Source organism: Crassostrea angulata, unplaced genomic scaffold, assembly GCF_025612915.1.
Source record: "Crassostrea angulata isolate pt1a10 unplaced genomic scaffold, ASM2561291v2 HiC_scaffold_122, whole genome shotgun sequence".
NCBI lineage: Eukaryota > Metazoa > Mollusca > Bivalvia > Ostreida > Ostreidae > Magallana > Magallana angulata.
In genome coordinates, this window is record NW_026441677.1 from 11,341 (window position 1) to 155,519 (window position 144,179).

The following is a 144,179-nucleotide window of genomic DNA, read 5'->3' on the forward strand; positions in this document are numbered from 1 at the left end:
TGATGTCCATGAAACTCTCTACTAAAATTGTGAAATTCATGACCCCTTTGTAAGGTGTTCATGCTCTAGGGTGGGGCCAATATGGCCATATAGTAAAAATGATTTAAATCTTAAAAAATCTTCTTCTCTACTCCCACACATGTGGGCAAAAAACTGAATACATGGTTATGATATCCACAATCTCCTTTACCTAAATTGTGAAATTCATGGCCCCTGGGTCAGGGGTTCAGGACATGAGGGGGGGGGGGGGCAATATGGCAATAAAGTGTTAATGCATATAATGTTTAAAAATCTTCTTCTCTATTCTCACACATCTGTATAAAAAAAACGACTAATAATTATGTTTACCAGGAAGTCCTCTACTGAAATTTTAATTTTCATGTCCCCTGGGGTATGGGTTTTGACTCTAGGGCAGGGCCAAAATGGATGTATAGATGTAAATGCATATAACGTTAACAAATTATCTTCTTTACTCCCACACACCTGAAAGAAAAACTGAATTCATTATTTTGTAGACAAGATCTTTTAGTTTTTCACCAAAATTATAGGTTTCACAGTTCTTTTTGAATTAAATGTGGTTGTCATTACAAATTTATAATTTTTCTACTCCAGTATGAAACCTAATTAATTATAGATGCATATATGAGACTCCATGACAAGTTTGTGTATTGGATATATGCTACTCAGGTGACCGTTAAGGCCAATTGGCCTCTTGTTCTTTTACTAAAACCGGTTTAAATTTAGAGACAAAAGCTATTTCGAATTTAATCAATCGTCAATTAATTAATGTTTAAATGATATCTAACATTGTTGACAGATCTAGTCAGAAAACTGAAGCAAAATGTGATTTTACGGATTTTTTCGTCAGGGTCTACTTGGTTTAGAGCTTATAGCGTGAAAAGTAATCCGTCAACATATAATTTATTTTACCACATCTTTTTTTCTAAGATGTCAATCTGTAGAATAAACACCATGAATTTAAGTCTGAGTCCATAAAATAGTAAAAAAAACTACCAAACGCGATAATAGCATTGCATTTTTTGTATTCTATTTTGATACATCAGGTCCATAAAGCGTACTAACTTACAAAAATTTGCGCAAAATTATTGATGAGATATGGCTTAAATAAATATTTATACTCTATTTTGTATGTTCAGTTCTAATTTTCCGAAAATTGGTAATTATTTTTAGGAAAAACAGACATCTGGCAAATTTCATAATTGTCAATAATTTTTGCAAGGGGGTACACCCGTCTGAGAAGTGATAACAAACAAACTAGCATGTAAACATGCATATTTTCTTTTGTATATGTATTGCTAGAATGTATATTTATCATTTAAAGCTCATCTTTTAATGATTGAGCCCATTTAGTGCCGAGTATAGGACTACCTTAAGTGACCGATAATAATACATTTTAAAAAAGCATTAGGGGTACCTTCAACATTTAATGAGTTAATTACGTATGAAGCGGCACAGGCAAAAAAGTAATTAAAAAAAAAATCAAATTCATACATAACTGTATAATCAATGGTTAAAGTGAATCCGCCTATGCATTAAAGCTACATCATTAAAGGCCGCCGATGAACCTTTTCGAATTTTTCTGATATATTTTAGTTGATATGAATTATTAAGATGAATGAAAATGCTGGGTTAAATATATAATTTTTAAAAAAAATATTAATGATACAAGCATTATTTCTTTTTAATAAGTTTCATTTTGAGTAACGGTTAATTCCATCACGAATTCTTGCATTCAAGAGAGAGAGAAAACTGAAAGAGTACTAATTAATACTTAATTGTATGATTTAAATTTCAAATTCATTCACTTATTCAAAAAATATTATATAAGTATTAACTTTAGTTCAATAGTTCAATAATTTTGCATTTTTCTCTTATGTCATTAGTTGATAAAGTTGATGAAGAAGACCGCCCCCCCCCCCCCCCCCCCCCGCAATTAGAACAAAAAAGAAAAGAAAAGAAAACGAGAATCATTGCTGAAATGAAATAATTAACAATGAGTTCCGTGTTGCTGCATGTATGAAAGATGTAAACACTGTTAGCCAGTGGTAGAATAAAGTCAAGCTTGAGTCGCTGTTCAGAAATATTTATTACACAGAAAAAACCTGAAATTTTGTAATTATACGAGTAACACAGAATAGACACAAATGACAAGACAATTGAACACTGACAATGAAATGAAACAGTAATATATAGAATGAGCAATATTTCTTACCGGTACAAACAATCCTAATGCTACATGTATAATTCTATATACATTGTATATTTCTATACTTTATGCACCGTTCTGACCCGTTCAAGTGCTAGGCGGAGAATGCCAGTGCTGAGTAAGATTTTGGCGGGAGAGAGTGCATGAAGAATTAGTCATGTGACCCTATTATCCATTCCTGTCATTGTCCATATTAAACATTTTTAACTCTCATACAAAAACACTCACTCTACACACGTATACCTATTCAACACGTACGCAATCGCCGCTGTAAATTAATATATAAATTATATAACTAGTTACATTAACAATTTCCGAAAATAAAAGCATTGTTATCTTCTCGTCGTCTTAAACGTTGCCATTTCAGGATCACCAAATAATTTCAAAGAAGCAAAACTTAGATTTTTTGCAGTATAGAAAGAGTTTGTGCATGGAATTAGAGTCGTCAACGGTTGTCAATGGAAAGGCAGTGTATTTGTGACACCCCTGAACTGTTATGAAAGAAAAGTAACTAACCGAAATGTTTAATTAGGTTTTCTTTGAAAAGATGCTGATGCTGTTAAAATTGCTCTCGGTTATGCATACTATAGTAATCAGATATGCAAGAAGCTAAAAATTAAAAAAAAAAGGTTAAGATAAAATGCTTAGATAGTTCCGATTATTATTGTTTAAAACCGTACCATGCCTATATCTGATTAATAAACTAATTGACGTTTATACTGTTTGTATTATTATGCTATGATTTTTTTCTATTGCCTTTCATACTAAAACTAACTGATTGGAAGCTATTTTTAATGGTTTGTTTTTTAGCAATATGCGATGCTTTTTAAAGATATTTGAAAATTTGAGATCAAATTTTGGTTTTAACAACAATTATTCAAACGTGTAAATAAATGTTGCAAACTTCTGGGTTCTAAACGTTAATGCCTACATTCTTGTACGATACATTGATAAGTAAAAAAAAAAATCCCCTTTGGGTCTTTGGATGTTGGTCATGTTAGATCAATATTGAATTTATGAACAAAAAGGAAACAAAAAAAACCCTCAGTGTAAGGAAATGAATTTGCGCCATGAAAAAATATTATCTGCAAATTTCTTCATAAGTTTATTTCCGCATATTTAAAAAAAAATATTTTTTTTATTTGACAACAATGGGCATTAGAATAGAGAATTGCTTGGTGGTTCCAAGAAATTCATCATAACCCTGTATAACTGTGCTAAATTAGGAAAAAAAGATACTGGTAAATCTAATTTACTGCTGTAGAAATTTAAAAACAACGTTTTCTCAATGTCGCTTGCCATGTTTCACCATTATATAGATATTTTTTTTTAAAATGTATAATTCTTAAAAAGCAAAGCCTTCTTTAGGCAAGTTTCTTATTCCACTTCCATGGAAGTTTCAAATTTCAATTTAAAAAATCAATAACATTCACAAAGCACACATTTTTTTTATTTTTCTATTCCACTAGAATTACTCTGATATGATAAATTCTTCATAATATTGATCGAAAAAATAATTTCCGTGACTTATAGGCATGTTGACATGAAAAGTTTGAAATGTACACATGAGGACTGATAAGATTATTTTGTCCGGGTGCATACCTTTAGCGTTTTGCAGTGAGTTGTTAGTGATTCACCAAAGCTATGAATTGTATCTCAATTCTTCTATGTCTGGCTCATTTGTCTGTGACTCATGCATATAGTAAGTAGAACGACTTTTTTGTTGCCTATATGTATTTAACAGCCGCTTTATAATTAGAGTTGTTACATATAAAATCTAAGAAAACAAATCAGACAAACATTGCAATCGGGTTTTTTTTTCCAACAATATCCTACTGTACCCTATACAAAGCATACCCTTAATAATGATGTTTTATCAACTAATGTGCGAGTACCCATCATGCCGAGTACCCATTATTGCCGATTGTTATAAAAACAGCAAGATTTCCGCTATCTATTCGTTGTTTTTAGCTACAAACCAAAATAAATTCATTTAAGACACTATATGAGTTCAGAAAAAGACAATTTACTTCAAACATCTCGGAACTTACCTTCACAAAGGTAAGCCTATGAAAACGTATCTCAATTGTATCCGAGCGATGACACATGCCACTCATGTTTACCTCTGTGTTATGATATTTGACAAAAATAAGCAAGATATCATTTCTACTTCACAATATTTAACAACGAAAACCGAGCGTCTGCTTGCTTGTAAGACGCCATTTTGTTTGCAACCTGAGGCAGATCAAAGATTTATTCACATGCGCCTCCGGTGTAGATCAGAGGCATTGCTATTAATTTTCACACACATTATTTCTTAAACTGGACATACTTATACTTATTTTAAAATAGATTTCAATAAATAAACAATGGATTTCTTTAATTTCTAAGCATTTGTCCCGAGACATGTGAAGTACATTTGTGTGCATGTGGCCACAGGGACATTGATAGAATATTGCTTATAATATCATTGAATTGCGTTTAAGATATAATTGTTATGTTATATTCGTGCATTTTATCTTATATTGTTAAATTATTTTAAAATGTTAACCTTTTTACCGATTAATTACTGGAAAATAAGAAAAAATATGAGCGGAAATAGTTGGTACTTGAATTTCTTGTAAATCGAAGGTCATGGACAAGGTTCATTTTTAGAAGTAAGTCGATACTGATGAGAATAAAATAACAATTATTTCTCAAATTAATTAAATGAACAGTGCAGAGATTTGCCTATACATTTTTACATGACAGCTTACATGAAGAGAGTAATAGAGAAAACTTGTGTATTTTTTGGCAATAGTTGGTATTTGCATGTTATACCATCTCTCTCTCTCTCTCTCTCTCTCTCTCTCTCTCTCGTTTTGAAAAAACAATATTAAGATATTTATTTTTTGTGCCAATTTTTGCATGAAACACAACTACATTAAGTTTAATTCAATCTGACAATGATGGTAAACCTTGGTTTTGAGATAATAAATTATATTTACATTTGCAAATATGCTTCCTTATATGAACCTATAGAATAGTGAAAACGTTCAATTCTGTATGAACGTTTTTGTGACGTCACAATGATCATAGCACGCGCTTATCACTGGTCGCTTGGATTATTGTTAACTTAAAATCTCGGTAATTTTAACAGTTCTGAACGATTTGTCTTTTTCATACGTAAATATAAGTAATAAACAGCAATGTTTAAAAGTTCACCAGGATATGAAGTTGGTTGTTACGCGATCAAATCTACTGAGAAGCCCTTCTGGCTTCACAGGATTTGATCAAACCAACTTAATATCCCATTGAACTTTTTAAATGAACTTTTTAAATTGTTGTTTTTTTCTTAAATGAATAGAGGTACCATTCGATTACAGAAGTTTGTGTTATAATGTTCTCCACCCTACTTTAAATTGTACTGATAATGATACTTCAATTGTTGTTTTTTTTTAATTTGTGCCCTCATGTAATTTAGCAATTTTTTCAAATTGCTAGTAGATGTGAAAATACGCTTTGTCAACAATGCCATCGAAAGAGAGGCCATATATTTTGCAATTTTAGTGTTAATAGTTAACATTCGATATTATTTACTAATAAGATTTTGACTTTATATAGGTTGTAGTTATACTGGCTTCTACGGGACGTATTGTAACATTTCCTGTCCTATCAACTGTAGAGACAACACATGCCACCCAGGAAATGGGAACTGCGATAAGTGTAAGACAGGTCGCTATGGGAGTCGCTGCGACAATTATTGCCCAAACCACTGTAACGGGAACACCTGTGACAAAGGGGATGGCACGTGTTCGACATGTGAACCTGGCTTCTATGGGAGTAAATGTGGGATAACCTGCCCAACCAACTGCAAATACAACGTTTGTAACAGCGGAGACGGAACTTGTTCATCGTGTGATCATGGCTTTTATGGGAGTCAATGTAAAATATATTGTCCAACTAACTGCAAAGACAACGATTGTGACCAAGAACATGGGACCTGTTCTTCGTGTAAACCAGGCTTCTATAAGATTCATTGTGATACTCCATGTCCCACCAACTGTAAAGACAACAGCTGTCACTTTGATTATGGAACATGTTCTCAATGCAAACCTGGATGGACAGGAACAACTTGCCAAACAAGTTAGTGTACGAGCGTTGTTCGGAAATTATTGTGACATTGTGGCTTTAAAAGGTCTTCTTCTGAGATTTCCATCAGTTTATTTGTTTTCGTTGCGCCGCCTTAACGTCAAAATTCAATGTAAAGTCGTTGTCAGATTTTTATTGTTTGGTAAATATATGTGTACCATATCCGTATTTCAACTCGAACATCAGTGAAACCTAATCAGCAGTTAGTCGCAAAGAATAGCAAAATGAACATATTTAATTTGATTTTTTTATCATTAACTGTATTTCTAGGGACACTTATAAAGTAGATGTTTAAGTTGTTTAATCTCCGAGTTCATGGCTGCGCCGGGTACCCCGACCACCGACTTGTTTATCTACTGTCGTACACAAATTTAAAATATTAAATATTCCTTTAATATTACTTTGTTTTATTATTTGTTGGTGTTTCTTCAGTGTCTATGCCAATTTTTACCAAAATTCGTCACTTAGAAATGAAAATAATCGATTTGGCTCAATCATTTCCGAACAACCCTCGTAATTATTTTACCATTGTATAAATAACTTTTTAAATGAAAACTAGATGGAAAGGTATAAACTTACATGTTTCATTTATAACTGATATCGACAGAATGTAGGGAGGGTTGGTTTGGTGAGGAATGTAATCACTAATGTTCAGGACATTGTCGGGACAACATGATCTGTAACTACGTGACCGGTCACTGTGAACGAGGCTGCTCTCTTGGATGGACAGGATACCGGTGTGAGAAAGGTAGTGAATCTTTCTGTTCTTAATTCAAAATTAATCTAAATCATGACACTTAAATATAAGCAATTTCAATGTAAATGAACACGAAATACTTTTTTGCGTTAATGACATGAAAAGAAAAATATGTTAAAAAGAATGCGAGGATGGTACCTTTGGTTTGGAATGTACCAACAAATGTAGCGGCCATTGTTTGGATGATTCCCCGTGTAATAAAAAGACTGGTGTTTGTGATAGAGGATGCAGTCCAGGGTACATTAACAGTAACTGCGGCGCAGGTTAGTGATTACAATTATTTCCTACAAGTCCATAAAAATGTATCTTTCTAAACATGATTGACACTAATTGTGGCGTGATACATGTAAATATCGTTGATTGTAAAAGTCTGTTTGAAGGCAGATGTGAAATTATCAAGAATTACATTGTTGTTCTTCAATCATTTAAAGCATATCTTTAACAGCATGCACACGCCATCGCATTCAAAAAGCATAGCATTGGAATATCACAACATAACATCTCATACATTCTCAATTGTTATATACCCATAGCATTCCATAGCAAAGCACACTTGATTTTAAATCGATTTTAAATGCTTTTATTTCAAAGAATAAGTGTTTACAATATAGATAAGTGGCACACTTTGAGTTCTTATCATTTCACTTCGAAATGTTTGGAACTCTTATGTATAAGGAGGCGTTTTTGTTTTAATAAAATAGCATAGCAAAGCAAACCATATCATAAACTCCTTCACTTTGATTTCTCATCGCATAACATCTTATAGCATTGTATTAAAATTTCATATCATATCATTAAAATTACTATAACACAGCATTATATTGTAGCAGATATGTATGAAATTACTGTTGTAGTTTTGCCTGTATTTTTCATATCGTTTTGGGGAGTTGATTTTATTCAACTGTCCTATGCAGTTACTCAGGCAAACCGAAAGTGAAACAGTGTTTGGACCTCAGCACAAATCATTGCTGCTGACAAGACTTAGTTCTTGGAAATAATTCATAAAATCGATATAATGCACGCTAAAGCTTTGTTTTTCAAGGAAACTTATTTATAAATGCCTTGAAAATAGTCATATTTAAAATGGTACGAACAATTTAAACATTTTTGTCGTCGTGTATATTTCTACGCCAGAGTTCAATATAGTCTCGTTCAACTCGACGCTCGGCTGTCTCCGTAAATCCTTGTCGGAGATTAACGGTGTCAGCCGAGCGTTTGGTTAAACGAGACTAGAATTCAATATTGCTTGGATCCATACAATTTTCGAGAAATATTTCTATTACTGATACATAGTTTGATTGAATTAATTATATCTTTAAATATTATTTAACATGATTCATATAGGGGTTTCTCGACATTCTTGTCGAAAAAGTCAAACAAGTCATATCATAAAAATGTGCGTAATTCAAATTAAAAACTACATGTACTTGTCATGCAAAATAACATATCATTGAATTTAAAATAAATAGACATCGACAAAATCAACTCCTGTAAGTTCTTCAGTATTTGATTTAGAAATACATGTCATTATCTTCAGAAAAAAAGCATCTACATATTCTTGATTAAGTATGTTATCTTTTTACTTAGAGTGTTCAACCGGATATTTTGGAATGAACTGTCGCGAGAATTGTAGCGGTCATTGTGTTAACAATGAATCATGTGACCACGTCACTGGGGTGTGCTTTAATGGTTGTCAGGACGGGTACATTGGAACACGTTGTGATGATAGTGAGACATACAATACATTTACATTTTCCACCTATTTTTAAGGAATACAATATAATACATCGATTTTTTTTTTCTTTTAGTATGTATTTTAACTATCAAATTTTATTTCCTACACATATTTTAGTATGCAAAAAAGGATATTACGGCAAAAACTGTTCTTTTGTTTGTTCTCCTAATTGTAAGACGTGTCGACACACGGACGGATTGTGTTCTTGCAAGGCAGGATGGATGGGTCCAAATTGTACTACAGGTAATAAAAATTACACAGTGCAAGGGCCATAATGTTGTCTCTACATAAATCTGTCCCTTTGGGTTTGCCCGCATGCTTATGATTTTTATGAAATGTAAATATTCTTTGCACCCGAAATGGTTTAAGACGATTTTTTCAGAGTGTGTTTGGTCGTTTGGAGAGAATTGCCAGTATCCATGTGGTGGATACTGTATCGATCAGAGATGTGACAGATTCAACGGAAGCTGTCTGTTTGGCAACTGTACATTAGGTAATGAATTTTATGCTAATCTGTTAATCCAGTTTGTAAAAAATATTTGTTTGAAGATGTTCTGTTGAAAATTGTACTGTAATTAATGCATTTAACTTGATTCAAATTTGTGATAAAATGAAAGTTTCATATTATTCGTTTGGTAAGTGTTCAATTGGTATTTTCCCCCTCATATGTACTATATGTATTGGGTGACCTGTAAAGACGTCTAAATTATTGTATTTACTGTTCAACACAGGTACTCAACAGAATGACGATTCGAAACATATAACACCAGTAACCATAGCTTTTATTGTTGGACTCTCGGCCTCAGTCATTGTAAACATTGTCGCCATCGGTTCCTTTCTGTTAGAGTTGAGGTACACATAGTAACAGGTAACCATGTACTAGTAAACAGAGTGTTAATTTCAGTATTTTGTTTTCTTTCATTCATAAATGAATTGACTTAAGATATGGATATAAAATTAAGGATCCATTCAAAGTATATGGACAACAGGCACTGTCAATGTTGTGACTCTGCTGGTTCAACCTGCACATCGAAGAATGAATCACTACAGAAGGTCTACTCTACACTAACATTTGTTAAAGTCTTTTGAAAAAAACCCCAGCGGTATCAGTTTTTACTTGTATTGTACTTATGTTGTTTAAACTATTTATATTTTTGTTATAAAATAAAAAAAACAAAAAAACATGGACGTTGTTGTTTGCCTATATTGAAAAGAATATTGACTTAATGAAAACATTTTTTTTCTTGCAACAAGTACATACTTTGTTTGTTCTGAATGCTAAAGATTGGATCAAATAATAAATCTATAAAATAGAATCTTTCTCAATACATGTTGGTCGTCGCTTATTCTCGTTATATGTTGGTCATCAATTAAAAAAAGACTTATTTATCAAAATTGAAGATAAAAAGTTGCTTTGATTTATTTAGATAGTAAAAACAACCTGATATTAATCTTTTATTATGAAATATTTTACACATTACAAAAAAGCAGTTTTGGAAAATATATCTTTTTTATTAGATAGATGGGATTTTAATCTTTGTGACACTATAAGTCAAACATATTCTCCATTGTATTTCTTAACTTAGATGTTTTATTTTAAAAAAAAAAGCTACAGACTATGTAAATAAAGTGCTGATTGTGAACTTTATATTCTTAGAATGATAATAAATAAATACTTATTAAATGTTCAGGATTAATGTTCGCATGAAATTTTGCCCATACTATTATTCCTTTTAAAGTCCTTATCCGAACCACCATGGTTAATTAAGCCGGTGTTTCTCCCTTATATTCGTGGTGCAAAGCAGATTGACATCCCCCCCTTGATGGAAAACCAGTCCGCCGGGTGTAAACTCTTGCACATCCCGGTTGTATATACTGGGTGTAAACTCCTTGCATACACCCGTTGCAAACCCCTTGCATATACCCGGTGTAAACTCCTTGCATATACCCGGTGTAAACTCCTTGCATATACCCGGTGTAAACTCCTTGCATATACCCGTTGTAAACTCCTTGCATATACCCGGTGTAAACCCCTTGCATATACCCGTTGTAAACTCCTTGCATATACCCGGTGTAAACTCCTTTCATATACCGGTACCCGACTTAAGCTGGTTAGACTGAGAAGCAGAAGTGCCTTGTGACACACCGACAAAAGCAACGACCACGGCAGGTCTTGAACCAGCGACCTTTGGAAACTAGCCTAACGCTGATGATCACTGGGACATGCGCTCTACTAATACTTCTTCCTGATTTGGTAACGCTTGGGTTACGCCAACATTACACAAACTATACAAATTACTTTTGATCCTTATTTTTAAGGACTGTTCCATCTCTCTCTGCATGACACATACTTAAGTATTATTTGGATTTCAGGCATCTATTTATTTATTTATTTATTTCTTCCGATTTCAACTAGCCATTTTGCATTTCGTGACATAATATAACCCCGATTGTTGCATGTTGTCGATCAAAAAATTTTTTAGAAAAATGTTTAAAGTTGTTATTATTGATCAGTAATCATAAGTCCACAGTTGGTTTACTGTAAATGTCTTTAATTGCACGTGTCTAAAATTTCACGATTTCATGTGTAAGTGCCTTTAAATCACGGTGTTTTAATTTCAGGGATAATCGATTTCTTATCCTAGAAGAGTAAATCCTGATTGTAAAATAATCTGATGAGGGATAAATCTGCATCATGTAATTTACATTATTTTCTTTTGAATAACGTAAAATCAAAGCCTTATTAACGTTAAGTGCTATGACAATAATAAAACATGTTTGTGTCAAATGTAATAAGTACTGGGTCCGCCGCCATAAAACTTTGAAAATTCTTAAAAAAATTCTCAACTCAAGTCTTGAGAATTACTTAGCTAAGAATATTCTCAAAATCACCGCCATAAAGCCACTTGAGAATATTCTTAGCTGAGTAATTCTCAAGATTTGAGTTGAGAATTTTCTCAAATTTATGTTCTCGCGAGACGGTTTCGCGGACTTTTTTCAATGACTGAAGGGGTCTAGTGGACCTCTTCTGCGTCAGAAAGGTAAGAAACATTGATAGCTACGTGTAAATAAACACATGTTTTGCATATTTTATCGTCTGCTTTGTTACTTTGGAAGAAAAAAAGTAATGGAAAAGAAACGGGGGCAGAATTGGGGGGTTGACGAAGAAGTTGCCCTCATTGAGGAAGTAAAAGCGAGGGCAACCGTGCTATTTGGGTCGTTTAAGGGGTGTGGGATTAAGAAGGGGAGGGAAATGAAAGAAAGAGAATGGCAAAAAATTGCAGACCGACTGAACTCGAAAGTAAATCTTTAGAAGTGATTAACAATAAAAAAAAATATCTGACGTAAAAAAGAATATGTGAAGTGTTTGTCATAAGCAAACTAGATCAACAAGAAGACCGCAAATTTGTACAGCGTTGATATGTCTACCAACCCGAATTTGCCGTAGGGCACAGTTTAGCCGCTTGGCCTATATACTTGTAGTAGCTATTGAAGTTTCGATAGGATCATAAGTTTTAGACCACATGAAAGTATTCAAATTGATTATGTACACTTTGTTTTTCTTACTGTTTATTTAATATGTATATGTTCATATGTATAACCTATGAGACATTTGTCTCTTGGAATAAAGAACTTGAAAGTGTAATTAAAACTAAAATTTGTAAATGACATGGAATAGATGTATTCGTTTTATTTCAATGTAGTACGTGTGTACGTACGTGCCGTCAATTATTACGTTTATATTCACGACCAATCATATACCACACTTCAATGCGAAAATATAGAGCCATACTTGTATTTTTTGTGTACATGCAACGATCACGTACATGATTCATAATTCTTTTCGTAGTTTGTTTTCCCTTTACAGTTTGGTCAATGGTGTTTTCCATTTCTATTTATAGTTCCGCGTGCATACATTAATAGGCTTTCCTTTTATTGTAGACAGTTCGACATTAAAAGGAATGGGAGGAGGTGAAGAAAAAGTATTACAATGTGAAGTCAAGCAGTAAATGTGTATATGTGTATTTAATGGTGAATGTATGATTAATCTTTTTTATCCATCTATTTACACAAATTGAATGAAAAATCAAGCAGATTAATTATTGCTTTTAACGATTTTTGACTGTACCAGTAGCAGTGATGTTTACACTCCTGTTGAATTATGCACATGCTGGACCTATGAGACTATTGGGCATATATATTTTGAGTTTTTGAATACCCAATATACTGTACATACATATTATTTTTACACTGGTGTCTGCAAGTGTATTACAGTACTATTTACAAAAAGAAGTAATTAAAAACTAGATGCTGTCATTAGACAGTAATACCCGCACCATGTGTTTGCCCCTAAATAACACTGTTTTGTACCAGTTTAATTAAAAATGAAGGCTATATGCAACCTCCGGTAATACAATTAAGATTTATAATTTTCATAACTTAAGGATGAGATCCCTTCACATATGATAATACACATCGTGACATGAGCAGCACTTTATGTGCAATTTGGGGTAGAACTGTTTGCATTGAATTTTTTAGTTAATCAATTATCTTAACATTTTATGTCATAGAAAGTATAATGGTCTATATTATTATTACAAACAAAATTAAAAATTAAATTATGCCCCCTCCCCGTGGCGGTTGCCGGTTTTAGATTTGCTTCTGTGTGCCTACATGAACATCATCGTGTGCACAGATTTAGAGAAGGGGTGGGAGTGAGGGGTCCAGACCCCCCCCCCCCTCCCCATGAAAATTCATTTATATCAATTGTAAAAGTACCAAAAATACACCTTGGACCCCAATGCTCTTACAGACATGTAAACGCTCAAACCCATTGTGCTTCAATGTTAGGTAACATTATTTGGGGGGTAAATATTTAATCAATATTTGATATACTTTATTGTTTATCTCAATAGAAAGTATACATGTACATCACAATATGCAGGTGTCCTGCACCACCTTAAAGCTGTTATTTACCTAATAAAATAGTGCAAGTGGATTTGAAGAATATGTCTTAAAAATACATGCATGTTACAAATGAATGATCTTTGTCTGAAGTTACGTACACAACACAGGTCTGCATGTCTCATTAGCGGGTACTAGTTTTACCCAGCTCTTCGATTAGATGGGTTCACGTGTATACATACATGGGTGTTGCTAAAATGCGGAACGGAAAACGGAACGGAAAGCGGAACGGAAGGGAAAACGGAAAATCTTATCTTATGTTATTTACCTCATAGATTTGTTAATCATACTAAAACGATATACTTTATGTACCTTTTTTTTTTTTGAAAGATTAGCAATATTAGATTATTTATTCAAGAATATTATTTCCTCAAAATTAACAGTACATGCATTGACCACTATATTCTGTCCCAAAATATTCTCGATTCACTTTTTGCTGTATATTTATATATACCTCAGGGTTCAAGCGATTCTCTTTTAGAAGCATTACACATTCTCATTATTCTTTCTTTAAAACGTCCTCTCTAGCTTATCAGCTGGTATAAAGACACGGCTAAAAACAAAGAAGTCTACGGGGTTTTGCATTTCAACAGACCCAGATTATAGTGTTGAAAAATTGTGCAAGGTCTTCTGAGTGACTTCCAAATGGAGAAAAGATGTCAACATTTTCAATTATAAATCGTCCAAATGTGCTGCATGAATATTTTGGGATCGACATACTATAGTCCCAATATATAATCGTAAAATCAAATTAGGCAACGTCTCTATTCGGATCATATGTATATAGCTGCTGGAATAAACAACTGCTTAGTAATGCAAACGTAAACAAAATTGCTTTGCTAAAAATACTAGTTTCACAAATTGCTAGTTTCACAAATTACCGGGTATATTTTAATGTTTTCTGTATTTTAATTTTTAATGTCGTCAGTCCTACGGGTTTTTTTGTTCCATCTCAATGATACTGTATCGTCTGTATGATAAAAGATAGTCTAGAACACCGGCAATTCAATTTTTATGTAAGTATATACATGTACATCATCATATTTGAAATATAAAAATACTCAAAACACGCATAAAACGCTTTCACTAACTGCGTACGTTACGCTGATATGCCAGCAATACCAAATAAGAAAAATAAGTAAAAAGTTATAGCTAATTTACTCGTTTAATCATGTAAATGTTTCACAATTCGTATACATTTGATTTTTCCGTTTCGTACTCAACTAAAGCCGAATGAATACAATGCTATAATTGATCGACATGCATATGAATATTAATAAGATAACAACATGTTGATAATCATTCATTAGATATAAATAAAAGATACAAAGTAAATCGTTTCTGGCCAGTCTATACCCTTTTTAAGCGATAAACGTGATGCTATTTTCCATTCCGTTCCGCTTTCCGTTCCGTTTTTCGTTCCACGTTTTAGCAACACCCATACATACATGTCTGTGTTTTCCGTATGCAGAAAAGGATTAGGCCCCTAGTTAAGATCAGCTAAAGGAATTCATTATTGTGTTTTAATTGGATTATCATTATGATGTTGACCAATTTAGGTAAGCATAATACATGTAGTAGCAGTAGCGCAATATAATGAGATGTCAGCATGCATATATAAGTTCTACTTTCACTTTCTAAATGTGATCTCCCTTTGACAGCATACTGTATCATCATCTTTTAATATTTAAATAAGCTTATCATCGTTACCTATCCTATCGCATTTGTAAAGTTTCTGTCATTTTAGTTGCAAAAGTTATTTTTTTTTCATTTGTCAGACTGCATGATCATGCACTATTGAGTTGACCCCATTTTGACCATGTATAAAAAATTTCTTATTAAATATGTGTATTACATGTAAGTAGGTGTAGACACTTATCATTTTTATATGAGTTATAATAGGAAGGAAGGAGTATTTCTTTCCGGCTAATGTATTATAATGCATCAAATACAATGTAGGTCATGACCTTGTGGGACTGTTCTGACCCCACGAAACAGGAAAATACAAAATATCTTGTTCTAATGTCATTATGCATGCATGATGCATCAAATGGTGTAAAGTACATTAATGACCCCCATGTGTTGTCTTTAACCCCCCAACCCCCATAATAATGTTTTTATCTTATTCATATGTTATACAGTAGTGTTTGATCCATGTGGGTAATTCCTAGCCTAATGTTATGTCACTGCTTTGTTTAGGAGACTTTACAATTGCCCCAAATAGGCGAATACACATGGAAGTGATGCATATAACATTTTGTTTATAAATCTTAAAAATTGAATTAAGCAATTTCCAAAATGTTAATCACAAGAGAAAAAGCAATCAAGAAATGATTTAAAATGTGCTACTGTACACATGTAAGAATGTATTAAGAAGACTGAATCTTTATAACCAGATTAGATTGGGGTGGGGGTGAATGTGGATATAAACATTTATAATTTGAATAATTTATTGTTATTAATTTTAACTTGTCAATGAATACTACTTATTGATCCCAAGAGAGAAATATGACCTCTGATCATATCTCAATAGATTATTTGTCAATTATGCAAGGTGTAATATAATTTTTTTAAGAATAACATTTTTTACCAGTTTATGTAAGTTTTTAGACACCCAAATTATATTTTGATTTTAATAGATCATTCGACAAGGGAAGGGGGGGGGGGGGAGAACAGTTTATATTTGAGTTTGTTTGGGAGTGGGGGTTCCAAGTCATATATTTGACAATTTTTTAATGTAATTTAAAATAAGACTAAGCCATACTACAGTCATGAACATGAATAGTATAGAAAAAAAAACTAATACATATACATGTATATATACATAGGAAGTATTACAAAACAGATGATTGATCTATATCTGTGTTCTTAAATTGATCGATCATATATCATGTACATATTATATTATTGTTTCTTTGTTCAAGGCATTTAAGATGGTATGTAGGTCATGATCCCAAGTGCTCTTCCTGAAATTATTAAATATCATAAAAACCATCCCCACCTTAATCCAAAGATATTATTCCTCCTTAGGTCATGCAGGCGCATCAGATCATTATGGCATGTAAGTCATGACCCTAAGGGGTCATCCTGACCCCCTTAGAATCAGAAATTGTCAATTATCTTTAAATTTTTGATGTTTGATGATCCTATCTCTATTTAATCTTTATTATTAAGTCTCCCGAATGAAATTTGAAGACTTATTGTTTTTGTACGGTTCTTAATACATGTATTATTATTCTTCATCTTCTTTTTCTTCTTTCCTGCTCTGAACTTCTTTCTTAGAGATGGCTGAACAGAATTGTACAAAACTCTAGGATATGATAGGCCTGCATATCTAGTTGTGCACCCTGGTTTGATTTTTCTCATTTTGGGTTAGACAACCACTTTTCGGGGGAGGGGGGTGTCAAAAGGGTGTGGGGTCTAACATTGAACCTTGTAGGAAGAATCGTAGACTCTATTGTAAATGGTAACTTGAAAACGGACAAAGATAATAATATAGGGTATTCATAATCATATATTGGCTGTTACTGGCAATATATAGGGTTTATTAGATCTGACCCCTGGGGTCATCCCCACCCCCCAGGAATTTGAAATTACTATATATCTCAGAAACTGTTATAATCATGACCCCTAAACCATATATATTCATGTTTCTGATGTCAAGGGGCATCAAATGTTATGTAGGTCATGGGCCCTGTGGGTGGTCCTGACCCTCTCAAACAGCAAGTCCCTTAATATCTTCAAAACAGTTGAGATCCCCACCCTTAAACCATATATATTCTTGTTCCTTGTGTCAAGGGGCATCAAACGGTATGTAGGTCATGGGCCCTGGGGGTGGTCATGACCCCCCTTGAACAGGAAGTGCACGAATATCTCGTAAACGGTTGAGATCCCCACCCCTAAACCATATATATTCTTGATCCTTAAAGGGCATCAAAAGGTATGTACCGGTAGGTAATGGGCCTCAGGGTTAAATTTAATTTTTCAAAACCGTAATGCACATCTATGGAACAGTTCCTATCATATCCCAAGATATGATGTGTCTATCCATTAAATCATAAAAGGATTTCTAGGATCTATGTTTTTTTGAAGTGAAATTTAAATTTTTAAAACCTTACTGCACATCTACCGGTATATAACAGTTCCTATCATATTCCAAGATATGATTGTCTATCCATTAAATCATAAGAGGAGCTCTTGGATTAATGTTTTGTTTTTTAGTAATAAACGTCAATTTTCTGCTACTATTTGACTCCCTGGATGAAATTTAAATTTTTAAAACCTTATTGCACATCTATAGGACAGCCCCAATTATATCCCAAGAGATGACGTAGCTACTCCAAAAGTTGTAAGAGGAGTTCTGGGAACCATATTTTTTTGGCCAAAAATGTCATTTTTTGTTGACCACTGATCCCCTTAATAAAAAAAAAATTCTGGAACCTGATCACGCCTCAATATGACACCCCCAATCATATTCTAGAAGATCATTTGGCTACTGCCAAAAAAAAGTGACGTTTTTGAAACCAGTTTTTTTTGTTAAAAAAACGTCATTTTTCAGCCATTAAATGCCCCCCAGGACAAAATTGAAAATTCCGAAACCTTATTGCGCATCTATAGGATACCCTAAAACATATTCCAAAAGATTGAATTGTCTACTGTTGAAAATGTAGGAGGAGTTCGAGGAAGAAGTTTTTTTGTGGAAAAACGTCATTTTTTACCAATTATTTGACCCCCAGGACTAACAGAGAATTTTTGAAACCTTTTTACAAAACAACATGATACACCAAATCAAACTCCAAGAGTTCAGTTTGCTGGTTTATAAGATGTAAGAGCAGTTTGAGAAAGTAAAACGTGACAGACGGACGGACGGACGAACGGACGGACAGACGGACGGACGGACGGACGGACGGACGGACAGAACAGGGTAACAACAATATACCCGAACTTTCTTTAGAAAGTGCGGGTATAATTATAGCATTCCAATAAACTGGATTGATTGAGTGACCAAATCATATTAAGTATTCAATATACCAATGATATGGATAACTGACAATATATATTTCATTATTTATTAAAATAATTTTATGAAATGGCAATTTAGAATGTTTTATGCATGAAAATATAATGTATAAAGTTAAAAAACACTCCAGGTTTAAAGGACAATGATAGATAACTATGAATTTTATTAAAAGACTCTTATTGTTTCACATCTTTTCTTTTTAAAGGTAAAGAAAAGCTTGATGGGCTGAAACGTCCCAAGACTGGTGGCGGCCCCCCACTACCTCCACTCACACTAGGTGAGGAGACGTACCTACACCTGGCTGATGGGGAGCCAAACCTCCGTGGTGTGGAAGGAGGAATTGATACAGATGGTATGAAATCAACAATATGTTAATACACACCCGCACACACATGCATTGATTAATATATACACACACAGGACTATAGATGGTATAATATAAGAAAGGATAGAAAACAAAATTGTTTTAATGTCCTTAAATTAAATTAGAAGACATATTATGGTGTATAAATTAAGATTGAATTCACACATCATTGAAGTTATTTCTGTCAGTTTATATGACATGCTTAACATACATGTATTTATGCTTGATTTAATTTACATAGCTCCATTACCGAGTATATCAGAACCACTGGTCCCAGATACTGAGGCAGCAGCTGGCTGTTCACAGAAAGGTACAGTCAAGTTCATTTTGTTACTATAAATGTGACAGAGGTATTCCATGTCACTGGAACCGATTAATTAGTGAATGTTTAGTGTTTATTTTTACTAATTTATTTAGTTGTTTACAACAAATGCAGCTGGTATTTACATGTGGAGCACAAGTAGTATCCTCAGTACTCAATTGACTGAATTTCTAATACTTTTATCACTTTACACTTGTTTTTTATTACTTCTCAATATAGCTGAGGAATATTTTGATTTCAGCTGATAGTACACTTTCTGCAATTGCAAGCACTGCGCCTTTGGAAATCAGCCTTGATTCATTACAAGGTAATATCAATATTAGTGTTGTTTGTATAAGTTATCTTTCAGTACCTTAATTGATCAAATGTTTGTTTGTTTTGTGAAAGAAATGTGGAAGCAAGCTACAAAGTTTTAAATTATGACCAGTGTCCCAATCCCTGGTTAGGAGAGGGAGGGATTTTGTTCAAATTCCAAATTTACACTTTTCAATAGGAGACTGATTATGCTGGCATAAATTTTATGTGAATTTAGTTTAATTATAACTTTTTTTAGATAATTAGTTTGATTTGGAAATTATAAAATACTTTGATGTTCTCTTTTATGCAGATAAACAGGCAAAACCTTCAAAAAGAACTGAAAAGAAAGGTAAGTATTCATTCCAATTTTTGACAAATACATTGATTTATATAGATATATCTAGATATTTATGCATAGTCTCTCTCTCTCTCTCCTCTCTCTCTCAACACTCACAATAAAACTTTAAAAATGTTTATAAGAAGGATGAATCATATGAAGTACATGTACATGTATTTAATAATTTACTTCAGAGAGTGCATCAAGAAAGAGAAAGCTTGAAGAATTGGAAGAAATCAACTTAACTTTAGACAACCAGCGACTAGAGAAAGAGATTCTTAAAATCAAAGAAGAAAAGGAAGTGTTAACTCTGAAAAAAGAAGTTCTACTCCTCAAAAAACAGAAACTTATTTTGGACATTCAAACTACTTATCCATCTTTTCTAGCTGAAATATAGGACAATGCGCATTCAAAATAATTTAGTCAACTCTCCGATCTACATACACTCACATGCTAAATGTCGTTAATTTATTCTTTTTTCTTTTTACATTTCATTGAAAACAAATTTAATTTGCAATTTTGACAAACATTTAAATAGGTTTTTGTTAATAGTTATCCTACTTTGGATTGGTAATATCAAATTTGAGTAACAGAGAGATGATAAAATACCTTAAGTTTATACATGTATTAATATGACAAAAGAAAACTAGAAAAAAATCTGAATTTATCAATTTGGATGTTTTCAAAATCAGTCGAGTGGTTACTATTTGAAAACTGATTATTTTCAATTATATATGATTATATATATAAAATAGAAATTCACATACTTTTGGCGTGTGAGTGTAACCTCAGCTACATGTTAATTGAAAATGTTTATAAATTTTTCGACTGTTTATTATTTATATTTTATGTTTGAGTATGAGAGACAGAGAGGGGAAGGTAGAGAAAGAGAGGAGGAGAGAAAGAGGGGAGACAGAGAAGAAAGAAGGGGAGAGGAAAAGAAAGAGAGAGAAAGCAGGAAAGAAAGAGGTTTCATGTACTGGAGATAGAAAAAAAATTGAAATGAATTTACTGTGTCTGACAGTGACTTGTTTTCATTTAACAGAAATTCAGGGTAAAACAAATTATTCTGTAACCATATTCTTTATTATTTTTCATTTAGAAAAACCCTAAAACTATCATTTCGGACCTGTCCTGGTTCCACAGTATTTATAAGAAAGCATTCAGCTACATTTATGTCTGTATAGTTCTCCTGAATAGAAATGTCACCCCTTTCAATTCCTAAATTGTGTAAGATGTCACATGCTGTAATGTACTACACAGCTAGGTCAGGGGAAACCCTGAACCCAACCTGGAGAGCCTGAAATCATCTTTTCATGATTCCAAAAGTCTGCTAGATCAACACTCTGGTTTGGCAAAGACTGGCATTAAACTTTTCCTCAGACCGCGTCGAAGGTGTCAAGTATGGTGTCATTAGATGTCGTGTAAGGGGTTGTCCGGATCCTCCCAGCAATATCCCATCATCGATCCTTGATTAATGAAAATTACTTCATAAATAAATATATATACATTTTATATACATGTATATAAAGAGAGAAAGAGAGACCAAGACAGCAAGTTTATTAAAGACTAGACTTTGACCCGTGCGTGCACGGGTTGACATTGCTTATCGGACATTTACGAAATAGGTATATCGAAACACTTTAATTATTATTGACATTTACTTAACAAAGCTATAAACCTACAATAATGCTATTAATTTTTACTACACTTTCCTTAGTTTGAATAATCTGTGTCTCGGGAAAGGCCCTCACCACAGTTAAAATTATACCCTTATACCCGTAATTTAGCAGAAAATTGCAGAATCGCTCCGGAACGATTTTGGAGAAAGTTAATGAAGTTGCCTTGAAAATAACAGTCAAATTCATCGCAACAAACCTTTTTGAGACTGCAAATACCTTTCGAGTAAAAATGTTAATCCACTGAATGGAAGAATTCAACACCTTTTCACCAACGTACACGTATTTTCTTTGTAAAACTGGGTCATTAGGACATTATTCATTTTTACGATAAAACGTATTCTATCTTCACTCTCCTTAAAAAATATATGTAACTTTTTTTGCATGTAATCAAACATTTTTGTCATCACGAAGACAAAAGTAAGTACTTAGTTGAAATGTATATTTGATATTTTATACTTTCTCTCATAAGAAATCATTTATATATAAGAACAGAATATATAGCAAAAGTCCAATGAAAATTTGCCCGTATTTGTATTACCATTTCTGAGTTTATTCATGCAGATATGATATTGTGGAAACATAAACTAAAGATCCCGTTAGCGTGAATGTTTTGCGCAAGCGCAAGATTGTAAAATCCAAACAATTCAGGTGATTTCCGGGATTTTTTGAGGAATTTTCGTTAATTATTAATTAGCGAAGCTTAATTGAGAAAAAATAAAAACAAATTGGTAATCTTCAAGTACCAATGATGTTTAAAATATATAAAACAAAAGACAGTATTCTTCCGATTTCTCGGTATTAAAGACCAAAAATTCGAGTCTATTATTTTAATATAGTAGTATAGATATTATTAACACATTTATACCATTTTTAAACTGTTGGTAAAGATGGGAATTTCTTTAAATTCGGGAGTCGTGACATGAGCTAGGCCATCTTGCACACAGTGAAGTTACTCTAAAAGAGGAGTTGTACACCATCTAAAATAAAGATTGATTTGTACCTATAATTTTTTTTTATTATAAACACTTACTAGTATATGTTAATTCTTGCACAATTTTGTGTTAGTACTTATAACCACCTACTAAGTACATTTTTTTTTTATTTTTCTTTTGTTGTTTTGTTTTACCTAAACATTAAGACTATGGAACCCCTTTCTGTTCACATAATCAGGAGCCAAGATCCTTACCCGAGTTCCGTCAATGCATCCTAGTACTTAAATTTAGGAAACCCTATTCATGAAAAAAAAATGATTATATACAACTGTATATGGATAATCATATTACATGTAACTCAAATATCATTTTCATTATCTTTTAATCTATAGATTGATTAATGTGTGTGGATATTGATATGAACTTGTAAAAATGAAAATAAGTGGTAATGAAAGACAATTAAATATGTAAACTATATCAATTTTGTTCAACAAATTGATAATTCTAAGTTATTTGAATTGCGGTTTAGAGGTAATTGATTTTGAATTCTATAAAATGCACATGTATAAATTATACAAACTTTTAAAAACTTTATCACTGCCCCTACCCCCTCCCAACCCCTACCCCACCCCAATTTAGTTTGCAAATTAATATTTTAAAAATAATTCTATCAATTTTTATTTGACAGCAGTTTTTGTTCTCTAGGGAAGTTTGAATGAGAAAATTGGAAAGTGTTTGTATTTTCGTTTCATATTTGTTTCTTTGCCGTCCTTGTGTATCTATAAGATGATTCAGATGGATCCGCCTATATCTTTTTTCATCCATCACTCCCCCCTTACATAAGAACTCTCATTATAAAGGAAAACATCAATATGGTATATTTTTGAACACGACTACTTCACCGAGTCAGTATATGGAAAATAGTATATGTTATATGCGGTGGAACAGTGTAAAAGACAAGGAATTTTATTTGAAAAAGCAAGATAATAGTGTTTGCATTGTGTGTGCATGCACCTGCGACTCTTTTGAAACCCTCCCTCACTTTTGTTGCCACCGTTCACCGACGGGGAAGACGATTTGGGCTCTGGAAAAAAACAGCGACAATGGCGGCAGCAACATCTCTAACGGATCTTCCAACAGATGACTCTGAAATTCCGAGACTGTCCACAGTCAGGCGAAGGTGGGCCCCAGTCGCAACAAAACGCAGAAACACAGTAAGACTACAGAAGTGGAGCCCTCTTGGTGTCTGCGATCAGCTGATCGTAAACACCATTGACGACGAAATTAATGGTGTCAGGACAAAATCTATAACGCTGATAGATTTCGAACTCCTCAATCGTCTCCAATTGATCCAAGGGATTACTTCTATATCTAAAAACCCTCGGACGAACTAAAATATTACGACGTCATCGATTTCGTTGCAATCTTCTGTAAGCGGCAGCCATTTTGTTTGCTTGAGAATATTCTTAAGTCTACATTTTTGTAGACTCAAATATTTGAGAATAAAACAGATTTTGAGAATTATTTTTTATGGCGGCGACTGAGTCTGAGAATTGGGGAGTTGAGAATATTCTCAGACTTGAGAACATTCTCAGACTTAAGAATGTTTTATGGCGGCGGACCCTGGTGTAAAAAGCGCATTTCATATTTTGGGCATGAAAATTAGGTGGAAAACGTACATGTAATCTGTTAGGAAGAAGTACACCTTAAAATCAATCAATCTGCTCAAGATAAATGCAAATCGCAGACAACGTCATGGTTGTACAGGAGTCGTTGCCCTAGGGAGTTGTCCAAGATACATGTAATAAGTGACAATGAGAAACCCTTGTTCACAATGGCTTCGACAGGGCCGCAGAGATAAAGGTGAAACGAATATTCCGATATAAACATTTGTTTAATTAGCATATTAGTTGTATAAAATTAATGTAATACTGATATTTGCTATTTTTAACGAATTTTAAATATACTAGGATTACGATAAAAAAGTGGTAACTTTGGCCCCGCCTAAGCACACAGGCATCTATTATGGCGGCCTACACGGAGATGGTAAATGCACAGCTCAATGTTTACTGTGGCTTAATGTCCACGGAAAATTGTCTGACCGTGAACATAGTGAAATTAAAAACACCGTAATGTTTTCTACGTCTACAGTATATATGACTCATTAATGTTATACCATTTTGGTCGTGAAAGAATGCATGCCCCATGAACAGACTTACTAATTTTGGGGGGCAAACATAACATTTATGGAGATCAGGAAGCATTCTTATCGACGACACTAGAAAAGAGAATAGTCAAATACCGTCACTGAGAATATTTCCCTACAGGAACTGTAACACATCGGTCCTGTCATTCTACAGGTCACTGAGATTGTTTTCCATGAGAAATTGTTACCTATTGGTCTTGCTTTTATTCGGGAAGTGCATGTTAAGCCGGGGAAGTTATAACTTCGTCTAATTATGTTTGTTTAGAAAAACTCCTGGTGTACTCTTTTTAATACTGCATAAATTTAAAAACAGGAATCAATGTGGTATAATGGGAATAACAAGAATTTTTATAATTAAATATATATTGCAAATGGAATTGTTGAATTCAAATATACCTTCAGTAGTTATTGTAATTATTAGTTTCAACTTGTAGCAAAATGGAACCATTCAGATTGGTATCAAATAATCAAATACTACATGTATTAGAAGTGCATGTACTGCAATTATTATTAAACAATGGGCTAATTAATCCTAACTCACAGGTCGGGGGTCTACAATTCACAGAGCGTTTTTTTATTTATCATGCTGCACGGATTTTGTAATCGGACCTGTGACAAGCACATTAAATCTGATTTTCATGAAAGGAGTTTAAAATTCTCTACATTTCCTTCCCATCCTTATTTTGTTAAATTGGTAAGACAACGATTGAACGACGTACATATCTGCATATACATGTAGTTGTTGTTGGAATCCTAAACACCTCCAATTTTTTACTTAAAGGAATCATTTTATGTTTTTCTATGAAGACGTCTCCATTCATCCCCCGCCCATCTTCGCCAGCCAAGGGTTTTCGGTCCACTTTGCTCCCCATAAACCCTTGGCGGATTTCATTACGAAAACTCGGTGACAAGCTCCGTTTTATGATTGGCTGCAGCTGCGAGTAGCTGATCCAATCGCAGTGCTTGTAAATATAAACTTTAAAAGAACTTTGGTAAAACGTAAAAACATTCGGTGCTTTTAACAAGTTGAGGCACAAGTTCTCGAGTACAGTGCCTCCCCAACGATGGTCTAACCAGTTCGCTTTAAGGAAGTAAACATGGCGAATGCGTAGAAGTTGCCTATCCTGTTAGTATATTCGTTCCTGCTTATGGTTATTGCTTTTAAAGGTTCAATGAGCTCTGTTTTATTTTATTTGTTTGGTTCACACTATTCACGACAACGATACCTGGTTTTATGGCATAAAAGCTTTCATATAAATCGGCGACTTTTTCAATCCCGGTACAGGTCCTACAAAACACTACGAATAAAACATTCCGTGCTTTCCCATGGTTATAACTTAATTCGTATTTAATAGCATCGTTAATTATGTTCCGATATTCGGAAGTCAACATGTTTTCAAGTTGTATTAATGCCGTAGTGTATAATAGACCCGTTGTTTAATTCGATTAAAATGTAAATATGCAAGGGGCGAAACTCAAGTTGCTCGCTAGATAGCGCCACCACATCACCGAGTTTTCGTAATGAAATCCGCCAAGGGTTTATGGGGAGCAAAGTGGACCGAAAACCCTTGGCTAGCGAAGATGTCCCCCCCCCCCAAAAAAAAAAAAAAACACGTTGCAGAAAATGCGATCTAATTATACGGATGAAACAGATGTTACTTTTACCATTGTAGCTCGTGAACTGTCCGATAAGTAATTCATATGATCATAGCTAAGTATTCTATACAGGTTTGCAAGTCTTGGTTACAATCGGATGTAAGTTAAGTAAGTCTCCTAACTTGGTTATAAAAATTTTATGTTTTGGATTTGTAATGTCTGAATATCCAACGGCGAATTCCGAACAGATGTTTATTGATCTAATGAGGATTCACTACATATATATTTGATTGTCCCACAATTTTTTTTCCTAAAATGTATTAGGTCGTTCCATTCTCATGAATGTGTTGTACTTAACTCCTTTTAATTAGTTTTTTTTTCTTAACGACTTTTTTTTTTATCAAGTTCTTCCAATTTGTGCACATGACAAAGAAGAACGGTGGCGCTGATTGGAGTCTAATATTTAGAATTTGTCCCATTTTCTGAGAGTCTTATTTTCCTGTAAGTTAAACATATTGAATTTGCCTGTCTTCAATCTTTTTTTAGTCACCTACCGGTTTTCACCAGAGGGTACTATAGCTTTCCTCTGCGTCCGTCTCTCCATCCGTCTGTCTATCCATCTGTCTGTCCCAATTCAGTTTTCCACACTTTTTTTCTTTATGCGTTTGAGGAATAAAATGAAATTTGCTGAACAGCTTCAAAATGTCAAACTACAGATTAGGTTTACACTTTTGTAACCTCTGGTTGACATATTTTCGAGAAAATTATTTTTCTATATTCGAATTGATTATTGTTCGAGTTCGTTATCGGGTTAGGTTTGTACTGAATAAACGAGGAAAATATGTTAGTCAGTAATAATATCGTGCATTACTTGGGCCATTCCTTGTATTGTTTCTAACAAACAAACAAATAAGTTCTGTAAAATAGTGTCAGGCATTGTGTTGCAAATGTAATCGACATGGTTTTTTGTATTTTTACAATCGGGTTCGTTATCGGGTTGGTCTGTTCATTCGGGGTACAGAAGACGGTAATAAATGATATTCTGCATAACAGTGCATTGTTTTCACAAATTTCTACAAACCGGTAAGGGACATGTATTGCTTATGCAATACTCTCAGAATGCTTGTTAATTTTTTAATCCAGTACGTATTTGGAAGTTTAACGAAAGTTACATCAACTTTGGCATGTTATTTGTTATTATAATAACTATTTTTTTTAACAATTAATTCTGTTATTTAAGGAGATAGACGGAATGCTATTTTGTGACGATTATATTGATTCTGCAACAAACAGTGAAAACCCGATAGAAAACGTCTTACTATAAAGGTACGAGTGCTCAATGAAAGCTGAAAGTCGTACAGCTTTATTAATAACCCCCAAATTTCCCCCCAAGGACTCAAAACACACTCATTCTGTAGTTAAATTATCTTATTTGCAGGAAGTAATTTCTAGTAATATTTATTAATGTTATCTTAATTCTTCCTTGAACAGAATTCTCTATGGAGGGATACACTGTGAAAATAAAATTTTATCAAAGAGAAGGACATGGTAAAAATGCAATTATGTCATTCTATTTTTTATTTGGAAACTTTAGCTATAGCGTTATCATATGGTAAGTAAATGATGTGCGTTTTACAAATCTAATGCATTATATTTTAAAACAAGTATTTTATATTAAATTAATGTGCATAAAATAAAACATCTTAAAAAGAAAAGGAAATTACAGCATGAAAACGTGATTTTAATGGATTTTAATCGATTATTGCACATCCGTCAATTTTAAATATTATAATTACAAAACCTTTTCTTAAATTTAATCATTCTTATTATATAGTTATCAAACATGTTTTTTCAACTAGCATTTATCATAGTTATATGCGCATATATAAATATGTACAAAATTGAATCGGTCCTTTTTTTTTCGAATGGAATTTTCTGTAAAAAGGGCTTTATTTTGCTTTGGATCTCTGTGGTGAACAACTGATGATATACATGTATTTCTGATTACTTTCTTCTTTAAAAGATCGTACGCAGTTAGACTTCATTCTCATTTGTTTCTTCATAGAAAGAATCTATCCAGTTTTCTTATCGATTATTTTTACAGCACAAGTCTTCTGTAAATTCGTAACATTAGTTTTCAATTCTTACTTAGATAAATGATACATGTACATATTAATTTCTAAAAATGACCACGACAAAAAAAAACCAACAACAACAACAAACAAACAATGTATGACTCAAACTCTACCGCTTCTTTTAGATAATTTATCCTACAGAAAGATCGCAACGCAATCACATACATATTCAAGCAACGATTACAATTACATGTATGACGCTAGGAAAGCTGTTGACGGCAACATAGCAACATGTATGAGGACGCTAGAGATAGGACGTACCTCTCCTCAAAATACGGTCTGGTGGAAGGTGGATCTTGGTGGAGTGTACACAATTAACAGTATCAATATACTGTTCAAGGCATATAATGGTTACGGTATAAACTTTGTTAAATATTTAGACATGTTCGGCAGCATTATATTTGTGAAACAGATAGATTCTATCGCTCGTTGAATGAGAAACGTAACTTTATCTTTCGCACTATTTAAATCTTTAAGATTTACAATCTAGCCTTTTATTAGAATATGCATTGCTTGGTCGTTTTGCTTAATGTTTGATGTATATACATCATTGGTGGTATACAACGCTCGTGTATTATTTGCTGAATGCGTTGTCTTAATAATTTCTTTAACATAGAAAACAGACAGCGAGGTCGTTTAGCAGGATTCTCTCTATATGTGTCAAACAGCAGTGTATCAACCAATACTGATATAAAGAGTACCACTATGTGTTATAAGGACGGACCTCACTTACCGGCCATCAACTTCACCACCACATGTATTAAGGAAGGACGTTATGTCATATTTTATAATGAAAGGCTTAATGAAGTGACTTACCCTGAAGGTTACGAAATATCTAACGATTTTACGGAACTGTGTGAAGTAATCGTAAAAGGTATTGCATTACACTTCAACCAATATACATTTTTTGCTGCGTCATTATGTTCAATCATTAGTCCGAGTAGATCAGTTGTCTTTCAAAATCATATTCATCTTATCTAACGTCATAATTATTCATTATAATAACTAAACAACCTTTCATTTTAACTTTATTGAATTAGTTTAGCTTAATTGGAATGTTTTGAGTTTTCACCATCCAAAATGTGCCTATGGTATAAACTGTGATATTCTAGCCTACCATTAAAATGGAAAAAGTACCCTACATATATATACCACAAAGAAATAACATTTCACTGAACTCAAATTGGCCAAAGAGAAGCGTTCTCGCGATGTTAATATCAATGCAATAAAAACTTTCATATTTTTTTCTGTTCTGTGTGAGTCTGTGTCAAATTCTGAGTCAAGTGTTACACTTGCTTTTCGTTACATGTAGGGCGCAATACTACCTGTATATATGGAAGTAACTGTGACATCCCATGTCCTGTTACATGTAAAGACACCATTTGCCAAGAACAGAATGGAAGTTGTTATGACTGCAAACCGGGATGGTTGGGATCTTTTTGTAACACGAGTATGAACTCATTGTCCTTCGATATCATTATTTTATATTGAAAATAAATTCAGATAGAATAGTTACATTTTCATAACAGAGTAAAAATGATAATCGCAAGAACAACAAAATTAAATTTCTTCCTATTGACAATTTGAGAGGACGTGTTATAATGAATAAAATAAATTATTGTTAATTAATATAATTTTCATACTGCTGGTGTATAAGAATAAAAAAAAATAACACAACTATTTTTATTAGCTTGCGGAATAGGATGGTATGGTGTAAACTGTGTTCAACCGTGTGTAGGACATTGTAGAGACGGCATTACCTGTAACCACGTGACTGGTCTATGTGACAGAGGATGTGATGCAGGATGGACAGGATACCTGTGTAAGAAGGGTAAATATATTTCAATGTATTTTTTCGAAATTATTACATGGAGAGTGTTAGTTTGCCCAAGTTGCAACCAATAACAGCACTCCGCTCACAAAAACGTGTCTTACTTCCTACTGGAATATAGCCTATAAACGAAATAAGAACATTTGTCTAAAAGGTTTGAAAATGTAAGAATTAAAAGTGTTAAATCGCACTATCTTGGAAACGATACACAAAAGTAATACAATTCGTCGTTAAAAACGCTCGCAGATTAAACATGAACCACCTTTATTTTCTTTTAACAAAATGCAATTTAGAAACTCAATACAATGTAATATTTTTTATTTTGCATACGTCCATAAATTATTTTTTCCGTTTCAACCATACACTTTTCCCTTTTGCAAGTTTTTTTTTTCGAAGTATGATGACAAACGGGGTTTAATGCTGCATTATTTATTTTGGTATATCAAACAAAAAAGAACCTTCTTTATAAATTAAAAAATAAATTAAATTGTCATCCGTCAAATAATCGAGACAATCGTCAAAAGGTCAATAGATAAATTCAATTAAATTTTTAAAAGTATTCCAACTACGGCGGACTTAAATATTTAAAATGGGACTTTATAGCTTGTTGATTAAAGGAAAAAGTATGTTAGTCTTTGTCAGTCAAAAACAGCTGATGACTATTGAAATTTCATGCATACATCATGAACTGTCAGAAAAAGAACATCAAGAAATTATTGGCATCAGTGAACGTTTATCTTTGTAAATTTGTGTATTATTTTGTTATTGTGCACATTAGTTGAAGTTAAAAGATTCATTCTTACTCATAATGTTCGCATATTTACTTTCTAAAGAGTGCCATAGAGGGACCTTTGGTTATGATTGTGTCAACACCTGTCATTGTCTGAACATATCTTCATGTGATAAAAGAACAGGCACATGCGACGGAGGGTGTACCCCTGGATATACCAACAACAACTGTAGCACAAGTAAGTATTATAATCAGATGTACATCCTTAAAGAATCTAAAACAGTAAGTAATGGTCAGCATATAATATCAGTGAGAGGACCTTAAAATTCAGGGGACCATGATTACTTGACTAACTTTTTTTTTCGTAAAAAAAACAAACAAACAGATCTACGTCGGTTCTTTTGACGCTTGCGTCAAATTGATTCTTGTTGGATATTGTAATGGCATGCACTCCTTTTTATGAGGTTACAAATTGTATACATTGTATTTTTCGGATTTTAAAAGCTTTCTATCAAGTTTTAAGTTTTGTTTTTCAACTTTTTAAGAATACATTAATCAATAAAGGACCAGTTGAAGTTTTAGTTAGAAAACATATATTTAATCGGTCAGTGACGTGGAGAGGTATACCGATTTTATAAGTCAAATAACAGGCCAGCAGTTAATCAGTTAATCAGTATGATATAATATCTAACAACACAAGAAATAAAACCCCGTGTAAAGTATATCCAGCACATGTTTTGGATTGATGGGAATATATATGTAATTTTAAGCACAAAAACACACTTGCTTCAGATTATACATCATTAAAGCTTCAAAACGTTATCGTTAGGATCGATTTTTATTATCATTGTTGGTTGTCTTAAAACATACATTTCAATTAACCATTATTTCATTTGTATTGTATTTGTAAGTACATGTATCCGTTTGGAATGATCTTTATCAATTTATGAAACACCCCATGTGAATGTTGTATTATGAAAGGGATACTGTGGAATTATTTACAATCGTGGGGGCCAATTTTTGTGGATTTTTGGGGTTTTTTTCTTAGTCGTGGGGATGTTATTTTGTTAATTGGTTTTGTTTTTTAAGGTTTAGTAAGAACATTTACTCCTTCAAAACTTGTTTTCGTGGAGGACATAAGTTTGTGGGGGAGGGCTACCCACAAAAACCACGAAAATTGAGCCACCACGATTTCTAATGATTCCACAGTACATCGTTTTTAGCTCACCTAAGCTGAAAGCTCAAGTGAGCTTTTCTGATCACATTTTGTCTGTCGTCTGTCTGTCTGTTTGTGTCTGTCTGTAAACAGATTTCAACATCTTCTCAAAAACCACTTGTCCAAATTCAACCAAACTTGGCACAAAGCATCCTTAGGCTAAGGGGATTCAAAATTGTGAACAATAAAGACCACGTCTTTTTGCAAATGAAAAAAATGACAATAACAAACCGTGAACCATCTCAAAAATCCATTAAACGAAATACACATCCAAGGCAGAGCAACACGGACCTCTAAAAAATAGAGCTCGGATCAGGTGCCTATGAGGAGTTAGCATCCTCTGCTGACCGGTCACACCCACCATGTGCTCTTTGTCGTAAGCGGGGAAAAAACCCGGAAAAGTCCGTAGACAATTAGGTGATTAATTATAGTCTAACAATTAGTATGAAAACACGTCTGTCAGCATGCGACCCAGCTGAAGATTGTATTTGCTAACAAGCTCGTTGTATCGACGATAGAACTCAGTGGCGTAGCTACCATGTATGCTTATATGCCTGAGCATGCACATCATTTGGGGGAAAAAGGAAGAAACTCAGTAAAAAAATAAAGAAAAAAAAACGAAGTCAAGTAATAAGGTCCATACTTAGTTATCTCTTCAACGGTTGCCGTCACCCGGTCCTACTTTATCCGGAATCAATGCTAAACAAAGAAGTCTTAAGTACCAAATATAGACACGCAATGCGGTCTTACAGTATCACCATTGTTAAATAACAGTACACAATGCATGTACCTAATAAAGCACATCATTTTAAATCCCCCCCCCCCAATATCACAGCTTTATTCAGATATTCATTAGCATAAACTAGGTGAAAATGAACTTAAGAATAAAAGCTTTGAGTGGGTCAAAAACAAGCGTCAAAGGTTTTTCTTCTTTTAATAAGCTTTTAATAAGTTTTGTGATTTTATGCCTAAACTATAACCAAAACAATTTTAAGTGCCTAAAAATGCTTAAGGTATCCCACTCCTCAATGTTCTTGTATCAAGAATTTCTTGAGAAGTATTATATTGAAATCTGTAGACAAAACACACTTAAATAATACAAAGATAATGGGAGGTCAGTGTTCATCCCTCTGAGTTATGGTCAATTGAATTTGACCTTTTTGCACCTAAAATGCGATTTCAGCCTGATTAGGATTTGTTGTCAGAATTTCTGATTAAGCAAACTCTTTTCTTAAAATGTTGTTTTTAATTATGTACAATGGTCACACTGAATAGAGGGATTGCGAAAAAAAATTTGCGTAAAATTTGCTTAAAATAGACAATTTTTATAATAGTTACAATTTGATTTGAAATAAAAACATTTTGAATATCAAGAATTTTAGATGATTAATCCATTTTGCCTACATATGTATTCAGTATCATTTTGACATAATAAAACATGGGGGTCAGTGATTTCAAATTTTAGATACATGGCTTCAAAGGTAAAATTATTGCAAAATTTGGCTTAAAAATATTCAGACATTGACTATATATTTGCATGATTTTATGCCAAACGTCTATCATTCTCACAAAATTTAGTTTAGTACAAGTCATAGAGAACATATTGAACATGTCACAAACCTATCAAATGTTAAAAATGAGAATAATGAATAAAGTATAATAAAAAGAAAAGTATATTGAAAATTCATAAAATTGCTTTTTTCTGTCATTTTTGACTAAAAAACCTTCCGCACGAGAAAATAGTTCCCCCCAAAACTTGTTCGTTTCTTGAATTCAAATGGATTTTCTTTACGAATGTTGTGTAATTATGAAATGATGATCTTCTTGTGAGGTTTAAATTAATAAAATCATATTCATTTAAAATATAATGAACATCTGCGCAATGAAATCAAAACATGAGGAGTGATATACCTTAAATAGTGAGCATTCCTTTCAATTTCTGCGATGATTGTTAGTGTTAAAAATCGTCAGAATTCATGAGCTTCCGGGGCCTTCGCCCCCTGGGCCCCCACCAGGCTTCGTCCTGAACCCACTGGCATTTTGAGCATGCACTTCGATTCTGGTCTAGCTACGCCACTGGTTCAACTTACTAAAAGATGACTTCAAACGAGACTGTTGAGCATGTCCTTGCGTATCGAATCAACTGAAAGACAAAAACACCATATGCAGTGGATGAAGGTATATTGCTACATAAGTAAGGAAAGTTGACTATCGAAAAATTGAAGTCATCGCATTTATCATAAAGCTTTGTTATTAGGTTACCATCAATGTCTATGTGCAGTAAAATATCCAAATATGAAACAGATAACGCAGACCATTTGGTCAAGGAAGATAAAACTTGTTTGGAAGTATCGTTAGGTAGTAAGATTTCAAGTTTATTCAAATCATGAATCCCCGGGGGGGGGGGGGGGGGGGGGGGGGAGGGGGCGGAGGGTGTAGGATGGGGTCACAAAGAGGGGGGGTACAAACTTTTACATTGAAATATATAGACAAATATATTTAAATCTTTTTCTAAAAAAACATTTGCCTTAAAAAGCTGAAACTTTATTGAAAGTAACTTCAAATAGTGTAGATTCAAATTTGTTCAAATCACAAACTGTAGCACCATCTTTAGGATTAGTTTATGGCCACATTTGGGATTCAGTTGTACATAAGAAAACATTTTAATTTTATCACAAAAACTGAAATGTTATCATATATGCTTTAACTTATATGCAATTTTTTTTATATATTGCTGATTCTTTAAACTTGTTTAAGCGATGGCCCATGGATGTTTATTGGGCCTCACAAGGCGTTCAGAGTTTTATGTATATCATGAATATAAACTATTGTTAAGGGTCTTTTTGAGAAATGCTAATGCTAAATGTGATATGACTATAAAATCATCCTGTTAAAAAAGGGACTTGGTTATAAATATAAAAATAGCCAGGGGGAAACATATTTTTTGTAAAGGATCTACATGTATACCACATTGTCCAGATATATTGTTTTATGACTCCATGAAACTGATTTTATCATGCCTATTGTTGCTGAAGTGAGCGATGTGGCCCATGTGCCTCTTTTTCTCAGTGTGTGACAAAAGCGAATTAATGATAGACACAATGGGGACAACTCAATGTGTATGTTGCAGATAAACTACCATTATATTGCAAAATAGATACAATATTCACACGTGTGATTTCATTATTAGTTAACTCCAATTGGAGTTCGATATCTCGTATACAATGGATATGTCGAAGTGATCTTTAAGTCACAACTACTTATCACAGGATGAATGACCATCTTTAAGTCCTCCTTAAAGATAGCTTAAAGGTGTTTAAAGGTAGCTTAAAGACGATCTTTAAGCCACCTTTAAGCTACCTTTAAGCTATATGTATTGCTTAAAGGTGGCTTAAAGAAAGCATAAAGATGGCTTAAAGGCAGCTTAAAGACTATCTTTAAGCAACCTTTAAGCCACCTTCAAGGACAACTTATAGGTCCTTAATGTCCAAACTTCTTTAAGCCACCTTTAAGCCACCTTTAAGCTACCTTTAAGCCACATTTAAGCCATTAAAAAAAAATAATTCAATATTGTGCTTAATTTCCAACAAAATGTATTAACTTTATGAAAGAAAAGGTATTAAAACGGTTTTTGTTCTAGAAAGAAAAATGAAAAAAAAAAAAACACAAAAAAAAACGGCCACGGCGAGAATTGAACCCGGGACCCTTAGTTTACTAGCATCACCACACATTTTTTTTTTTTTTATCTTTTATTGATATTCAACATAATACACACTGTACATATCAATTCTTAAAAACAGCAATGTCTAATAAACAAATGAATTTATATAAAAGGACAAGTATTAAAAAATAAATATCAACACACCCTCCGTTTCTTTAACTAGAGGATTTCTGTTCAAAAATAATTTGGAGAAAATATTTCTTCTGTTTTCCTTGATACACAATTGGTAATGATTATATGAAATAAATTGTTTTAACATGTATTTACAAAATTTAGTAACATCCATCTTCTGTTGACTTTTGATAAACATTTGTCGTCGTTTGTATATACTTAATCTACATATTGATAAAAAGAAATTAACAAAAAATGTATTTACATTTTTTATACCCGTTGACAATGATGAGAAAAACATCTCATCAAATCTTAAAGTATTGAAAATATTTACATCTACATCTTTGAGTAATGTTTCTAAATGATACACAACAAATTTGTTTATAAATTCATGTAGTTCATTACAGCCAATAAATAAATGTATAATATCTTCATTTTGTAATGAGCAAATTGGACAACAATTTGATTCTGTTTTGCCGATTTTAAATAATTTTTCATATGTAAATATTGCATTGTGATACATCTTAAAATCTAATTCAATAATTTCAGGTGGTTTATAAGACTCCAATAATGTACCCCATCTTTTGAAAAATACATCAGAATCATCAATATTAAATTTTTCTTTCCAAAAACTATTTGATACAGGATGTTGAAACAATTTGTGTAGCAATAATTTGTAAAATATTTTAACAGTACATGTACTAAAAACTATAGATTGATTTTCATATTTTACACAAAAGTCTGCAAGAAAAGCCATGTTGTGAAACTCCTTTTCTTTTACATATTCTGTCCATTCCCTCGGAATGCTTTCTAAAAGAGTTCTGTAATTTTCCTTGATAGCCAATACATTTACATCAGGGTCATACTCTTGAATAATATCAACAATATAAGAACTTGGTAAAAAACCTGGTATAACTTCATATGCTATATGTTTTACATGTGTAACGCCTGCCTTAATAAAAACATTCCACTTTAACATTTTACCTTTGTTTGTTACTTTTGGATTACAAAAAAGACAAAAATTATACACGTCACTTTCTTTTTGGTTAAATATCACATAATCTTCTATTGCATACCATGCACTAAACATTTCTTTGTAAAACTGAGGTAATGTAGGTAAGTCTTGACTAAACAATCTCAGTAAAAATATTTCTGAATTTGCGCCTAAAGAACATATCTTTGACAGGTGATATTTTAAAATGTGTTTCCACAAAAAATCTTTCGATGTACAAAAATATTTAGCTAGAAATTTAAGTCTAAATGATAACATTTTGAGATAAATATCATTCAACATTAAACCTCCATTATGTTTATCACCAACAATAGTTTTGTAAGACACCAAATTGAACCTGGGACCCTTAGTTTACTAGCATCACCACACATCCTCTGCGCCACGGCAACTTACATATGTAAGAGCGTTTTTATATCCTATATATCAGTGGATATTGAATCACTGTATTGAATGTGTTTACTTGAAAAGATTTTGACAAACCATTCAGTTTGTAACAATCAATTATATCTAATTTATAAATTACATGCATGCATGTATTTAGAATGAAATACGGAACTTGGTCTTCAGTGAACAAAAATATATTATACCTAAATGGAAACCGTTAGGTTCACTATAGTAGGCTTTCTTACATGTAGTTAATAAATTTAAACCGAGTAGATATACGGTCGTCTTATTTATAGCTATAAAAATGTAAGAAAGAAAATGAAATCATTTCTTTTATTATATGCATTGATACTATTAGGGTATTTGTTCAATTTCCCGCAATTTCCCGGTTTTCATGATCGCGGCGCCGTTCCAATATGTTTAAATATTTACATGTAATTGTATGTACATGATTTATAAACTATCAATTCTATAACAAACAAAATTACCAATTACCGGTGACGTATTTACTGCATGTGGCAATTGCAAATGACTTGTACATACAATTGTATGATGTGCCAGGCCGGGTATATTTGACATATTTACCCTTATACATATATTTAAATAATCCACCCCTATTTATGATCACCGGTACATTAATTAATGAGCCTCAAGATTTTACTCTTACACACATGTATCGTTAATTTGTAGACGTAACATCTTTGAAACCAAGATCTAGGAAATAATACTTTGAAAATGAATTACAAATGTAAATTAACTTTTATTCACTAGACTTATCGTATACTCGTACATACTAAGATTCAACGCCTTTAGAAAACCTGACGTGCACCTGGGCACACGACACACCTGTTGTGTATATCTTGTATATTCTGTGTTAGTTCCAGGGGTTTTCTTAAGTTGGACAAACAATAGACTCTAATTAGATATACACAAACGAACAAAACTATGTCTAGACAAACAAAGCAGTAATATCCTGCCCGATATAACAAAGGCAGTTGAGAGTCTTTTCATCTTTAACATGTATCTAGCAGATCTAGAGTTAGAAATAATGAAAATTGAAGAAAAAAAATACAAACCTTAAACCGATTAACAAATTAAATCATGCATTTCTGGTTCATTATCTTTTTTTTGTTTAATAACCGGATGAACTGAGAGAGAGAGAGAGAGAGAGAGAGAGAGAGAGAGAGAGAGAGATATTTTTTTCACCGATTAATCTATAATAGAAAACAAACATACTTTAATTAGTTTTATGCACATATTAAGATACAGAGACTGCGCTCATCCCTACAATAATTTTGAAACCCCCCAAAAATTATAAAGAATTTTATAACGGCAATCTGTGTCCATCGGAGCGGTGCTGATGATAGCGATCTGCGTTTAATGGAGCGACGATTAAAACCGCCTGGAACACGCAGCTAGGTTAAGGCCTCCCATAGATTTCACCTCATGAATATCACGTGACATTTCATGACGTTAGCTCCGCCCATTATTCATGTTTTCATCTTTTTCCTACTTTCGATATAGTAAAGCGATCGCTGTTAAAATTTATCGATTGATTGCTGTAAATAATCATTTTGAATTTTATTTTAAACAATATTGAATCGAAAATCTGTGAATAAAGGCGTTTATTTCTTAAACTTGCATTGTCGGTTGCTTACCATCCGCGTCAACACAGCGCTTTCACTCGCCTTGTTTTGGTTGCGAACAGCTGACAGCGGTGTGTAAACATTTTCATAAAATGCATGTCCTGCAAGACGCCGAAAGTGGAAAATGCAGCTCAACCATCGTTTAAGAGATAATAAAGGTATGTTTTAATACAGGATATGTCGTGGTGACCTTTTCTTTTCAAAACATTTGCTCTTTTCAGTCCATGCAGTGTACCTACACATGTGTTGTTTTGCCCATCTTCGCTGTTTTGAATTCTTATATCTAATTAGGCTATACATTTATATTTTTTGTGTATTGAACTACACACCAGACACTGTAAACATTGCACTTGAAAGAGGTGGGGTTCCCAGGGTACACAATTGTAGAATGCTGTACAAAGTGCATGCATGTTTGCATGGTGATTACACATGTTTTGCACTTCAGTAAAATTTTGGATCTTAGATGATATAACTCATTTTGCTGGATCTGTGCTTACAGTAGATATCTATAACACTGTTTTGAATTCTTATTTGTTATTTTGCCATATATGTACATGTGTGTCTTAGTTTGTATTGAACTATTTTATACACACCATAATAGGATACACTGTAAACATGCGGGGTACCATGGTACACAAGTGAAGAATGATGTAATCATCATGTGCATGTATGCATCATGAATTCTTTACTTAATTTTAATAAAACAATATTGTATCATATTGTCTTTCATGGCTTTGTTTATGAAATAAAAATTCAGAAAGATTTGCATGTACATATTTGTATGTGCTGCATGAAATATATTAATCATTAATATATTTCATGTGTTAAATATGTGCAGTAATGCTTCATAATAATCTGATAATAAACCCCAACCAGTAAAATCCAACATATGTGGTGGTCAGACTCGACCGCTTTAGATCAGACTGCATAGTGGCTAGATAATATTTAAGAGGCACAAGCTTGAAACTGACCTGGTTTGTTATTATTCACTACCTGATCCACATGTACATGCATACAATAACATATACATTTCCTCAACAGCAGATTTTTTTTAAATTAACCAATGTAAAACTTACATGCTATTCTACAATTTATTAAAGTATTTTCTTAGAAGAGGATATTTTAATCTTAAAATTGAAAAGAACTTCATATTACATTAAGGTCAGAATTTTAGGGTATTTATGTTCCCTGATATTCATAATACAGTCTTTTCAAGATTTAATTTTTTAACAGAATCATTGTTTTTTGTTTTGAGTTATGGTCTATCTATATGTTAAAATACATACATGTATTGATTCATTTCTCGGTAAAGTTTCCATGCATAGCGTATGTATACATGTACGTTGTATACAAACAATTTTGAGATAACAAATAGATGTGTATGTTGGATTAATTGTTACTGTGCTCAGATACATCAGCTTATGTGTGACTTTATGGACAGTTCATTGCTAGAAAAAAAATATGAAACTAATGGAATTATAATTTAGTAAAAGATTATTTCGAGAAGAGATATACTGTATATCAAAAGAAATTGAATATTTACTATTACACTTTGAGTAAAGCAGACTCTCTCTCTCTCTCTCTCTCTCTCTCTCTCTCTCTCTCTCTCTCTCTCTCTCTCTCTCTCTCTCTCTCTCTCTCTCTCTTAATTTGATATGTGTTAATAGTTTATATCTAAGATATTTGGTTTGATTTTTGTACTGCTATCTTGTCACATGCACAGATCCGGAAATTTTTCCCGGGGGGTGGGGGTCCGAAGGGTAATTGGGTTTTTCATGGGGGTCCGAGGCATATTTGATAATTTTACGATGTAAATTAATTTATTTTTATTTCCCGGGGGGGGGGGGGGTCGTAAAACTTCCCCCTTCTAGATCCGCGCATGTTGTTATACTTATAACGCTGCATGGTCAGTGTATTTTTTTTTAAACAAATATTAATGTATTTGCTATGCATATGTTCTCACAGATAATTTCTTTTTTAAATTTTAATTTCAGCCCAACATGGACTTCTGCTACCACCTGGCGACATGGGTTTTGCGGGTCGATTCTTGTGGTTTCAACTCTTGAGGTTACCCTGTCATCCCTACCCATATATTCCCTGTGTTCTACAGACTATTTAATGAAAAATTAATGTTATAATGCATAAACATGATGGATAAAAAAGTGCTCATCATCATGCTTTGGTGTATTTTGAATGTGTTAAGACATTATTAAAAACAAAATTAAAGCTGTTTAAAAAAATTACAATTGTGAGTTTTGAAATTTTGTTTTTCAATAAAAGTATATTGTTTTCTTAATTTTGTATTCATTTGATTTGGGTCTAAGGCATATTTGCAATGATTTTACTATGTAAATTTAATACATTTTCATTTTCCAGGGGGGTTGGGACCCCTCTGACCCCTCCTCTAGATCCGCGCATGGACACTTCATAACAATATCAAATTACATATTTAATAAGCAGGGGTGGATTAAAGCAGGCATGTAGTATAAGATTGGGGCGGGGGGGGGGTGCCCCCCAACTGTTTTGAGAGTATGTAAAGAAATTTAATTTTTTTTTTGCTTGTCAAGAATTTTTGGATGAGTCATCCCCCCCCTTTCAAAATCGATCCTACGTGGATCTGGCTTCTTATTTCCTTTGCTTTAGCCTGTTATCTATACACTTAAATTAGTCTGAAGTTATATGAGGTAGACATTCATAGAAAACCAGCCCCCACCCCAGACCTTAGATCCGCGCATGTGGTTCTCTGATTTTGTTCTGGTGCATTGAGGAATTCATCACTCCATTCTGTTTAAACTGAACAAAAAATAATAAATTCATAATATTCCTGTGTAGTTTACGAATTGAAAGGTTCAAAAGGTTAATAAAATGTGCAGATAAGGAATAACCAACGATTAACAAGGTAAATCTTTAAATTTTCCGCGCTTCCCAACGCCAGATTATCTGCCCTTGATCCTGATCATCAGTGCGTTTGAAAATCGGCTAATTTGCTTAAAATCATATATATCTGTCTAAAATTGTGAAAGTTCAACGATATCCAGTCAATTCTAAGGATTGTGTTTTAACTTTTTTATGTTCATCAAATACCAGTGATTGTAAAAAGTGCTGGGAGCAAGTTGTAGCTTGAAAGGAAACATTTTTTTGACACGTGAATTGACTTAGTTATCGACAAAATTTCTAAAACTTGTACGATCAATGCTAAAGTTAAGCATGTTGCTGGTACTGCTATAGTTGCTCCCAGCACTTTTTAGATTAAGCAATTAATTTTCTTTTAAGTGATATAAACAACAATTTAATATTTCATTCGTATATCGTTGAACTTTTGCAATAAATGAAGTCATATGTAGCTGCTCTATTTTTAGCATATCACGTGATAAACAGCTGATGCGGTGACTGTGTTCCGGTGAAAAATGTCGGGGAGATCGGTAGTAACATAATGATGTATAAACTTTATCATTGCCATATTTGGATGAGTTTGTAAACTTTGTCTGAAATTAAGTCTGTTTTTAGTGCATTTATTTCATACGGTAATCCATGGGCGTCCTTAACCTAGCTGCGCACCCCCCCCCTCCTTCCTTGGAAATTATATTATCACTCGGATGACCCCTCCCATCTCTATAAAAGAGCTTTTGCATTTAATATATGTTTTTATTGTTCAGCTTGATCAATATTGACTTAAAGGCCACTTAAAGACAGTGTAAAGGCAGTGTAAAGAGAGCGTAAATGCCACTTAAAGATGCTTAAAGGTGGCTTAAAGGTGGCTTAAAGAAGTTTGGACATTAAGGACCTATAAGCACTTGCTTAAAGGTGACTTAAAGGCGGCTTAAAGGTTGTATAGCCTTTAAGCTCCTTTAAGTCACCTTTAAGCCACCTTTAAGGACTTGCTTAAAGATGGTTTTTCGCTCTGTGTATTTCTTAAGTATTTTATCCTCAATATTTCGAAAACTTTGATATCCCATATTTTTTAACAGTCTCCTCTAGTTCGAAATAACGAAGTTGGTATATACTAGTAACGATATGCTTGAGCATTTACACATCTTTATTAATTAGATTCTTGATGCACTTGTTTTCAAATAGACTGTCCATATAAGTATTTCGGGATGAACTGCACAGAGCGTTGTAGTGGACATTGTATTAACAACAAGACATGTGACCATGTTAGTGGAGAGTGTTCGGATGGTTGTCTGGACGGATACATTGGAATATTTTGCAATGACAGTAAGATACAGGAATACAATTGCTCTATTAAAAACCAATTTCAAAGATTATATTTCGTATTTGTTTTCAATAATCCATATTGTATCAAATTTTGTATGCGCACATTAGCGTGCATTGACGGATATTACGGACCAGACTGTTCCAAAAAATGCCAGTCAAACTGTAGAACTTGTCGACACACAGACGGAATGTGTACTTGTGGTGCAGGTTGGATAGGTCCTAAGTGTAACACAGGTATCAATTATTTCAAAGATAAATTATCAAAACAATGACTACTCAATAGATAATATATAAATCAATGGTTTTTCAATTATGTTTCTGCTTATAGCGTTAAGTGTGGAGCGGTTTAAGTATTTTGTTACATTGCATATTATGGTAGAGAATGAAATGAAAAATACAAATACAAAACTAGTTGTATGTAAGTGGTTTCATTTCAGAGTGTGTTTGGTCGTTTGGCGAGGACTGTCAGTATCCATGCAATAGACACTGCCTCAACCAGACGTGTGACAGATTTAATGGAAGTTGTTTGCATGGTTTTAGTGATGAATACATGTATTGTGAATTAGGTAAGATAAAGTCGTACAATAAAAACAAGTCAGATATCAATAGTACTGCGCACTGATAGCCTGTTTATTTACAGACACAGATGACAAACAGATGGCGAACACACCATTGTTGGTTGGGATCTCAGTATCAATTTTAGTCAACGTGATTGTCATAAGTGTAAAGCTACTCCGCCAAAGGTAATTTGCTTCATATACACATACTTAATAAAATAATTTATAAATGTATCTGTTTTAAATTAACAATTCTATGTCAGCAATAACATTTTAGAGTTGGTTTAATGAAAATAATTATATAGGAAAACCTCCTCTAAGCAGAAACATAGGATGTGTATTATCAAAACGTGTTGGACAACTGATTCTGAACAGACCAATACCAGGTATGATGACCCTTATCAAGAGCTTGAAGAGAGAAAGAAGGAGAACCTTTATCAAAATTTAACACTACAATAACTTTGCTTTGTATTTGTTGTCATTATGATAGTATTTATCGGTTAAGAAAGATGTAGATACTGTAGATCAGAGAAATAAAATACATTTGTCTTCACTTACCCTTTAACGCACATAGACACCATTATACGCCTTTTGGTAGTTATTGATAATAAAATGCTGGCGTTTTGTTAATAACTGATCTGTAGCAAAACGGTTTGTATTTTTTGAAAGTAGAATAGAAAATAAACATTTTTCATTTTTTTGTACGACCTCTAGAAATTACCGAAAACTTGGATTGCATATCGAATTTTCGAACAGAAATCTCAAAAACTCGCTCTGGGTCGACTGATTCTGTGCTAACTTCCGTCGGTCGTACTTTTGTTTTAAAACACCACTGATAACAATGTTTATAAAAATTTGAAAGCTTGAAATATTTGCTACATTTGTCTCTATAAGCATTTCGACATAAATTTAAGTGTTAAAGTGTTATTTGTTTATGGGAATTTCGGTGTTTTAGAAGTCGAACAAAAATGACGTCATTTTCAGGTTGACATATACAGGCTGCATAAACAATCTCCGCATCTTATATTAACTTGACAATAACGCATATATTCAGTAAATGTAATAATATTTTTTTTTAATTTAGAATATTTGATATAAAAATAAAAGATTCTATTTAAATTCTGTACTAACATTCATTAAAAATTGCTTTGAGTCAGACCGTGCCTGCGAATACAAAGCGCGACATTATTCCACCTGAATCAAGTCAAGTTTTTTTTCCTAAATAAATGCAAGAGATAAAATAAACGATCTGGGTCTTTTTTTAAGAAAAAAAAAATAGACGATATCCAGTATATGGCTTTGACAATTCATGAAAGTGACTTAAGTATACGGATTGCAGGGTAAATCAATATATTGCAGTAAATATATGGACATCACTTTTATTTTTGATTTTTCAATGAAACAAATGGTAAATGACAAGAGCCACATCACTCACCTGAGCAACAACAAATATGATAAATCAGCTGTATGGAGTCATATACAACATATTTGTATGTCCTGGGGCCTAAGTCTAAACAAAATATCTGGACAATGTAGTGTAACAGATTCTGTATTTAATCTTGTTTCTTCCCTGGATAGTCTATTTACCATATAAACATGCTTTGTACCAAGTTTGCTTAAAAGTAATTTACTGATTGTAAAGAAAAATTTAAAAAAAAGTAACAAGTTTACAGATGAACAGAGACAGACATAAAATTAACAAAATAAAACAATTATTATCGTGTTAAATTTTCAAAAAAGAAAAAAAAGTTTCCCTAAACATATAAATATCCCCACTCGAGAGGATATAATGGAACATATAATGGTTCATATTTTTTAATTTTCTAGAATGGTTCGTAATGAAATATTGTTGGATACACAGTTTAATAATACAGTTTGGATACTGTTGTGAACTTCTGTCTGCAAATATGGCCCCTTACAGACTTACAGACCCCCGCTTTGTAAGTTCCGTGGCACAAACAAAACAGAGAATGCGCCACAGTTTAAGAAAGCATCCGAGAATTTGTCAGAGCATATTGTGCATGTTGGTATCCTAGGCATTCTCAAAGTCTGAAATACAAAGCATATATTGTATATAGTTACATGTGTAATATATAGTATATATAGTGATAGTTATTGATTAGTAAAGAGATTAATTGCTCAGGCATTGACACTTGGCAATGACCTCAACGTCATTTATTAAGATTTATAATTTCAACGCTAAAATGGAATACTTCTGTATTTTGAATGCAAGTTGTTTTTCTACATTGTGTCACCATGCAAAATAATTATGTCAACATGCAACATATCTTGACATACGTCAAAAAATGAAACTACATACAAATTTTGTAATACTTTTAAAACTTATAACATGGGAGACATCCAAATATAGGTTTGTCTCAAACATCTGGAGTGTGTTGGTTACAGTTGCAGCATCATTTGTGTTGGTAACAGTTGTAGCGTCATGTGGGTTGGAAACTGATGTGTCATCATTTGTGTTGGTAAAAGTTGCAGCATTATTTGGGTTGGCATCTTTTACAGCATCATTTAGGTTGGTAGCTATTGCAGCCTCATTTTGGTGGGTAAATATTACGGCACCATTTGGGTTGGAAACTGTTACAGCTTCATTTGGGTTGGTAACAGTTGCAGCATCATTTGGGTTGGACACAGTAGCAGCATCATTTGGGTTGGTAACAGATACAGCATTATTTGGGTTGAAAACAGTTACAGCATTATTTGGGTAGGTAACAGTTGCAGCATCACTTGGGTTGGATCCAGAAGCAGCATTATTTGGGTTGGTAACAGTTGCAGCATCATTTGGGTTGGTAACAGTAGCAGCATCATTTGGGTTGGACACAATAGCAGCATCATTTGGGTTGAAAACAGTTACAGCATCATTTGTGTTGGAAACAGTTGCAGCATCATGTTCCATGTTCGAATGAAAAATAACATGTAGGAAAGATATTCCGCCCATTAAACAAAGAAAAGAATCAAAACGATATCATCTCGTCCTGAATCTCTGAAAATTAAGAGACATGAAATATGATCGATTGTGTGTGTTGTTTATGTTCTACTGAAGAATTTGTCAATCATATATAGATGTCAATATTAACTGGTAAAGGACTTAACAGAGGTACAGCGCACTTTATATACGATTTGGCCTAAAATATAGCACTTTTGCAAACATCGGTTTCTTTAATATTATTCAATATTTAGTTAAAATATATTCTACAATATTCATTTATATTATATTCTACAAAACGCAAATAACACAATAACCACGCTGAAAGAGTCTTAATTATCACCATTACAATATTCAAGTTTAGTTACATGTAGGTATTTAAAAGAAAATAGTTAATATACAGTACCGATCAGACCCAACCTAACAGAAAGTAAACCCCAACTAAACCCTGGGTTAACTTTCTGGGTTTATTATGATTTACATTGGGTTTACTAGAGTGGACCTAGAGTAAACTCAGAGTAAACAAAAGTAAACCCAGAGTGGACACAGAGAGTAAACCCAGTCAGAAGTATACCCCTAAAAGCAGATACTAACTGTGTATTCGGAATATACAAAGGGTATGAATTACAGACAGTAGGATGGTAAGATAAAATACTAGTCTGCTTCACACTTCAGTGCATACAGTTGACCTCAAAAGGAATTTCAAAGTAAAACCAAAGTAAACCCCGAGTAAACCCAAAGTAAACCCCGAGTGGACCCGAATTTTCAAAAAGTAAACCCAGAGTAAATCCCAAGTAAACCCAAAAAGTAAACCCGGGGTTTAGTTGGGGTTTACTCTGGTGTTAGGTTGGGTCTGATCGGTAGTGTATGATAACAATTGGATATTTGACTATTTAAATCACTCCAAACCAAAGAAATCCAATTACGATAAAGTTCTACAGGCATTGTAGTACACGTTTACATCAAATTCGTTTTGGTTTCATGTGCTCTTCGTGATTAAAATTAGACAAATTTGCGATTGGTGTCTTTTCTAATAAAATAATGTTTAAATTGCCATTCATATTGATAAGACATTTTCTGAAAAATGTAAGATGCATGGCCTGGTGGTAACACGGTGGTCTCTTTGATTTTGTGGTCGCTGGATCGAATCCACCATGTAGTAAATATCTGTTATCATTTATTTATGAAACATGAACAGGATAGAGGTATCAAATTATATATATCTAATCTTCTTGCATTTAAAAAAATATATTTTATTTAATTCAATCTGAGTATAAGCACGACCAATACAAACACATCTCTTCATTAACACTATACATGTGTATGTCCTCTATTCACCCATTTTGCTTGAACTTAATTATCACGGTTCAGATTATCAACTGACATTTTACACAGAGATATTCTGAATGTATGTAAAATCAGGTGTTTTAGACACCATTATAAAACAGTATCAATGTTTTGAAAATCATACTGCGACAGTTAAGTACCTTGAGCTATTTTTAGTAACAGATACCTTAAAACCAAACACAAATGTAAGCAAAATTTAAACTGTTTAAAATATCCTTACAGCAAAATAACCTAAAACCTGGAACTTTCAAAGAAATTTAATAATCACCCATAATTAGGAATTAAAATATCGTACCTCATGTTCAATTCATTTCTTTTGTCATAAAATATATCCTTGGTTTGTTTTTTGTATATTGTTGCAAACTGAATCCATCTTCCTTTATCAAATTTTTTGGTGAAATTTCCAAGGACGCAAGAAAATTTCTCAATCCTTCCTTTAGATGACATCCCTATTGAAATGTCTGAATAGATATTACACATATTCCTGTATGAAATTTGTTCATTTTACTTTGATGTGAATTAAATGTTTCCATAAAAAACTATGTCTGTAGTTTGGGGGTATTAAACTTGGTGCCATTGGTTTGTAAAAGTTATTATAGTTACAAATTATTTTTATTACTGTCAACTTTGTAATATATAATATTCCGATAAATGGAAAAAGAACCTAAACATAATTTTTAGTCATACAACATACCATTTTTATATTTCGATCTACATACCCCCCCCCCCCTTCAATATCCCCATGCAGGGATAATGACATGGACAAACTGGTTTTTGTAACATTTCCCGCAGATTAAAATCATATGGCCGAGGATTTTTTTAAAGGTTTAAACTTTCTTATATATTTTTTGTAATAGCAAGCGCAGCGCTTGACAGTGCAAAGTGTGGGCAAAGAGATTAAAATCAACATTTTTGTATACATTAAAGGCAAATGTTGAATAAATTTGACCATGCATGCTTAACCAAAAAACACTCAATTTTCTTATCAGAGTGTTCACTTCAGTATTTTGTTTTCTTTCACTCATAAATGAATTGACTTAAGATATGGATATAAAAGTAAGGATCCATTCAAAGTATATGGAAAACAGAAACTGTCAATGTTGTGACTCTGCTGGTTCAACCTGCACATCGAAGAACGAATCACTACAGAATCTCTAATTTACACTAACATTTGAAAAGTCTTTTGAAAAAAACCAGCGGTATCAGTTTTTACTTGTATTGTACTTTTGTTGTTTAAACTATTTATATTTTTGTTATAAAGTTAAAAAAACTAAAACATGGGATCAAATAATAAATCTTCTAGAATAAAATCGTTTTTAAAACATGTTGGTCTTCACTTATTCTTGATATATGTTGGTCGACAATTAAAAAAAAAAATAATCAAAATTGAAGAAAAAATGTTGATTTGATTGATTTGAATATTTGAAACAAATTGCTATTAATCTTTTTTTCTGAAATATTGTACTCATTACAAAAAAGCAGTTCTGGAAAATATATCTTTTTTTTTTTAGATAGACGGCAATTTTTTTCTTTGTGACACTATAAGTCCAACATATTCTCCTGTGTATTTCTTAACTCAGATGTTTTATTAAAAAAAAAGCTACAGACTATGTAAACTAAGAGGTGATTGTGAACTTTATATTGTTAGAATGATAATAAATAAATACTTGATAAATGTTCAGGATTAAAGTTCCCATGAAATTTTTCGATACTATTATTTTTGTTAAAAAAGTCCTTCTCCGGACGACCAAGGTGTATGAAGCTGGTGTTTCCCCCTGATATTCGCGGTGCTAAGCAGATTGACTCCCCTTTGATGGAAAACCAGACCCGCATGTAAACTCCTGCATATACTGGGTGTAAACTCCTTGCATATACATACACTGGTACCCAACTTAAGCTGGTTAGACTGAGAAGTAGAAGTGCCTTGTGACACACCGACAAAAGCAACGACCACAGCGGGGCTTGAACCAGCGACCTTTGGAAACTAGCCTAACGCTTATGATCACTGGGACATGCGCTACACTAATACTTCTTCCTGCTTTGGTAACGCTTGGGTTACGCTAACATTACACAAACTATACACATTACTCTTGATTCTTATTTTTTCAAGGACTGTTCCATCTGTCTCTCTGCATGACGCATACTTAAATATTATTTGGCTTCCAGGCATCTATTTATTTATTTATTTATTTCTTCCGATTTTAACTAGCCATTTTTCATTTAGTGACCTAATATAACCTCGATTGTTGCATGTTGTTGATCAAAAAAATTAAAAAAAAAAATGTTTAAAGTTGTTATTATTGATCAGTAATCATAAGTCCACAAGTGGATTACTGTAAATGTCTTTAATTCCACGTATCTAAAATTTCACGATTTCATGTGTAAGTGCATTTAAATCGCGGTGTTTTTAATTTCAGGGATAATCGATTTCGTATCCTAGAAGAGTAAATCCTGATTGTAAAATAATATGATGAGTGATAAATCTGCATCATGTAATTTACATTATTTTCTTTTGAATAACGTAAAATCAAAGCCTTATTTACGTTAAGTGCTATGATAATAATAAAACATGTCTGTGTCGAATGTAATAAGTACTGGTGTAAAATTCGCATTTGATATTTTGGGCATGAAAACTAGATGGAAAACGTGTATGTAATCTGTTTGAAAGAAGTACACCTTATAATCAATCAATCTGCTCAAAATGAATGCCGATCGCAAACAACGTCATGGTTGTACAGGAGTCTTTGCCCTAGGGAGTTGTCCAAGATAATAAGTGACAATGAGAAACCCTTGTTCACAATGGCTTTGACAGGACCGCAGAGATAAAGGTGAAACAAAAATTCCGATATAAACATTTGTTTAATTACGATATTAATTGTATAAAATTAACGTAATACTGATACTTGCTATTTTAACGAATTTTAAATATACTAGGATTACGATAAACAAGTGGTAACTTTGGCTCCGCTCAAGTACACATGCATCTGTAATGGCGGCCTACACGGAGATGGTGAATGCACAGCTCAATGTTTGTGGTGGCTTAATGTTCACGGAAAATTGTCTGACCGTGAACATAGTGAAATTAAGAACACCCTAATGTTTTCTACGTCTACAGTATATAGGACTCATTAAGGTTATACCATTTTGGTCGTTAAAGCATGCATGCCCCATGAACAGACTTACTAATTCTGGGGGACAAACATAACATTTATGAAAATCAGGAAGCATTCTTATCGACGACTCTAGAAAAGAGAATAGTCAAATACCGTCACTGAGAATATTTCCCTACAGGAACTGTAACACAACGGTCCTGTCATTCTTCAGGTCACTGAGATTGTTTTCCATGAGAAATTGTTACTTATTGGTCTTGCTTTTATTCAGGAAGTGCATGTTAAGCCAGAGGAAGTTATTACGTCTTCTCATTATGTTTGTTTAGAAACACTCTTGGTGTACTCTTCTAATACTGGATAAATTTAAAAACAGGAATCAATGTGGTAAAATGGGAATAACAACAATTTTATAATTAAATACAGATTGCAAATGGAATTGTTGAATTCAAATAGACCTTCAGTAGTTATCGTAATTATTAGTTTCAACCTGTAGCAAAATGGAAACATTCAGATTGGTATTAAATAATCAAATACTACATGTATTAGAAGTGTATTTACCGCAATTGTTATTGAACGATGATCTAATCAATCCTAGCTCACAGAGTGGGGGGTCTACGATTCACAGAGCGTTCTTTAATTTATCATGCTGCACGGAGTTTGTAACCGGACCCGTGACAAGCACATTAATTCTAATTTTCATGAAAGGAGTTTAAAATTGTCTACATTCCCTTCCCGTTCTATTTTATTAAATTGGTAAGACAACGATAAACCAACGTACATATCAGCATATAGCTGTTAGAATCCTAAACAGGTTCATTTTTTTCACTTAAACGAATCATGTTTTTTATGAAAAAGTCCCCATTCATCCCCCCCCCCCCAAAAAAAAAACCACGTTGTTGAAAATGCGATCTGATTATAGGGATGAAACAAAAGTTATTTTTACCCATTGCAGCTCGTGAGCTGTCCGATAAGTAATTCATATTATCAAAGCTTAGTACTGTCCTTTCTCATATTTTTTATTTTATCTAATAAAATATACAACATGAAATTATCTTTCTTCCCGGAATGTCCGTAAGGATTTTACCGGCAACGTCCAGTCCAGAAAGGTTTAGGACGATTACCGACAATAAAATTAACACCACCAATAATGACCACTGTACAACTCGATCAACACTCGGCTGTACTATAACCCGATAAACACTCGGCTGTACTATAACCCGATCAACACTCGGCTGTACTATAACCCGATCAACACTCGGCTGTACTATAACCCGATCAACACTCGAGTAGTAGCCCTCAATTTGGTAAAAGTAACCGAGCAAAGTCCAATCAGCGTTTCAACATTTATTCAGGATCTGACAGTAATTTTGATACAGATCGGTGATATCGGTACGGCTGTCCGATTCCGACTAATGTACAAAAGAATTTCAACAGATTGTAAAACAAAAATTATGTAACATGTGTAAAACGATAAATGAATAATAGCTCAGACCATGACACCTGAGTTAATCCTTAAGTAAATTACTTAGTCAATTAATTCCCTTTTAAGTATATAATGCCTGTAAATGCTTTTAGCAAAATAAAGATGACAGGTGAGGAAATTCAATTATCTAAAACTCTAAGACATTTGATGTTGTTACTATCATAAACGTAGATAAACGAGTAAATGAGATTAACCAACATTTGAACCTAACAAAAGCTTTTTCCAAACAATAAGCCATATTCAAACCCTGAGAAAGTATTTTGATTAAAATCGCGCTAAAATTTAGAAGAAAAACAAAATAAACAGAAGTAAAATCTTTGACACGATAATCTGTCCTTTACACAAATTTAGATTATTGTTAATCAATATGTGTACATAACAATACTCTATACAGGGTCGGAAGTCTTGGTTACAATCGGATGTAAGTTAAGTAAGTCTCCAACTTTGATTATAAAAAAAATTAACGTTTTTGAATTTTTAATGACTGAATATCCAACAGCAAATTCCAAACAGATGTTTATTGATTTCATGAGGATTCACTACATGTACATTTGATTGTCGAACAAATTTATTAGGTCGTTCCATTCTCATGAATGTGTTGTACTTAACTCCCTTCAATTTGTCATTTTCTTAACGACTTTTTTTTTTAACAAGCTCTTCCAATTTGTGCACATGACAAAGAAGAACGATGGAGCTGATTGGAGGATACTATATAGAATTTGTCCAATTTTCTGAGAGTCTGTGCTTATTTTTCTGCAAGTTAAACATATTGAATTTGCCTGTCTTCGAACTTTTTTTTTACTCCCCTACCGGATTTCACCGGAGGGTACTATAGCTTTCCTCTGCGTCCGTCTGTCCGTACGTCCGTCCGTCTGTCTGTCCCACTTCAGTTTTCCACACTTTTTTTCTTGATGCGTTTGAGGAATAATATGACATTTGCTGAACAGCTTCAAAATGTTAAACTACAGATCAAATTTACACTTTTGTAGCGTGTGGATGACATATTTTCGAGAAAATTAATTGTCTATATTCCAATTTTTTAATGTTCGAGTTCGTTGTCGGATTCAGTGTGTACTGAATAAACGAGAAAAGTATGTAGTCAGTAATAATATCGTGCATTACTTGGACCATTCCTTGTATTGTTTCTAACAAACAAATAAGTTCTGTAAAATAGTGTCAAGCATTGTGTTGCAAATGTAATCGACAGGGTTTTTTGTATTATTACAATCGGGTTGTTATCGGGTTGGTCTGTTGATTCGGGGTACAGAAGACGATAAGAAATGATATTCTGCATAACAGTGCATTGTTTTCACAAATTTCTACAAACAGGTAGGGAACGTGTATTGTTTATGCAATACTCTCAGAATGCTTGTTAATTTTGCATGGTATTTGTTATTATTATAACCTTTTTAACAATCAATTCTGCTATTTAAGGAGATAGACGGAATGTTATTGTGTAAAGATTATATTGATTCTGCAACAAACAGTAAAAACCCGATACAAAACGTCTTACTTTATAGGTACGTGTGCACAATGAAAGCCAAAAGTCGTGCATTATTATTTATAACCCCCAAATTTCCCTCAGGAGTCAAAACACACTCATTCTGTAGTTAAATGATTTTATTTGCAGGAAGCAATTTCTAGTAATGTTTATTAATGTTATTTTAATTCTTCCTTGAACCGAAAACTCTATGGAGGCATACACTGTGAAAATAAAATTTCATCAGAGAGAAGGACATGGTAAAAATGCAATTATGTCATTCTATTTTTTATTTGGAAACTTTAGCTATAGCATTATCATATGGTAAGTAAATGATGTGCCTTTTACAAATCGTATGCATTGTATTTTAAAACAAGTATTTTATATTAAATTAATGTGCATAAAATATAACATCTTAAAGAGAAAAGAAAATTACAGCATGAAAACGTAATTTTCATGGATCTTAGTATAGTATTGCACATTCGTCAATTTTTTAATATTATAATTACAAAACCTTTACTTAAAGTATATTATTCTTATTGAATAGTTATCAAACTTATTTTTTCAACTAGCATTTATCATAGTTATATGCACATATATAAATATTTACAGAATTGAACCGGTGCTTATTTTATTTTTTTCGAATGGAATTTTCTGTAAAAAAGGGTTTTATTTTGCATTTGATCTCTGCTGTGGTGCACAGTTGATGTTATACATGCATTTTTAATTACTTTCTTCTTTAAAGATCGTAAGCAATAAGACTTCCTTCTCATTTGTTTCTTCAGTAAAAGGAAACTATCCAGTTTTCTTATCTGTTGTTTTTTACAGCACAAGTCTCCTGTAAATTCGTAACATTAGTTTTCAATTCTTACTTAGATAAATGATACATGTACACATTGATTTTAAAAAATGACCTCGACCAAAAAACAAAAAAAAAACCAACAACAACAAACACACAATATATGACTGAATCTCTACAGTGATCGTCTCGTTTAGATAATCTATCCTATAGAAAGATCGCCACGCAATCGCATACATATTCAAACTACGATTATGACGCTAGTAAAGCGATTGACGGCGACATAGCAATATGTATGAGGACGCTAGAGATAGGGCGTACCTCTCCTCAAAATACGGTCTGGTGGAAGGTGGATCTTGGTGGAGTGTACACAATTAACAGTATCAATATACTGTTCAGGGCGTATGATGGTTACGGTATAAACTTTGTTTAACTTTTAGACATGTTCGGCAGCATTACATTAGTGAAACAGATAGATTGTATCGCTCGTTGAATGACAAACGTAACTTTATCTTTAGCACTATTTCAATTTTTGAGATTTACAATCTTGCATTTCATCAGAGTATGCATTGCTTGGTCGTTTTGGTTAATGTTTGGTGCATGTACATCATTGGTGGTATACAACGCTCATGTGTTTTATTTGCTTAATGCGTTGTCTTAATAATTTCTTTAATATAGAAAGCAGACAGCGAGGCCGTTTAGCAGGATTCTCTCTATATGTGTCAAACAGCAGTGTATTAACCAATACTGATATAAAGAGTGCCGCTATGTGTTATAAGGACGGACCTCACTTACCGGCCATCAACTTCACCACAACATGTATTAAGGAAGGACGTTATGTCATATTTTATAATGAAAGACTTAATGAAGTGACTTACCCTGAAGGTTACGAAATATCTAACGATTTTACGGAACTGTGTGAAGTAATCGTAAAAGGTATTGCATTTCAGATCAACCAGTATACATTTTTTAATGCGTCATTATGTCATTAGTCCGAGTAGGTCAGTTGTCTTTCAAAAATCATCTTCATCCTATCTAACTTAATGATTTTTCTTTATAACTAAACAACCTTTCAGTTTAACTTTATTGAATTAGTTTAGCTTAGTTGGAATGTTTTGAGTTTTTACCATTTAAAATTTTCCTGTGGTATAAACATTCTAGCCTACCGTTAAAATAGAAAAGTATCCTACATATATACCATAAAGAGATAACATTTCACTGAACTAAAATTGGCCAAAGAGAAGCGTTCTCGTGATGTTAATATCAATATAATTAAAATTTTCGTACATTTTCTGTTCTGTTTGAGTCTGTGTCAAATTCTGTGTCAAAAAAATTATTTTTGGGAGTTGATTTTAATCAACTCTCCTCTGCAGTTACTCTGGCAAACCGAACGTGAAACAGTGTATGGTCCTAAGCACAAATCATCGCTGACAAGACTAAGTTCTTGAAAATAATAGATAAACAATTCGATGTAATGTATGCTGAAGCATTGTTTTTCAAGCAAACTTATCTATACACACTTTGTAAATAGTCAAATGTTTTATACTACGATCAATTTAGATATTTCTATAGTCTCATGTATTCCTACGCCAGAGTTAATATAGTCTCGTTCAACCAGACGCTCGGCTGTCTCCGTAAATAGGCGACAAGCAGAGAGACGGCTCTCTTGCTTGTCGAATAAACCGAGCGTCTAGTTAAACGAGACTAGAGTTTGATTTCAGTAGTGCTTGGATCCATACAATTTTTAGAATTGTTTCGATAACTAATACATACTAGTAGTTAAAATTCATCTTTAAATATTACAAAACATGATTCATATGGAGGTTTTCGAAATTCTTGTCGGAAAAGTCTAAAAATTCATATTATAAAAAAGTGCGTAATTCAAATACAAACTAGAGACTAATTGCCATGCAATATAATTGATTTTGAAATAAATGATAATCGATAAAATCAACTCCCGTCAGTATATCAGTACTTTGATTTACACTTGCTTTTCGTTACATGTAGGGCGCAATACTACCTGTATATATGGAAGTAACTGTGACATCCCCTGTCCTGTTTCCTGTAAAGACAACGTTTGCCAAGAACAGAATGGCAGTTGTTTTGACTGTAAACCGGGATGGCTGGGATCTTTTTGTAACACAAGTATAAGCTCATTGTCCTTTGATATCCCTAACTTGGATTTATATTGAAAACAAATTCAGATAAAAGAGTTACATTTTCATAACATAGTAAATAAATAATCTCAATAACTACAGAATTAAACTTTCTTCCTATTGACAATGTGAGATGACGTGTTATAATGAATAAAATTGTTATTTTAATTTTCATACTGGTGGTGTATAAGAATTACAAAAAAAACTATTTTTGTTAGCTTGCGGAATAAGATGGTATGGTGTAAACTGTTCTCAACCGTGTGTAGGACATTGTAGAGACGGCATTACCTGTAACCACGTGACTGGTCTGTGTGACAGAGGATGTGATGCAGGATGGACAGGATACATGTGTAATGAGGGTTAAGATATTTCAATGTTTTTTGTTTTCGAAATTACTATAAAGAGAATGTTAGTTTGACCAAGTTGCAACCAATAACAACACTATGCTCACCAAAACGTGTCTTACTTACTACTGGAATATAGTCTATAAACTTCGAAAGGTCAGTAGATAAATTATATTAATTTTTTTAAAGTATTCCAACTACTATATTTAAAAATAAGACTTTATAGCTTGTTAGCCTTTTATCCGTCAGAAACAGCTGATGACTATTGAAACTTCATGCATACATCATGAACTGTCAGAAAAAAAACATAAAGAAAGTATTGACCTGAGTAAACGTTTATCTATGAAAATAGTATGTATCAATTTATTATTGTGCACATTAGTTGGAGTTAAAAGATCCCTGCTTACTCATTATGTTCGCATATTTACTTTCTGAAGAGTGCAATAGAGGGACCTTTGGTTATGACTGTGTCAACACATGCCATTGTCTGAACATATCTTCCTGTAATAAAAGAACAGGAACATGCGACGGAGGGTGTACCCCCGGATATATCAACAACAACTGTAGCACAAGTAAGTATTATGGTCAGATATACATCCTTAAAGAAAACAGTAAGTAATTGTCAGGAATACAATATCAGTAAGAGGACCACCGATAATTTATAGTTTGAAAATATATGATTAATCGGTCAATGACGCGCAGAGGTATAAGGATTTGGTAAGTCGAATAACAGGTCAGCAGACATTAAGTATGTAGCCTAGACATAAGTTATTTAGTCTTATAATGATATAATATTTTAGAAGTAAATCCGGCACATGTTTTTGATTGATGGGAATATATATGTAATTTTAAGCACAAAACACACTTGCTTCAGATTATACACCATTAAAGCTTCAAAACGTTATCGTTAGGATCGCTTTTTATTATCATCGTTGGTTGTCTTAAAACATACATTTCAATTAACAATTATTTCATTTGTATTGTATTTGTAAGTATCCGTTTGGAATGATCTTTATCAATTAATGTAACATCCCACGTGAATGTTGTTATATAAAAGGGATACTGTGGATTTATTTAAAATCGTGGGGACCAATTTTCGTGGATTGTTGTTGTTTTTTTTTTTTGCTTATTCGTGGGGATGTTATTTCGTTAATGTGTTGTTTTTTAGTTTAAGTCAGAACATTTACTCCCTCAAAACTTTGTGGGGGAGGGCTACCCACAAAAACCACGAAAATATAGCCACCACGAATTCTATTAATTCCACAGTACATCGATTTTAGCTCACCTAAGCTGAAAGCTCAAGTGAGCTTTTCTGATCACATTTAGTCTGTCTGTCTGTCTGTCCGTCCCTCTGTCTGTCTGTCTGTAAACAGATTTTCAACATCTTCTCAAAAACCACATGTCCAAATTCAACCACACTTGGCACAAAGCATCCCTAGGCTAAGGGGATTCAAAGTTGTAAGCAATAAAGACCACGTTCTTTTGCAAATGAAAAAAAATGACAATAACAAACCGTGAACCATCTCAAAAATCCATTAAACGAAATACACATCCAAAGCAGAGCAGCACGGACCTCCAAATAGATAGAGGTATGATCAGGTGCCTATGAGGAGTTAGCATCCTCTGCTGACCGGTCACACCCGCCAAGTGCTCTTTGTCGTAAGCGGGGAAAACCCCCCGGAAAAGTCCGTCGACAAGTAGGTGATTAATTATGTTCTAACAATTAGTATGAAAAACGTCTGTCAGCATGCGATCCAGTGGAAAATTGTATTTGCTGACAAGCTCGTTGTATCGACCATAGAACTTACTAAAAGGTGACTTCAAACGAGACTGTTGATAGTCCTGTTTTATCATTTTTTTTGTCAGTAGCTTGCTTCGTCTTAGAAACTGTTCATACGAAGAGCATGTCCTTGCGTATCGAATCAACTGAAAGACAAAAACACCATATGCAGGGGATGAAGGTATATTGCTACATAAGTAAGGAAAGTTGACTATCGAAAAATTGAAGTCATTGTTCAAATTTTCATATGTTTTGCATAAAGCTTTGTTATTAGGTTACCATCAATGTCTATGTCCAGTAAAATATCCAAATATGAAACAGATAACGCAGACCATTTGGGCAAAGAAGCTAAAACTTGTTTGGAAGTATCGTTATGTAGTGAGATTTCAAGTTTATTCAAATCATGAATCCCGTGGGGGGGGGGGGGGGTGGTAGGGGGCGGAGGGTGTAGGATGGGGCCACTAAGAGGGGGGGGGGTTACAAATTTTTACATTGAAATATATAGAAAAATATATTTAAATCTTTTCGTAAAAAACATTTGCCTTAAAAATCTGAAACTTTAGTGAAAGTAACTTCAAATAGTGTAGATTCAAATTTGTTCAAATCACAAACTTTAGCACCATCTTTAGGATTAGTTTTGGGCCACATTTGGGATTCAGTTGTACATAGGAAAACATTTTAATTTTTCACAGAAACTGAAATGTTATCCTATATGCTTTAACTTATATGCACAATTTTTTATATATTGCTGATTCTTTAAAATTGTTTAAGCGGTGGCCCATGGATGTTTATTGATCCTCACAAGGCGTTCAGAGTTTTATGTATATCATGAATATAAACAATTGTTAAGGGTCTTTATGAGAAATGCAATGTTAAATGTGATATGACTATAAAATCATCCTGATAAAAAAGGGACTTGATCATAAATATAAAAATATTCAGGGGGAAACATATTTTTTGTAAAGGATCTACATGTATACCACCTTATCCAGATATATTGTTTTATGACTCCATGAAACTGATTTTATCATGCCTATTGTTGCTGAGGTGAGCGATGTGGCCCATGTGCCCCTTGTTCTCAGTGTGTGACAAAAGCGAATTAATGATAGACACAATGGGGACAACTAAATGTGTATGTTGCAGATAAACTACCATTATTTTGCAAAAAAAGATACAATATTCAAACGTGTTATTTAATTATTAGTTAACCCCAATTGGAGTTCGATATCTCATATACAATGAATATGTCGAAGTGATCTTTAAGTCACAACTACTTATTTCTTAAGTAATTTATCCTCATTATTTCGAAAACTTGGATATCCCATAGTTTTAAACAGTCTCCTCTAGTTCGAGATAACGAAGTTTGTATATAAATACTAGTAACGATATGCTTAAGCATTTACACATCTTTATTAATGAGATTTTTGATGTACTTGCTTTCAAATAGACTGTCCGTATAAGTATTTCGGGATGAACTGCTCAGAGCGTTGTAGTGGACATTGTATTAACAACAAGACATGTGACCATGTTAGTGGAGAGTGTTCGGATGGTTGACTGGACGGATACATTGGAATATTTTGTAATGACAGTAAGATACAGGAAAACAATTGCTCTATTAAAAACCAATTTCAAAGATTATTTTTTGTATTTGTTTTCAATAATCCATATTGTATCAAATTTTTATGCGCACATTAGCGTGCATTGACGGATATTACGGACCAGACTGTTCCAAGAAATGCCAGTCAAACTGTAGAAATTGTCGACACACAGACGGAATGTGTACTTGTGTAGCAGGTTGGATAGGTCCTAAGTGTAACACAGGTATCAATTTTTTCAAAGATAAGTTATCAAAACAATGACTACTCAATAGATAATATATAAATCAATGGTTTTTCAATTATGTTTTTGCTTATAGCGTTAAGTGTGAAGCGGTTTAAGTATTTTGTTACATTGCATATTAAGATAGATAATGAAATGAAAAATACAAATACAAAACTGGTTGTATTTCATTTCAGAGTGTGTTTGGTCGTATGGCGAGGACTGTCAGTACCCATGCCATAGGCACTGCCTCAACCAGACGTGTGACAGATTCAATGGAAGTTGTTTGTATGGTTTTAGTGATGAATACATGCATTGTGAATTAGGTAAGATAAAGTTGTACAATAAAAACAAGTCAGACATCAATAGTACTGCGCACTGATAGCCTGTATATTTACAGACACAGATGACATACAGATGACAAACACACCATTGTTGGTTGGGATATCGGTATCAATTTTAGTCAACGTGATTGTCATAAGTGTAAAGCTACTCCGCCAAAGGTAATTTGCTTCATATACACATACTTAATAAAATAATTTATAAATGTATCTGTTTTAAATTAACAATTCTATGTCAGCAATAACATTTTAGAGTTGATTTAATGAAAATAATTATATAGAAAAACCTCCTCTAAGCAGAAACATAGGATGTGTATTATCAAAACGTGTTGGACAACTGATTCTGAACAGACCAATACCAGGTATGATGACCCTTATCAAGAGCTTGAAGAGAGAAAGAAGGAGAGCCTTTATCAAAATTTAACACTACAATAACTTTGCTTTGTATTTATTGTCATTATGTTAGTATTTATCGGTGAAGAAAGATGTAGATACTGTAGATCAGAGAAATAAAATACATTTGTCTTCAATTACCCTTTAACGCACATAGACACCATTATACGCCTTTTGGTAGTTATTGATAATAAAATGCTGGCGTTTTGTTAATAACTGATCCGTAGCAAAACGGTTTGTATTTTTTGAAAGTAGAATAGAAAATAAACATTTTTCATTTTTTTGTACGACGTCTAGAAATTACCGAAAACTTGGATTGCATATCGCATTTTCGAACAGAAATCTCAAAAACTCGCTCTGGGTCGACTGATTCTGTGCTAACTTCCGTCGGTCGTACTTTTGTTTTAAAACACCATTGATAAAAATGTTTATAAAATTTGAAAGCTTGAAATATTTGCTACATTTGTCTCTATAAGCATTTCGACATAAATTTAAGTGTTAAGGTGTTATTTGTTTATGGGAATTTCGGTGTTTTAGAAGTCGAACAAAAATGACGCCATTTTCAGGTTGACATATACAGACTGTATAAACAATCTCCGCATCTTATATCAACTTGACAATAACGCATATATTCAGTAAATGTAATATTTTTTTTTAATTTAGAATATTTGATATAAAATTAAATATTCTATTTAAATTCTGTACTAAAATTCATTAAAAATTGCTTTGAGTCAGACCGTGCCTGCGAGTACAAAGCGCGACATTATTCCACCTGAATCAAGTCAAGTTTTTTTTCCTAAATAAAAGCAAGAGATAAAATAAAAAAAATAGACGTTATCCAGTATATGGCTTTGTATGACAATTCATGAAGTGACTTAAGTATACGGATTGCAGGGTAAATCAATATATTGCAGTAAATATATGGACATCACTTTTATTTTTGATTTTGCAATGAAACAAATGGTAAATGACAAGAGGTACATGGGCCACATCACTCACCTGAGCAACAACAAATATGATAAATCAGCTGTATGGAGTCATATACAACATATTTGTATGTCCTGGGGCCTAAGTCTAAACAAAATATCTGGACAATGTAGTGTAACAGATTCTGTATTAAATCTTGTTTCTTCCCTGGATAGTCTATTTACCATATAAACATGCTTTGTACCAAGTTTGCTTAAAAGTAATTTACTGATTCTAAAGAAAAATTTTAAAAAAGTAACAAGTTTACAGATGAACAGAGACAGACATAAAATTAACAAAATAAAACTATTATGATCGTGTTAAATTTTCAAAAAAGAAAAAAAAAGTTTCCCTAAACATATAAATATCCCCACTCGAGAGGATATAGTGGAACATATAATGGTTCATATTTTTTAATTTTCTAGAATGTTTCGTAATGAAATATTGTTCGATACACAGTTTAATAATACAGTTTGGATACTGTTGTGAACTTCTGTCTGCAAATATGGCCCCTTACAGACTTACAGACCCCCGCTCTGTAAGTTCCGTGGCACAAACAAAACAGAGAATACGCCACAGTTTAAGAAAGCATCCGAGAATTTGTCAGAGCATATTGTGCATGTTGGTATCCTAGGCATTCTCAAAGTCTGAAATACAAAGCATATATTGTATATAGTTACATGTGTAATATATAGTATATATATATAGATAGTTATTGATTAGTAAAGAGATTAATTGCTCAGGCATTGACACTTGGCAATGACCTCAACCTCATTTATTAAGATTTATAATGTCAACGCTAAAATGGAATACTTCTGTATTTCGAATGCAAGTTGTTTTTCTACATTGCGTCACCATGCAAAAAAATTATGTGCACATGCAACATATCTTGATATACGTCAAAAAATGAAACTAGATACAAATTTTATAATACTTTTAAAACTTAAAACATGGGAGACATCCTATTATAGGTTTGTCTCAAACATCTGGTGTGTGTTGGTTACAGTTGCAGCATCATTTGTGTTGGTAACAGTTGTAGCGGCATTTGGGTTGGAAACTGATGTGTCATCTTTTGTGTTGGTAACAGTTGCAGCATTATTTGGGTTGGCATCTTTTACAGCATCATTTAGGTTGGTAGCTATTGCAGCCTCATTTTGGTGGGTAAATATTACGGCACAATTTGGGTTGGAAACTGTTACAGCTTCATTTGGGTTGGTAACAGTTGCAGCATCATTTGGGTTAGACACAGTAGCAGCATCATTTGGGTTGGTAACAGTTACATCATTATTTGGGTTGAAAACAGTTACAGCATTATTTGGGTAGGTAACAGTTGCAGCATCTTTTGGGTTGGACACAGGAGCAGCATTATTTGGGTTGGTAACAGTTGCAGCATCATTTGGATTGGTAACAGTTACAGCATCATTTGGGTTGAAAACAGTTACAGCATCATTTGTGTTGGAAACAGTTGCAGCATCATGTTCCATGTTCGAATGAGAAATAACATGCAGGAAAGATATTCCGCCCATTAAACAAAGAAAAGAATCAAAACGATATCATCTCGTCCTGAATCTCTGAAAATTAAGAGACATGAAATATGATCGATTGTGTGTGTTGTTTATGTTCTACTGAAGAATTTGTCAATCATATATAGACGTCAATATTAACTGGTAAAGGACTTAACAGAGGTACAGCGCACTTGATATACGATTTGGCCTAAAATATAGCACTTTTGCAAACATCGGTTTCTTTAATATTATACAATATGTAGTTAAAATATATTTTACAATATTCATTTAAATTATATTCTACAAAACGCAAATAACATAATAACCACGCTGAAAGAGTCTTTATTATCACCATTAAAATATTCAAGTTTTGATACATGTAGGTATTTAAAAAAAAATAGTTAATATACAGTACCGATCAGACCCCACCTAAAAGAAAGTAAACCCCAACTAAACCCTGGGTTTACTTTCTGGGTTTATTATGATTTACATCAGGTTTACTAGAGTGGACCTAGAGTAAACACAGAGTAAACAAAAGTAAACCCAGAGTGGACACAGAGAGTAAACCCAGTCAGAAGTATACCCCTAAAAGCAGACGCTAACTGTGTGTTCGGAATATACAAAAGGTAGGAATTACAGGCAGTAGGATGGTAAGATAAAATACTAGTCTGCTTCACACTTCAGTGCATACAGTTGACCTCAAAAGGAATTTCAAAGTAAAACCAAAGTAAACCCCGAGTAAACCCAAAGTAAACCCCGAGTGGACCCTAATTTTCAAAAAGTAAACCCAGAGTAAATCCCAAGTAAACCTAAAAAGTAAACCCGGGGTTTAATTGGGGTTTACTCTGGTGTTAGGTTGGGTCTGATCGGTAGTGTATGATAACAATTGGATATTTGACTATTTGAATCACTCCAAACCAAAGAAATCCAATTACTATAAAGTTATACAGGCATTGTAGTACACGTTTACATTAAATTCGTTTTGGTTTAATGTGCTCTTCGTAATAAAAATTAGACAAATTTGCGATTGGTGTCTTTTCTAATAAAATAATGTTTAAATAGCCATTCATATTGATAAGACATTTTCTGAAAAATGTAAGATGCATGGCCTGGTGGTAACACGGTGGTCTCTTTGATTTTTTGGTCGCTGGATCGAATCCACCATGTAGTAAATATCTGTTATCATTTATTTATGAAACATGAACAGGATAGAGGTATCAAATTACATATATCTAATCTTCTTGCATTTAAAAAAAAAATATTTTATGTAATTCAATCTGAGTATAAGCACAACCAATACAAACACATCTCTTCATTAACACTATACATGTGTATGCCCTCTATTCACCCATTTTGCTTGAACTTAAATATCACGGTTCAGATTATCAACTGACATTTTACACAGAGATATCCTGAATGTATGTAAAATCAGGTGTTTTAGACACCATTATAAAACAGTATCAATGTTTTGAAAATCATACTGCGACAGTTAAGTACCTTGAGCTATTTTTAGTAACAGATACCTTAAAACCAAACACAAATGTAAGCAAAATTTAAACTGTTTACAATATCCTTACAGCAAAATAGTTCTTATAGTTACAAATTATTTTCATTACTGTCAACTTTGTAATATATAATATTCCGATAAATAGAAAAAGAACCTAAACATAATTTTGAGTCATACAACATACCATTTTTATGAGAAAAAAAAATATGGCCTAGCAGATTTTGCTTTCGATCTACATAACCCTCCTTCAATATCCCCATGCAGGGATAATGACATGGACAAACTGGTTTTTGTAACATTTCCCGCAGATTAAAATCATATGGCCGAGGATTTTTTAAAGTTTTAAACTTCCTTATATATTTTTTGTAATAGCAAGCGCAGCGCTTGACAGTGCAAAGCACAGTGTGGGCAAAGAGATTAAAATCAACATTTTTGTATACATTAAAGGCAAATGTTGAATAAATTTGACCATGCATGCTTAACCAAAAACACTCAATTTTCTTATCAAAAGTGTTCACTTCAGTATTTTGTTTTCTTTCACTCATAAATGAATTGACTTAAGATATGGATATAAAATTAAGGATCCATTCAAAGTATATGGACAACAGAAACTGTCAATGTTGTGACTCTGCTGGTTCAACCTGCACATCGAAGAACGACCCACTCTAGATTGTCTACTCTACACTAACATTTGAAAAGTCTTTTGAAAAAAACCAGCGGTATCAGTTTTTACTTGTATTGTACTTTTGTTGTTTAAACTATTTATATTTTTGATATAAAATTAAAAAACAAAAACATGGGATCAAATAATAAATCTTTTAGAATAAAATCTTTTTCAAAACATGTTGGTCGTCACTTATTCTTGATTTATGTTGGTCGACAATTAAAACAAAATTAATCAAAATTGAAGAAAAAATGTTGCATTGATTTATTTAAATAGTTAAAAACAAATTGGTATTAATTTTTTTTTCTGAAATATTGTACTCATTACAAAAAAGCAGTTCTGGAAAATATATCTTTTTTTTTTAGATAGACGGCAATTTTTTTCTTTGTGACACTATAAGTCAAACATATTCTCCTGTGTATTTCTTAACTCAGATGTTTTATTAAAACAAAACTACAGACTATGTAAATTAAGAGGTGATTGTGAACTTTATATTGTTAGAATGATAATAAATAAATACTTGATAAATGTTCAGGATTAAAGTTCCCATGAAATTTTTCGATACTATTGTTTTTGTTAAAAAAGTCCTTCTCCGAATGACCAAGGTGTATGAAGCCGGTGTTTCCCCCTGATATTCGCGGTGCTAAGCAGATTGACTCCCCTTTGATGGAAAACCAGACCCGCATGTAAACTCCTGCATATACTGGGTGTAAACTCCTTGCATATACATGTACTGGTACCCAACTTAAGCTGGTTAGACTGCGAAGTAGAAGTGCCTTGTGACACACCGACAAAAGCAACGACCACAGCGGGGCATGAACCAGCGACCTTTGGACACTAGCCTAACTCTTATGATCACTGGGACATGTGCAACACTAATACTTTTTCCTGCTTTGGTAACGCTTAGGTTACGCTAACATTACACACACTATACACATTACTTTTGATCCTTATTTTTAAAGACTGTTCCATCTCTCTCTGCATGACCCATACTTTAGTATTATTTGGCTTCCAGGCATCTATTTATTTATTTATTTCTTCCGATTTCAACTAGCAATTTTACATTTAGTGACCTAATATAGCCCCGATTGTTGCATGTTGTCGATCAAAATAATTTAAAAAAAAATGTTTAAAGTTGTTATCATTGATCAGTAATCATAAGTCCACAAGTGGTTTACTGTAAATGTCTTTAATTCCACGTGTATAACATTTCACGATTTCATCTGTAAGTGCCTTTAAAACACGGTGTTTTTAATTTCAGGGATAATCGATTTCTTATCCTAGAAGAGTAAATCCTGATTGTAAAATAATCTGTTGAGTGATAAATCTGCATCATGTTATTTACATTATTTTCTTTTGAATAACGCAAAATCAAAGCCTTATTTACGTTAAGTGCTATGAGAATAATAAAACATATTTGTGTCAAATGTAATAAGTACTGGTGTAAAATGCGCATTTGATATTTTGGGCCTGAAAATTAGGTGGAAAACGTACATGTAATCTGTTAGAAAGAGGTACACCTTATAATCAATCAATCTGCTCAAAATGAATGCCGATCGCAGACAACGTCATGGTTGTACAGGAGTCGCTGCCCTAGGGAGATGTCCAAGATAATAAGTGACAATGAGAAACCCTTGTTCACAATGCCTTCGACAGAGCCGCAGAGATAAAGGTGAAACAAATATTCTGATATAAACATTTGTTTAATTACGATATTAATTGTATAAAATTAACGTAATACTGATACTTGCTATTTTAACGAATTTTAAATATACTAGGATTACGATAAACAAGTGGTAACTTATGCCCCGCTTCAGGACACATGCATCTGTAATGGCGGCCTACACGGAGATGGTGACTGCACAGCTCAATATTCACGGTGGCTTAATGTCCACGGAAAATTGTTTGACCGTGAACATAGTGAAGTTAAGAACATAGTAATGTTTTCTACGTCTACAGTATATAGGACTCATTAAGGTTTTACCATTTTGGTCGTTAAAGAATGCATGCCCAATGAACAGACTTAGTAATTTTAGGGGGCAAACACAACATTTATGGAGATCAGGAAGCATTCTTATCGACGACACTAGAAAAGAGAATAGTCAAATACGGTCACTGAGAATATTTCCCTACAGGAACTGTAACACAACGGTCCTGTCATTCTTCAGGTCACTGACAATGTTTTCCATGAGAAATTGTTACTTATTGGTCTTGCTTTTATTCGGGAAGTGCATGTTAAGCCAGAGGAAGTTATTACGTCTTATCATTATGTTTGTTTAGAAACACTCTTTGTGTACTCTTCTAATACTGCATAAATTTAAAAACAGGAATCAATGTGGTAAAATGGGAATAACAAGAATTTTATAATTAAATACAGATTGCAAATGGAATTGTTAAACTCAAACAGACCTTCAGTAGTTATCGTAATTATTAGTTTCAACCTGTAGCAAAATGGAAACATTCAGATTGGTATTAAATAATCAAATACTACATGTATTAGAAGTGCATGTACCGCAATTATTATTAAACGATGAACTAATCAATCCTAGCTCACAGGGTGGGGGGGGGTCTACGATTAACAGAGCGTTCTTTAATTTATCATGCTGCACGGAGTTTGTAACCGGACCCGTGACAAGCACATTAATTCTAATTTTCATGAAAGGAGTTTAAAATTATCTACATTCCCTTCCCGTCCTTATTTTGTTAAATTGGTATGACAACGATTAAACGACGTACATATCAGCATATAGCTGTTGGAATCCTAAACAGCTTCATTTTTGTTCACTTAAACGAATCATGTTTTTATATGAAAAAAGTCCCCATTCATCTCCCCCCCCCCCAAAAAAAAAAACCACGTTGTTGAAAATGCGATCTGATTATAGGGATGGAACAAATGTTACTTTTACCCATTGCAGCTCGTGAGCTGTCCGATAAGTAATTCATATTATCAAAGCTTAGTACTGTCCTTTCTCATATTTTTCATTTTATCAAATAAAATATACAACATGAAATTATCCTTCTTCCCGGAATGTCCGTAAGGATTTTACCGGCAACGTCCAGTCCACAAAGGTTAGGGACGATTACCGACAATGAAATTAACACCACCAATAATGACCACTGTACAACTCGATCGACACTCGGCTGTACTATAACCCGATCAACACTCGGGTAGTAGCCCTCAATTTGGTAAAAGTAACCGAGTAAAGTCCAATCAATGTTTAAACATTTATTAAGGATCTGACAGATCGGTAATATCGGGACGGCTGTCCGATTCCGACTAATGTACAAAAGAATTTCAACAGTATGTAAAACAAAAATTATGTAACATGAGTAAAACGATAAATGAACAAGCATTCTGAGAGTATTGCATAAGCAATACACGTCCCCTACCGGTTTGTGGAAATTGTGAAAGCAATGCACTGTTATGCAGAATATCGAACCCGAACATTGAAAAATTTGAATATTAAAAATTAATTTTCTAGAAAATATGTCAACCAGACGCTACAAAAGTGTAAATATATTCCAATATTTTAATGTTCGAGTTCGTTGTCGGATTCGGTGTGTACTGAATAAACGAGAAAAGTATGTAGTCAGTAATAATATCGTGCATTACTTGGACCATTCCTTGTATTGTTTCTAACAAACAAATAGGTTCTGTAAAATAGTGTCAAGCGTTGTGTTGCAAATGTAAGCGACAGGGTTTTTTGTTTTATTACAATCGGGTTCGTTATCGGGTTGGTCTGTTGATTCTGGGTACAGAAGACGGTAAGAAATGATATTCTGCATAACAGTGCATTGTTTTCACAAATTTCTACAAACAGGTAGGGGACGTGTATTGCTTATGCATTACTCTCAGAATGCTTGTTAATTTTGCATGGTATTTGTTATTATTATAATTAATTTTTTAACAATCAATTCTGCTATTTAAGGAGATAGACGGAATGTTATTATGTAAAGATTATATTGATTCTGCAACAAACAGTAAAAACCCGATACAAAACGTCTTACTTTATAGGTACGGGTGCACAATGAAAGCCAAAAGTCGTACATTATTATTTATAACCCCCAAATTTCCCCCAGGAGTCAAAACACATTCATTCTGTAGTTAAATTATCTTATTTGCAGGAAGCAATTTCTAGTAATGTTTATTAATGTTATCTTAACGTTTCCTTGAACAGAAAACTCTATGGAGGCATACACTGTGAGAATAAAATTTATCAGAGAGAAGGACATGGTAAAAATGCAATTATGTCATTCTATTTTCTATTTGGAAACTTTAGCTATAGCATTATCATATGGTAAGTAAATGATGTGCGTTTTACAAATCGTATGCATTGTATTTTAAAACAAGTATTTTATATTAAATTAATGTGCATAAAATATAACATCTTAAAGAGAAAAGAAAATTACAGCATGAAAACGTAATTTTCATGGATCTTAATATAATATTGCACATTCGTCAATTTTAAATATTTTAATTACAAAACCTTTACTTAAAGTATATTATTCTTATTGAATAGTTATCAAACTTATTTTTTCAACTAGCATTTATCATAGTTATATGCACATATATAAATATTTACAGAATTGAACTGGTGCTTATTTTATTTTTTTCGAATGGAATTTTCTGTAAAAAATGGTTTTATTTTGCATTTGATCTCTGCTGTGGTGCACAATTGATGTTATACATGCATTTTTAATTACTTTCTTTTTTAAAGATCGTAAGCAATAAGACTTCCTTCTCATTTGTTTCTTCAGTAAAAGGAAACTATCCAGTTTTCTTATCTGTTGTTTTTTACAGCACAAGTCTCCTGTAAATTCGTAACATTAGTTTTCAATTCTTACTTAGATAAATGATACATGTACATATTAATTTTTAAAAATGACCTCGACAAAAAAAAAAAAAAAAAAAAAAAAACCAACAACAACAAACACACAATATATGACTGAATCTCTACAGTGATCGTCTCGTTTAGATAACCTATCCTACAGAAAGATCGCCACGCAATCGCATACATATTCAAACTACGATTATGACGCTAGTAAAGCGGTTGACGGCGACATAGCAACATGTATGAGGACGCTAGAGATAGGGCGTACCTCTCCTCAAAAAACGGTGTGGTGGAAGGTGGATCTTGGTGGAGTGTACACAATTAACAGTATCAATATACTGTTCAGGGCGTATAATGGTTACGGTATAAAGTTTGTTAAATATTTAGACATGTTCGGCAGCATTACATTAGTGAAACAGATAGATTGTATCGCTCGTTAATTGACAAACGTAACTTTATCTTTCGCACTATTTAAATCTTTAATATTTACAATCTTGCCTTCTATTAGAATATGCATTGCTTGGTCGTTTTTTGTTTATGTTTGATGTATGTACATCATTGGTAGTATACAACGCTCAAGTGTTTTATTTGCTTAATGCGTTGTCTAAATCATTTCTTTAATATAGAAGACAGACAGCGAGGCCGTTTAGCAGGATTCTCTCTATATGTGTCAAACAGCAGTTTATCAACCAATACTGATATAAAGAGTGCCATTTTGTGTTACAAGGACGGACCTCACTTACCGGCCATCAACTTCACCACAACATGTATTAAGGAAGGACGTTATGTCATATTTTATAATGAAAGGCTTAATGAAGTGACTTACCCTAGAGGTTACGAATTATCTAACGATTTTACGGAACTGTGTGAGGTAATCGTAAAAGGTATTGCGTTTCAGTTCCACCAATATACATTTTTTAATGCGTCATTATGTTCAATCATTAGTCCGAGTAGGTCAGTTGTCTTTCAAAAACCTTCATCTTATCTAACTTAATAATTATTTATTAAAATAACTAAACAACCTTTCATTTTAACTTTATTGAATTAGTTTAGCTCAATAGTTGGAATTTTTTGAGTTTTCACCATTTACAATTTGACTGGGGCATAAACTGTGTCATTCTAGCCTACCATGAAAATGGAAAAAGTATCCTACATATATACCACAAAGAGATAACATTTCACTGAACTCACATTGGCCAAAGAGAACCGTTTTCGTGATGTTAATATCAATGCTATAAAAACCTTCATATTTTTTTCTGTTCTATTTGAGTCTGTGTCACATTCTGTGTCAAGTGTTACACTTGCTTTTCGTTACAATATTACCTGTATATATGGAAGTAACTGTGACATCCCCTGTCCTGTTTCATGTAAAGACAACATTTGCCAAGAACAGAATGGCAGTTGTTTTGACTGTAAACCGGGATGGCTGGGATCTTTTTGTAACACAAGTATGAACTCATTGTCCTTTGATATCACTAACTTGGTTTTATATTAAAAATAAATTAAGATAGAAGAGTTACATTTTCATAACATAGTAAAACAAAATAATCTCAACAACAACACAATTAACTTTCTTCCTACTGACAATTTGAGAGGACGTGTTATAATGAATAAAATTGTTATTATAATTTTCATACTGGTGGTGTATAAGAATAAAAAAAAAATAACACAACTATTTTTGTAAGCTTGCGGAATAGGATGGTATGGTGTAAACTGTTCTCAACGGTGTGTAGGACATTGTAGAGACGGCATTACCTGTAACCACGTGACTGTCTGTGTGACAGAGGATGTGATGCAGGATGGACAGGATACATGTGTAATGAGGGTAAATATAGTTCAATGTTTTTTTTTCGAAATTATTATAAAGAGAATGTTAGTTTGACCAAGTTGCAACCAATGGGACTTTATAGCTTGTTGATTAAAGGAAAAGTATGTTAGTCTTTGTCAGTCAGAAACAGCTGATGACTATTGAAATTTCATCCATACATCATGAACTGTCAGGAAAAGAACATAAAGAAATTATTGGCATCCGTAAACGTTTATCTTTGGAAGTGTTTGTATTATTTTATTATTGTGCACATTAGTTGAAGTTAAAAGATTCATTCTTACTCATAATGTTCGCATATTTAATTTCTAAAGAGTGCCATAGAGGGACCTTTGGTTATGATTGTGTCAACACCTGTCATTGTCTGAACATATCTTCTTGTGATAAAAGAACAGGAACATGCGACGGAGGGTGTACCCCTGGATATATCAACAACAACTGTAGCACAAGTAAGTATTATGATCAGATGTACATCCTTAAAGAATCTGAAACAGTAAGTAATGGTCAGGAATACAATATCAGTGAGAGGAGCAGTTGAAGTTATAGTTAGAAAATATGTTTAATCGGTCAGTGACGTGCAGAGGTATACCGATTTTATAAGTCGAATAACAGGCCAGCAGTTAATCAGTTAATCATAATATTATATTATTTAACAACACACGAAATAAAACCTCGTGTAAAGTAAATCAAGCACATGCTTTGGATTGATGGGAATATATATGTAATTTTAAGCACAAAACACACTTGCTTCAGATTATACATCATTAAAGCTTCAACACGTTATCGTTAGGATCACTTTTTCTTATCATTGTTGGTTGTCTTTAAACATACATTTCAATTAGCAATTATTTCATTTGTATTGTTATTGTAAGTATCCGTTTGGAATTATCTTTATCAATTTATGAAACACCCCATGTGAATGTTGTTATATGAAAGGGATACTGTGGAATTATTTAAAATTGTGGTAGCCAATTTTCGTGGATTGTTGTGTTTTTTTGCTTATCTGTGGGGATGTAATTTCGTAGATGTGTTGTTTTTTTCAGTTTTAGTAAGAAAATTTACTCCTTCAAAACTTCGTGGAGGACATAAATTTGTGGGGAAGGGCTACCCAGAAAAACCACGAAAAATGAGCCACCACGAATTCTATTGATTCCACAGTACATCGTTTTTAGCTCAACTAAGCTGAAAGCTCAAGTGAGCTTTTCTGATCACATTTTGTCTGTCTGTCTGTCCGTCCGTCCGTCCGTCTGTCTGTAAACAGATTGTCAACATCTTCTCAAAAACCACTTGTCCAAAATCAACCAAACTTGGCACAAACCATCCTTAGGCTAAGGGGATTCAAAGTTGTAAAAAATAAAGACCACGTCCTTTTGCAAATGAAAAAAAATGACAATAACAAACCGTGAACCATCTTAAAAATCTATTAAACGAAATACACATCCAAAGCAGAGCAACACGGACCTCCAAATAGACAGAGGTAGGATCAGGTGCCTAGGAGGAGTGAGCATCCTCTGCTGACCGGTCACACCCGTCTGTGCTCTTTGTTGTAATCGGGGAAAACCCGGAAAAGTCCGTAGAAAATTAGGTGATTAATTATGGTCTAACAATTAGTATGATAAACGTCTGTCAGCATGTGACCCAGATGAAAATTGTATTTGCTGACAAGCTCGTTGTATCGACCATAGAACTTACGCAAAGATGACTGTTGATAGTCCTTTTTTATCAATTTTTTTGTCAGTAGCTTGCTTCGTCTTAGAAACTGTTCATACGAAGAGCATGTCCTTGCGTATCGAATCAACTGAAAGACAAAAACACCATATGCAGGTGATGAAGGTTTATTGCTACATAAGTAAGGAAAGTTGACTATCGAAAAATTGAAGTCATCGCATTTATCATAAAGCTTTGTTGTTAGGTTACCACCAATGTCTATGACCAGTAAAATATCCAAATATGAAACAGATAACGCAGACCATTTGGGAAAGAAAGCTAAAACTTGTTTGGAAGTATCGTTAGGTAGTGATATTTCAAGTTTATGATCATAATCATGAATCCCGGGGGGGGGGGGGGGGTAGGGGGGCGGAGGGGGTTGAATGATGTCACAAAGAGAGGGGGGTACAAATTTATACATTGAAATAGAAAATAGAAAAATCTATTTAAATCTTTTTCTAAAAAAAACATTTGCCTTAAAAAGCTGAAACTTTAGTTAAAGTACCTTCAAATTATGTATATTCAAATTTGTTCAAATCACAATCTTTAGCACAATCTTTAGGATTAGTTTTGGGCCACATTTGGGATTCAGTTGTAAAAAGGAAAACATTTGAATTTTTCACAAAAACTGAAATGTTATCATATATGCTTTTACTTTAATTCAAACATTTTTATATATTGCTGATTCTTTAAAATTGTTTAAGCGGTGACCCATGGACGTTCATTGGGCCTCACAAGGCGTTCAGAATTTTATGTATATCATGTATATAAACAATTGTTAAGGGTCTTTTTGAGAAATGCAATGCTTACAGTGATATGACTATAAAATCATCCTGTTTGAAAAGGTAATCATAAATATAAGAATATGCAGGGGGAAACAGGTTTTTTTTCGTATAGGATCTACATGTATTATACCACATTGTCCAGATATTTTGTATTATGACTGCATTAAGCTGATTTTATCATGCCTATTGTCGCTCAGGTGAGCGATGTGGCCGATGGGCCTCTTGTTCTCAGTGTGTGACAAAAGCGAATTGATTATAGACACAATGGGGACAATTCAATGTAAATGTTGCAGATAAACTACCATTATTTTGCAAAATAGATACAATATTCAAACGTGTAATTTAATTTATTAGTTAACTCATGTTGGAGTTTGATATCTCGTATACAATTGATATGTCAAAGTGATCTCAGTCACAACAACTTATTTCTTAAGTATTTTACCCTCAATATTTTGAATACTTGGATATCCCAAAGTTTTAAACAGTCTCCACTAGTTCAAGATAACAAAGTTGGTATAGACTAGTAACGATATGCTTGAACATTTACACATCTTTATTAATGAGATTTTTGATGTACTTGCTTTCAAATAGACTGTCCGTATAAGTATTTCGGGATGAACTGCTCAGAGCGTTGTAGTGGACATTGTATTAACAACAAGACATGTGACCATGTTAGTGGGGAGTGTTCGGATGGTTGTCTAGACGGATACATTGGAATATTTTGTAATGACAGTAAGATACAGGAATACAATTGCTCTATTAAAAACCAATTTCAAAGATTATATTTTGTATTTGTTTTCAATAATCCATATTGTATCAAATTTTTATGCGCACATTAGCGTGCATTGACGGATATTACGGACCAAATTGCTCCAATAAATGCCAGTCAAAATGTAGAACTTGTCGACACACAGACGGAATGTGTACTTGTGATGCAGGTTGGATAGGTCCTAAGTGTAACTCAGGTATCAATTATTTCAAAGATAAATTATCACAACAATGACTACTCAATAGATAATATATAAATCAATTGTTTTTCAATTATGTTTTTGCTTATAGCATTAAGTGTGGAGCGGTTTAAGAATTTTGTTACATTTCATATCAAGATAGATAATGAAATAAAAAATACAAATACAAAACTGGTTGTATGTAAGTGGTTTCATTTCAGAGTGTGTTTGGTCGTTTGGCGAGGACTGTCAGTATCCATGCCATAGGCACTGCCTCAACCAGACGTGTGACAGATTTAATGGAAGTTGTTTGTATGGTTTTAGTGATGAGAATACATGTATTGTGAATTAGGTAAGATAAAGTTGTACAATAAAAACAAGTCAGATATCAATAGTATTGCGCACTGATAGCCTGTTTATTTACAGACACAGATGACATACAGATGGCAAACACACCATTGTTGGTTGGGATATCGGTATCAATTTTAGTCAACGTGATTGTCATAAGTGTAAAGCTACTCCGCCAAAGGTAATTTGCTTCATATACACATACTTAATAAAATAATTTATAAATGTATCTGTTTTAAATTAACAATTCTATGTCAGCAATAACATTTTAGAGTTGATTTAATGAAAATAATTATATAGGAAAACCTCCTCTAAGCAGAAACATAGGATGTGTATTATCAAAACGTGTTGGACAACTGATTCTGAACAGACCAATACCAGGTATGATGACCCTTATCAAGAGCTTGAAGAGAGAAAGAAGGAGAACCTTTATCAAAATTTAACACTACAATAACTTTGCTTTGTATTTGTTGTCATTATGTTAGTATTTATCGGTTAAGAAAGATGTAGATACTGTAGATCAGAGAAATAAAATACATTTGTCGTCACTTACCCTTTAACGCACATAGACACCATTATACGCCTTTTGGTAGTTATTGATAATAAAATGCTGGCGTTTTGTTAATAACTGATCTGTAGCAAAACGGTTTGTATTTTTTGAAAGTAGAATAGAAAATAAACATTTTTCATTTTTTTGTACGACCTCTAGAAATTACCCAAAACTTGGATTGCATATCGAATTTTCGAACAGAAATCTCAAAAACTCGCTCTGGGTCGACTGATTCTGTGCTAACTTCCGTCGGTCGTACTTTTGTTTTAAAACACCACTGATAACAATGTTTATAAAAATTTGAAAGCTTGAAATATTTGCTACATTTGTCTCTATAAGCATTTCGACATAAATTTAAGTGTTAAAGTGTTATTTGTTTATGGGAATTTCGGTGTTTTAGAAGTCGAACAAAAATGACGTCATTTTCAGGTTGACATATACAGGCTGCATAAACAATCTCCGCATCTTATATTAACTTGACAATAACGCATATATTCAGTAAATGTAATAATATTTTTTTTTTAATTTAGAATATTTGATATAAAAATAAAAGATTCTATTTAAATTCTGCACTAACATTCATTAAAAATTGCTTTGAGTCAGACCGTGCCTGCGAATACAAAGCGCGACATTATTCTACCTGAATCAAGTCAAGTTTTTTTCCTAAATAAAAGCAAGAGATAAAATAAACGATCTGGGTCTTTTTTTAAGAAAAAAAAATAGACGATATCCAGTATATGGCTTTGTATGACAATTCATGAAAGTGACTTAAGTATACGGATTGCAGGGTAAATCAATATATTGCAGTAAATATATGGACATCACTTTTATTTTTGATTTTGCAATGAAACAAATGGTAAATGACAAGAGGTACATGGGCCACATCACTCACCTGAGCAACAACAAATATGATAAATCAGCTGTATGGAGTCATATACAACATATGTGTATGTCCTGGGGCCTAAGTCTAAACAAAATATCTGGAGAATGTAGTGTAACAGATTCTGTATTTAATCTTGTTTCTTCCCTGGATAGTCTATTTACCATATAAACATGCTTTGTACCAAGTTTGCTTAAAAGTAATTTACTGATTGTAAAGAAAAATTTAAAAAAAGTAACAAGTTTACAGATGAACAGAGACAGACATAAAATTAACAAAATAAAACAATTATTATCGTGTTAAATTTTCAAAAGAGAAAAAAAAGTTTCCCTAAACATATAAATATCCCCACTCGAGAGGATATAGTGGAACATATAATGGTTCATATTTTTTAATTTTCTAGAATGGTTCGTAATGAAATATTGTTGGATACACAGTTTAATAATACAGTTTGGATACTGTTGTGAACTTCTGTCTGCAAATATGGCCCCTTACAGACTTACAGACCCCCGCTCTGTAAGTTCCGTGGCACAAACAAAACAGAGAATGCGCCACAGTTTAAGAAAGCATCCGAGAATTTGTCAGAGCATATTGTGCATGTTGGTACTTAGGCATTCTCAAAGTCTGAAATACAAAGCATATATTGTATATAGTTACATGTGTAATATATAGTATATATAGTGATAGTTATTGATTAGTAAAGCGATTAATTGCTCAGGCATTGACACTTGGCAATGACCTCAACGTCATTTATTAAGATTTATAATTTCAACGCTAAAATGGAATACTTCTGTATTTTGAATGCAAGTTGTTTTTCTACATTGTGTCACCATGCAAAATAATTATGTCAACATGCAACATATCTTGACATACGTCAAAAAATGAAACTACATACAAATTTTGTAATACTTTTAAAACTTATAACATGGGAGACATCCAAATATAGGTTTGTCTCAAACATCTGATGTGTGTTGGTTACAGTTGCAGCATCATTATACCCCCCGCAAACGAAGTTTGGGGGGGGGGGTATATAGGAATCACCTTGTCCGTCTGTCCGTCTGTCCGTCTGTCCGTCCGTCTGTCCGTCTGTCTGTGCAATTGTGTCCGGTCCATATCTTTCTTATGGAGAAACATTGGAAGTTCATACTTCACACAAAGATTGCTTAAGACCTAAGGGTGTGTCATGACCTTGACCCAAGGTCAATTGGGCAAGGTCAAGGTCACATGCAGGAAAAATACAAAATTCGTGTCCGGTCCATATCTTTCTTATGGAGAATTATTGGAAGTTCTTACTTCACACAAAGACTGCCTATGACCTAAAGGTGTGTCATGCACTTGACCCAAGGTCATTTGGGCAAGGTCAAGGTCACTGGCAGGAAAAATACAAAATTAGTGTCCGATCCATATCTTTCTTATGGAGAATTATTGGAGGTTCTTACTTCACACAAAGATTTCCTATGACCTAAGGGTGTGTCATGACCTTGACCCAAGGTCATTTTGGCAAGGTCAAGGTCACTGGCAGAAAAAGTGCAAAATTTGTGTCCGGTCCATATCTTTCTTATGGAGAATTATTGGAAGTTGTTAATTCACACAAAGATTGCTTATGACCTAAGGGTGTGTCATGACTTTGATCCAAGGTCATTTGGGCAAGGTCAAGGTCGTTGGGAAAAATAGTGCAAAATTAGTGTCCGGTCATTATCTTTCTTTTGGAGAAGCATTGAATGTTCTACCTTCACACAAATATTGCTTAGGACCAAAGGGTGTGTCATGACTTTGACCCAAGGTCATTTTGGCAAGGTCAAGGTCACTGGCAGAAAAAGTGCAAAATTCGTGTCCGGTCATTATCTTTCTTATGGAGAAGCATTGAATGTTCTTACTTCACACAAATATTGCTTATGACCAGCAGTTTTAAAAAAATAGAGCAGTTGTTATTTATAGATAATGGACGGTGAAATCGATTCATCCAATATTTTTTATAATTGGAAAAATACACGCATTATGATTTTTATCTTAGCGGGGGGTATCAATTGTGAGCTTGCTCACAGTACCTCTAGTTTGTGTTGGTAACAGTTGTAGCGTCATGTGGGTTGGAAACTGATGTGTCATCATTTGTGTTGGTAAAAGTTGCAGCATTATTTGGGTTGGCATCTTTTACAGCATCATTTAGGTTGGTAGCTATTGCAGCCTCATTTTGGTGGGTAAATATTACGGCACCATTTGGGTTGGAAACTGTTACAGCTTCATTTGGGTTGGTAACAGTTGCAGCATCATTTGGGTTGGACACAGTAGCAGCATCATTTGGGTTGGTAACAGTTACAGCATTATTTGGGTTGAAAACAGTTACATCATTATTTGGGTAGGTAACAGTTGCAGCATCACTTGGGTTGGACACAGAAGTAGCATTATTTGGGTTGGTAACAGTTGCAGCATCATTTGGGTTGGTAACAGTAGCAGCATCATTTGGGTTGGACACAATAGCAGCATCATTTGGGTTGAAAACAGTTACAGCATCATTTGTGTTGGAAACAGTTGCAGCATCATGTTCCATGTTCGAATGAAAAATAACATGCAGGAAAGATATTCCGCCCATTAAACAAAGAAAAGAATCAAAACGATATCATCTCGTCCTGAATCTCTGAAAATTAAGAGACATGAAATATGATCGATTGTGTGTGTTGTTTATGTTCTACTGAAGAATTTGTCAATCATATATAGATGTCAATATTAACTGGTAAAGGACTTAACAGAGGTACAGCGCACTTTATATACGATTTGGCCTAAAATATAGCACTTTTGCAAACATCGGTTTCTTTGATATTATACAATATTTAGTTAAAATATATTCTACAATATTCATTTATATTATATTCTACAAAACGCAAATAACACAATAACCACGCTGAAAGAGTCTTAATTATCACCATTACAATATTCAAGTTTAGTTACATGTAAGTATTTAAAAGAAAATAGTTAATATACAGTACCGATCAGACCCAACCTAACAGAAAGTAAACCCCAACTAAACCCTGGGTTTACTTTCAGGGTTTATTATGAATTACATCGGGTTTACTAGAGTGGACCTAGAGTAAACTCAGAGTAAACAAAAGTAAACCCAGAGTGGACACAGAAAGTAAACCCAGTCAGAAGTATACCCCTAAAAGCAGACGCTAACTGTGTATTCGGAATATACAAAGGGTATGAATTACAGACAGTAGGATGGTAAGATAAAATACTAGTCTGCTTCACACTCCAGTGCATACAGTTGACCTCAAAAGGAATTTCAAAGTAAAACCAAAGTAAACCCCGAGTAAACCCAAAGTAAACCCCGAGTGGACCCGAATTTTCAAAAAGTAAACCCAGAGTAAATCCCAAGTAAACCCAAAAAGTAAACCCGGGGTTTAGTTTGGGTTTACTCTGGTGTTAGGTTGGGTCTGATCGGTAGTGTATGATAACAATTGGATATTTGACTATTTAAATCACTCCAAACCAAAGAAATCCAATTACGATAAAGTTCTACAGGCATTGTAGTACACGTTTACATCAAATTCGTTTTGGTTTCATGTGCTCTTCGTGATAAAAATTAGACAAATTTGCGATTGGTGTCTTTTCTAATAAAATAATGTTTAAATTGCCATTCATATTGATAAGACATTTTCTGAAAAATGTAAGATGCATGGCCTGGTGGTAACACGGTGGTCTCTTTGATTTTGTGGTCGCTGGATCGAATCCACCATGTAGTAAATATCTGTTATCATTTATTTATGAAACATGAACAGGATAGAGGTATCAAATTATATATATCTAATCTTCTTGCATTTAAAAAAATATATTTTATTTAATTCAATCTGAGTATAAGCACGACCAATACAAACACATCTCTTCATTAACACTATACATGTGTATGTCCTCTATTCACCCATTTTGCTTGAACTTAATTATCACGGTTCAGATTATCAACTGACATTTTACACAGAGATATCCTGAATGTATGTAAAATCAGGTGTTTTAGACACCATTATAAAACAGTATCAATGTTTTGAAAATCATACTGCGACAGTTAAGTACCTTGAGCTATTTTTAGTAACAGATACCTTAAAACCAAACACAAATGTAAGCAAAATTTAAACTGTTTAAAATATCCTTACAGCAAAATAACCTAAAACCTGGAACTTTCAAAGAAATTTAATAATCACCCATAATTAGGAATTAAAATATCGTACCTCATGTTCAATTCTTTCCTTTTGTCATAAAATATATCCTTGGTTTGTTTGAAAGGCGGGAATTTTTTGTATATTGTTGCAAACTGAATCCATCTTCCTTTATCAAATTTTTTGGTGAAATTTCCAAGGACGCAAGAAAATTTCTCAATCCTTCCTTTAGATGACATCCCTATTGAAATGTCTGAATAAATATTACACATATTCCTGTATGAAATTTGTTCATTTTACTTTGATGTGAATTAAATGTTTCCATAAAAAACTATGTCTGTAGTTTGGGGGTATTAAACTTGGTGCCATTGGTTTGTAAAAGTTATTATAGTTACAAATTATTTTTATTACTGTCAACTTTGTAATAAATAATATTCCGATAAATGGAAAAAGAACCTAAACATAATTTTTAGTCATACAACATACCATTTTTATATTTCGATCTACATACCCCCCCCCCCCCTTCAATATCCCCATGCAGGGATAATGACATGGACAAACTGGTTTTTGTAACATTTCCCGCAGATTAAAATCATATGGCCGAGGATTTTTTTAAAGGTTTAAACTTTCTTATATATTTTTTTGTAATAGCAAGCGCAGCGCTTGACAGTGCAAAGTGTGGGCAAAGAGATTAAAATCAACATTTTTGTATACATTAAAGGCAAATGTTGAATAAATTTGAACATGCATGCTTAACCAAAAACACTCAATTTTCTTATCAGAGTGTTCACTTCAGTATTTTGTTTTCTTTCACTCATAAATGAATTGACTTAAGATATGGATATAAAATTAAGGATCCATTCAAAGTATATGGAAAACAGAAACTGTCAATGTTGTGACTCTGCTGGTTCAACCTGCACATCGAAGAACGAATCACTACAGAATCTCTAATTTACACTAACATTTGAAAAGTCTTTTGAAAAAACCCAGCGGTATCAGTTTTTACTTGTATTGTACTTTTGTTGTTTAAACTATTTATATTTTTGTTATAAAGTTAAAAAACTAAAACATGGGATCAAATAATAAATCTTCTAGAATATTTTTTTTTTTAAAACATGTTGGTCTTCACTTATTCCTGATATATGTTGGTCGACAATTAAAAAAAAAAAATAATCAAAATTGAAGAAAAAATGTTGCTTTGATTTATTTAAATATTTGAAACAAATTGCTATTAATCTTTTTTTCTGAAATATTGCACTCATTACAAAAAAGCAGTTCTGGAAAATATATCTTTATTTTTTAGATAGACGGCAATTTTTTTTCTTTGTGACACTATAAGTCCAACATATTCTCCTGTGTATTTCTTAACTCAGATGTTTTATTAAAAAAAAGCTACAGACTATGTAAACTAAGTGTGATTGTGAACTTTATATTGTTAGAATGATAATAAATAAATACTTGATAAATGTTCAGGATTAAAGTTCCCATGAAATTTTACGATACTATTCTTTTTGTTAAAAAATGTCCTTCTCCGGACCACCAAGGTGTATTAAGTTGGTGTTTCCCCCTGATATTCGCGGTGCTAGGCAGATTGACTCCCCCTTGATATAAAAACCAGTCTGCCGTATGTAAACTCCTGCATATACTGGGTGTAAACTCCTTGCATATACCGGTACCCGACTTAAGCTGGTTAGACTGAGAAGTAGAAGTGCCTTGTGACACACCGACAAAAGCAACGACCACAGCAGGGCTTGAACCAGCGACCTTTGGAAACTAGCCTAACGCTTATGATCACTGGGACATGCGCTACACTAATACTTCTTCCTGCTTTGGTAACGCTTGGGTTACGCTAACATTACACAAACACTTTACTTTTGATCCTTATTTTTTTAAGGACTGTTCCATCTCTCTCAGCATGACGCATACTTTAGTATTATTTGGCTGCCAGTCATTTATTTATTTATTTATTTCTTCCGATTTCAACTAGCCATTTTTCATTTAGTGACCTAATATAACCTCGATTGTTGCATGTTGTCGATCAAAATAATTTTTAGAAAAATGTTTAAAGTTGTTATTATTGATCAGTAAATCATAAGTCCACAAGTGGTTTACTGTAAATGTCTTTAATTGCACGTGTCTAAAATTTCACGATTTCATGTATAAGTGCCTTTAAATCACGGTGTTTTAATTTCAGGGATAATCGATTTCTTATCCTAGAAGAGTAAACCCTTGTTCACAATGGCTTCGACAGGGCCGCAGAGATAAAGGTGAAACGAATATTCCGATATAAACATTTGTTTAATTAGCATATTAGTTGTATAAAATTAATGTAATACTGATATTTGCTATTTTTAACGAATTTTAAATATACTAGGATTACGATAAACAGGTGGTACATTTGACTCTGCTCAAGCACACATGCATCTATTATGGCGGCCTACACGGAGATGGTGAATGCACAGCTCAATGTTTACTGTGGCTTAATGTCCACGGAAAATTGTCTGACCGTGAATCTAGTGAAATTAAAAACACCGTAATGTTTTCTACGTCTACAGTATATGGGACTCATTAATGTTATACCATTTTGGTCGTGAAAGAATGCATGCCCCATGAACAGACTTACTAATTTTTTTTTTTTTTTTTGGGGGGGGGGGCAAACATAACATTTATGGAGATAGGAAGCATTCTTATCGACGACACTAGAAAAGAGAATAGTCAAATACCGTCACTGAGAATATTTCCCTACAGGAACTGTAACACATCGGTCCTGTCATTCTACAGGTCACTGAGATTGTTTTCCATGAGAAATTGTTACTTATTTGTCTTGCTTTTATTCAGGAAGTGCATGTTAAGCCAGGGGAAGTTATAACTTCTTCTAATTATGTTTGTTTAGAAAAACTCCTGGTATACTCTTTTTAAAACTGCATAAATTTAAAAACAGGAATCAATGTGGTATAATGGGAATAACAAGAATTTTATAATTAAATACATATTGCAAATGGAATTGTTGAATTTAAATATACCTTCAGTAGTTATTGTAATTATTAGTTTCAACCTGTAGCAAAATGGAACCATTCAGATTGGTATCAAATAATCAAATACTACATGTATTAGAAGTGCATGTACTGCAATTATTATTAAACAATGGACTAATCAATCCTAACTCACAGGTCGGGGGTCTACAATTCACAGAGCGTGTTTTTATTTATCATGCTGCACGGATTTTGTAATCGGACCCGTGACAAGCACATTAAATCTGATTTTCATGAAAGGAGTTTAAAATTCTCTACATTTCCTTCCTATCCTTATTTTGTTAAATTGGTAAGACAACGATTAAACGACGTACATATCTGCATATACATGTAGTTGTTGTTGGAATCCTAAACACCTCCAATTTTTTACTAAAAGGAATCAATTTATGTTTTTCTATGAAGACGTCTCCATTCATCCCCCCCCCCAAAAAAAAACACGTTGCAGAAAATGCGATCTAATTATACGGATGAAACAGATGTTACTTTTACCATTGTAGCTCGTGAACTGTCCGATAAGTAATTCATATGATCATAGCTAAATATTCTATACAGGTTTGCAAGTCTTGGTTACAATCGGATGTAAGTTAAGTAAGTCTCCTAACTTGGTTATAAAAATTTAATGTTTTGGATTTGTAATGTCTGAATATCCAACGGCGAATTCCGAACAGATGTTTATTGATCTAATGAGGATTCACTACATATATATTTGATGGTCCCACAATTTTTTTTCCTTAAATTTATTAGGTCGATCCATTCTCATGAATGTGTTGTACTTAACTCCTTTTAATTTGTTTTTTTCTTAACGACTTTTTTTTTATCAAGTTCTTCCAATTTGTGCACATGACAAAGAAGAACGGTGGCGCTGATTGGAGTCTAATATATAGAATTTGTCCCATTTTCTGAGAGTCTTATTTTCCTGCAAGTTAAACATATTGAATTTGCCTGTCTTCAATCTTTTTTTAGTCCCCTACCGGTTTTCACCGGAGGGGACTATAGCTTTCCTCCGCGTCCGTCTCTCCATCCGTCTGTCTATTCATATGTCTGTCTGTCCCACTTCAGTTTTCCACACTTATTTTCTTAATGCTTTTGAGGAATAAAATGAAATTTGCTGAACAGCTTTAAAATGTCAAACTACAGATTAAGTTTACACTTTTGTAGCGTCTGGTTGACATATTTTCGAGAAAATTATTTTTCTATACTCGAACTGATTATTGTTCGAGTTCGTTATCGGGTTAGGTATGTACTGAATAAACGAGGAAAGTATGTAGTCAGTAATAATATCGTGCATTACTTGGACCATTCCTTGTATTGTTTCTAACAAACAAATAAGTTCTGTAAAATAGTGTCAGGCATTGTGTTGCAAATGTAATCGACATGGTTTTTTGTATTTTTACAATCGGGTTCGTTATCGGGTTGGTCTGTTCATTCGGGGTACAGAAGACGGTAATAAATGATATTCTGCATAACAGTGCATTGTTTTCACAAATTTCTACAAACCGGTAAGGGACGTGTATTGCTTATGCAATACTCTCAGAATGCTTGTTAATTTTTTAATCCAGTACGTATTTGGAAGTTTAACAAAAGTTTCATCAACTTTGGCATGTTATTTGTTATTATAATAACTATTTTTTTAACAATTAATTCTGTTATTTAAGGAGATAGACGGAATGCTATTTTGTGAAGATTATATTGATTCTGCAACAAACAATGAAAACCTGATAGAAAACGTCTTACTATAAAGGTACGAGTGCTCAATGAAAGCTGAAAGTCGTACAGCTTTATTAATAACCCCCAAATTTCCCCCCAAGGACTCAAAACACACTCATTCTGTAGTTAAATTATCTTATTTGCAGGAAGCAATTTCTCGGAATGTTTATTAATGTTATCTTAATTCTTCCTTGAACAGAATTCTCTATGGAGGCATACACTGTGAAAATAAAATTTTATCAAAGAGAAGGACATGGTAAAAATGCAATTATGTCATTCTATTTTCTATTTGGAAACATTAGCTATAGCGTTATCATATGGTAAGTAAATGATGTGCGTTTTACAAATCTAATGCATTGTATTTTAAAACAAGTATTTTATATTCAATTAATGTGCATAAAATATAACATCTTAAAAAGAAAAGGAAATTACAGCATGAAAACGTGATTTTAATGGATTTTAATCGATTATTGCACATCCGTCAATTTTAAATATTATAATTACAAAACCTTTTCTTAAATTAAATCATTCTTATTAAATAGTTATCAAACATGTTTTTTCAACTAGCATTTATCATAGTTATATGCACATATATAAATATTTACAAAATTGAATCGGTCCTTATTTTTTTTTTCGAATGGAATTTTCTGTAAAAAGGGCTTTATTTTGCTTTGGGTCTCTGTGGTGAACAACTGATGATATACATGTATTTCTGATTACTTTCTTCTTTAAAGATCGTATGCAGTTAGACTTCATTCTCATTTGTTTCTTCAGTAGAAAGAAACTATCCAGTTTTCTTATCGATTATTTTTACAGCAAAAGTCTTCTGTAAATTCGTAACATTAGTTTTCAATTCTTACTTAGATAATTGATACATGTACATATTAATTTTTAAAAATGACCTCGACAAAAAAAAAAAAAAACAAAAAAAAAAAAACAAACAACAACAAACAAACAATATATGACTCAAACTCTACCGCCTCTTTTAGATAATCCTACAGAAAGATCGCAACGCAATCACATACATATTCAAGCAACGATTACAATTACATGTATGACGCTAGGAAAGCTGTTGACGGCAACATAGCAACATGTATGAGGACGCTAGAGATAGGGCGTACCTCTCCTCAAAATACGGTCTGGTGGAAGGTGGATCTTGGTGGAGTGTACACAATTAACAGTATCAATATACTGTTCAGGGCGTATGATGGTTACGGTATAAACTTTGTTTAACTTTTAGACATGTTCGGCAGCATTACATTAGTGAAACAGATAGATTGTATCGCTCGTTAATTGACAAACGTAACTTTATTTTTAGCACCATTTAAATCTTTACGATTTACAATCTTGCCTTTCATTAAAATATGCATTACTTGGTTTTTGGTTTATGTTTGATGTATGTACATCTTTGGTGGTATACAACGCTCAAGCGTTTTATTTGCTTAATGCATTTTCTAAATCATTTCTTTAACATAGAAAACAGACAGCGAGGTCGTTTAGCAGGATTCTCTCTATATGTGTCAAACAGCAGTTTATCAACCAATACAGATATAAACAAGACATGTGACCATGTTAGTGGGGAGTGTTCGGATGGTTGTCTGGACGGATACATTGGAATATTTTGTAATGACAGTAAGATACAGGAAACAATTGCTCTATTAAAAACCAATTTCAAAGATTATATTTTGTATTTGTTTTCAATAATTCATAGTTTATCAATTTTTTATGCGGACATTAGCGTGCATTGACGGATATTACGGACCAAACTAATCCAAGAAATGCCAGTCAAACTGTAGAACTTGTCGACACACAGACGGAATGTGTACTTGTGACGCAGGTTGGATGGGTCCTAGCTGTAACACAGGTGTCAATTATTTCAAAGATAAAATAATAAAACAATGAATAAACACTATCAAATACTTCATCGATGATATATATTAAAGATGGCGTTTTAATTCTAGTTTTGCATCTAACGTTTATTGTGGAAATGTGGATGTATTATGCTAAATAGCCAAATTAGATATAAAATGTAAATGAAGATATACAAATACAATACTGGTTGATTGTACGCTGTTTTATTTCAGAGTGTGTTTGGTCGTTTGGCGAGGACTGTCAGTTTCCATGCAACAGACACTGCCTCAACCAGACGTGTGACAGATTAAATGGAAGTTGTGTGTATGGGTTAAGTGATAAATACATGTATTGTGAACTAGGTAAGATAAAGTTGAACACTAAAAACAAGTTCAGATATTAGTAGTATACTACGCTCTAGTACCCTGTTTATTTACAGAAATATATGATACACCTGTGGCTTCAACAGCATTGATCGTTGGAATTTCACTATCAATATTTATTGACGTTTTTGTCATAAGTGTAAAGCTGCTACGCCAAAGGTAAATTTGTTTATATGTACATTCAGTTGCTTTGATTTAATTTATTGAATTTTTGATCAATATATACGCTTGAAACTCACGAATGTAAGTCAGCAATCAAGTTTTAAAATATATTTAACGGAATTTTTATTTTTTAGGATAACATCCTCTCAGCAAGACTGTAGAATGTGTAATATCAAAATGCGGTGGATATCCAATACAGAACAGAATAATATCGGAAATACTGAGTCTCATTATCAAGAACTTGACGAAAGAAAAAAGGAGAGCGTTTATCAGAAAATAACACAATTATGTATTTATTGTTATTAATTATCGTCGAAGAAGATATCGATACTAACATGTATACGAAATTAAGCAAGAAGATATATAAATGAGATAAATTTAAGACAATTGAATTCGCCATCCTAAAATTTTGTTTTCTCCCAACGAGGCATGAGTGAACTTGAGGGAATATCGTTCTGTATATCGTAGTTATATAACGTGAAACAAATTACATCCCCCCCCAAACAAAAAATAATCTTTGCTCTCATATTGAAATATAAAAGGTACAATTCAAAGCAGTACATGTACTCAAGTTATTTTCTATCAGATAGGATAAACTCATTGTGGGATGACTCGCCCCATGGAACGCCTCAACTGCCTTACGTGGATGGTGTTCATGTTATAATGATGCTTTTTTATTATTAATGATACTTTATCTGATTTGCTAGTATTTTAACATGGTATTGTGATACTTTACCTTTATTTGTTGATATTTTTTTTAAATTGTATGTTAATGCTTCTTTCATTACATGCTATTTTTTTCATAAAATGTTGATATTTTTTGATGACATGTTGATGCTTCTTCATTGTATCCAGACGCTTTATACCATACTTTGATATTTCTTAATATATGCTGAAACTGTATTCTATGATTAGACCTTTCTATGAGGTGGTTTAAAAGGAAGGCAAGCAACAGGATCGATATACATTAAAACTCAGAACATTATGGATGTAAAATGTGTAATAAATTTAGTTTTCTTTCGCATATGGATCAGATACGTCAACTAATTTTAATGCACAACATTCGACAAATACTTCTTTTGGATTACACATTTTAGTTCTGAAAAGTATACACAAGTGTACATCTTAAGACGAGAGAGAGAGAGAGAGAGATTTCAAAGGAACCTTTATTTACTTATTTTATAACAAAACTGACTATCGTGTACCAGTATAAAGAAAAGAAATCCACATTTTTTTTTGTAAACAAATGACTTTTTAAAATATTTTTTTATATTTATTCAGTTTATAACAATAATACACAGACACTACAGGAATAAGTTAGAAAATTAATTATGTTCTTATTCGTTCCACTCAACCGAACATAAATTATTTACAATAATAACAAAACACATGATTAGTGAAGGAAGCGCTTATTTTGCAGCATTTATTTACACGTACAAATACATAGATTCTTCAAACTTCTTTCTGAAATAAAGCATTTTACATATGCACAGTCCTTGATTTTTAAATGTCACTAAATAAGTGGGTGGGTGGGTGGGTGGGGATTGTGCAAATGCTGCAAAGAAAAGCCTTCGAATGATTGAAAATCGTGCTTAACTTGAATACCTGTTCTACAGGTTATACGCTATAAATAGTAGCCAATGGCTACAGGTTCAAATATATAAAACTAAAACATACAACATGTGTTCTAGTACCTATGATAAATTAATTTATGTTCTTATTCGTTCCACTCAACCGAACATAAAATATTTACAATAATAACAAAACACATGATTAGTGAAGGAAGCGCTTATTTTGCTGCATTTTCGACAATAAAGAAATAACACAATGATGTGAAAAGTGGCAAAAACAATGTTATCTTATTAAATACCTAATTTTTTCGAAACCGGTAACTTTTCTAATAAATTGTCCTTGACATAGCCATCTTTGGCTTTCTCGGATTTCCATCTACCATGTTTCTTAAACAGTCTATCAGTAATGTCGTTGCTAGCAGCAGCTGTAGCACCCCCCGATCTAAGACTTTGCAAACCAAAATTACCGGATTCTAAACCTAAAGACTTTAGTGCTTCGAGCAATATTTCTCTTGCTCGAGTATACGATAATGGTTTGTTACCATTTGTAAGTTTGGATTTCTTACAGTAAAGTATGGTTCTGAAAATAAATTCCTCAGAGTAAGGCATAATATTTGCTTTCCGTAGATATCTCTCTAACATAGCTACAGGACATGTATTATTTGGAGTTCTTGAAATAACCACAGTTCTTCCTTCTTTGTATAAATCGCTCATGCTTCTTTCTTTAAACAACGAAACATGAGAATCAAAAATACATATGTTAGATCTTTTCAAATTTATCAGTTCGGAAAAACGCAAAAATCCAGCATATGCTATTAAACACATGCAGCACAATCGTATATCTTGTAAGGAATCCAATTCTTTTCCAATTTTTTTCACTAATTTTGATAACTCTTCCGGTGAAACCGGCTCTTGTTTCTTTACGGTATGGCTGACTGATCTTATGGCTCCTTCTTTCACTGAATTGACAAGAGTGGAATCGCATGGATTTTTAAAGTCTCCTAGAGAATGAGCCCAACTTCTTGAATTTTAGCTACAGAATGGAATTTAGTCGACAAGTGAATAATGTATATAGCGACGTTTGACTCTGAAGCTGGTAAAGGGCTAATCTGGGGTATAAAGGAAGAACACCACTTGCAAAAAGCGTTAAAGGCATATTTGTATTTTTTACATGTGTTTTTCGCTTTGGATTTTAAACAATACTCTGGGATTGCGTTTTTCAGAGCTGATATGCGCGGATCCTCGTTATCATTTTTGGAGAGGACTTCCTTCCATCTCCCCACAGAAAAAATGTCTGAAAAACGTAAACAAAAAACACCAATCAATATAACAGAACTAGACACGATCTCGTTGCGAGCAACGAGTGGGTCTTCCGTCCGATTTTTGAATAGATTAGATTAAACTTATCACTTCAAATATAAAATTGTAGATATAAGCGAAAAATAGTAAAAAAAAATAAAATTGCGGCAATTCGGGCTTGGAAACGGAAGACCCTAATAACGATGCTGATTTTATGAAAATATCAAGCCATGTATTTATCACATTCATGATAACGTTGTTTTATACCTTTTTAAAACATAGATAAGTATCATATACACTTAATATCATGTATTACCTATATACCAAAGTCATATCAACTGGATGCACCACGCTGTGTACCAGGACTTACTCATATCCACTGGATACACCACGCTGTGTACCAGGACTTGCTCATTTCCACTGGCTACACCATGCTATGTACCAGGACTTACTCATATTCACTGGCTACACCATGCTATGTACCAGGACTTGCTCATTTCAACTGGATACAACACGCTGTGTACAAGGACTTGCTCATTTCAACTGGATACACCATGCTATGTACCAGGACTTACTCAATTCACTGGCTACACCATGCTATATGCCAGGACTTGCTCATATCCACTGGCTACACCATGCTATGTACCAGGACTTGCTCATTTCCACTGGCTACACCATGCTATGTACCAGGACTTGCTCATTTCAACTGGATACACCACGCTGTGTACCAGGACTTACTCAATTCACTGGCTACACCATGCTATATGTCAGGACTTGCTCATTTCCACAGGCTACACCATGCTATGTACCAGGACTTGCTCATTTCCACTGGCTACACCATGCTATGTACCAGGACTTGCTCATTTCCACTGGCTACACCATGCTATGTACCAGGACTTGCTCATTTCCACTGGCTACACCATGTTTGGTACCAGAACTTACTCATGTCCACTTGCTATACCATGCTATATAGCAGTTAGGACTTACTCTTTTCCACTGGCTACACCATGCTATGTACCAGGACTTATACTACAAACAATTTTCATTTACTTCATAAAGTATCATTCACCCGATCAATTTACCGTCAAAACGTATGTATCAAGACTTTAATGTAAAACAAAGTAAAAAGAAATTATATGTTCAAAAACATCAACTTCTTTATTTCAACAACAATACATCAACATTTACCAGCATCTAATCTTACGGCCAACACGGGAGTACAACAATTGTTAGATCCAAATATAGAGTTTTTGTTCAATCCTTGTTGAAAAATAGTTTGAGGGTTTTTAAATTCGATTACTTCTTGTACGTAACCACGATAGCTTAGATTTTTCCTAAAATAAAAGTCCAAAAAGGTGAAGAACTTCACTTTGGAACAATAAGAGTACCCTTGGCCTTACAGCTCACAAGATATTTGATAGTCTTAATTATCAGAATAACAGGTGGCACAAGCCAGTTATTTTCATTACTCCAATTCTGACAAAAACAATCGACATTTTCTGAACCTGGATTCCAAAACAAGGAATTAAATCTTTCCAACTTTTTATTATAGGAATTTGCAAGGCGATCTATTGTATGTGGACCCCACAATTCATCCATGAATCGGAAAAATTCCTTTGTCACACCTCAATATTCATAGTCTATGATATTGCTTATATAATCAGCTTTGATATTTTCTTGTCTTGGAATCCATTGAATATCAATATTAACACCTTTCTGAATACAAACAGAGAAAATATTCATGGCCAACTCTTTTATTTCCAATTTCATACTCCCACATTGCACTATTTTTACACATGCTTGATTATTTGTGAACCACTTAATAGTCTTTGATGCAAATCTGTCTTGAAAACATTTCACCGTTTGTTCAATGGCTCTTAATTCACGCCCGTAGAACTTTTCTTAGCCTCATGCTCTTTCCACATTAAATGAAAAACTTCTTGATTTACATCAATAGTATAAGACCCTGCTGCTAGATTACTTGCATCAGAATAAACAACAATATCTTTCTCAAAAACACTACATAGTTTCTTTTTGTTAGATACAAAAATATTCAAAAGCCATAAGTTCAACTCTTTCAATACGTGTTCCATTTTTTCTGAATTGAGAACACTATCCCAAGACGACCTTGACACTATTTTCATATAACAATAGCGTGTCATAATTCTACAAACATTCCCGAAGACGGGAGATAGCGAAATAATTTTACCTGTTACCTTAGCAAGTTGTCTCGCCGTAACTTTAGGCATTAATTTTAACAAACACTCTAATGAAGACTTTAAGTCATCAATAGGCATTTCAGGAATACACAATGCAAAGTCGACCGAATTCCAAACTAAACCCAACCATTCTAACTGCTGAACTGGTTGAAAAACAGACTTTTCGATATTAACTAGAAAACCAGCCTTGTCCAACGTATCGTGTACAAATTTTGAAACATTTTCACACTGATTTTTTTGAATTTGACAACACTAAACCATCATCTAAGTATAAAACAATGTCTATACAATTTTCGCTCAAGTATTCAACAATAGGGCGTAAGCATTTGTCAAATACATGCGGCGCTGTACTAAGTCCAAATGGTAAAACAGTAAAACTTTTCCTTCCATGAAAAACCTAAATAAGTCAGGGACTTAGTAGAAATATCAATGTGATGGTAACCTGAACGTAAATAAAACTTGATACAAAAACAATCTTGTCTGAAGTATTCTAAAGCTATTTTCCAGGCTTCAAATTTAATGCGTTCTTTTTTAATGTAAGTATTCAGAGTGCTCAAATCCAAAATTAAACGTTTTTTATTTTTGTTTTCGGCCACGCTTAAAGGACTGAGAAAGAACGGCTGGAAGGGAACTTCTACAATACATTCAGACAAAAATAACAGTTGAATAGCATCAGATACAATGGAATCATTTCGTAATGCAGACGTGTTGTTATTCATGCACATAGAAGGTGGATTGGCAGTAAACGGAAAATCATAACCCGATTTTATTATTTTCAAAATTGAGTCATAAGTATTCATACTCTCCCAAAATGATATATGTCTAAATAAGCTTTTCTTTGTACCCTTTGTGTACATAAACGATTTTTCGTTATCAATTACATCAAAATAATCAATGTGCTGAAGAATTTCAGAGTCACGTTCACAATTGATATCAAAATACTTATCTTCCACTAGAACTTCACTTCTGTTGCTCTGTTGCCTGGAAGTTGTTTCCAGCGGGACACTTGTTCTTCCAATGGCCATACTTAAAGCATCCGAAGCAAACGTCGGTTGGCTGTGGGGTTCTCTGTCTCCCACGAAAATACGCCTGTTTGGGGTAGGCGAGAAAGGACTGAGAAGCGCTAACAAGAGCAGGAGTTTGAGCAGCCAATTGAGCGGCGGATCAAGCAGCGGCGGACACATAGCCTCTGTTCGGGACACTTTGATATGGGCGCGGCCTGTATTTAAGACGGAACTGCTTGACACTCCTGAGGGCGCAGTTTTCCGCACTACGGATCTTCTTTTCATCCTCTGAATCATCTGCAATATCACTGGCCTTGTATTCATTCACCGTTTTCCAGCCTGCTGGTGACGAGTCGGCGATTCTGATGTGCTTATTAAGGGTATCGATGTCGTTAATTATCTTGCTGATTAACAACAATGATTTGTGATCACCTTTCGATTTCGCAATTTTCTCCAGTTTAAGAACCTTCTCTTTAAGCCCTTCATTAAACTCGAACTGGATCTTGTTACCCTCCGATTTCAGCTTATTAAGGTCTTCCGTTTCCAACGGAAGACCTTGTTCTGATTTTGATGGCTCTTCTTCATTATTAGGGTCTTCCGTTTCCAACGGAAGACCTTATTGTTATTCTTCGGTTTCTTTTTCCCTATTATTATTATTAAGGTCTTCCGTTTCCAACGGAAGACCTTATTGTTTTCGTTCGGTTTCTTTTTCCCTATTATTAAGGTCTTCCGTTTCCAACGGAAGACCTTATTGTTTTCGTACGATTTCTTTTTCCCTATTATTATTATTTTTCTTTTTTTTCTTACAATTTTTGTGCACGCGATTTCTCAGAAACGGCTCGGCCGATTTTCATGAAACTTTCAGATCTCCTAGATAATGATCAAAACCTGATAGGTTTTTTATTATCTTGATGACGTCACTTTCGTTTTTGAGAAATTGACGTTTTAGCGATTTTTAGGGGGGGGGGGTTGCTTGTCCGTGGAACTTCTCCTAAACTATAAAAGATATCGAGTTCAAACTTTCAGGGATAGTAGACAAAAGAATGTAGATTTGTAATTTTATTTTCATTTTGATCTGTCTTGAAAGGCGCCGAAGCTCGCCTGGACCCGAAAATTGAGATGGAAAAAACGCCGAAATGTTTTCTGGTTTTCTTTAATTATCTCTTTTCTGAAAACTATTTTGTTAAGACATGTAATGTAATAAAAGTTTCTATTTACAGGACATTTTCTTTGAAATCAAGAAAAAGGGGCTGGCCCCTCAAATAAGGGGTCCAAAGGGCTCTAAAGTCTTTAATCTGTAGCCCTTTACTGAGAGATATTTTGTGAAATGTTATAGAAGCAAATATGTTTATATCACAGTCATGTATCCAACCAATGTAATGATTTTATTATGTGTTACGTAATTAAGGGTTTTTAGGGGCCAAAAGTCCAAAATTTCGATCACCCATATCTCAGAAAGGAAAAATATTTCGTAATGCAATACAGAAGAAAAGTTGTTCAAATTAATGTTCTTAACAATATGCAACCTTCAAAATTTCGTTAAACGGCCCCTTTAAGGAGATAAGGGATCGGCCCCTAAAACCTTCTTTGTCATATATCTCCAGAACGGTATCGGTTTTTTTAACACTTGTTGAACAAAATTTGTTTAAATTTAAATGACCTTTCATTTAATATCAAGAAAAAGGGGCTGGCCCCTCAAATAAGGGGATCAAAGGGCTCTAAAGTCTCTAATCTGTAGCCCTTTACTGAGAGATATTTTGTGAAAAGTTATAGAAGCAAATATGTTTATCTCACAGTTATGTAACCAACCAATGTAATGATTTTATTATGTATTACTTAATTAAGGGTTTTTAGGGGCCAAAAGTCCAAAATTTCGATCACCCATATCTCAGAAAGGAAAAATATTTTGAAATGCAATACAGAAGAAAAGTTGTTCAAATTAATGTTCCTAACAATAAGCAACCTTCAACATTTTGTTAAACGGCCCCTATAGGGAGATAAGGGATCGGCCCCTAAAACCTTCTTTCTCATAGACCTCCAGTACAATATTGGTTTTCTAAACACTTGTTGAACAAAATTTGTTTAGAATTCAATGACCTTTCATTAATATCAAGAAAAAGGGGCTAGCCCCTCAAATAAGGGGACCAAAGGGCTCTAAAGTCTTTAATCTGTAGCGCCCTTTACTGAGAGATATTATGTGAAAGGTTTTAGAAGCAAATATGTTGTTCTCACAGTTATGTATCCAACCAATGTAATGATTTCATTATGTGTTACGTAATTAAGGGTTTTTAGGGGCCAAAAGTCCAAAATTTCGATCACCCATATCTCAGAAAGGAAAAATATTTTGTAATGCAATACAGGAGAAAAGTTGTTCAAATTAATGTTCTTAACAAAATGCAACCTTCAAAATTTCGTTAAACGGCCCCTTTAAGGATATAAGGGATCGGCCCCTAAAACCTTCTTTCTCATATATCTCCAGAACGATAATGAATTTTTAAACACTTGTTGACAAAATGTGTTCAGAATTAAATGTCCTTTCATTTGATTCCAAGAAAAAGGGGCTGGCCCTTTAAATTAGGGGATCAAAGGGCTCTAAAAGAATTTTATCTATAGCCCTTTAATGAGAGCCATCTTGTGAGAGGTTATTAAAGCTAGATTAAGTATAATACGTCTACATATCCTAACAATATGATGATTTGCTCTTGCGTTACCCAATTAGGGTTTTTAGGGACCAGATGTAACAAATTTAATATTTTCAATCTTATTTGGAAGAAATGCAAGTATTTTAAAAAGCAATGTAATAGAACTAAAAAGCAATACTTTAAAGCATTAGTACTTCACTCCTTTTTCCATATCATGTTTTGATGTCGAAAATCAAAAGTCGATGATGTCATATTTTCTTCTAAAAATCGGACGGAAGACCTCCTCGTTGCTCGCAACGAGATCGTGTCTAGTTATTAAGGTCTTCCGTTTAAAACGGAAGACCTTATTGTTTTCGTTCGGTTTCTTTTTCCCTATTATTATTATTATTAGGGTCTTCCGTTTTCAACGGAAGACCCTTTTGTTTTTCTATGGTTTCTTTTTTTTCTTATTAGGGTTTTCCGTTTTTCAACGGAAAACCCTTCTGTTATTCTACTGTTTCTTATTATTATTTTTTTTTTATCCGCAAATTTTGTGTAGGCCATTTCTCGTACATTTGTTGTCTGATTGTTATGAAACTTTCAGGGTATGTAGACAATGTTAATATCTGGGGACGTTTTTTTCAAATTTTTAAAATTCACTTCCGATTATGAGTTATTGCCCTTTAATTGAAAATTGGGGGGTCTTTTGTCCAGAGTTGATCTCGGGAACTACAAAAGATAGTTGCATGAAATTTAGCAGGATTGTTGGTAACATTTTATAGTTTTGCTGGCATGAAAATTGTGGCAAAATGTGTTTTAGTTTTTAAGCTATTTGCCGGTAAAGTTTAAGGTTTTGGGGGGTCTGAAATTTTGTTGCTTTTTGTATAATAACCTTTAAACTAAAAATAATTTGTTAATACATATAGAACAAAAGTTGTTTAGAATAATGAGAGCTTTCATTTAAAATTAAGAAAAAAGGGCTGGCCCCTGTAATTAGGGGTCAGCAGCTCATACACGTATTTTTCTAATAGCAAAAATCGTTATCATTTTATGAAAAAAAATATTCAGTTATTGTTAATATATTAAATGATGTCATTTGGTATCAAATTTAAAAAGTTCTGTGCCCTATTTTTATCAAATTTCATAAAACAAATATGTGTGAATCGTAACGTTACATGAACGAGTTAATTTGTCTACATAGACACACAAGCGAACAAATGCCACTTTAAGGCCCAGGCATTTACTGCATTACGTTGTGTTGCATCTTAGATAAATAGTTGTGATTCAATTTCATTTTTTTCATCTATATCATTTATGAATTCAATGAACACACATTATTTAAACGTTCTATGTGCAACTATTTGTCGGGGCGCCCCTGTTTGTAACCCCCGCGCGCGCGCCGAATGTAAACAGTAACGAACGGCATTGTAGAAAAGAGAGAGAGCCGTAATGCAGAGGAGAAGTTGTGTATTCTTTCGGCGTACACATGCATTTTCAATTTGCTGTGAAACATATGAACATGCACAGGGAACAATACTACATATTTGTTTAAGGAGGATATTTTTCTCGTGTGAATCGTTTACGAGGAAATTCTGACAGCCACACTTCTGTCGACGATCAGCCGTTGATAAGCTACGAGTAATAAAGGAGTAAAGATGGACATTAAAGTGTGTGATTTATGTGGATGTTACTGAAGAAGGTGAGGCTTTTACTCCTTTTAAAGTTTAAAAAAGTTAAAATTTAGTATATAGTATAGATGTACATGTAAGTACGTGCACACTGTTTGTTTTTGTGTTATGGTGTGGGTGTTTGTTTACTAACGTGTAATTTTTACATGTTTCATGGATGTTTAGACTCGCTCGAGGTTCATGGGGGACTGGAAAGGGTAACTGAATTTATCTATTTAAAAAAATAACAGATTGTGAATTTTCAACTCAAAATTCAAAGCAGGGTCTAATTAGAAACATATATTCTTGTGCAGAAGACTCCAAATGTAGTCATGAATATCCTGTAGACATAACTTAAAGTAAATAAAATTGTATACTTCAGACTTCAGAGTTAAAACATGACTTTAATATCTTTATGATGCCAATCATTGTATCATTAGAAAGGTTTAGCAGACCAACGGGTACCCGGTACATGTACTTGTACATGTAGGTTACAAGTTAGAACTATGCGTACTATTCTACCAGTTCACATAATTTTTCTTGTTTAGCAGTTATGATGTGTACTTAAATTGTCCTTGTTAATGTTTTAAATGTAATTTTTTATTCTCTTTTTTTAATCTGACTACTGGCAGTACTGGCCTGCGAGCAGTTCTCGCCGAGGACCATTTCTCGCTGGTGCACTGTTACATCATATTTTCGTATATAATTTTATGTGTTGATAAAATGACGTAACAATGCAGTGAATGCACTGGTGAGAAATGGTACTCGGCGAGAACTGATCGCACGCCAATATTGATTAATTACAGACAAAAACTGAAGGTTGCGCGTGTTATTTTTTATTGAACAACATTGTTTAAAATAATTCTTTATATATGTGATGATCAGACCGGTTTGAATACCAGTGCCAGATAGCTCAGTTGGTAGAGCACCTGACTAGAGATTCAGGGGGCCCAAGTTCAAATCCCGGTTTGGTCCTTCATTATTTCTCCCATCCTGTTACAATATTGGTGTTGTGACCAACCCCTGGAACTAACAGGTTAACTCCTGCCAGGGTTGATCTTCGAGGGTGAAGATCATTTAAGGGGGAAGGAATGTGACGGTCAGACTGGTTTGAATACCGGTGCCAGATACATGTAGCTCAGTTGGTAGAGCACTTGACTAGAGATTCAGAGGGCCAGGTTCGAATCCCAGTTTGTTCCGTCGTTATTTCTCCCATCTTTTACATATACATGTATATCAGATATATGACAGATGATTAAGGGTCATCACATGTTTTGCAAGATGCAATAAGTGTTAAAAACTTTTACTTTACAACACAATACATATAAGTGAATATTTATGTTTCTTGTTATTATTTGGTGTGGTTTTCTTGACAGTGTCGCATAAACAATTTACCCGCTCCTAAAACACAAACTTTCTTTTTGTGGATTCAGCTTACCGCTGATTGGCTGCTGTTGCAGCAGACAAATAAGATATGCACGCACAAAACACAATGAACTTATCAGAGAATGAGTTGAGTTTATTTCAACTGTTGGAATTTGGGTTGTTTTTTTTTTAGATGTATACTTGTGACAAAACATATATGTGGTACATACAGCTGTAGCTTTATGAAGAAAATTTTGGTTAGACCATATATACCTATCATGCAAGTAAATGATATTTACAAAAAACTTGCAATTTATGGCGCACGAAATATACGCTAGTTTTATAAAGATTGACATACATGTAATGTACCACATTCTGTGAAAAATAATCTATTAAAAATTCTTCATTAAGTTTACTCATACATGTTTTATGCTTATTACACATAGTATTGTTTTTAAAACATGTGATTTATAAGAAAATAAGCAAAAACCCTCGCTAATTTATTTGCAAAAAAAAAAAAACACACAGTAGAATTGATAAAAAATGGTATACCAGAAGCTAATACCAGTACATGTACTTTGACGCTGTTCGGTGGGTAATATTCGTTTGTAATTTACGAATTGAAATATTGACTGTTGCACTACAAGTATGGTAATAAACTCTCTCTCTCTCAATTTGATAAGTGTTTATACCTATGAAAATTTTTTAATATTGTATTATGACTTGATATGCAAATTTTTGATCTTTTACTGCCTAAATGTTATGTCATGTATTGGGATATGTCATACCTATTACACTGCATGGTCAGTGTATTTTTTCCAGATATACTATGCATATGTTAATGTAAACACAGCTATTACTAGTACATGTATGTAAACACAGCTAATTATTATTTTTTTTATTTCAGCTCAAAACAGACTCTTGTTACCACATGGCTTTTACCGGTACCTGTTGATTCTTGTGGGTCAGCTCCTGAGATTAACCTGTCACCTCTATCCACATGCATATTCCTTGTGTTCTACAGACTATTTACCGGTAATTCAAATTAAATCCGATAATGCATGAACAATAATGGAACTTGAAGAAAGCATCATGCCATGTTGTGGTTTGTGTTTGATAAGAAATTATGAAAACAAAATTAAGGCTGTTTATAAAGAAATTCATAATTGCTGTGAAAATTTGTTTTTCAATAAAAGTATGCAATTATGTTTCCTTTTTTTTTTATTTCATAAAGATATTTAGATGTGTTTACATAATTGAAAAATCCCTCCCCCCCTCTATTTAATTGTCTGCATTAAGATTACATGTAGGATATGTAAATGTTTGACTTTGAAATAACATCTGCTATGATAATTACTTTTGAAATGAACAAGAAACAACCTATTTCTACCTTTCTAAGGTATATATGCATAAAAAAAGTAGAAAAACATGTCAAACTTGAAAATTTTTCATGGAAATCAACTCGATCTGTCTCCAGCTACCTGGGTGTGTTTGAATTTAATTTTAATTTAAGGCAGATGTCTAACTTGTAGGTTGTAACTTACTGTTTTAGCATGGTTAGAAGGAGACTAGAAATCAGAATAGATTAGATATTCACTAAATATGATTGTTAGCTTACTTTTTTCATGAAAACAAGAAATCACAAGCAGGACAGCTGTCTATTTGTTAATTAAAATGGTACAAATCATACAATAAACAAATAAAGATCAAATTTTAGAATCATTGATGATTGTTTTCAAATATGTGTGAGAAATTACTCAAGGAAATTGCCACACGTTTCATAAAATTAGGTAAAACATTTCAAACCATGACTTTTTCTGAAAATCAAAAGATTGAGGGGTGGGGGGTATACATGTAAGGGTATTTCTAAGTGATGTGAAGCTTTTATCATGATTATATCATGTAGGCATATGTTGTATTGAATAAGGTTTCTTTTTAAAGGTGGTTGAACAAAAGTTGACCTCTAAAAGGTCAGGTAAAGATGTTTTACTATGGAGAACCCTGTAAATCTGTGTTTACTAAAGGAAATTGGAAATGGTGGGTTCACTTAAATGGCCATATTTTTATTAAACCTCAATGGAATTGGCAATATGTGGTATTCTTTTTCTCAGAATTGCATTAGCTTTCTTAGTCTTTTCATAAAAATGTTAGTGTACTAAGTTAAAGGTACAAGGAACAGTTTCGGATAAAGTACCGTCAATATTTTTGTAAAATTGAGAGTGACTGTACTTGAAGGTTTATCATTGTTGCGTAGATTCATGAAATGAATTTTAATGATTATCAATAGTTAGAGGGATGTCTCTTGTTGGAATTGGTAAGCAATATTAAGGCCCCTAATTTTAAGTACATGAGAAGCAGAAATAAATTGTGAAACTTGCGGCTATGACAGATATGTTGACTTTACAGTGAAATTGAAGGTTACAAACGGGAGGTTATATAACATGAAATGTAGGTGAATGGGATATTATATGCCTATTTAGTATTTACTGGGTATGAGGACAATAGCAAGTTTATTGTCCCCAAAGACAGCAACTATTTAATGAGGCAAAGCCAAGGGAAATAGTTGCTGTGGAGTGGGACAATAAACTTGCTATTGTCCAAATAGTCAGTTAATTGGTATTTCATTATACAGAAGAAAACTTTATTTGTCAGCGATGCAGAATTTCTTGATGATAAACAAATTAGAGTTAAATCAAACTTTGTATTTAATGCGGCGATCTTATTAGGTCAGAGGTGTTCCGAGTTTAAGGTGATATGGGACACTTCCATGTTGTGACGTATTGTTTATCGAAATAAACAATAAAATAAAGTGTAATTATATAAGTAAATGTAGTTTCTTTTCAAAAATGGTCACCTAACTCCTTAGCACAGTGGGTTAGAGGGTTACTAGGAACCTGTAAGTCATGAGTTCGAATCCCGCTGGGGTTTTTACAATTTTACCTTTTCAAATATTTTTAAAAGCTATTTTTTGGTTAAATATTGTAAAATTTGAAAATTCTAAACCAGTGAAAATTTTTCAATTATATAGTACTTTAATCCACATTAATATCGACAGATCTATGTCCCATACTACCTTAAAAAGGAGGGAAATCAAATTTTGCTGATGAATGGTTTTGATGACTATTCACCATGGGCAGATAGCATGGATACTATTTTAAATTAGATAAAATGGCATGTTTATGCGGGCGCCTTCTAGTGATCAATTTGTCCGTCTGTCCATCCGAGATGGCTTGACAGGAGCATAGCTTCTCTCCCCTTGGCCCAATCTGGCTCATACCTCATCCACAGGGTTCCTTTGGTTGAAGGATGTGCAGTGACCTTGAACCATGTTTTTAGGTACAAGGTTAAGGTCATAGCAGAATTATATATATAAAATCCTTGTCTGGGGCATATCTTTTTTCCCTTTGGTCCAATCTGGCTAATACTCACAGAGTGTCTCAATGGTTAAACGATGTGCAGTGACCTTGCATGAAATTTCTAGGTAACGGGTGAAGATCATATCGGATCATGCAAAAATCCTTTTTTGAGAGCATATATAATTTCTACTAACCCCTATTTGGCTCAGACTTCACAAAAGCAGAGCGTTTGAGTAAAGGGTGAAAGGGTGTGTAGTGACCTTGAACCTATTTTCAGTGAAAAGAAACTGTGAAGGTCATAGCAGAATTATATTTTTAAAAATCCTTGTCCGGAGTATATCTTCTCTCCCTTTGCTCCATTCAGCCTCATACTTCACCCACATGATGCCTTTGATCAAAATATATGCAATGACCTCGAATGATATTTGTAGATGAAGAGTCAAGGTCATATCAGATCACACAAAAATCCATATTTTAAGAGCATAGATATACTCTCCTTTTAGCCCCTATTTGGCTAATATTTTACCTTTACAGAGTTTATTGGTTAATGGCGTGCAGTGACCTTGAACCAAGTCTGTCAATGTGAAGCCAAGGTCATAGCAGATCTTGTTAAAATTAGTTTTAGACAGTAGATTATTTTCCAAATATGCTTAATCTTGGTCAGATTGAACAAAAATGCATGTATGTTAGGGGGAATGAAATTGAACTAAAAGTTCTATGCCAGCTGGAAAAATTTCAAGTTATAGGTCAAGGTCAAAGCAGAATTCTCTGAAATAACATAAGCGGGGCCCTTTGAAATGTTCACCATTTCAATGTTGTCTGGTTCATAGTAATTTTACATAAAAAATATTCACAGAGGTACAGTAAAGTAAACTTTACATCGATAAGTTTCTGACAATTAATGACGCAACGAGCACACAGTACGAAAGGTCAACCCTTTGAAAAGCAGTGAAGAGAAAAAGTTGCTCAGAATTATGTTTTAAACAAAATTGATTTTTTACGTAAATTTTAATTTTGCATTCTGGGTTAAGAAACAAGATGTTAGTTCAAGGTAAAGTAAACTTGTAGTCTGGTACCCTTCCCACAATTCCGTTCGCGCACTCTCTACAATGTAGAGAGTGCGCGAACGGAATTGTGGGAAGGGTACCAGACTAAGTAAACTTGTTCCTAAAATGAAGTCAAATTTGTTAAGTCGTACTTAAACACATTGTTTTTTTTTTTGTTAAGTCGTTCTTGAAATGGTTAAGGGTTTTTGGTTATGTCGTACTTAAAAACATTCGGATTATGTTAAGTTGTACCAAGAATCATTCGATTTTTTTTATCTTTTTGTACTTAGGTTTCTTTGTTACTAGATAAAGAACTCTGCTTCTTAGACGAACTTCTAGCGTTGCTTTCGACATTAGCGGAAAACCCACTCGTTGCTTTGCAACGAGCTTTGCTCTAGTTCTTATTATTATTATTCTTTTTATTTTTTTTCCAACTCAAATATTTCAAAAACGCTTGCATCGATTGTTTTGAAATTTACAGGTGTAATGTGTATCTAAAAGATCTCTATGATATGAAAAAATTATTTGATGACGTCATCAATTTCGTCAGATATTGACGTTTTTCACGTTTTAAAAAGTGATTTTGTCCGGAGCTTTTCTCATTTTTGATTTAAGATAAAGCTATGAGATTTACAGAGAAGATAGAACAATCGTTTTACTTATGACATAAGGCTGGAAATTCAATTCGGACACTTCCGGTCGAAACCGGAAGCAAAACCATTTTTTTGAATTTTCATGTTCTTCAATTTTAAAAATTTTACGTACGTATCTTACAGTAATTTTCATGCTGAGTTCAAAACTGAAATCCGTTTTTGAAATAGACGATGCATTACAGAGATATCGGGGTTTAAAAATTGATTTTTCCGGAAATTTTGATTCCGCGTCCTTGGTTTAAAAAATAGCGTTTTGTTTAAAGTGAAATTAACTCGTACCAAAAATAATTGCTAAGTCGTACTTAAACACATTCGGATTTTTTTGTTAAGTCGTTCTTGAAATCAGAAAGGTTTTTGTTAAGTCGTACTTAAAATGATTCGGATATTGTTAAGTCGTACCAGGAATAATTCGATTGTTTTCATCTTTTTATTTTAGTTACTTTTGTTATTGGTTTAGGAGCTCTGCTTCTTACAGGAACTTCCAGCTTTACATCCGACATTAACGGAAGACCCACTCGTTGCTTTGCAACGAGCTTTGCTCTAGTTATTATTATTTTTCTTTTTTTTCTTACAAATTTTGTGCACCCGATTTCTCGGAAACGGCTCGACCGATTTTCATGAAACTTTCCGATCTGATAGATAATGATCTAAACCTTATAGGTTTTTTATCATATTGATGACGTCATTGACGTTTTTGAGAAATTGACGTTTTAGCGATTTTTAGAGGGGTCGCTTGTCCCTCTACGTTCTCCTAAACTATAAAAGATATCGAGTTCAAACTTTTAGGGGTTGTAGACAAAAGATTGTAGATTTGTAATTTTTTTTTCATTTTGGTCTGTTTTTAAAGGCACCGAAGCTCGCCTGGACCCGAAAATTGAAATAGAAAAAACGTCGTATTTTTTTCTGGTTTTCTTTGATTATTTCTTTCCTGAAAAATATTTTGTTAAGACATGTAATGTAAAAAAAGTTTCTATTTACAAGACATTTTCTTTGAAATCAAGAAAAAAGGGCTGGCCCCTCAAATAAGGGGACCAAAGGGCTCTATAGTCTTTAATCTGTAGCCCTTTACTGAGATATATTTTGTGAAAAGTTATAGAAGCAAATATGTTTATCTCACACTTATGTATCCAAGCAATGTAATGATTTTATTATGTGTTACGTAATTAAGGGTTTTTAGGGGCCAAAAGTCCAAAATTTCGATCACCCATATCTCAGAAAGGAAAAAATATTTTGTAATGCAATACAGAAGAAAAGTTGTTCAAATTAATGTTCTTAACAATATGCAACCTTCAAAATTTCGTTAAACGGCCCCTATAAGGAGATAAGGGATCGGCCCCTAAAACCTTCTTTCTCATATATCTCCAGAACGGTAATGATTTTCTAAACACTTGTTGAACAAAATTTGTTTAGAATTAAATGACCTTTCATTTAATATCAAGTAAAAGGGGCTGGCCCCTCAAATAAGGGGACCAAAGGGCTCTAAAGTCTTTAATCTGTAGGCCTTTACAGGGAGATATTTTGTGAAAAGTTATAGAAGCAAATATGTTTATCTCACAGTTATGTATCAAAGCAATGTAATGATTTTGTCATGTATTACGTAATTAAGGGTTTTTAGGGGCCAAAAGTCCAAAATTTCGATCACCCATATCTCAGAAAGGAAAAATATTTTGTAATGCAGTACAGAAGAAAAGTTGTTCAAATCAATGTTCTTAACAATATGTAACCGTCAAAATTTCGTTAAACGGCCCCTAAAAGGAGATAAGGGACCGGCCCCTAAAACATTCTGTCTCATATATCTCCAAAACGGTAACTGATTTCTAAACACTTGTTGAACAAAACTTGTGTAGAATTAGGTGACCTTTTATTTGATATCAAGAAAAAGGGGCTGGCCCCTCAAATTAGGGGACTGAAGGGCTCTAAAGTCTTTCATCAGTAGCCCTTTACTGAGAGATATTTTGTGAAATGTTATAGAAGCAAATGTGTTTATCTTATAGTTATGTATTCAAGCAATGTAATGATTTTATCATGTGTTACATAATTAAGGGTTTTTAGGGGCCAAAAGTCCAAAATTTTGATCACCCATATCTCAGAAAGGAAAAATATTTTGTAATGCAGTACAGAAGAAGAGCTGTTCAAAATGATGTTCCTAACAAATGCAACCTTCATAATTTCGATAAACGGCCCCTATAAGGAGATAAGAGATAGGCCCCTAAGACTTTCTTTCTCATTTATCTCCAGAACGGAAACGAATTTCTAAACACTTGTTGAACAAAATTTATTTAGAATTAAATAACCTTACGTTTAATATCAAGAAAAAGGGGCTGGTCCCTAAATTAGGGGACCAAAGGGCTCTAAAGTCTGTTATGTATAATCCTTTATTGAGGGATATTTTGTGAAATGTTATAAAAGCAAATGTGTTTATCCTGCAGTTATGTACCAAAACAATGTAATGGTTTTGTCATGTGTTTTGTAATTAGGGGTTTTTAGGGGTCAAAAGTCCAAAATTTTGATCACCCATTTTGTTGTTCAAAATGATGTTCTTTACAATATACAACTTTCAAAAATTAGTCAAATGGCCCCTTTAAAGAGATAAGGGATCGGCCCCTAAAACCTTCTTACTCATATATCTCTAGAACAGTAACGAATTTCTTAACACTTGTTGACAAAATGTGTTCAGAATTAAATGTCCTTTCATTTGAATCCAAGAAAAAGGGACTGGCCCCTTAAATTAGGGGATCAAAGAGTTCCAAAATCTTTTATCTATAGCCCTTTAATGAGACCCATTTTGTGAAAGGATTTTAAAGCTAGATTAGGTATAATGCGTTTTTATATCCTAACAATATAATGATTTTCTCTTGCGTTACACAATTAGGGTTTCTAGGGACCAGAGGTAAACAAGTTTGATCTTTTCTATCATAATTGAAAGAAATGCAAGTATCTAAAAAAGCAAGAGAACTTATGAAAAGCGATACAATAAAGCATTAGTTATTCACTCCTTTTTCCATAACATGTTTTGTTGTCGAAAATCAAAGTCGATGATGTCATATTTCATTCTAAAAATCGAACGGAAGACCTCCTCGTTGCTCTCAACGAGATCGTGTCTAGTTATTATTATTTTTCTTTTTTTTTCTTACAAATTTTGTGCACGCGATTTCTCAGAAACGGCTCGACCGATTTTCATGAAACTTTTAGATCTGATAGATACTGATCTGAACCTTATAGGTTTTTGATTTTATTGATGACGTCACTTCCGTTTTTGAGAAACTGACGTTTTAGCGATTTTCAGAGGGGTGGCTTGTCCCTCTAAGTTCTCCTAAACTATAAAAGATATTGAGTTCAAACTTTCAGGGATAGTAGACGAAAGATTGTAGATTTGCAATTTTATTTTCATTTTGATCTAGCTTTAAAGGCGCCGAAGCTCGCCTGGACCCGAAAATTGAGATGGAAAAAACGTCGTAATTTTTCGTGGTTTTTTTTAATTATCTCTTTTCTGAAAAATATTTTGTTAAGACATGTAATGTAAAAATAGTTTCTACTTAAATTACCTTTCCTTTAAAATCAAGAAAAAGGGGCTGGCCCCTCAAATAAGAGGACCAAGGGGCTCGAAAGTCTTTAATCTGTAGTCCTTTACTGAACGATATTTTGTGAAATGTTATAGAAGCAAGTATGTTCATCTTACAGTTATGTATCCAAGCAATGTAATGATTTTTCCATGTGTTACGTAATTAAGGGTTTTTAGGGGCCAAAAGTCCAAAATTTCGATCACCCATATCTCGGAAAGGAAAAATATTTTGAAATGCAGTATAGAAGAAAAGTTGTTCAAAATGATGTTCTTAACAATATGCAACCTTCAAAATTTCGTTAAAGGGCCCCTATAAGGAGATAAGGGATCGGCCCCTAAAACCTTCTTTCTCATATATCTCCAGAACGGTAACAGATTTCTAAACACTTGTTGAACAAAATGTGTTTAGAATTCAGTGACCTTTTATTTGATATCAAGAAAAAGGGGCTGGCCCCTAAAATTAAGGAACCAAAGGGCTCGAATGTCTTTTATCTATAGCCCTTTACTGAGAGATATTTTGTAAAATATTATAAAAGCAAATGTGTTTATCTTACAGTAATGTATCCAAGCAATGTAATGATTTTCTCATGTGTTACGTAATTAAGGGTTTTTAGGGGCCGAAAGTCCCAAATTTCGATCACCCATATCTCAGAAAGGAAAAATATATTGAAATGCAATACAGAGGAGAAGTTGTTCAAATTAATGTTCTTTACAATATGCAACCTTCAAATTTTCGTTAAACGGCCCTTATAAGGAGATAAGGGATCGGCCCCTAAAACCTTCTTTCTCATATATCTCCAGAACGGTAACGATTTTCTGAACACTTGTTGAACAAAAATTGCTTAGAATTAAATAACCCTTCATTTAATATCAAGAAAAAGGGGCTGGCCCCTAAAACTAGGGGACCAAAGGGCTCTAAAGTCTTTAATATGTAGCCCTTTACTGTAACATATTATGTGAAAGGTTATAGAAGCAAATATGTTTATCTCAAAGTTATGTATCCAAGCAAAGTAATGATTTTATTATGTGTTACGTAATGAAGGGTTTTTAGGGGCCAAAAGTCCAAAATGTCTTTCCCCCATATCTCAGAAAGGAAAAATATTTTGTAATGCAATACAGAAGAAAAGTTGTTAAAATTAATGTTTTAAACAATATGCAATCTTCAAAATTTCGTTAAACGGCCCCTATAAGGAGATAAGGGATCGGCCCCTAAAACCTTCTTTCTCATATATCTCCAGAACGGTATCGGTTTTCTAAACACTTGTTGAACAAAATTTGTTTAGAATTAAATGACCTGTCATTTAATATCAAGAAAAAAGGGGCTGACCCCTCAAAAAAGGGGATCAAAGGGCTATAAGTCTTTAATCTGTAGCCCTTTTCTGATAGTTATTTTGTGAAAGGTTATAGAAGCAAATATGTTTATTTCACAGGTATGTATTCAAGCAATGTAATGATTTTATCATGTATTACTTAATTATGGGTTTTTAGGGGCCAAAAATCCAAAATTTCGATCACCCATATCTCAGAAAGGAAAAATATTTTGAAATGCAATACAAAAAAAAAATTGTTCAAAATGATTTTCATAACAATATGCAACCTTCAAATTTTCGTAAACGGTCCCTATAAGGAGATAAAGAATCAGCCCCTTAAAACTTCTTTCTCATGTATCTCCAGAACGGTACCGAATTTTTAAACACTTGTTGACAAAATGTGTTCAGAATTAAATGACCTTTCATTTAACATCAAGAAACATTTTTCTTGATATTAAATGAAAGGTCCCTTAAATTAGGGGATCAAAGGGCTCTAAAAAAATTATCTATAGCCCTTTAATGAGAGCCATCTTGTGAAAGGTTATTAAAGCTAGATCAGGTATAATACGTTTATATATCCTAAAAATATAATGATTTTCTCTTGCGTTACCCAATTAGGATTTTTTGGGACCAGATGTCAACAAGTTTAATCTTTTCAATCTTCATTGGAAAAAATGCAAGTATTTTAAAAAGCAATGTAATAGAACTTATAAAAAGCGATACAATAAAGCATTAGTAGTTCACTCCTTTTTCCATATCATGTTTTGTTGTCAAAAATCATAGTTGATGATGTCATATTTTTTTCTAAAAATCGGACGGAAGACCTCCTCGTTGCTCGCAACGAGATCGTATCTAGTTATTATTATTTTTCTGCCTTTTTTTGTGCACGCGATTTCTCAGAAACGGCTCGGCCGATTTCAATGAAATTTTAGGATGTGATAGATAGTGGTTTGAACTTGATAGGAAATTTTTTGTGTTGATGACGTCACTTCCGTTTTTGAGCTATTGAGATTTTTCTAATTTTTATATGGGTATTTTGTCTTCTGTTGTTCTCCTAAACTATAAGAGATATTGAGCTCAAATTTTTACGGTAGGTAAAGGAAAGATTGAAGTTTTGCATGATTGTTGTTTTGTATGTTTAGCACTACTGGCGCCAAAGCTCGCTATGGCTCGAAAATTGACATTAAAAAAGCGTCGTGATTTTTTGTGCTTTTCTCTCTTTATCTCTTTTCTGGAAAATATTTTGTTAAAAGATGTAATGTAAAAAAAGTTTATATTTACAAGACCTTTCAGCTGATATCAAGAAAAAGGGGCTGGCCCCTCCAATAAGGGACCTAGAGGGCTCTAAAGTCTTTTAACCATAACTCTTTACCGAGGGATATTTTGTAATAAATTATAGAAGCAAATATGTTTATTATACAGTTATGAAGCCAAGTAGTATAAGGATTTTTCTCATATGTTACGTAATTAGGGGTTTTTAGGGGCCAAAAGTCCAAAATTTCGATCACCCATGTCTCACAAAGGAAAAATATTTTGTAATGCAGCACAGAAGAAAAGTTGTTCAAAATTATGTTCATAACAAAATGCAACCGTCAAAATTTCGTTAAACGGACCCTAAAAGGAGAAAAGGGACCGGCCCCTAAAACCTTCTTTCTCATATATCTCTAGAACGGTAACACATTTCTAAACACTTGTTCAACAAAATTTGTGTAGAATAAAATGACCTTTTATTTGATATCAAGAAAAAGGGGCTGGCCCCTCAAATTAGGGGACCAAAGGGCTCTAAAATCTTTAATCTGTAGCCCTTTACTAAGAGATATTTTGTGAAATATTATAGAAGCAAATGTGTTTATCTTATAGTTCTGTATTCAAGCAATGTAATGATTTTATCATGTGTTACGTAATTAAGGGTTTTTAGGGGCCAAAAGTCCAAAATTTCGATCACCCATATCTCGGAAAGGAAAAATATTTTGAAATGCAGTATAGAAGAAAAGTTGTTCAAAATGATGTTCTTAACAATATGCAACCTTCAAAATTTCGTTAAAGGGCCCCGATAAGGAGATAAGGGATCGGCCCCTAAAACCTTCTTTCTCATATATCTCCAGAACGGTAACAGATTTCTAAACACTTGTTGAACAAAATGTGTTTAGAATTCAGTGACCTTTTATTTGATATCAAGAAAAAGGGGCTGGCCCCTAAAATTAAGGAACCAAAGGGCTCGAAAGTCTTTTATCTATAGCCCTTTACTGAGAGATATTTTGTAAAATATTATAAAAGCAAATGTGTTTATCTTACAGTAATGTATCCAAGCAATGTAATGATTTTCTCATGTGTTACGTAATTAAGGGTTTTTAGGGGCCGAAAGTCCCAAATTTCGATCACCCATATCTCAGAAAGGAAAAATATATTGAAATGCAATACAGAGGAGAAGTTGTTCAAATTAATGTTCTTTACAATATGCAACCTTCAAATTTTCGTTAAACGGCCCTTATAAGGAGATAAGGGATCGGCCCCTAAAACCTTCTTTCTAATATATTTCCAGAACGGTAACGATTTTCTGAACACTTGTTGAACAAAAATTGCTTAGAATTAAATAACCCTTCATTTAATATCAAGAAAAAGGGGCTGGCCCCTAAAACTAGGGGACCAAAGGGCTCTAAAGTCTTTAATATGTAGCCCTTTACTGTAACATATTATGTGAAAGGTTATAGAAGCAAATATGTTTATCTCACAGTAAAGTAATGATTTTATTATGTGTTACGTAATGAAGGGTTTTTAGGGGCCAAAAGTCCAAAATGTCTTTCCCCCATATCTCAGAAAGGAAAAATATTTTGTAATGCAATACAGAAGAAAAGTTGTTTAAATTAATGTTTTAAACAATATGCAATCTTCAAAATTTCGTTAAACGGCCCCTATAAGGAGATAAGGGATCGGCCCCTAAAACCTTCTTTCTCATATATCTCCAGAACGGTATCGGTTTTCTAAACACTTGTTGAACAAAATTTGTTTAGAATTAAATGACCTGTCATTTAATATCAAGAAAAAAGGGGCTGACCCCTCAAAAAAGGGGATCAAAGGGCTATAAGTCTTTAATCTGTAGCCCTTTTCTGATAGTTATTTTGTGAAAGGTTATAGAAGCAAATATGTTTATTTCACAGTTATGTATTCAAGCAATGTAATGATTTTATCATGTATTACTTAATTATGGGTTTTTAGGGGCCAAAAATCCAAAATTTCGATCACCCATATCTCAGAAAGGAAAAATATTTTGAAATGCAATACAAAAAAAAATTGTTCAAAATGATTTTCATAACAATATGCAACCTTCAAATTTTCGTAAACGGTCCCTATAAGGAGATAAAGAATCAGCCCCTTAAAACTTCTTTCTCATGTATCTCCAGAACGGTACCGAATTTTTAAACACTTGTTGACAAAATGTGTTCAGAATTAAATGACCTTTCATTTAACATCAAGAAACATTTTTCTTGATATTAAATGAAAGGTCCCTTAAATTAGGGGATCAAAGGGCTCTAAAAAAATTATCTATAGCCCTTTAATGAGAGCCATCTTGTGAAAAGTTATTAAAGCTAGATCAGGTATAATACGTTTATATATCCTAAAAATATAATGATTTTCTCTTGCGTTACCCAATTAGGATTTTTTGGGACCAGATGTCAACAAGTTTAATCTTTTCAATCTTCATTGGAAAAAATGCAAGTATTTTAAAAAGCAATGTAATAGAACTTATAAAAAGCGATACAATAAAGCATTAGTAGTTCACTCCTTTTTCCATATCATGTTTTGTTGTCAAAAATCATAGTTGATGATGTCATATTTTTTTCTAAAAATCGGACGGAAGACCTCCTCGTTGCTCGCAACGAGATCGTATCTAGTTATTATTATTTTTCTGCCTTTTTTTGTGCACGCGATTTCTCAGAAACGGCTCGGCCGATTTCAATGAAATTTTAGGATGTGATAGATAGTGGTTTGAACTTGATAGGAAATTTTTTGTGTTGATGACGTCACTTCCGTTTTTGAGCTATTGAGATTTTTCTAATTTTTATATGGGTATTTTGTCTTCTGTTGTTCTCCTAAACTATAAGAGATATTGAGCTCAAATTTTTACGGTAGGTAAAGGAAAGATTGAAGTTTTGCATGATTGTTGTTTTGTATGTTTAGCACTACTGGCGCCAAAGCTCGCTATGGCTCGAAAATTGACATTAAAAAAGCGTCGTGATTTTTTGTGCTTTTCTCTCTTTATCTCTTTTCTGGAAAATATTTTGTTAAAAGATGTAATGTAAAAAAAGTTTATATTTACAAGACCTTTCAGCTGATATCAAGAAAAAGGGGCTGGCCCCTCCAATAAGGGACCTAGAGGGCTCTAAAGTCTTTTAACCATAACTCTTTACCGAGGGATATTTTGTAATAAATTATAGAAGCAAATATGTTTATTATACAGTTATGAAGCCAAGTAGTATAAGGATTTTTCTCATATGTTACGTAATTAGGGGTTTTTAGGGGCCAAAAGTCCAAAATTTCGATCACCCATGTCTCACAAAGGAAAACTATTTTGTAATGCAGCACAGAAGAAAAGTTGTTCAAAATTATGTTCATAACAAAATGCAACCGTCAAAATTTCGTTAAACGGACCCTAAAAGGAGAAAAGGGACCGGCCCCTAAAACCTTCTTTCTCATATATCTCTAGAACGGTAACACATTTCTAAACACTTGTTCAACAAAATTTGTGTAGAATTAAATGACCTTTTATTTGATATCAAGAAAAAGGGGCTGGCCCCTCAAATTAGGGGACCAAAGGGCTCTAAAATCTTTAATCTGTAGCCCTTTACTAAGAGATATTTTGTGAAATATTATAGAAGCAAATGTGTTTATCTTATAGTTCTGTATTCAAGCAATGTAATGATTTTATCATGTGTTACGTAATCAAGGGTTTTTAGGGGCCAAAACTCAAAAAATGTGATCACCCATATCTCAGAAAGGAAAAATATTTTGTAATGCAGTATAAAAAAAAGTTGTTCAAATGATGTTCTCAACAAATTGCAACCGTCAAAATTTCGTTGAACGGCCCCTAAAAGAAGATAAGGGACCGGCCCCTAAAACCTTCTTTCTCATATATCTCCAAAACGGTAACGAAATTCTAAACACTTGTTGAACAAAATTTGTGTAGAATTAAATGACCTTTTATTTGATATCAAGAAAAAGGGGCTGGCCCCTCAAATTAGGGGACCAAAGGGCTCTAAAATCTTTAATCTGTAGCCCTTTACTGAGAGATATTTTGTGAAATATTATAGAAGCAAATGTGTTTATCTTATAGTTCTGTATTCAAGCAATGTAATGATTTTATCATGTGTTACGTAATTAAGGGTTTTTAGGGGCCAAAACTCAAAAAATATGATCACCCTTATCTCAGAAAGGAAAAATATTTTTTAATGCAGTATAAAAGAAAAGTTGTTCAAAATGATGTTCTCAACAAATTGCAACCGTCAGAATTTCGTTGAACGGCCCCTAAAAGGAGATAAGGGACCGGCCCCTAAAACCTTCTTTCTCATCTATCTCCAAAACGGTAACGAATTACTAAACATGTGTTGAACAAAATTTGTTTAGAATTTAATGACCTTTCATTCCATGTCAAGAAAAAGGGGCTGGCCCCTAATAAAAGGGGACCAAAGGGCTCTAAAGTCTTTAATCTGTAGCCCTTTACTGAGAAATATTTTGTGAAATGTTATAGAAGCAAATGTGTTTATCTTATAGTTATATATTCAAGCAATGTAATGATTTTATCATGTGTTACGTAATTAAGGGTTTTTAGGGGCCAAAAATTTTCTAAACACTTGCTGACAAAATGTGTTCAAAATTAAATGTCATTTCATTTGAATCCAAGAAAAAGGGACTTGCCCCTTAAATTAGGGGATCAAAGAGCTCTAAAATCTTATTTATAGTCCTATAATGAGAGCCATTTTGTGAAAGATTATTAAAGCTAGATTAGGTTAAAAAAGCAAGAGAACTTATACAAAAACAATACAATAAAGCATTAGTACTTCACTCCTTTTCCATAACATGTTTGCTGTCGAAAATCAAACTCGATGATGTCATATTTCATTCTAAAAATCGAACGGAAGACCTCCTCGTTGCTCGCAACGAGATCGTGTCTAGTTATTTTAATTTTTTTTCTTACAAATTTTGTGCACGCGATTTCTCAGAAACGGCTCGACTGATTTTCATGAAACTTTCAGATCTGATAGATAATGATCTAAACCTTATAGGTTTTTTATCATATTGATGACATCACTTCCTTTTTTGAGAATTTGACGTTTTAGCGATGTTTAGAGGGGTCGCATGTCCCTCTACGTTCTCCTAAACTATAAAAGATATTGAGTTCAAACTTCCAGGGATAGTAGACAAAAGATTGTAGATTCGCAATTTTATTTTCATTTTGATCTGACTTAAAAGGCCCCGAAGCTCGCCTGGACCCGAAAATTGAGATGGAAAATGTAATGTAAAAAACGTTTCCATTTACAAGGCCTTTTCTTTGAAATCAAGAAAAAGGGACTGGCTCCTCAAATAAGGGGACCAAAGGGTTCTAAAGTCTCTTTAATCTGTAGCCCTTTACTGAAAGATATTTTGTGAAAGGTTATAAAAGCAAATATGTTTTTCTCACAGGCATGTATCCAAGCAATGTAATGGTTTTATTATGTGTTACGTAATTAAGGGTTTTTAGGGGCCAAAAGTCTAAAATTTCGATCACCCATATCTCAGAAAGGAAAAATATTTTGTAATGCGATACAGAAAAAAAGTTGTTCAAATTATTGTTTTTAACAATATGCAACCTTCAAAATTTCGTTAAACGGCCCCTATAGGGAGATAAGGGATCGGCCCCTAAAACCTTCTTTCTAATATATCTCCAGAACGGTAACGATTTTCTGAACACTTGTTGAACAAACATTGTTTAGAATTAAATGTCCTTTCATTTAATATCAAGAAAAGGGGATGGTCCCTTAAATAAGGGGACCAAAGGGCTCTTAAGTCTTTAATCTGTAGTCTTTTACTGAGAGATATGTTGTGACAGGTTATAGAAGCAAATATGTTTATCTCACAGGTATGTATCCAAGCAATGTAATGGTTTTATTATGTGTTACGTTATTAAGGGTTTTTAGGGGCCAAAAGTCCAAAATTTTGATCACCCATATCTCAGAAAGGAAACATATTTTGAAATGCAGTACAGAAGAAAAGTTGTTCAAATGATTTTCTTAACAACATGCAACCTTCATTTTCGTAAAACGGCCCTTATAAGAAGATAAGGGATCGGCCCCTAAAACCTTCTTTCTCACATGTCTCCAAAACGGTAACAAATCCCTAAACACTTGTTGAACAAAATGTGTTTAGAATTAAGTGACCTTTCATTTGATATCAAGAAAAAGGGGCTCGTCCCTTAAATAAGGGAACCAAAGGGCTCTAAAATCTTTAATGTGTAGCTCTTTACTGCGGGATATTTTGTAAAATGTTATAGAAGCAAATATGTTTTTGTCACAGTTATGTATCTAAGCAATGTAATGATTTTATCATGTGTTACGTAATTAAGGGTTTTTAGGGGCCAAAAGTCCAAAATTTTGATCATCCATATCTCCGATAGGAAATATATTTTGTAATGCAGTAGAGAAGGAAAGTTGTTCATATGATGTTCTCAACAAAATGCAACCTTCAAAATTTCGTTAAACGGCCCCTATAAGGAGATATTAAGGGATCGGCCCCTAAAACCTTCTTTCTCATTTATCTCCAGAACGGTAACGAATTTCTAAACACTTGTTGACAAAATATGTTCAGAATTAAATGTCCTTTCATTTGAATCCAAGAAAAAGGGACTTGCCCCTTAAATTAGGGGATCAAAGAGCTCTAAAGACTTTTATCTATAGCCCTTTAATGAGAGCCATTTTGTGAAAGGTTATTAAAGCTAGATTAAGTATAATACGTTTCTATATCCTAAGAATATAATGATTTTCTCTTGCGTTACCCAATTAGGGTTTTTAGGGACCAGATGTAAACAAGTTTGATCTTTTATATCTTAATTGAAAGAAATGCAAGTATTTAAAAAAGCAAGAGAACTTATAAAAAGCAATACAAAAAAGCATAAGTACTTCACTCCTTTTTCCATAACATGTTTTGTTGTCGAAAATCAAAGTCGATGATGTCATATTTCATTCTAAAAATCGAACGGAAGACCTCTTCGTTGCTCGCAACGAGATCGTGTCTAGTTATTTTTCTTCTAGACGTTTTTAAATCCTCAATAACTTTTTTGTTGGTCATCTGATTTCATTCAAATTTTTACGGTATATTGTAAATTGAATTAGGTTTCTAGAGCACAAAAAAATTGAAATCGCAACTTCCGGTTTTGAGTTATTCCCCTTGTTCTAAAATGTTAGGGGCGTTAGTTTCCAGACAAAGGCTCCGAAATGGTCCGTAGCAAATAATTTATAGTTAAAAATCTTTATTATTGACACTTTGAATATTGTCCTCCGATTTTCAGATTTTAGTTTCTTCCAATTATTCCACTCGAATTAATCAATCGAAATCTTTTAAAAATAGCAAAATTTTTCTCATGTTTTAGCTTCGTAACTTTTTAGTTTGAAATATACAAATAATGTTTTCAATCAACAACAAAAAAACAACAACACAAATATTAAAACCTTTAAATAATGATCATCCCTCGCACATGGCCGAGGAGATCCCGCACAAGTGACCTCTACATGTACCTTATCACGCGTGCATGGTTGGTATTTTGTACGAACGCAACTATTTTTATTATGTTTTAAACTATTATATTGGTTTCAGATGAACAGATAAATTTATTATACTTGTACAGTTGATTTAGCATTGATTTATACGATAGCGTACAAGGTAATTTAAAAAATCAAATAAAATTATGATCAAAGTGCCATGTTTGCGGTAGGTGCTGACACGATAAAAGAATGCCCTGAATTAAGGCATTCGGTGATTATTTTAAAGAATATTCACATGAGTTTTGAAACAAGTTTTGTTTAGATTCTATCGGTCACATATTAACTTCTATTATATATAGTTATGAACAGAATAATATATATCATAATTAAAAGTTTTAAGTCAAATGTAATTTTTTCTTGGGATAAGATGTTATGAAATACGACTACATTATGCTATGCAGGTGGTCGCCATAGAAATCATCAAAGTATTGCAAGTTAGGACAGATTAGTTTACTTGACTTACAGACTATAATATAGCGGCATATCTGCCTCCAAAAAATATATGCGCTTCTCAAAGTTACACTTCAGTGAGATGGACATTTGTTCTTGGGGATTTTTTTTATTGCTAATTATATGAAAATTGATTTAAAAAAAAAACGTTTTAATGAAGTTGTGTGGTATGAGGTTGTCATGCAACTTAATTTACTTACAAGGTTAGCTACAGCCAGTGGAATACTAATTTTAGGTCAACAATGATTACCCAATCTATTAAAATACAAGATAAATAAAGAAGGCAAATATTGCTTGTGACATGTACGTATTTTTTTGATATATTTTTATGATAAAACAGAGAAAAGCAAAAAAAACCAAAAAAAAAAAAAAAAAACCCACCAAAAAAAACATGGAACTTGCATCAAATTTACTTCATGTACATGTTACCAAAAATCCGACCGAATATGCGCCTTTGTCACATTTAATTAAATTAACTGAAAATAAAAACCGTAACACCATTATTTTTCGCTTATTTTTATTGAAGTTTCTCCCTTTTTTTTAAAATACATACGTAAACTTTCTCCGAGAGAATAACTGTTGATCCGATAAAGGAGAAAAAAATGACGTAAAAATAGGGATTTTGAATATTATTGCATCGTAGAAAGAAGTAATATTCATTTCTGTAAATAATGTTATTAAATTTTACGTTACATAGCGGTGTCTGTATATCAGGAGTAAAATTTAGACGCTCACTTATGCATAAATTCTCCCGATGATCTTTGATAGCTAATTTTTATTTTAAATGTTCAAGTCAACTCGTATTATCAAATAATATCAGCCCTGAATAAATTTTCAGAAATGCCATCAATTTTGGCCATTTACCAAAACTTGCACATAGTCTTCAAAAAATTAGAAAGATTTATTTACAGAGGTTACGTGTTCTTTATGCACGTTTTTACGTACATTTCCTTACATGAATCATGAGTACATGTAATATATAACAATCCATGCTACCCTGATTTTAACTCGCCATTAAAGTTCTCATTGTTTAAACCCCTGTCACACTGGAGCTGCGTCCTCACAGCGATCCCGTTGCGTAATTGAATAATGTAAAACGCCATGGTAAACGAACTAGAGTCTTCTACAGCGCCGTAACAACTCAACGGCATCTCCGTTCGCCGCGGTGGGATATCCTAGACTAGAACATTTTAAAAAGAACGCCATGCGACGGCGCGCACTTTGAACATGCACAAAGTACGCGCCGTGGCTCTGCGTTCCGATAAACACGCCGTAGAAGTGGAGTAAGGTCGCCATGACAGCGCCGTAAAGTCTCCAAAAGCGCATGTGCACGCAGCCAGCGCGCAGAGCACGTTGTGGATGCGCGGTAAAAACTCCTAGCACGTCATGAGCGCTCGGCGGATACCCAGCGAGAGGGCAGTCAATCGCCAAGTAGAACTCTGTGGAAACGTAGTTGAGAGCTCTGTAAGAACGCCTTTCTGAATTTTCCTTGCGATCCTACGGCGATTCCATGAAGTTTACAACGCCGTGAACACGCCCTGCGAACGCAACTTTGTGTGACAAGGCCTTAAAGAGTTTTCAAAACAATTACACAAACTGTGTTCGACAAATAGTTTTCCTAAAACATTTTCTTCCTGTCTTTATACAGGCTTTCAATCACAGCACGTTTTTATAACAAAAGCAGAAGTGAAATTTGAGTCATTAGTCATTATAATCGTTTGACACCAAATCACATAAATTTTCATCTCGCAGCAACAACGGAAGACCTACTCGTCGCTTTGCCACGAGCTCTGCTCTAGTTCCCGATATTTTCGTTCACCTTCTTCTGCAAATACTCGGAATTCTGAGACTGCTCCGTTTGTAGTTTTTCTGTTAACTCTTCAAACTGTTTTTTTTATAACAGTAGTGAATAAATTTACTACGTCGGTCAGGTCAGGCGCAGATTCACTCTGTTCATTCTCTTTCTCAATCACTATATCATCGGCATTATCTGGTCGAGACATATTACATGTACGTGCAAATGCGGCAAAGAAAAGCCTTCGAATGAGTGAAAATCGTGCTTAACTTGAATACCTGTTCTACAGGTTATACGCTATAAATAGTAGCCAATGGCTACAGGTTTAAATATATTAAACTAAAACATACAACATGTGTTCTAGTACCTATGATAAATTAATATCTAATTTGACGATTAATGCATAGATAACTTGTATATTATGTCGAATATATTTTGTTTTCAAACAATGAATATACATATATTAGATAAATTATATTTAACCTAAGTTTTGCATTGTATAGGTATTACATATAAGTACTGGGATATGATTTAACTATTACGGTCCAAGACTTAATCTTGTCATTTTGTTCTAATTAAAAGCCTAAAATAATATGCAAGTGTCCATTTTATATCGATAAATGAAAAGGATCCTAGATTTCTCCAAAAATGTTCAACATTTTTACATTCAAATAATAAATGTTTAGTGTTTTCGATTGCTTTGCATATATTACAGTTATCCCCCTTGTCCTATATCTATTTACTTAACTATTCATTGTTGCAGAGAATATTATGTAGCATTTTGTAACTAAATTCAGTTTTTTTATTATCATTTAAATCTTTGATTTTTCTCATGCATATATTTTCCCATTGATTTGAATCATTTACCAGTATTGCAAACCCTTGAGAAGGTTTAGTTTGATAACACGGTTTAACAAATTTCTTGTGTACTAAGTTTTTATAAAAGAATTGGCATTTCATACCATTTAGGTATGACGCCCCTGTTGCAAAATGAAATTTCATTTCATTTTTAATGTTCAGATATTTAACATTTGTAAAATCATATTTTGTACACAATCGTTATATTTCTGATAATACAGTTCACAAAGCCGCTTAAACGTTCTCTTCAAACACTGGAAAGCACTCGTAGTGTTTTTATTACCGTTATCATCTATTAAGTGTTTTAAGTTATGTATATTACTGTTAACCCAGTTGTTAAAAAATCATGTTTCTCCTTTTATTTTGATATTGTTATTATTCCAAATGTGTTGTTTTATAATATTTACACTTGCAAATGTTTTCCCTTATATAACACTGTTTGAGCAATCCGCTGTTATTTCTGCATAACATCATTATGGGTCAAGAGGTCAAAGTAGCGCATGAATAATATAGGTCACTACTTTTTCTATGTACACAAACTAATCGACTTGTGCTGAAACACACCTATTAGATATCGTAATGAAAACATAATTTAGGCATGAAAAATAAACGTACATGTATTTGTATTTTGTTATAAGATGTTTTATTCATTCATTCTCATAAAAAAAACCATAAATCGCGGGGATAAATGATTCATGTTAGATAACACGTTAGGCATGTAAACATAATGTTTATGGTTCGACATCGTAACGAGGCGTTCTTGAAAATTACAATCGTAATTTGTCAAAGGAGTTAATTCAGTTAAAATTCATTTCTGATTTTATTACAAGCCTCGGTCAAAATTGCAAACGCAAAATTACAGACCTTTCGTGTGTAGTACATTCACGGATCACGGTCAAATTTTTAAACTCCTTGTGTTTTCTGTCCGATTTGTTCCGTAAAAAGATCATTGAAGTTAAAATAGCTTTCCTCTATAATGTCGGAGGAAATCATTATGCTATTGAATCTGATTCTGCGATAGATTTCCCCCTGAAAATGCCTAAGTATACTCTTACTCAACTTTCAATCGCTTGTTTTTAAATTTCTAACCGCTCTGCGACTTCAGCACAGGTGGTACTATTCCGCCAAGCTTCAATCAGTTTTTTCAATTGTACAAGTGAATTTTCTTTTCTGTTTCCCTTTTTAATGATAAAAAAGTGTTGTCTCCTCAAAAGTAGTGTCATATTCATTTATCACAATAATCAAATGCTTGCAACATTGTTGCATTTTTTTTTGTTACGTCATTTTAATCGAAGCGGCTTTCTAGGTCATCACAAAAGAGGAAGTATGGAGCATTGTTAGTGTTATAATTTGCAACAAATGTAAATATAAGAAATAAGGTATCATTTTTGGATGTCTATCGGGATATAGATACGGGTTGGTACGTGATCAAATCGTTCGGGCGTTATGCGATTTGATCATGTGACCAACCCGTATCTATATCCCGATAGACATCCAAAAATGATCCCTTATTTCTTAAATATCATTAGTAGATATGTAATTGATGTTTACCTTTGTTTACATTCCCTAAATGAGCTTAGAATGTGTTTATGAAAAAGTGGAAGTTTGCCTATTACATCCAATACATTTAAATTAGTAAATAATAAGACTAGTGTAGCGGAATTAAGATTTAAATAAGCTTTATCCATAATACTCTCAAAGATTTCAAATAGAGTGCCCTTAGAAGATTTATAGCCTTGAACTTACTTTCAATATCTATAACTGTCTGTTATGTCGCCTATCAAGGTATTTTATTTGATTCTTTCATATTTGTCTTTGGACCTGACTGATATATTCTTGATCTGGTATACATGTCCAATATAAATGTCCAATATAAATACCTAAACACCTGACAGCTTTTTTTGTTGTTTTAACGCCATTGATTTCATCATACGAGGGTTGTCCCAAAATAATGTAGACAGGACACATAATTTATAATCTGTTCACTGCAATTTCATTAGACTTCTTTGTTTTCTTCAATGACCCTTTGGCAAATAATGCTGAAAAGTTCAAATCTGTACTTTATTTATTTCTCGAGAAAATGAATAATTAGTAACAACAAGTTTTGCCAGGCGGCGCAATATGCGGCGTCGAAAATTTCCAGTTTTACGTTGTTGCTAAACATTTCACATCGTTTACAATAACATTTACGTTTTATTTCCGAAAATGTCTTAGAATATATATTATCTTTGAACATGTACCATGCGTGCATAATCAATATATATTTCTAGTTTTGTTTTTTAAATATTTTCTAAGTACAAAGGATCTGTCGGCTCCGAACTTGCCCTGTACTTGTTGTCTAACGTCCGTCTTACCGAAATGTGTCGTTTAACATTTTGACGTCCATTGATATCGTTCGGGGTTTCTTTTTTTCCACTTATTGTCTCATACTTGTTCAATTATTTTCAATGTTGTTTAACTACTTATTCACAAAACGCATTTCTCATCGATTTTGTTAATTTCATTTAATTCCTAAGCCGCTCAGGATTTTTCATGGTCTTTACAAAATTGTATCAGTTACTGCTGCGCCGCCTTAAACGCTGACAACGTCATTTTATTACCAGTTAACTTTTTAACTTGTCACAAAACGCGCTATAAAATATTTAAAAGTTTTGTTGTAGCCAAAACATTTTCTGAGTAAATAATAGAACTATTATCAAATATCAGTGTATGTTTTATTTGAATTTTTTCATTCGAAAAGTACTTTTCCGCCCAATTTTCAATTCAATAAGTTGATTTTAACTTTTTGTTTTTGACATTGCGCCGCATGTCGAATTTTTGATCTAACATGCCTTCATTTCACTAATTTAATCTCAAACAATATTTGATTTTAAAACTTTATTTGAATGCAACTTTCTTGAACCCTTTGTGGCACAAATTTCATCTTCCTTTGTCTTCGATTAACTGAATAACGCCACTTGTCTACGCTATTTAGGGACAACCCTCGTACATATATTTTATTTTAAATTTAGGGTTTTTATATAATATTTCTATCCATTTAAGAAACTGATCACCAATATTGAATTTTTCAGTGTTTCAAAAAGAAAGTTCCATTCGACATAGTCCGCTGCGTCGGACGGGATTTTTCTTTCTCGGCCTCGAAATCTTAAATACAAAGATGTAGCTGCCACGTTTGATCCGGTGTTTATACGTATATATCTATATGTGTATATATCTAGTTTTTATATATTATTTAGTTTGTAGTTTAGTGCTAGTTTTGTAGATGTTTTTCTTCTTTCTTATGTAGTTTTTATTTTGTTGTCCTGAAGAAGGGACGGGTTGTCCCGAAAATTTGACAATATTTTACTTTATTGTTCGTGTCGTTGGTTATTTTAAGTGCTTTTATATATATATATATATATATATATATATATATATATATATATATATATATATATATATATCCAATTTTAAACGAGCATTCTCCTACGTGTCTGCCTTTAACATAAGCCGTTTTATTTTTATTAATTGTATATGATAATATTTGTTGTAATCTTTTAGCTAAAACATAAGCTATATTTTCTAATCCTTATTTGTTAAGCTAATTGGTCCATAATTCTTTAACAATTATTTTTCGCTTTTCTTGTATATTAGTGATATCACAAAAAGCCTTTAAGATTCAGACATTTCTTCTAGTTTAAAAACTTCTTTAAGCGTGGCGTAGAAAAATGGTCCACTAATGTTCCAAAAACATTGGTATAATTCACAGGGTATACCAGGGGACTTTTCTCCTTTCATTTCAAAGACGGCGTTTTTGCATTCTTCGAAAGTAGGGAATTCATCTAACATCATCTAACATCAATTTGTCTTTCTCGTTCAACATTGGTATTCCTATATTGTCTACATAAGTCGAGAATTTATCGGTTATAAACAGATTCGTATAGTATTTAATTATTTTTCCGATTATTGAATTTGTGGTATTTATCAAATCTTCATTTGATGTGTTTAGTTCTTTGATAGCAGTAGATGTTTAATTTTGTTTTTCAAGATTTAAGAAATATTTCGTGGGTTTTTCCGCCACTTTCTATTCATTTTACTTTTGTTCGTATTTGTGTCCGCTTATTATTTTTGTCAAAAAGCGCATGCAAAGTGTTTAAAGTGCTTTCATTTTTTAATAACCAACATTGTTATATTGGGAATTTTCAATAGTTTCCATCTCTTTTTCAATTAAGAAGATTTTTTGTCGCACATTGTTTCGTTTATTTTGTGCATAGTTCGTGGACAATGACGTTTTTGTCATTTTAAATGGGTTGACATGTACATGTTGTACAGTTTAACCTTTGTCATAGAATTTTGAATCAAACTGAAGTGGTTTTTGATGTTTTCCATAGAAATAAACTAAACTTGTATCAAAGTGTCGCGGAAAGTTAGCACGGCCAAGCGTAAAACTGTTCAAACTTTGTAATTTAGTATTTGGATATAAATATTTATAGTTTTTATAAAACATTTCAAAATTTCATAATCTTCTATTATGATGTAGTCTGTATGGTGTACGTCATTATCATACGTCATTTGAAGTTGTTTTCAAACTAGCAGAGGACTTTTAAAAGATATTACGACAAGAACATGTCTTTAAAAACGCCTGAAAAAGCAACGTCAGCTGATCACATGACCACACTGAACAGCGTGCCATCACAAAACTGTGTTGACTGAGGTAAAACACCGATATAAACAGAACAAACAATAGAGGAAACAGAAAGAACATCGAAAATGTTCGAGTTTACTTTCCCATCAGTGGCACAACCGATAATTCAATGGAGAATGCAATTGAACCATCTGACCAAACGGCGTATGCGGCATATTACTATCAGGTAAACCCAGGACTACGACGTTATAGTAACATCGCTATAAATCGACGTCAGACTGGGCCGTGCGGCCTGTATATGCAATGTATATATAATGATAACTCCAATACAAAAATGTACATTGCTCCGAGTTTTATACATATAGATTATTATACTCTATATTAAAATATTATAATACTTTCCTGATATTGGCGCAGTTATTTTTAATAAAATTACATGTGTGCACCAACTGTTTGGACAAACCTCGTATATTGACAATTGTAAAAAAATCATTATCAAATTCAACATTCAATAATATTTTTCTACCATCAACTGACTTTTTAACATTTAATATTTCGACACTTAAATTCTTTCGAAAAAGCACTGGAACACCTTAACTGTGTGACGAATCGGTAAAGAAGAGAACGCTTTCCCCTGCCATCCGGCATTTTATGTAAGTTCATTTTTTTCCAATAAAACGTGTCTCTTTTAATAAGATAACATCACATTGAGCTAATTTAAGCCATTCATTTTTGACGTTTTTCATCAGAATTAAGCCCCCTTACATTAACTGAATGGATTTGTAATTTTTCCCTAATTTCTATATGTAGGTAAATAGAATACAATATAATAAGTAGAATTATAGTATAAACATACCCGATATCGTATAAGAGTCAGTCTTTGAGAGCATCTATGTTTCATCTTCATCTCCATCCGTCTCGAATGAGAGCTCACGTCAGGATGCGGAATGGGAATCGTACTGACGAGCGCGTATTTCACTGAGGATAACCACTGTGTCGCGCTGCTTGCTGTTCTCTTTTGAATTATGCTTCTGTTGTGGACTGCTCCATTTATCCCCCTTTTTGCGCTTCCGTATTTTTTTGCAAGTTTGCTTAGGATTTGCCTTAAAAGGTTTTTATCATGCTAGCTGCTCGGTATTTTACTTTCCTGTCTTGTTGAGCAGGGTCCGTCGGTAGTTTCAGCCAGCACCATGTTCCGTTTGGCCGAACTGTTGAGCTTGGACGCATTCATTTTCGACCACTTTGGTCATGACGGCTTGATAGGTAGTGGACCACTGATTGCTGACCCTGATCTTGTCACCGAATCGTTTGGCAGACAGAGCATCATCGGCTGTTTGGAAGGTTTTGGCTACATCAAGGGTGCCACACTGCATTGCCTTAGCATATTGAAAGGCATGCTCTGCCGATTTGTGACAAACCCCATAGAGATCGATCTGGCACGGAAAAAAAATTGGACAGCACATTACCTTCTCCATTCAATGCGATCACATGTCGTAGAACTTGCATTTCCGGCCGCCAGGAGAATGATCTTACTACAAACACATTTTGCATTTAGGATTGTATTTACAATTGTTCCTGGTGTGATCGGTGTCCCAGCAGTGGGTGCAAAAACATTTCTTTTCATGTTTTGGCTGCCCATAGTGGAAAATGAGCATCTTAGCCCAGCGCAGTGATATACTCTAGCAAGAGATATTCCTAGAGAAAGGGCTGCTACGTAATAAAAGCGGTTGCCATTCAACACACTAGTCATTTTTTTTTTTCACTGGGTATCTGATTTTTTCATACAATATTTTCCTTTCAAACATAATTTCAGATTCTCTAGAAGGTCGGACACCGAAGGGGATTCGGATTTTCAGTGTTTTTTTTTTCATTTGAGTTATGGTTTCCCGAGTTTCAAAAGAGAACAGGGAGATGTTGTTTATCTCGCATCCGCCAGAGAGAAGTTTGACCCTGCTTTCTCTTTGTCTTTCAGATAAAAACCCCACAGGTTTCTATCTTGCTGTAAGCAATGTAAGTGTCACAGGGTGAATTATTCATTTATTCAAGATTTATATATTATTATTTTTTTAATATATTGATATATAATGTAATCATATTCATATATCATTTTCATTATCGTCTATAAACATAGTGAATTTCAGATTACTGGAATTTACTACGTTTCCACATTCCATTCATATTCATGGTGTTTTCCATTCATTGGTTGAGTTTGGAGTGTGAAAGGTCAAAGGTGTTTGGGTCATGTGAGAGTTTGTACGACTGGTTGATATATAAGAAATTGTGAATGAGTGGTTTTACAAGCCTTACATTTAAGTGCGCATGCTTGGCGCCAATTCCTATATCTAACACACTTCAACCCCAGACAGCGGAGAGAAAGGAACAGTTTATCTCCTTCTCCATATTATATAACCTATTTCATAATAGTTATATGAAATATCTGTCATTTCGGTAAGTTCATTTACCACAGTTGCCTAATTTTTCTGTTAAATTAATTATTTAAAACATAAATTAATAATATTTAAACATCTTAAGATATATTCAATGCGTGAATCTTAGTTGTGTGAGTGTGAAAACAACAACAGATTTTACAATATTTTAGAGTAATCAACTTATTACGCAAATAAAAAAACTCATAGTGATGTCATCTTTCAAAAACTTTGCATACAAAAAGACATACATTTATTGTCTCATTTAAAAGTAAAAAAGTAGGGGTCACATCTCAAAAATTTGATATGAAAAGTTGACAATAACAAACCGTGAACCATCTAAAAATCCATAAAACGAAATACAAATTTAGAGCAGAGCAAAACACGAACCTCCAAATAGATAGGTAGGATCAGGTGCCTAGAAGGAGTGAGTATCCTCTGCTGACTGGTCGCACCCACCGTAATATAGCATGTAATAAGCTAATAAAGCTAATAGGACCGTCATTTAGGGCGCTTCATACAAACCAACGTGTTCTCCTATTATAAATGTCAATGTTTTTACTATGCTTCATGTCAAGTTACGTTTGACTGTTGTTAATGTTTACAGTTGCAAATGGTGATATCTTCTACAGTTATAGTCTTAGCATACAAATGTAGATGTATTGTGCTTTGTAGCAAATATTTTAGAAAAAACCTTTTTTATTCAGTCGTGTTGACAATTCCTTCCTGGGGAAAAATATGAATATCTAATTCAAGCATTCTTCCGGTTTTACATACATATATATTTAGAGGCAAACACATTTTCGCTGAGTTTTTGGATGCTTGAAATTGTCAGGTCAAGAGCGTATAATGTCCGGCTTAGAGTTTTTTTTAATCACGAAATCCTGCTCAATTTGGCAGTTTCTATAAAATATTACATCTTCCACTTACAACACACTTAATGTCTGAAACTTTATCAACTTGTTGATCACAATACGTTGTGCATTGACTGATATAAACAATACACTTATCGTCTGGCATCTACTTACATTAGCAAGAGTAATATCGGAAGCCGTCTGTATACCTTTTTGTAATAACATTTATGTACGTTTATTAAAAAGAATAAAAATTAAAAGAAAAAAAAGAAAAGCAAAAAAAAATGAATAAATAAAAAACAAGAATAGAATTTCTGGGTCCCCCGCCAGTCAAGCAGTATACTACACTGTAGTATACTGTATATTGGAATATTTTCAAACATTCAGGGCTGTTCAAGTATTAATGTGTGGGGAGGTTGGGAGGAACATTTTTTTTACCCCCACCGCCCATTTTTTTCTATTTTTCCTGTCGCAAATATTTCCAAAATACTACATTCTTAAAGAACTTGACCAAAGTATTAGTGGTATAAACATTTGGAATAAATTTAATGAAAATCCTTCAAAATTTGTAGGCATGGGAGCGTTTACAAGGTCACCAAGTCCCATAACTCCAACAAAAAGTATCGACCAATGCTGATTTTCGAACTTGACCAAGGTAATAGTGGTATAAACATTTGGTATAAATTTAATGAAAATCCTTCAAAATATGTAGGCATGAGAGCGCTGACAAAAAAGTGTGACGGACGGACGCACGGATGCACGGACCAAGGGACACACGGACGGACTCCTGGCATTCTATGTCCCCGCTCCGCGTTGCGGCGGGGGACAAAAAACATAAACAGAATTATGTTTTATTTTTTCTAACATGTGTTAAAACGAATCGATTTTAAACATGTCTTTGATTGTTTCGAAATAAAACATCTAATCATGTATTATTTACATTATAATTTAGCTCTGAGGCACAAAGACACAACCCTCACCTTATCCCCTATATCATACGTTTATACTGGGTATTTTTTTTATGATTCTTTTCAATATAATTAATAATACATTTTGTCTGCGGAACTAAATTTAAAAAATCAAAAACTTAGAAATGCTTTTTTTTTGGTTTGACCTTGACTTTTGAACCTTATGTCATATTGACTGGTAAAGGTCAACATTTCAATTTAAAGTGGTTTGATGGCCCTACGAAATAAAGTTCAAAAGTTGTAGGTGTTTTCAACAAACTTAAGATACTTTCAGGTGCGATAACTGCTAGAAGGGGGCCTCGGGCCTTTTCGGTTTGAATACATTAAAGAACGCTCCAAGTTTACTGAAGACTTTGATAAAAAGTTTAAAGTCTCTTTCTCCAACGGTTTATGAGAATTAGCGATACCAAGCATTTTTTACTATAGGGGCAAAAACTATATAATTGTTTCAAAATAGGGACTGAAGGGTTATATTTTGAAATGTCTCAAGAAGTCCTACTACATCTATGAAAAAGTTTTTCTCTACCACCCTAAAATGGCAATAACTATATAATTGTTTCAAAATAGGGGCTGTCTCAAGAAGTCCTACTACATCTATGAAAAAGTTTTTCTCTACCACCCTAAACAAAAGAGGTTTAATAACTCATTAATAAACGGATTCCCAAATGCTCTTGACCTTTGACCTTTATATCATTTTGTTTTGCCAAGGTAGACGCTTCTATTCCAAGTGGTCCGAGGTCCCTATGACAAATAATAAAACAAGTTGGAAGTGATTTTATAGACACTTAAATACTTTCAGGGCCAATAACTACTAGAAGGGGGCCTAGAATCCTTTCGTTATGAATAGATTGAAAAACCCTCTTACTGTACTGAAGACATAGCTACAAGTTTCAAGTCTCTATCTCTTATGGTTTCAGAGGAGTAGCGATAACAAGCTTTTTTTTTACACAACGTTACAAGACTAACCAAAAAGTAAAGGTCGTTAGAGGATGGAGCAAGTCAGTCTATGGGATGCATTTTGATAGATTATTTCTAAAACTTATACATTAATTTTTGCAGCGATGTTAAGATTATCCGAAGGTAAATTAGTATCGGTAAACGATACTGTTTTTAATATATGAAAAAAAACGCTTTAACTAGGGGAGTTTTTTAAGAATCTTTGACATACATTGACATTAACAGCGATATCCAACAATATATTTGATGTATTTTTGTGACGTCATTTCTACTTATTAATCACATTACGTGTTTATCCTAACATGTTAAATGGTCTGTATAGATCTCTATGGATCACATCAGTGCAAGTGAATAATGACATTCATAAAAATATTTCCTTAAACATCATTCGATAAGTCAAATATTTTGCAGCTTTTGCGTTGGGTTCATATATATATTGTTTATTTGAAATATTTTCAATATATAGTGTCAATATATTTCACACCATCCTCACAATTAAGCACATTTTGACTTATTAAGTGCTGTTTACACAAAACAGTGTCCATTGGCAAGTTTTCACTAGCAGGATTCACATTCATACTTACTTTCGACTTATATCACTCAAAATATACTAAGATAATATTGGTCTTTCAGCTGGTATTTACATGAATTAATTCATCAGATTGTACGTACCAGGGAGTGTTTTCAAACCATTTGTTTATAAATAGTCATTTACCTAATACGAAACTTGGAAGCTTCTGATTATTTGATACTCAATAGTATTTACACAATCGGTTATATATAATGCTTACTAAACTTACCTTATTACGTTACGATATATTCCCTGCGAGGTATCGAATTGAACGCCAAAGTTAATTATGCCGTCATATCGTATGAAGTACCGTGACTTTCTACACATCGCTGTGAAATCATTCGGGAAGCCTTAACATACCCGCGTTTCTCTTTCTCTCAAAACTTATCTGATCCTTATTGTTTTTGTCAAAATATCACAAATTTGACAATTATATAAAATATGTGTGATTGCTGCTGCACCCGCCCCAACAGTCGCACCGTAAAACATATTATAGCTTTAACACCCCAGACTATACCAACTAAAGCACAGAAAACATTACACAACTTCCAAGCATTGAAAAAATAGAAATCTGATATACATTTTTAGGTCACCTGAGTGAACTGAGGTGACCTATTGCTATCCGTTTTCGTCTGTCGTCGTGTGTTAACAATTTTACATTTTTAGCTTCTTCTAAAAAAAACTACAAGGCTAAATGTTACCATTTTTAGACCGCCAAGCATAGCTCAGCGCTTTATTGTCGTTATACTTCTACTTCCTGTGCACTGAATAACCACCCCATATGAGCAGAAGTATAAATCATTTTATCTGGTTAGGGTTTATGCACATAAATGCACGTTATTGTAAACCCTTAGTACGGGCTATTGTGAATTTAATGTACGAGGCTTGCATACATCATTACAGTGACTGTCAAACAGTGATGAGGAAATACAGCGCGTATTCCAAATCTGAACTGTTATATACATATATTTGTTATCTGCTGGATTAACGCTTTAAAGTACTATCAGTACTTTGATTGGTGTGAGGCATATCTATGGTAAGAGGAATCTAAATTGTGAAATTCGTGGCTCTACCACCAAAAATATGCAAAAAAGGCCACATTTTCAGAAATCTTCTCTACTCCCACACATGTGAGGAAAAAACTGGTTGCATGGTCATGATGTCAATGAAGCCTTCTACTAAAATTGTTAAATTCATGGCCCCTGTGTCAGGGGTTCTAATTCTAGTGCTGGGCCAATATGGGCATATAGTAAAAATGTATTAAATCTTAGGAAAATCTTCTTCTCCACTCCCATACATATTTGTTAAAAACTAAATGCATGATTATAATGTCCATGAAGCCTTCTACCAAAATTATAAAATCCATGGCCCCTTGGTCAAGGGTTCAGGTCAAGGGGGGGGGGGGGACAATATGACAATATAGTGTTAATGCATATAATGTTTTGAAATCTAAAAATTTTAAATTTCATGTCCCCTAGAGTATGGGTTTTTACTCTAGGGCAAGGCCAAAATAGACGTATAGGTGTTAATGTATATAATGTTTCAAAATGATCTTCTTTACTCCCAAACACCTGAAAGAAAAACTGAATTCATGATTTTGTAGACCAGATCTTTAAGATTTTCGCAATATTATAGGTTTCATAGATTTCAGACAGGGATGTGGTCGTCATTACAAATTTATAATTTTTCTACTCCAGAATGATGAATATATGAGACTCATCGACAAGTTTGTGTATGGGTTATCACCATCGTTTCCGTTTACGATAACTGCTCTTTTTTTCAGTCACGTAGTCACACAATTAATCTTGTAGCTAGCATATTTGTGTGTACACAAAGTAGCCATGAGTAAACTGCGCTACAGAATAGTCCACAACCTGCCTGTTTCCCACAAGTAACAAGAGTAAATTCAAAAAGTTTAATAGGGTAAGTGAAATGCATTTATTTAATGCATCTGAAAGAAAAGTTTGCATTTAAATTATTTACCAATACGGAAGTTAAATTGTCTATCTTGATTTTTTATCAACGATACTGCGCGTTTATATACAGAGTTATTCTTTATCTCGGTCAAATATTGCCACTCGAAGTTTCTTTACCTTAATTATTTGCGCAAATTCGATAGATTTTAAGACAAACAATATTGTAAACAATAGAGTATTTGAAGTTTTCACCTATTTTTTTGGCGTTGTCAACGAGTTGTTACATGATACAGTTTTTTAATTTGGTTTTTCTATACAAAAGCTATTTGTTTGTTTTCTCATTTTTTACCACCTCATATATAATGAGATAAATTTGAGAGAGAAAAAGAAAGAGAGAAACAAAAAAATATTGTACTGAAGTGTTTGTTGAGTCAATACAAGTAGATGATTAAAGCCCGTCAAGCTTTAGTCATTGGCCAGGAAATCTATCCTTCACACTGGAGATTCAATCTTACATTAGATCTGTGTCCCCTTGATTTGTACAGCCTGTTGAAAAGAATCCCTCACATAGAATACTGATACTGAAACAATTTTTCTTTCGGTCATCAAAAGTTATGGCAATAAATGAAAACTCTAAGTACTTCCACGTTTATTGTACTTTATGATGGAAATGTTATCGCTTCTTCTCTGAAACAAAACGCGATAGAGACATTGAACTTTTAGTGTTAAGTTCAATAAGCGGCCCCTTCAATCTTTTTTATACCGTAAGGGCTTGATGCCTCCAAATAGCGGTTTTTCGATTTTTCAATGGAAAAACTAACAACTATTCACCATACGTTGTAGAGACATTGGGGCACTTGGAATAGGAGCGTCAACCTGGGCAAATATTAAAAAAAATGTAACGTGTTTGGGTCCGTAGATTTGGATAGATCCGTAATCAAGACAATGATTAAAGGAAATGATTGTATATTTATATATATGTATATAAAAACCGATCAAGCAGTAATTACTAAAATGATTTGTTAACAAGTACGAGTCAGTATATACAGATATATAGTCCTAGGATTATCTATCCTTAATTTATTAAGGCAAACAAATGTAATTTGGGCGACTGGGTATGTGTCCGGGCAGGTATGTATCCGTAGGCACCTGTCCTCTGCCAGTACGGGTCTCGGATGTGTCCCAATCCAGAGATCTGTCCTGTACACAGATAGATATCAATAGAAATAGTGGAAATAATATTATCAATTTAACTAAATACACTAAATTCCCCTATTAAACGGTATACTAGACACCGTATACTAAATACCAGGGTAACTTTATAAACTTTCACTTCACCGCTTTTGCTTTAATATTCCTACTAGGAGCCTCCACTGTAAACTGTCGATCATCAATTAAGTAGCGCCTTATATACTAATATGCACCCGAACTACCTTCGGGAGCTATCATTAAACATAACGATAAAGTCCGGTTTACGTAATTGCTTGATACATTCCGAACCCGACTCTTCCGAGCCCGACCTTTAATTGTCACATTACCCACGCCTCTATTCCTCATGCGTCCTCGCATGATAAAACAATCAAAAGCTGATGACAAAGAATTTAATGAGGAGAACACATAAAATATGGAAAAAAATGATAGATGCATTGTTTGATTGGACGTATCCAAACCAAATGGAACTTAAACCCTTCCAGTCTTTAAAACATACAACAAATAACATAAGGTCAAGATGAATCTTGATTTTAAGACTATCTGTCTAAACAGTTCTGTACAAAGTTTCAAAAATCAACTTTCTTACATATTGTAAAACTCCTCTCTCTCTCTCCACAATGTTCTCTACGCTTCTGCCGTTCTCATGATACTTGGTTATGGTAACCTCCTTTACTTGCTTCCGGTATCTAGCTGTGTGGGTACTCTTGTCTGCCATACCAATTACAACAGTATCTGTCTGTGTCTCAAACGGTCACGCCACCTGGAACAGGATACACTACCGTCCTGCAGATGGATTTTCTGGGAGCCTGTACAGGGCTGGGCATAGTGCGTTTCCTGTAGATACGTCCAGCAATCAGGTCATTGGTTTCAGTTTGAGGTTCCTCTTCTCTTGGAGTCTCCTCCAACTGTACCTCTGGATCTTCACCCCAGTCACTTACACTGTCAGTATCATTCTCGGTGAACTGCTAGGACCTGGAATGTCTTTCTCAGACTCCTTGGACAGATCGATCTCTGCATGTTTCAATCTCATGTGTTTTGCCAAATATTCCTTCTTCTTAAAGGACACACGACATTTTTCACAAACGAACATGCTGCCATCACACTTTATAACATGAGCTGTCCAAGCATTTTTCCCTTCAACTTCTTTAAAGCACACTGGACATACATGTATCTCTTTAAGCTGCTTGGGGGTCACCTTAGTATTTACCATTGTAAATCTGAAAAATATGTAAAATGAACTAACCTTATACAAATGGTCTCAATTTTTTTTGTTAATTTTTTTATGCAACAAGTAAAAACAAAACAATAGCAGGACTACTGGTCTTATGATGGATATATATGCTCTGTGATCAAGAATTTATGACATATATAATTCTGAAATTCAGGTTCTAGTCCTGCACATAATCTTGTAACCAAGTTGGAGTACGCCTTTCGCGTCTTGGTCGGCTCCCAGCAACCAACTCGTCTGTAACTTCAACATTTTTCGCGGGGGTGTTAAGGAAGCATATGGAATCTGAGTTACATGCAATTCCGTGAAATCACAAATCTTAGTTATTATGTACATATTCAAATATCTAAGCCACGAAACGTAGATCATAAACAAATGAAAAATATTGAAGACAATTTTTTTCCAGAAATTAGTTTGTATTACGTAGATTTACAAATTGCTGACGTCATGGCTAAAAGTTGAATGTCGGGTGAATTTGATCGGAAAACATTGTAAACATATTCAAAATATAACTAATCTAAGAAATAAAATAAAGTATTGTGGTGTGATTTATTGAGAATTGAACATAAGAATACTGGGGGAGATGTTAGTTTTATCAATCATTCGCTAAAAGGTATGTAAATTTGCTTTCATTTCTCGGCCAGGCTTTCCTCTGTCGTTGTTTACGATATAAACATCTGACTAGAACAACACTTCCCCGTATATATTGAACTTGAAAGTTTATACGTATCATTAGTTTGATCAATGCTTAAATTGAAAAGTGTTGCTAGAATCCCATGTTGTGTGTTTTTTTGATGCAATTTGCCGTTTTCCATGCAAACTATACAAAAGTTGGGAAGGTCTTACGAGAACCGGATAAAAAACTTTTTAATAAGGAAAATCATAGGATTCTAGCAGCGGTTTTGATTAAACTGAGATGTTTTGCTCTCAATTGGTATGTTTATTTTATTTTTGAAACCGCGGGGTAGTGTTGTTCTATCTCATTTTATGTTAAGGAATATACGTAAGCTATTTATAGTTGTCACGTGATAATACACCAATGTGGCAGTTATGTACTACCCGATTTTATTGCACTGACATCTATTTTAAAGGATAATACTAAATTTTTTATCTTATTCAAAATACTTATTTAATTTCACGATTTTGAATATAACAGTCAAAATAAGACGCTAAATTTCCCATATGCTTCCTTAACACCCCCGCGTGTAGGATGACCCAAAGTCATCATCCTGCTCTTCCAAATTTAGTTTAACATTTGGAGAGTCACTTGACTCTGGCTCGATATCCTCGCCTCTGAGTAATTGAGCTTTACAGGCTTTCATCCTGTCGCAATGAACCATTTGTTCCTTTCCATTGCGTCCACAGTTGACCTTGTAAAGGACTTCGGAGATCTTTGCCAGGACCTGGAATGGTCCTCGCTAATACGATGTTAACTTTGGTGAACAACCAGTTTTCCTTTGAGGAAAGTACACATAAACTGAGTCTCCACTTTTGAATTGTTCATAGGACATCTTCATGTCGTGATAGTGTTTTTGTCGTAGAATCGCTCCCTCTGAATGTCGCCTCACTAAGTGATGAGCCCGTTCCATCCAATCAAGCAGAACCCAGACCCAGTCATGCTTTGGTACCTGTTTCCAAGATGAGGGAATATCATACAGGATATCTAACGGGGTGGTAGACTCCCTACCCAGCATAAGCAAGTTTGGTGTGAATCCTGTTGATTCATGTTGGGACGCTCTATATGCCATCATTACAAAAGGTATGCATCCATCCCAGTCCCGATGATTATCGTCCACATAGTTACTAAGCATGGTAGCTAAGGTTTTGATGAACCTTTCTACCATACCATTAGACTGTGGATGGTATGGTGTGGTTCTTGTTTTTCGGATTTGCAAATGGTGGCACACCTCCCTGAATAAGAGACTTTCATACTGGAGTGTATTAAGACAGGGACTCCAAACTTACAGATTACTTCTTCTACAATTAGTCTTGTTACAGTTTGAGCCTCTATGTTCGGCATTGGAAAGGCCTCTGTCCATTTGGTGAAGTAATCTGACACCACCAGTATGTAGCGATTCCCTTTATCTGTGACTGGGAACTCCCCAAGGATATCTGTTGCTATCCTCTCCATTCGGTAACCAACTTGCAAAGGCTGCATTGAACCTCTTTTTGTCTTGAGTGAAGCTTTTCTCCGTGCACATAGGTCACATCCAGCAACATAACTCCGGACATCGCTTTGCAACCCTGGCCAGTAATAAGCTTGCCTAATCTTGTTCAATGTCTCGGTCACCCCAATATGACCAGAGGTCTTGGAATCGTGCATATGCTGCAAGATAAAACTTCGCGGTGAGAGCGGCATAACAATTTGGTATGTCGTATTGTTGCTTTCTTCAACTCCCCATATACGACAAAGCAATTCATTCTTCAGGACCAATCTATTCCATTGAGCCGACAATGACCTGACCATGTAACTTTCAGCAGTGACTTCGCTGTAGTCTGGACGCTTACCGTCCTCCATCCAATCCTTCACAAGTCTTATATCCCGACTCTCATCTTGCATTTCTACAAGTGTTTTCGATTCAACAGTGCTGGTGTTTTGACCTCATGCTTTTATGTCCTGGCATAGTCCTCAGGCACATCTGCTTTCTCCCAGTCATCAAAATATCCGCATTGGGTACAAGAAACTCTACTTAGCCCATCTGCATTTCCATGTAATCGCCCCGCTCGATGCTCGATTTCCATATCATATGGCGAAATCACCTCTAGCCATCGAGCCAATTGCCCTTCCGGATCCTTAAACCTAAGCAACCACAGGAGGGAACAGTGATCCGTCACAACAAGAAATTTGCGTCCATACAAGAAATGCCTGAAATGTTATATAAACGTCACTTCTGCAAAGAGTTCCTTCCTAGCCACACGGTACCTTCTCTCCATCTTGCCGAGATACCTTACTGGTATAAGCTACTACCCTCTCTTGTCCATTTTGGATCTGTGACAAGGCTGCACCGATCGCATTTTGGCTGGCATCGGTATAAAGGATGAAGGGTTTACTGAAATCGGGATGTGTGAGGATAGATGCTGAGGTAAGCTTTGCCTTCAATGCATCAAATGTTACCTGGCATTCATTAGTCTATTTGAAAGCAACTGATGCTTTTGTCAGTCGATGCAGAGGGCGAGCTACATGTATTTCAGCAAAGTTTGCAATGAAATTTCTATAATAGCTGCAAAGGCCAATCAAGGACCTTACTTGCGTCTTGTTAACTGGCTCTGGCCACTTTCTAACGGCTTCAACCTTTTCTGCATCCGCCTCAACCCCTTTTTCAGATATAACATGCTCCAGGTATTTGACTTGTTTCGAAAACAGCGTACATTTCCTGGCCTTTAGCTTCAAACCAGCTGCTCTTAGCTTCTCAAAGACCAGTTCTAGGTTGTGTAACATTTCTTCAAATGTTTTCCCATACACAATGGCATCATCCAAATAGATGAGGCATATTTGCCATTGTAAGCCTGACAACACCGTCTCCATCAGACGTTCGAATGTTGCCGGGGCATTGCAGAGCCAAAAGGGCATCACATTGAATTCAAACAAACCTTGCCGCGTCACGAAGGCTGTCTTGGGCTTATCATTTGGGTCCAGCTCAACTTGCCAGTACCCTGCGTTTAAATCGAAAGTACTGAACCACTTGGCACCATTCAACTGATTGAGTGACTCATCGATGCGGGGTAAGGGATAGGCGTCTTTCATCGTACGCGTCACACTATTTAACCGCCTTAGTCTACACAGAATCTTTTAGATCCGTCCTTCTTTTGTACCAAGACGATTGCTGACGACCAAGCGCTCTATGAAGGCTCAATGATATCCCTTTTTAGCATGTCAGAAACGTGTTCGTCGACTTCTTTATGCATATGAAATAACAGACGTCTTGGTGCCTGTTTGATAGCTGGTTGGTTTCTGGTATCGATCTTGTGCTGAACCACTGAGGTTCGACCGACATCCTCATCAGTCTCAGAGAAGAAATATGAGTACCGGATAAGCAAGTCTCTGGCTTTGCGCTTGTCGTGGTTTCCAAGAACTTTGGTGCTGCTATAAAACAGCTCTTTTAAATGAAGTATAAATGTACATTTTTTATGTAGATAAATATATAGGAATTCATAACCAGGAGGTTTAGCCTTCTCGTTAAGAATACTGATAAAGTTACAGAACTTGCTTAATAAGCTTACATAGCTTGAGGAAAACTGAATGTTAAATTTAACAATATTTGGTTTAAAAAGATAAAATGTTGGTATACACTTTTCTCTTTCGTTGTTCAACACGGTGTACCACAAAATATAGTGAAATTCATTTCCGATGTCTCTTTAACATAAATTACATAACCTGTTACTTCATTCTATATCATTCCATCTATCAGTTTCAATCAGTAATTTATGGTTTGAAGCACGAAATCTAACTAAACATTATTTCATATAATTACTTATAATAAGCTAGCGAGTCAAGACATATGACTTGTGTGTGACAAGGCAACCAGCGAGTCAAGCGGTATACCGATATATTATCAGTGACTATAGAAAATGTTATTACTACAAGAAAAATACATAATTATCAATAATGTTATTTTTACGTAGATGACATCTTTATATTATATCAGTATATTTGACGATGATACATGTGATGATTTTTTGAAATATTATAATAAACCAACACCAGCTATAATGTTACTTAAAGTAGTGTAATGTATATTAGCATTTATATAGTCAGAATCCTAGGACGTTTATTGTTTTTTTTTTAATTTCAAAGATCATTGTCATCTTTTTACCTTATACCCAAATAAAACACAAAAAACCAACTTATATTGACCGCATCTTTTGATATAATGCAAGTTTTAGAGACGAATGAGTATTAGACGCGTTGTCTATGATATCAAATGTAAACACATACCCTTTAAAAATAATTAAAAACTTAGGAAACATGTTAAATATCTTTGAACAAGTTTTCAAGTTTTATTATCTTCTTGCAGAAAAAGGTTATTTACTGACAACAATTAAGATGGCTCTATCAAAATACGACTCAACCCGGGAGACTACCAACCTAGCTCGTGTAGCCCGGATAATCCTTGGCCCTTGCACTGACGCACTACGCGCTGTTCTGAAAAAAGAGATGCTTCCAGCCGCCTTGTCACACAATGTTAAAGTTTTTATGGCCAATCTTCCAAAATACACGAAGCCTCCAATCAGTAAAACTCAATTACAACAAATTAAAAGCGGAGACTACTCAAATTTTGACATACCGCTGCTCTACGTCCTTTTGCGCAACATTTGTTCAATCCCTGAACATAGACTAAAATGGGGAAATAAACCTAGCCGAACAGATAGGAGTGTGTCAGCAAATATTGAGAGAATTCGTTTGGTTAGAAACGAGTATTACGGACACATGACCCACTTTGCTATCCAGGATACGGAGTTTATAAACCAATGGAAAGAGCTCCTGTTAATTGTAATTGAGTTGGAGGCGTACATTGGTAGCTCAACTGATCTCCAAGACGCTGTGAAAGAGATCAAGTCGTGTCCCATGGACAGAGAAGTAGAACAGAAATTCATAGGCAAATTGCTCCTTATTGAAGAACTGCAAGGTCAGTTAAATGGTTAAATGTCACGGACGTGATTACTAGTTCTTAATTGTTATAAGGTTTCATACACACTATTACTATAGTGTATTTATAAAAGAAACGCACTAAATATTTTAAAAAAAAAGGAAAAAGAAAAAAAAAAGAAGACTAAACATTTTTTGTTTACTGAATTTCATGTCCTATAACTTGTACTTCTTTTGTTTAATTTTCAATATGAACATTTTTAAGGTACATCTTAGTTTTAACCCTTTCTAAATATGAGAAAATAGTAAGTTTTGTTTTTATTTATGATTTTCATTTTCAGACAGAAA

At 33.6% G+C, this 144,179-nt stretch overlaps 1 long non-coding RNA gene and 4 pseudogenes across 1 annotated transcript; all 5 read left to right on the forward strand.

The window, feature by feature from the left end:
* Window positions 1-5,845: 5,845 nt before the first annotated feature.
* Window positions 5,846-86,337, forward strand: LOC128169372 (multiple epidermal growth factor-like domains protein 6; annotated as a pseudogene).
* On the forward strand, window positions 11,978-20,796 carry LOC128169373 (myb/SANT-like DNA-binding domain-containing protein 4; annotated as a pseudogene).
* A 2,278-nt stretch (window positions 86,338-88,615) lies between the features above and the next one.
* On the forward strand, window positions 88,616-90,226 carry LOC128169370 (multiple epidermal growth factor-like domains protein 10; annotated as a pseudogene).
* Window positions 90,227-99,932: 9,706 nt separating this feature from the next.
* LOC128169371 (uncharacterized) lies at window positions 99,933-102,873 on the forward strand. Its single transcript, XR_008241527.1, has 2 exons — window positions 99,933-100,333; window positions 102,574-102,873. It is a non-coding gene; the product is annotated as an uncharacterized LOC128169371 (long non-coding RNA).
* Window positions 102,874-135,717: 32,844 nt separating this feature from the next.
* The window catches only part of LOC128169374 (uncharacterized), a 20,745-nt pseudogene continuing 12,283 nt past the window's right edge, over window positions 135,718-144,179 (forward strand).